This window comes from Nyctereutes procyonoides, unplaced genomic scaffold (assembly GCF_905146905.1).
Source record: "Nyctereutes procyonoides isolate TBG_1078 unplaced genomic scaffold, NYPRO_anot_genome, whole genome shotgun sequence".
NCBI classification, from domain to species: Eukaryota; Metazoa; Chordata; class Mammalia; order Carnivora; family Canidae; genus Nyctereutes; species Nyctereutes procyonoides.
The window spans coordinates 10960693-11104871 of NW_026575030.1; the positions used below are offsets into that span (position 1 = coordinate 10960693).

General features: G+C 36.5%; 1 long non-coding RNA gene across 3 annotated transcripts; it reads left to right on the top strand.

Moving 5' to 3' along the window:
• The first annotated feature begins 4643 nt into the window (after positions 1-4643).
• LOC129503596 (uncharacterized) lies at positions 4644-111975 on the top strand. 3 transcript variants are annotated; one of them, XR_008663206.1, is made up of 5 exons: positions 4653-4750; positions 65146-65286; positions 96344-96460; positions 106817-106872; positions 111953-111975. It is a non-coding gene; the product is annotated as an uncharacterized LOC129503596 (long non-coding RNA). The 3 variants fall into 3 exon arrangements; XR_008663207.1 differs by lacking the exons at positions 65146-65286; positions 106817-106872; positions 111953-111975 and adding exons at positions 87175-87249; positions 98135-98456 and having other exon boundaries at positions 4644-4750; XR_008663205.1 differs by lacking the exons at positions 106817-106872; positions 111953-111975 and adding an exon at positions 98135-98456.
• The last annotated feature ends 32204 nt before the right edge of the window (positions 111976-144179 follow it).

Here is a 144179-nt window from a genome sequence, read left to right on the forward strand (position 1 = left end):
ATGATTTACTCTAGGTGAAAATAAGATCAACATATCTCCCCTGAGAACACATTCTTAGAAAACCCTATAAACAGCTGTCTGATTTCCAAAGGTGATAGATTAAGAAAATATTACAAAAGGTGGAAGCCACATCAACATCTTAATGTAAATAAGGGTACGTTTATAGATCGTTAACTGCTCAAGGGCATTACAAGAGGGAAATTAAAGCTAAGTGTTAAAAACCACTGTCTATTGACAATCACTCAGTAAGGAGGGTGACATATTCTGAAATTATAATGAAAGTCAATGATAAATTTAATAATCAAAATATAATTTTCTAGTTATGTTTTACCAGAAAATAGGTTTTGTATAGTACATTGCCCTTTTATTAAAAACTAAATATAGTAGGTTATTATTATTCATTGTAATATGTCATGCATTTTTTTCAGTTTTTATTTATAACTGTAATTAATCCTATCATTATTAGCAGTAGGGTTATGATTTAAAATATGATGTTGGCCACATGCAATGTGATATCCTGGATTTGATTCTAGAGTACAGAAAGGGCCGATGTGGAAAAACTGGTGAAGTCTGAGTAAAATCTGCAGTTTCCTTGATAATAATGGACCAATGTTGGTTTCCTAACTTTGATGAATATACTATGCAGATGTAGATGTTAACACTGTTGCAAATTTTGTGAAGGATGTAGGGGAACTCTTTGTACAGTCTTTATAACTTTTCTATAAACCTAATATTATTCCAAAATTTAAAAATTATGAAAGAATTTTCATAAACTAGGGACTTAGGCTAAGCGTGCAATTAGGCTGAACTCAAAAACTTTCTTTTCCTCAATGTTTGTTTTTGAAAATCTTAAATCAAATAGTAGGAATTTTTTTCTTGCCTGGTAACTATATCTGACTGTTTTATAAATGAGAGTTGAGTGGCTTAGATCTTGTTTCATTCATTCATTCATTCATTCATTCATTCAGTTTTTCAGTTCTCTTTGCTTGTTGCTATAATGTACTTTGGCACCAGTGCAGTCTGACTTCAGTAGTCCTCCTTTGTAGGCCTGTTTCCTTTACCTTGTATGGGGTACACTTTCTGTCTCCCTGTTTATCTTTAAAAATGTAGATCATCACACAGATATGGATGGTCTCCTCTGTAAAGTTTCCCAAACAACCCCCATTCCCCATACTTGGCCATTTCTTCCTTTCCTGATGGCACATGGTCTCTTCCTTGTAATTGTACCACTTGTATTTTGTCTGGGGCCTTGTACACAACTGGAGCTTTGCAAACGTCTGCTCATAGCTTTGACCTTCTTAAGGCAAAGCAAGTACATGCTCAGTTGGTAAGCCGCACATATGAGTCCTACAAAATGAGGCCTTGTTATATTTCCAATTTATTGATGTTTTGTTAAGTAGGTTCTGGGGTTTTACTGAATAATGTGTTATACTGATTTCAAAGTAATTTAATGTGACCTTTGTTTATAATGCCATTTTAGATTAAATTTTGTCTGAAGCTCATTTTCTGAGAAGCTTCCATTTCCCCAAAGGTTCCCACCACCCGGTGATTTTAGGCTTTACAGTGATAACCTATGATATGGATAAACAGAGAAAGACTTTCTTCTTTAAAAAATGCTTTTTTTGGGGGGGGGACAAGGAATTAAATTGGGACACCATTTTATTCATTCATATTTTTATTCTAAACATCATTCTTGAATTGTCCAGCTTTTGATAACTTATTTTTTCACTTGACAATATTTATTGACACTTACTTTGTTTTAGATGCTGCAGTGGGGATAAAACAGTGACAACAGACAAACAGGGCCCTTCAGCCTGAGTTCACATTCTAGGGTATGTGTGTATGCAGACAGGGTGGGAGCTGTAAGTGAATAAGAGAAACCAACTGGGAAGTATAGAGTGAGAGACTGGGGACAAGTCTCCATAATCTAGTGTAGTGGGGATGGTTATTTGGAAATAATATTTGGGTTTAGATTTGAAGGAAGAGATTTGAGCTCCTGAAGAACAAGCAGCCCATATACCAGGCAGAAGGGACACAGTTGCTATGAACCTTGGACAATAAGGAGTATGAATAGGGCTCAAGGGTCAGAACAAAAGTCCAATGGCTTCAACCAGTCACCACTGGGCAGATGGTACTGATGGAAGTTGGAATAGTCAGCAGGGCTGTTTTGCTTTGTTTGCTTGAACCATATAAGCCAAAGTTCTTGCTTACTTATTCTAATGGACTTCATGGAGGATACAGAGAAAAGTACAGCACATTCTCTCTTTCCAAGGAGCTCAAAGTCTAGTTGGGTTAGCAGACAGTGAACAGTCAACTCCAATATGTGCACTTTTTGAGGACAGCCCTTAGATGTACACAGGGGGGTGTGTGAGTTTGGAAGAGAAAAGGAGTCCTCCCCGCCAAGGGACAGCCACAAAATATGTAGCTGCAACACTGCCATGCAAGTGACTTTTCAATATTTCCCCCCACTGATTAGTGTCATGAAGCATTGCCAGGTGGCCTATTCAACGTCCTCTTAACTCCTGAGTATATCTGAGACACAAGCAATCCTACAATAAGCCTTTGGCAAGGTACCATAAAACATGTTTCAAGCCATAGTTAAATAGATGACATAAAGAGATAGAATGACTAGGCAAAACATCTTATCCCAACCACGTTCATTTTTGAGGTCCTTTCTCTTTTCGGTTTAGATACGCAGGTTTTCTGGGGCCCACTGGAAATGCCACTACAGGGAACAATCCAGGAACATTCTTTCCATTCTATCTCCAGGGGACCTGTTTTCTGCTGGTTGTACTCTCATTCTTCTGATTACTTAGGAGAAGCTTTGCACCCCATTGCCAATTGTCTGCTATGCACAGTAAGTACAGAAACCTGCATATCACCAAGGTGCTTGCTCTCTGATGCACTCGGGGGCTGAAGGACTTGGTGATTTTCTTTCTTTTTCTTTTTTTTTTTGGACTTGGTGATTTTCTTTGGTGGCTGCCATCTTGTCTTGTGTCTTCCTATTTTGTTATTTCTCCTGCTTTCTTTAAAGATTTATGATCAGTGCCTTTAAACTGGGCACACATATCCCTGTAGGACAGGAATGTTTTCCAGGGAGCATGGGTGGCTATAAGAGCTTTGAGTTTTAGATTTTCAGTTTACACCTGTACTCTTCTCTAAGATTAATTGGCCTGAGACTCCATCTGCCAGTTCTTTCTTCACTTTCCTTTTCTAATTGCTTTTCCCATTCTCCTGGGGCTGGGGGTGGGGGTGGGGAGTGGAAGATGGTGGGAGAGGGGGCTGCAAGCATCTCTCTCAGCTATCTAGAATTTACTACAATACTATGACCCTGGTAAAAACACTTCTTGGGTACCCCAATAAAGGACTTTCCCTTGGAGGAGGAGGGTTTTTTTTTTTTTCACCCAGGAAATACCAGGACAAGGCAACACCCCACAGCTAGCTAGTTAACATCTCAGAATTAGAATCCAACTGCCAGAAGTTCGTGGAGGGGGTGCATATTAACAAGTTTATCTGACTTTTAGAAATGAAGTCAGATGTTTTCTCTAAAAAATTAAGCCCTTTTGGTTGATTGGTTTGACAACAAGGACTAGAATTTTCCAGAAATTGAATAAACTGATTGAATGAATGGTGTGATCAAAATACATTTAAAGCATTCTAAAACATGTAACACACATGGAAACACATCTTTGGTAATTATTAGAGTTACAATAAAAATTTTCATATATTGACCTAAAAATATGTGAAGCTTCTGCAGGTTACACACCAGCCACATGGGCTTTATGAAAAGACAGCAGCCCAGTCAGTGTTCCATCTCCTGTCTTCACTCAGTTACCCACCTCTTTGTATATTTCATGCATCAGTCTTAATGTGTGGAGAGCAGCGGTTCCTCAAAAGTTGTACATGAGATAGAAATAAGATTGTTTGAAAAAAAAATTGAGGTTTTAGAACACCCCAGTGTACTTGTTCACCTGATATTTGATACATTTACAAGGTATATGAGTAGGTGGATTAAAGTTGATTGCATGGCTCTTTTTCATATCCTGGCATGATCTCCTTTTACAGACATTATACTTAAGGTATTCAGTGTGCATTTTCAAGGAATCAAAGCCTTAGGGAATTAAGTGGTTGCATAAACTAGTGGATTATTAATGAGCCTACAGCTCAGTAGAAAGATAATTAAGAGTTTATTCAGAGAGAGATCCAATTCAGAGCTGGAGCCCAGAAGATAGAGGCATATACTCAGCCCTTAAGTCCTGAACAAAAGCCTTCCCTAAAATTCAGTTCCCTTTGCATGAAAGCAGATCCAAGTCAGTTGTCAGAAATATCCTCGCCTAAAGGGAAAGTTATTTTTAATGTATGTCTTGTAATATTTATACCCAAGTGTCAAAGGGAGAGTTGTGTTATAACCTAGGGATTAGTTCAGTCATACACTTGAGATGAAACATAGTCCCCAGGAATGTACTCTTCTGCTGAGCTCTATCAAAGCCTCAGTACCAGGGCCACACCTTCCTCTCCAGCTGGAAACATGACAAACAAAGTCCAGAGATCAGAAGACTTGCTGAGTTGGGACAGACATGGTATAATTACGTATTTCCCCCTTTGAACTCTGGAACTAGGTATGCACAAAGGAAAGTTATCTTAATAAGTGAGAAAAAGCAGGTTATGGAGCAAGACCAAGACAAACGAGTATGGAGTATCGCCTGAGCAGACAACACTTTTGCCCTGCTGGAAGCCACTGTGATGCTGGGTAAGATGGAATTGCTGAGAATTTCTGAAATGTGCTCATAGAGGCAAAAATGTAAGAAAGACCTAAGAGAAAAGAAACAGAAATTCAGGGAAAGAGTGAGGGAAAAGAGATAGTTGATTTGGGATGCTCAAATTTTGATACTGTTTGATAGGGGATGGATGCAACTAAGACTGTGTAGACATTTGAATCTGAAAGATCACCATGAAAGGCAATAGCCATGGGATAATACTGTGGTTCCGTTCGGATGTCAGTAAGCTATGGTCCATGGGTCACTCTGCCCCCCAGCTGGTTTTTGTATGTCCCAGGACCTATGAATAGTTTTAATATTTTGGATAGTAGAAAAAAATCAAAATAAGAACAATGTTTTATGATGTATAAAAATTATGTGAATTTTAAATTTCATCCAAAATAAAATTTAAATTATTCCTAGGACTTGGACCTGTAGAAAATGCATGTGAATTTAAACAATAACCCACTTCTTTCCAGAGGTTTTGTAATCTGATTCAAATAGATCTTCTCCTTTGAGAAATGTACTGTGTTTTGTGAATTTGGGTTTAGAATGGAAACTCAGCAATTATTTCAAGAACTGTTGTATACTGGAAAACACATAGTTGTGTATCCATAAATCACAGGTGGTCTAGAGCCAGATAGATGAATTCCTCTGCTCACATAGAATAAAGATATTCTTTTTTTATGCTTAGAGAAAATAACAAATGAAAGAATATTTTCTTTTAAGTTTCTCATAATATAGTAGCACCCAGTCTAGTTCATATACAAATTAACATCTAATACAAAATGCTGATAAAAAAACTTTGAAAATACAAATCATATATCCAGGTAGCTCTTTTTAGGTCAATTTTCTGATTTTCTTGTAGAAATGCTTTCTAAATTTTATGATGAAATTCAATAAATTAATATTTTATAATATGCTATAGAAAGTGGTGTGGCTCAATGGTGCTCTGTCACCTAAATAAATTTGAGAGGTTCTTCCTAAAAATGCTCTAAGTAAAGTAGTCATTTTACTGCCTTGTTACATCTTTGTACCAACTGTATCCTTGACATAACAATACTGTAACAGAACTCACACTTCATTTTGGGAAAGGGAAAGAGAGAGGGAGGGACGGAGGGAGGGAGAGAGGGAGAAAGGAAGGAAGAAAGGTAGAAAGGAAGGAAGGAGGGAGGGAGGAAAGGAAGGAAGGAGGGAAGGATGGCCGGAAAGGAGGAAGGAAATATATATCATAATGTTTTCAGCAAGTTACTCATTTCAGGTCTCAGGTTCACAGCAGATTGATTTTTCATCTTATATTATGATTCATCACCATCATTGGTCTAAGCTCATACTCTTTTCTATTTAATTTAATTTTGTTTTTGTTGTTGTTGTTGAAGATATTTATTTAAGAGCAAGTTGGGAGTGGGAGGTAGAGGGAGAGAGAGAAAAAGAGTCTCAAGCAGACTCTATGCTGAACACAGAATCCAATGTGGGGCTTGATGCCATGACCCTGAGACCATATCCTGAGCCAAAAGCAAGAGCTGCACGTTTAACCTACTGAGCCACCCAGGAGCCCCAAACTTTTATTCTGTTTTTAAAATTTGGTTTTCTGTACTCTTTATTCACAATTCTATACTCCACCTGTTTTGTTCTTCTGCATTGACATCTACTGTTGGTACTCACTGTATGTCCTTCCTTCCATTCCATCTTCCATATAATGATTTGCATAGATGCATTTATGAACTATATACAGTAATTGTTTTTTGGGGGTGTGTTCTTCTTAAGGAGTATTATAATTCTGATTTTTTTCACTTACAGTGTTTCTGAGACCTCTCCATCTTAATATATATTTAGACTTAGTTATTGCCTTAGCTTGTATTATACCTCACCACTTGGATATAATTCACAAATGTTATCCCCTCATTCCTATTTAAGTTGTTTTTCACTCATTGTCATTACACATCAGGCTGTGATAAATCTTCACATAAATATCTCTTTGTGTATCGAATGGAAGGTTTTACAATAGTATATTTCAAGATTGGAAATGCTGTAAGATAATGTTTATAATTTAAGAAAATTCTTCCAAATTTCTTTGAAAATGGCCAATTTTCATTCCCATTAACAGAAGGTGAAGGTTTCCCATATCATCAGCATTTGAAATTGTTTTACTTGTAATTTTTTTTTTTACTAAGCTGATCACTTGTAAACTGATTATATATTATTTCTTCTAAATGAAATTTTCTCTTATTTAGAGAGGTGGAACTTTTTTTTTCATAATGTTAGGAGCCATTTGGGTTTCACCATTATCATCTTTGCTCAAAATTTAAAAAATATGGTTGGCTTCTTTTTTCTCCCTAAATAGTTTATAAGATATACATATATACACACATGCTGCCACCTGACACATATTCTTTATCTTTTATCAGTAGGAAGCAGGGTTAACTATTGTGTTTTATCCCTCCTTTAACTGTGTTTACATTTCTTAATCAGAAATATTTCCTTTTTAACAGTATTTCTGAAGCATAATTGACATCAGTAAACTGCACATAATTAAATTATGCAATTTGATGAATGTCAATGCAGCGAAGGGTGGATATATATATACCCATGAAACTATCACCACGATCAAGATAATTAATATATCCCTTACCCCTAAAAGTTTCCCCATTTTGGTAACTCTCCCTGCAGGATCTCCCTGTCCACCATTCTCACTTCTCACTTCCAGGCAACCTGATCTGATTTCTGTTCCTATAGATTTTATTTTCTCGCATTATTTTAAAAGAGTCTATAAACTTCATGAATGGAATCATAGAGTATGTATTGATCATACAGCAGGTATGTATAATATGTATGATTTTTATAGAAATGCTTTTTTTCTCTTTTCTTTTTTTTTTTCTTTTTTCACTTGAATTACCTTACAGTTTATTCATGACATGGCCTGTATCAATAATTCATTCCTTTTCATTGAGGAATACCATTCCATTGTATTGATATACCAGTCTGTTTATCTATGCATCTGATTATGTATCTGTGCTATTTCCAGGTTTGATTCTTACCAAAAAGCTGCTATAAACATTTGTATAAAATTTATATGGATGTAAGCTTTTATTTCTCTTGGGTTAATACCTTGGAATGAAATGGTTTGTTAATATACTAGATAAATGTTAAACTTCAAAGAAAATGCTTAGCTGTTTTCCTAGTGGTTGTATCATTTCACGTTCTTCTCAGCAATGCACAATTAGTACTTTCACAGTATTTGTTTTTCTATTATTTTATTTTTAACATGCTTCTGTCTTTATATTTAAATGGGTCTTTTGTAAACAACATAGAATTAGGTACTTTTTAATTATTCCAGCCTAGCAATCTTGTCCTTTAATTTGCCATGTTTAATCCATTAATATTTGGTCTGATTACTTATATTTGGAGTTAAGTCTTTCATCTTACTAATTGTCATTTACTTGTTCTATCTATAATTTGTGCCTTAATTTCTTTTTTTGTAAGATTTTATTTATTTATTCATGAGAGACACACAGAGAGAGGCAGAGACATAGGCAGAGGGGGAAGCAGGCTCCCTGCAAGAAGCCTGATGTGGGACTTGATCCCAGTACCCTGGGATCACAGTCTGAGCCAAAGGCAGACACTCAACCACTGAGCCACTCAGGCATCCCTTGTGCCTTAATTTCTTTGTTCCTTTTGTTTCTCTTTTTTCTTTTAACAACTCAATGGTTTTTTATTACCTCATATCACCTCAATTAACTTTGTAATTCTATAAAATCTTATAAATTCTTATATATATTACATACATCTTAATTTTATGTACATATATATATAAGTATTCACTGTACAGATTGCAACATAACTTTGACTAAACTTGCTCCTCAATTAGTATCTTTCCTACTTCCTAAACCATTAAAACTTTTCTGATAGATATTTCTATTTTCCCTTCCCTGACATATTTTGCCTTTATGACATATTTTACTTCTTTTTCAAGGTTGTTTTGACAATTGAGAGTTCCTTGTAATTTCATATGAATTTTAGAATCAGCTTGGCAACAACTAGGATTCTGATAGGGATTGCATCAAATCTGTAGATAAATTTGTGTAGTATTAACAATATAAGCTTTTTGATACATGAGCATGGGATATTTTGTTAATTGTTTAGATCTTTTTAAAGTTCCTTACAGCAATATTTGTAGTTTTCAGTTATAATCTTTTATAAATTTTTTTTAAAATTTTTTAAAATTTTATTCCTAAGTATTTTGTGTTAAATGCTATTGAAAATGGAATAACTTTCTTCTTATAGTTTCTGTATTGTTCATTGCAAGTTATAGAAATACTGCTGATTTGTATACATTGATCTTGTATCTTGCAACTTCAATGAACTCATTTATTAGTTGTAAATTTTTTAGTGGGTTATTTAGGATTTTCTGCATACATTGCATTGTGATTTGTGAATAAAGATAGCTTTACATCTTCTTTTTCAGTCTGGATGCCTTTTAATTTTTTTTCTGACCTACCTACACAAGTGGCACAAACAGACTTCTTTGCCTTGTTCCTGATCTCATGGGGAAAGCATCAAGACTATCGCCATAAAGTGGGACATAAAGTGGATTTTTCACAGATAACTTTTATCAGATTGACAAAGTTCCCTTCTATTCTTATTTTGTGTAGTGTTTTTATCATAAAAGTGGGTTGTGTTTGCCAATACTTTCTACATTTATTGAGATGATTATATGCTTTTTGATTTTTATTTTATTGACATGATTTCTGGATGTTAAACCATGCTTGCATCATCTCTGGAATAAATTGTACTTGGTGGTAGTATATAATTCTTTTTTATATATTGCCAGAATTGGTATGCTGGTGTCTTGTTGAAGATTTCTGTGATCCATATCTCATAAGAGATACTGGTTTGTAGTTGTTGTTTTTTTTTTTTTTTCATTATATCATTGTGTGGTTTTGGCATTGGGACAATACTGGCCTCATAAAATGATTTGAGAAGTGTTTACCTTCTCTACTATTTTTTTTTTTTGCAAGCATTGGCGAATAATTTGGTGCTAATTATTCTTTAAGAATTAAGTAGAAACTACTAATGAAGCTACCTATGCCTAGGATTTTGTTTTGGAGCCTCCTATTGATTACTAATTTAATTTTTTTTACTTGTCTATTCACATTGGCTATTTCTTCTTGATTTGGTTTCAGGAGTTTTTCTCTTTCTAGGAACTTGCCAATTTTATCTAAGTTATCTAATTCATAGGGATAAAATTGAACACAGCATACCCTTATAATCCCTTTTATTTTTACAGGGTTGTTAATCATATTCCCTCTTTAATTTCTGACTATGGTGACTTGAGTCTTTGTACTTTTTTTCTTGGTCAACTTAGCTAAATTTTTGTCAATTTTGTTAATTTTTTTCCTAGAAAATACTTTATTATTATTACTATTATTACCTTTGTTTTTCTAGTGTCTGTTTTATTAATTTGTTAACCTCTTATTTTCTTTTTCTTTTTTGTTTGATTTAGGCTTAATTTTCTATTTTTTTAAGATTTAAGGTTAGATTATTGCTTATGGTCTTATTTTTTAATATAAATATTTAGAACAATCAATATATATGTCAATCTACTTTGGCTGCATCACATACATTTTAGAATATTGTGATTTTCTTATCATTTATCTCAAAATATTTTCTATTTTTCCATTTAATTTATTCCTTAACTAATTGGTTGTTCGAAGTGTATCATTTAATTTATACAGACATTTTAGTTTCTCAAATTTCCTTCTATTATTAATTCCTTATTTTATTCCACTGTAGTAAAAAAAAAAACATTTTATTTTAACTTTATCTCTTTAAATTTATTGAAGTTTGTTTTTTGGGCTCTCATATGGTCTTTCCTGGACAATGTACCATGTGCACTTAAGCAGATTGTACATTAATACTGTTATTGTTGATTTGAAGGTTCTATAGATATCTGTTAAGTCAAGTTGGTTCAAAGCGTTATTCAATTCCTCTATTTTATTTCTGATCTTCTGCTTAGTTGTTCTTTTCATGACTTAAGATCTGATTGGAAGTCTGTACTACTATTGTTGAATTCCCTGTCTTACTTATTTTTGTCAGTTTTTTTTGCTTTATGTATATCAGGGCTCTGTTGTTGGATGCATATGTATTTATAGTTACATCTTCTAGGTAAATTGATCTTTATCACCATGAAATGTCCTTTTTATTCTGGTAACAGAGTTTTGTTTTAAGACCTATTCTGTCTGGAATTATTATAGCTACTCCAATTTTCTTTCTTTTTTTAAAAAAATATATTATGTATTTATTCATGAGACAGTGAGGGGGGGGGGCAGAGACACAGGCAGAGGGAGAAACAGGCTCCATGCAGGGAGCCCAACGTGAGACTCGATCCCTGGTCTCCAGGATCAGGACCTGGGCCAAAAGCGGCGCTAAACCACTGAGCCACCCAGGCTGCCCTACTCCAATTTTCTTGTACAGCAGTTCCTGCTAATCCATGGTGGATATGGTCTAAGACCACCAGTGGATACCTGAAACCATGGATAGTACTGAATCTTGTATATACTATGTTTTCTCCTATACAAACATAACTATGATAGAGTTTAATTTATAAATTAGGCACAGTAATATATTAACAGTAGCAATAATATAATAGAACTATTATAACAGTGTACCAAAATAAAAGGTATGTGAATATTATCTCTCTCTTTCTCTCAAAATATCTTGTACTGTTCTCACTCTTCTTCTTGTGATGATATAAGATGATGAAATGCATATGTGATGAGATAAAATAAGATGAATAACATAGGCATTGTGATGCACTATTAAGTTACTACTGATTTTCTTATGACATGTCATAGGAAGATCATATGATGCCTGACCACAGTTTACCACAGGTAACTGAAATCATAGAAATCAAAACCATGGATAAGGAGGTGAGGGGGATACTGTATTTTCTGTTTCCATGATATATTTTTCCATCCTTTTACTTTCAGTCTGTTCATATATTTGAATCTAAAGTGTGTATCTTGTAGATAGTATATTGCTGGATCTTTTTAAAATCCATTCTGCCAATATGCTTTTGATTGGAATAGCTGACCCATTTGGTTTTAATATTATTGTTGACGTAGATGAATTTATGTCTCTGAACTTTATATTTTGATTTGGCTCTTATTGCAGTAAAAACAATAGCTTTCATCTACGTACTGTAGAATACACAGAAGAAGCAGCTGTCCTCCTCGGTGATTTTTGATACAATACTTTTAATAAAGTTTTCATATATATATAAAATTTCATATATGTGTGTGTGTGTGTATATATGTTCAGATTAGTTATTTTTTGTCTTTTTGTTAATTCTTGTGTCAAAAATGTATTATTTGAATCATGACCTAAAAATGTCTGATTATTTGGTAGAGTCAGTCTAGAGAAATTGCTTTTTTATTTTTGTATGTTCAATTATTATATGTATTTTTCAAGACTAAGTTTTTCAAATCTATAACATATCTTATTGATATTTTTATTGAAAGGACATTACATTTATGGATGGAGATTGAGTTAGTGTCTTTATAACATTAAGTTTTCTCATATATAAAGATGGTACAATCTAATTATTCAGATTTTCATTTATAGTAATAGATTAAAAATTACTTACATAAGTCTTACCCTCTTCTTTCTTGCTGTTAAGTTTGTTCCTAAGTAACATATTGTTAATTTTATTGTTGGTATTGTGTATAGTATTTTATTACTCTTTTTCTATTCTTGTTTTTTTACTCTGGGAGTTGAGAAATAATTCTGAGGTTTTGTTACCTAGCAATTTGACTGAACTTTTTTTAATTAGCTTTAATATTTTGTCAGTTTTGCTATTTGTAAGTGATCATATCGTCTGCACATACTGTAACTCTATTTCATTTTTTCCAATCTTGGTAATTATTTTCTCTTTTTGTAGGCATTCTTTTCATATCACTTACTTTAAATGAAATGTCTCTTCAATTTCTGTATTACATGTGATGTCTCTAAAAACACAAATTGTCAAATTGAAGAAATTCTCTTCAATTTCTACTTATATATAGATAGTTTAAGTTTGTGAATATATATTAACTTTATCAAATATTTTTTACTCTCTACATTGTGATTTGGTGTTTTTTTTTCTTAGATCTATTAATTTGGTGAGATAAAAAGATAGCCATGTAATTATTTCTTTGTTTTTACATTCCTGAGATCAAGTAACACAGATATAAAATTATGTTTTGCTTAATATACTCTGGGGTTGAATAATAAATTACTTAAGATTTTTGCATCTCTACTCAAAAGAAAACTGTGCTCATTTAAAAAAAATCTCCCTGAATTTAATTATCTGACCCACGTGTCAGCATAATTTTAGCTTCACTTAAAAATCTAGGAATCCCCCCCCCCCCTTTTCTAGTTTTGGGAACAACTCATTTGTATGACTTTGTTCTTTGAAGTGTGGGGAAATCCACCTTAAGCCATTTAGGCCTGGGGATTTAGGGAGGTGGGAGACTGCTGGCAATTTCATCTTCTTAATAGTTATTTTTCTATTTAATTCTTCTATCCCTTGTGCCAATTTTGGCAGCTAGTGTGTTTCTTATGTTATATATTTTTCCATGTTAAATGTTAAATAGATGTTTTGTTTGTGGCCTATTCTTTTCCAAAATAGTTTTTAAAATTTTTCTATATTTGTGGATAGTTCTCTCCCTCCCTCCTCTTTCTTGTTCTGGTGACTCCTTCCTCTTTCTGTTGTTAATGTTTACTTATTATGTTTTATTCATATTCATTTCATAAATTTATCTTATATATTTATAATTATTTTTATTGTTTTGTTCTCTACTTGGTAAATTTGTATTATCTTTTTTTATTTCTTTTTTTTTAAGATTTTATTTATTTATTCATAAGAGACACAGGCAGAAAGAGAAGCAGGCTCCACGCAGGAAGCCGGACGTGGGACTCGATCCCAGGCTCCAGGATCACACCCTGGGCTGAAGGCGGTGCTAAACCGCTAAGCCATTTGGGCTGCCCTGATTCTTTTTCTTGTGTCTTTCAGCTTAAGTTTATTATTTAATTTCTCGAGGCAAAAACATGAGCTCATTTATTTTTGTTACTTTTTTCTAATAAGTATCATTTTTCCCACTAACTAAACATTTGGATATTTTGAAATTTAACTTTTATTTAGCACCAAGTACTTCAGAATTTCCTTATAATTTCACCTTTAATTCACTGCTTAAATAGAAGTATGCTTTTAAATTTTCTAAATTTAAGGGATGCCCAGGTGGCTCAGTGGTTGAGCATCTGCCTTTGGCTCAGGGTGTGATCCTGGGGTCCTGGGATCAAGTCCCATATTGGGCTCCCTGCAGAAAGTCTGCTTCTACCTCTGCCTATGTCTCTGCCTCTCTGTGTGTGTCTCTTATGAATAAATAAATAAAATATTAAAAAAAAACAGAAAGCATGATAACTACAAAATATGAAGGAAGATAACAAAATAAGTTCACATTCGCCTGTCATTTTGGTATATATATATAACTGAATTTACTCACTTATTAAAGCATACATCCATAAGTTTTAATGAAATAGAATTAATAATGTGTATTTTTAAATAGGAAGAAAAAAGATCACAGGAAGGTTGAAAACAAAAAAAGTAAAAAACAAAGGGATAGCTAACAGATGTTAAAATAATGCAAGCTGATCATTTTAATATGACAAAATAGCACATTCAAATAAAAATGAAAATGTGATAAAAAAGGATCAGTGTATAATGATTAAAGGAAAAATTTATACCAGTGGATACAATAACCATAATCATATATCACATAATTATCTTCCCTTCAACTATATATTATATAAGTAATAGAAAAGTATATAATCTACAAATGTAATTGGAATTCAAACAAACACACATACACAGACATGCCTCAAAAGGCATCAGTCTCAAAATTATTCTAGGTTATAAAGGAATTGAGTAGCATGCTTAACAAGTGGAGTTTAACTGATAGGTTTGTAATTTTTGTGCCATCTTTAAGATTCTATATTTCTCTCCAGTATGTGGAATACTGAAAAAAACCCTGCAAGAAGTCTCAATACATTTTCAAAGACAAACTATTTTCTCTCATCACAATCCAACCAATTAAAAAATCAGTATCAAATAAATAGCTAAAAACATTCTCAAATTTAGAAATTTTTTAAAAAGATTTTATTACATAGGCAGAGGGAGAAGTAGACTCTTCTCAAGGAGCCTGATATGGGACTCGATTCCAGGATCCTGGGATCATGCCCTGAGCTGAAGACAGAAATTCAACCACTGAGTCACCCAGGTGTCCCTGTTTATTTCTTTTTCTAATTATTGCTACATAGATCATTTTTTTCTACTGATGCTCTGTAATTATACATTTTTTAAAATTTTTTCATAGTAACACCTAATTTTTAAGGTCTATATGTGTACAGATTTTCACAATTACTGAAGATTATCATTACTGAGGTCATCTCTTTGTGGGAAAAGCTATAGTTTTATTATGCTTTGTAACTAAGCTACTTTTAACCTCCCTGAGCCATCATGTTGACTTTGTCTGAAGTTTTGATCTCAGGTTGTTACAGGAGTTCCTTGTGAATATTTTTCACTATCAAAAATATTAATCTCTCAGTTATATTTCATATGTTCTAAGACCCATTTAAAAAAGCAACATTTATATCTTGCCATTAGTTTAATATTTTTCTTTTTTTGGTACATGAGATAATGGTTTATCACCTAATATCATCTCTGGTTCAATTAAATATGGTGATTTCTTCACCTACCTTTGATTCCCATTCTTGTTTTGTTATGGAATCATTTAACACATTATGTAACACTTCTCCTGAAAGTTTTATCAGACAAAATCTCTGCCTCATACACATTCTGGGTCTTTGTATGACTTTGTAGGAGAGAGGCTATAAACTCTTTCAATCACAATCTAGTATCATTTAAAAATACATAGTTATTTTAAAATATATCATTATAACTTTGTTCCTATTTACTCTTCTCTTTAAACAGATTGGCACTTAAGCTTATCATTCATATTTTTCACTCTTAATGATGCCTTTGGAAAGATCTTAAATCTTATTTTTTAGTTCACTAATTTGCTCTATGAGTCCATCTATTTTGTGATTCCCGTAAATCCCATTTTTATCAATTTAGTAGTTTATTTGTAAGTATTAAAAAAAATTCATCTTATAGATGGAAAGCAATTTAATGGCATATGCAACTAAAATATAAAGTCTTCAGTTATATTATGAACATGGCCAGCTCTAATCTGTTTTGTAGGCTTTGTGCTTGGACTTACATCCATCATGGTAGAAAAAAAAATGGTTTTAGGTCTTGTACCACATTGTCCAGAGCAATTCAGAAGCATCTGTTTTTCCCAAATTCCCACAGGAATCCTGATAGTCACTTTGATTTGACCACCTTAGGTTATATACCAACACACAAATCAATTACTGTGATTAGGGAGCCAACAAATGTTGCTTATTTATTGAAGGCCATATATACTTTAAGAACCACACAGGTTGGGGATCCCTGGGTGGCGCAGCAGTTTGGCGCCTGCCTTTGGCCCAGGGCACGATCCTGGAGACCTGGGATTGAGTCCCACATCAGGCTCCCGGTGCATGGAGCCTGCTTCTCCCTCTGCCTGTGTCTCTGCCTCTCTCTCTCTCTCTCTCTCTCTCTCTCTCTGTGACTATCATAAATAAACACACACACACACACACACACACACAGGTCTCAGTGAAAACTATGGGCCATTGGGAAATTAGGATAATGACATTAAAGAGACAAACAATTGTTGCTCTTAAGTTACTTTGAAAACATTATTTTCATGTCCAATATCTCTACTCGTTTCTTATTTATACATCAGCTTTTCTTCCTTCATGTTTGCAAATGCTTTTTAAAAGTTTCCAAAAATACTAATAATTCTTTTTTTAAATACCTCCCCAAACTGCCACATTGTGCTTCCTTCTATTAGAGATGGGTCTTTTTTGCTTCACCCCACCACAATGTTTGACCTACATCAATACCTTATGACTGTTTTGCTCCAAGTTTATGTTTGTTCCCTCTAAACCATCTGCTGTCTAGAGTTGTTCCTGTGGTAAAATGGGATACTGGAGATTAAGACAATTGTCTGAATTAAGTATTGTGGTATGGACTCAAACACCTCATTTTCCATGACTTATTTGTACCCAAAGCATGTTTCTCCCATGTACCAAGGGACTTCTCTTGTCTGAAGACACCCAACCTTAGTTTTGATTGCCTGGCCCAAAGGAAAATTATGTGGATATATACTTGTTGGTTTATGCACACCTGTTCTTTTCTTTGTCTGATATGGCATTTTCTTCCTGCCTCCAAGTGGCACCACTGAACTCTTCTTACCAGGGACATGGACATGGTCAATCTTCAGGTGAGGGACACACATATATATGTACCTGTTTATAAGACTCAATATTGTGGATGTTTATCTGGCCAGCAATACCAACCAACATTCTCACATAGCATCAGCTCTTGCTCAGAGTGCTCTGTCAGGAGGCAAAAGGTGTAGCTCCAGCCTTCTACAGGTACCCTGCTTCAGCTGGTCTCAGGCTCCGCTTAGGCATGTTGATCCCTAGCTCTGTCCCTCTTCCAGCCACCATTCTCCCTTACAGAGAGACTCCACCATCATCAGTCTTGTAAGTATTCCTCTAAGTGTTGTTCTAGTTAGTGTCCATTCTAACACCATGTCAGAACAGCACAGGCAGCTACAGCATAATATTGCATCTGGATCCAAATTGGAAGCCTCTTCTATTCATTTCTGATAAATGTGAATCTCTTCTACCATTTACACCTTCTCTTCTGATTAGATGGATAATCAGGGATTGATTTCTTACCACTCTATGGGAGGTGAGACTTTTAAATAGACTTATTTACTTAGAAAAAGGGAAAAATATAATGGTCTGAAATTTCAGGCACAAAAAGCAATACACATATAATGGTATACATGTAGCTCTCATATATCATGCTACGTGAGAATATGTACAGCGCTTACTTGTAAGACTATCCTTCTATAACATAGTAACATCTAATGGTAAAAAAAATTGTTCTTGTTCTTTATAGTGGACACTTGAAAAATAAATAAAATCAGGAAGATCTATGAATTTTGAAAAACATCTGACAAGGGCACAGATCATCAAAGAGTTTTTGTCATAATAGTGAACTGAAATTTGTAGAAAGAAAAAGTTAATATGCTAGTTATATAATACCAGAGACTGTTATGCCAATCATAAAAATGTTGTGAATTCCTATTCTCATTGTTGGTTTACTTTGAAAAATTTATTCTCCTTGTTGCTGATAGTTAAAGTCAGTTCTTTAAGTAAACTATTAAAATAAATGTAGTATAGAAATGAATTCAACGACTTTTTGTTTCAGCAAATCAAGTTCTGTTTGGTTTTCAAGTTTTACATTAAGTTGAAGATGCAAGTAGCATTAATTAAGCTAATAGTACAAAGATTTGTAGTATGTTTTTTATTACAATAATTTTGTCAAAATTTCTGTGAGTTTTCTTCTTTTTTTCTTATACATAAGTGTGTACACATACTTAGGATATTATATCAGGCAGTGTAAAATAAGCCATATAAATTACTTTGTTCTACTTTATTTTTCATTTGCAGTTTATCACATATCTTTTACATAAAATCTTATTCTATCAAATTAGTTTATTCACTAGCTTTCTTTTATGCATGCTTTGTGCTTTCCCATTCCATTAATTTGCTAATGAGAGTTTTGAGCTGAAAAAAAAACCTCTTTGATCCTATTTATCTACATCTTAGTTGTATCTGAAACCTCACATTTCTTCATTTCTCAGAAATTTTCCATATCACTCTAAGTCTAATAGACTGTGAGACTATCCTTATTTCACTCCCATAATTTTTATGTCCATTCAAAATCTCCATCGCTGATATCACAGAGTCCTATAACTTATGGTAAGAAACCTGTGTCTGAGAGATCAGGTGGTTGTACTAAGTAGGGATAGACAGGGAAAGGAAGGAACACATTTTGATTGAATTAAGAAGCCAAAACCAAATCAGTGCTCAACCAAATGGAGACTGAGGGACAAGGTCTTGAGACAAAAATTGGAAATGAGAGAAACAAGGAAGAAAAGAAAATACTGGGTTGAGTGTAGGCAAATACAGGTAATATACATGAATTTAGAAGCTGTGATCTAGAATCACATACATTTTATTTTATAACATTGCTACTTATACATGTAATTGTATGTTCCGTGGTTAACATTCTTGGAGACCAGAAATATATGTCCCTCTCACAAAAAAGAGACCAGATTTTGAAACTTTATATATATATATATATATATATATATATATATATATATGTATATAACAGGATATATGCATATATCTTATATCAGAAATTGGAATATAAAATATAATGATAGAACAGAGCTCTTCTTAATCTGTCATAGCAATAAATTTAAATGAGCTAAGCTTCCATAAATGTTCTCAAACTGCATCATATAATAGAACCCAATTCTATGCTGTGTAAAGAAACTCTAAAAATAACTCAGAAACATTAAAAATATAAACATGGCAAAAATTTGCTAGTAAAAATAAAAACAAAAAAGATGTTGAAATCCTTTTCAAAGTAAATTGTAATAATAAAATTTTAAGAAAGCTAGAATTAAAACAAGACAACAAAAAACATTTCAGCATATTATAGGACTCAGTTCACAAAAATTATATCATAGTGTTAATTATTTATGCACCAATAGCATAACCCTTATCAATATTTTAAGCAAATACTATAAGTGATGCAAAGATAAATCTGGGGGAAAAAACACTTATGAGTGAAATCTTTTGATACATTTCTTGCCAACCATAATGAAGCAGCAGGATAAAAAATAAGTAAGGATATAGAAAATCTAATTAAAGCAGATCTTACTGATGTAGATAAAAATCTGTCTCTAAAAGGAGATAGTGTATTTTCCTTTTAAGTGTGTCTCCATCAAATGGATCAACACACACATAGTGGGAGTCCTACAAAGAGAAGAGATACAGAAAGGGGCTGAGAGACTATTTTATGAAATAATGGTAGAAAAATTCCTAAGTTTGATAAAGACACAAATATAAAATTCTAAGAAGCTCAATGAGCATCAATTAATGTGAAATTAAGAGATCCACACTGAAACACATTATAATCAAACTATCAAAAACCAAAGACAGAGAGTATCTTGAAAGCAGCGGAGAAGTGACTTGTTAAGGGATACTTAATAAGATTACCAAATTTCTCATCAGAAACTCTGGAGGTCAAATATAGTCAAAGTTCTGAAAGAAAAACAAACCTGTCAACCAATAATACTATATCCAACAAAATTGTCCTTTAATAGTGAGGGAGAAGTTTAGACATTTCCAGATAAAATCTAAGAGTTTGTTATTACTAGAATCACCCTGTAAGAAATGCTAAAAAAACAGTCCTACAGGTTGAAATAAAAGGATACCAGACAGTAACGTGAAGTCATATGAAAAAATAAAGATCTAGTAAAGGTAAATGCATGGGAAATAATAAAAGCTAATAATATTGTCATTTTGGTTTGAAATTCCACAGTTTGTTTTTCTACATGATATAAGAAACTAATGCATACACAATCCAATCATTAGTCTGTGTTTTTGGACACACAATGTATAAAGATGTAATTTTGTGACATTAATACCTAAAAGCATGTGGTGATCAACCTGCATAGGAGCAAAGATTTTGCATGTTATTAGAATTAACCTGGTATAAATTTAAATTAAAGTGGTATAATTTTAGGATGCTAAATGTATTCCCCATAGTAATCACAAATATAATAGTTATAGGATATATACAACAGGAATTAAGAAGAGAGTAAATATTCCCCTATAATAAATCAACTATACACAAAAGGTGACAGTAGCACAGAAATAAGTGACAAAAAAATCTTTAAGCAATACAATAAAATTAGCAAAATGACAGAAAATTCCAAGAATAATTAAATGTAAATGAATTAAACTCTGTAATAAAAAACAGAGGTTGTCATATGTATTAAAAAATTATTCAAAAAAAATTATTCAACTCTATGCCAGCTAGAATAGAATTACTTTAGATCTAAGCATACAAATAGGTTGAAAGTGAAGTGATGGAAAAAGATATTTCATGCAAATAATAACCAAAAAGATAGCTGAGGTGGCTGCAGTGATATCAGACAAGATTGAACTTAAATTTTTTTAAAAAATTAAGAGTCAAAGTAGGACAATATATATTAATAAAATATTCAATACAGCAAGAAGATACAAGTTACAAACATTTATTCACCTAGGGATAGATGATCAAAATATATGAAGTGAAAACTGACAGAACTGGACAAAAAAAAATGCTATGTCAAATATTCTTTCTCTTAATAAAGAGCAGAACAACCAAACAGAAGATGAGTAAGGAAATAAGGACTTGACCAATACAATAAACCAAATAAATGTAAAAGCCACATATAGAACACTCTATCCAACAATGGAATACTCATTATTCTCAAGTGCACATGGTAAATCCTCCATAGATTCTAAGTTAGGCCACAGTTCATGTCTCAGAAGAATTAAAAAGATAAATTTTAGGCAAAATATCTTCACTGACAACAGGATGAAGTTAGAAATCAATAACAGAAGGAAGACCACAGCATTCACATATTTGTGGAAATGAAAAAACACACTCAAAATGAATGGTGGATAAACAAAAATCTCAAGGAAAATTAAAAAATACTTAGAGATGAATTAAAACAAAAACACAGCAAACCAAACCTTGTGGGATACAGCAAAAATGATGCTCAGGGACATATTAATAGCTATAAAAACTTACACTAAAAAAAAAAAACAAGAAAAATCTCAAATCAACAACATAGCTTTACAACTTAAGGAACTAAGGAAAGAAAAACAAATTAACCCTTCACTAACAAAAGGAAAGAAATAATAAACATTAGAGCAGAAATAAATAAAATGGAGCAAAAAAACAATAAGGAGATTCAGGAAAACCAAAGTTGGTTCTCCAAAAATATCAAAAAAATTGACAAATCTATAGCTAGATTCAAAGAAAAGAGAAAGAAGCCTCATTTATTAAAATTAGAAATGAGAGGGGGCACATTACTATTGATTCTATAGAAATAAAAAGAATTGTAAGAGAATACTATGAACCAGTTGTACACCAACAAATTGGATAATCTAGGTGAAATGGACAAATTGATAGAAATGTGAAAATGTGGCCTGCATGCCAAAGTAATAGAAAATCTGAATAGACATATAAATACTAAAGAGATTTAATCAGTAATAAATCATCTTTGACAAAGAAATGTCCTGGACTTGATGGCGTCACTGCTGAATTCTACCAGACATCTAAAGGATAACGAACGCCTTCTGAAACTTTCAAAAAACTGAAGAATAGAATGTTTCTTAACTCATTCTATGAAGCATTGACCCTGATTCCAAAGCCAGAGAAAGACTCTATCAGAAGACTAAAGACCAATAAAGCTAATGAATTGATGTAAAAATTCTCTCAGAATACTTGCTGAACTGAATCCAAGAGTCTATTGAAAGGATTACTATGATAAAATACAAAAAAAAAAAAAAAAAAAACACAACAACTTCAAAAAATTGTAAGTTCTTCCTCTAAGATCTAGACTATCTGCTTTTGACACATATTTAACATAGTACTAGAAGTTCTCATTAGAACAATTAGTCAAAAAGAAAATTTAAGTATCCAAATTGGAAAGGAAAAAGTAAAATAATCTTTGTTTACAGATGTATGACCTATGTGTTTAAAACCTCAAAGAGTCTGTAAAAAAGGGTGCCTGGGTGGCTGAGTTGGTTAAATCTGACTGCTGCTCAGGTCATGATGCCAGGGTCCTGAGGTGGTCTCCGGCTCCCTGCTCAGTGGGGAGTCTGCTTCTCCCTCTCCCTCTGCCTGCTCTTCCTCCTGCTTATGGTCTCTCTCTCTCTGTGTCACATGAATAAATAAAATCTTTTAAAAATTCTATAAAAAATACTGATAGAACTAATAAACTGTTCCAGTAAAGTAGCAGGATACAAAATCTACATTCAAAAATTAGTTGCATTTACATACACTAACAATGAACAATCTGAAAAGGAAATTAGGAAAACAGTTTGATTTACAATTGCACTACAAAGTATAAAATACCTAGTAATTAACCAAGTAAGTGGACAACTATACAATGAAAATTACAAACATAGCTGAAAGAAATTAAAGATATAAATAAATGGAAAGACATCCTAAGTTCATGAATTGGAAGACTAAATATCATTAGATATTCATACAAGCCAAAGCAACCTCCAGATTTCAAGCAATCTGTTTTCAAAACACCCCAAAAGGTTTCTGTTTTTATTCTTTTTTTTTTTTAAGAAATAGAATAATCCACTCTAAAACTCATATGGAATCTCAAGGGACCCAGAATAGTCCAAACTAACACTGAGAAAGCATAATAAAGGAGGATTTACACTTTCTGATTTCAAAACTTGTCACAAAGTCTTAATAATCAAAACATGGTATACTGGCATAAAGATAGGCTTACAAACCAATGAAATAAAATAGAGAATCCAGAAATAAATAAATTTTTGCATATATGGTCAAATGATGGTTTTCCTTTAACAACAGAGTAGACCATTTAATGGAACAAGGCAGTCTTTTCAACAAATGGTGATAGGAAAACTGGACATCCACATGTAAAACAATAAAGCTGGATATTTACCTAACACCATATGCAAAAATTAGCTCAAAGTGGATCAAATGTCTAAATATAAGAACTAAAACTATGTAATTCTTACAAGAAAAGACAGAAAAAAGGACTCATGATATTGCATTGACAATGACATCTTGACACCAAAGACAAAAGCAAGAAAAGAAGAAAATAGATGAGCTGGACTTCATAAAAATTAAAAAACAAAACAAAACAAAAAACCCCATACTTTTGTGTATCATAAAAAAAACCCAGAGAACAAGAGGGAATGTTAGCAAATCATGTATTTGATAAGAGATTACTATCCAAAACATTCAGAGAAGTCCTAAAACTCAAAACCAAACAACTGAATTTAAAAATGCCCTAAAGCAGGGCAGCCCAGGTGGCTCAGTGGTTTAGCACCTCCTTCAGCCCAGGGCCTGATCCTGGAGACCCAGGATCAAGTCCCACGTCAGGCTCCCTGGATGGAGCCTGCTTCTGCCTCTCTCTCTGTGTCTCTCATGAATAAATGAATAAAATCTTAAAAAAAAAATAAAAGCAGAAGACATGAGCAGACATTTCCTTTCTTTTTCTTTTTTCAAAATTTCATTTAAATTCTAGTTAACATACAGTGCAATATGGGTTTCAGGAATGGAATTCAGTGGTTCATCTTTTATATACAATACCCAGTGCTCATCACAAGTGCCCTCCTTAATACCCATCACCCATCTGGCCTATCCCCCACCCACATTCCTCCAGCAACCCTCAGTTTGTTTTCTATCATTAAGTATGTTTTATGGTTTGTTTCCTTCTCCCTGTTTTCCCACCTCCCATATGTTCACCTCTTTTGTTTCTTAAATTCCACATATGAGTGGAATCATATGGTATTTGTCTTTCTCTGACTTATTTCACTTAGTGTAATATACTAGCTCTCTCCACGTCATTCCAAATGCCAAGATTTCATTCTTTTTGATGGTTGAGTAATATTTCATTGTATATATGTATATATATGCCACATCTTCAGTCCATTCTTCAGTCGATGGGCATTTAGGCTCTTTTCATTGTTTGGTCCCTTGTTGATAATGCTGCTTTAAATGTTAAGGTGTATGTATCTCTTCAAATCTATATTTTTATATATAATGGAATATTACTCACCCATTAAAAATAATGTAATTTTGCCATTTGCAACAATATGGCTGGAGCTACAGAGTATAAAGCTAGTCGAAATAAGTCAAATACCCCATGATTTGGGGTGGTGGATGCAAGCGTGGGTTAAATAGAGGATTAAGGAGCATACTTGTCGTGATGAGCACTGGGTGATACATGGAATTGTTAAATCACTAAATTTTACACCTGAAACTTATATCACACTGTATGCTAACTAGCTGGAATTAAAATAAAAACTTGAAAAAAAAAAGAAGTAAATTCTGGCACCTGTTAAAATTGAATGAACCTTGAGGATATTATGGTAAGTGAAATAGCCAATCACAAAGAGACAAATCCTGTGTGATTCCACTTATATGAAGTACTTTGAGTAGTTAAATTCATACAGGCAGAGAGTAGAATGGTGGTTTCCAGGGGCTGGGAAGAGGGGAGAATGGAAGGTGACTGTTTAAGGGGTATAGAGTGTCAGTTTTGCAAGATGAGCAGAGTTCTGGAGATGGATGGCAGTGATGGTTGTACAATAATATCAATGTTCTTAATAGCACTGAATTGTACACTTAAAAATGTTTGAGATGGTATATTTTGCATTTTTTACCACAATACAAAATTCTTTTTAAATTAATGCAAATATTTGGATTTAGGCTGAGCAAATGCAATGATTCAGTTTTGCAAGATGAAATAGTTCCAGGGACGGATGGTGGTGATGGTTTCACAATAATGTGAATGCCCTTAATGCTACTAAGTCGTGACTTACCAGTTGTTAGGATGGTACATTTTATGTTATGTGTATTTTACCACAATAAAAAAAAATTGTCATGTAAAACCTTATGACATAAAGTTTTCATATGACTGGGTTTTTTTTTTTTAAACATATGTCTGACATAAGTCCTATAACTGTTAATATACATATTTGCTTTACCCTAAATTCAAGGCTAGTGACTTCAATAAGGAAGCAACAGACACTTTTCTTCCCTTTCACTGTATGGAATATGCAGAGTGAGAAGATTTGGGTTGTTGCTACATATTTTGGCCTTACCAAAAACAGCATTAATCACTCTGTCTTGTATAAAACTCACAGGAAACATGCTTCCCATTGCCAGAAGTACAGCATGAGAAAGCTTGTTAGTGCTGAAGCTCGAAATTATGCACAGGGCTTTAAAAACCGTTAATCACTTTATTGAGAATATGAAATTCCCCAAAACAAATTACTAGCACCAAATAAATCTTTTTAAAAATCATGGTAGAGACATACAGAAGTAAAGTCATTTCCAAGTTGAGTAAAACTCCAGAATTTTTTCAAGTTTATTTAAAAATGTATGTTTATTAAAGAAACTTGGGGAAAGCATCCAAAGGAGTAGAAAAGTATTCGTAGTTTCACCATCATAGTTACATGTGACTGTATTTGTATCACTTCTTTCCAGAATATTTCTATGCATTTTGAATAGTCTTAAATATACTATAAAATGTGGAATTCTTTCTGGTTTTTCACTTTATCTAGTAAGTGTTTCTCACAAGCATTTGTTTTTGAGACTGTGCCATGTGGTTGGTTAGATTTGTTAATTAAGAAATTATTAAGCACCCAGTTCCAGACCATTCTATAGGCTAAGAGAGTTACAAGAAAAATGGAATTCATGAAATTTGGAGTTGATTTACAATGCAGATGAGCAGATGAAGGTACAAATCTAAGGGAGTTAATCAATCCCTCCCACTGTACTTCCTAATTCAGGCACTCATTCCTTTATCCTCAATTCTAAAATCCCTGATGCTGTTAACTGATTTGGTGGTTGGTGAAACCTGAGCTGACCTGAACTCTTTTGGGAACAAATATGAACTGAGCAGATGTGATCCTATTTATAGTCTCTAGTACATTTAGCATGAATGTTCACAGATTTCCTGAAGAATCATCAATGTGTTTGCTTACTGAGTGCTGCCTTAGACAAAGGGCATCATATACTTCAAGTCATATAAGCACTGCATTATCTATTCTTAAAATCAAGAAGTTCCAGGTTCCAAAACAAAACTGTTCTAAAGGTTTCAAATAGATTATGGGCCCACAGTTATTTCTTCCCTGGCTGTACATCAATGGGTTGCAATACTTGTGCATCATCCTTGGTAGACTCTGATCTTCTGGAAAAGTAGACTTATTTCACCTTTGTACCCCCCATACCTTGTGCATAATAGATGTGTAATTAATGATCATTGTGGCCTGCAATGCCTGGCAAGGGAATCAGGCACTGAAGTATGCACACTAGGAGTAAGGGGAAGAATCCTAGTATCCCATTTTTGAGGGTTTTGATTCACAGGGGCACTTGAGGGCATTCCCATCATTTTATACACATTTTATACACATTTTAATTCTTTGGAGGTTGAACTACAGCTAAATTTTTAGGTTTTTAATGTTACATAGCAACAATGCTGAGGATATGAAATTCTCATACACTTTTATCATTTACTGTGTTTCTAGATGATCATATCACCTGGTTTGACAAATATCGTATGTTGGAGTTTTGTTTTCTTACTATGTCTTGAATTCATGACTAAGTCAGGGACTCATGTTCAGATAATCTTTTATTTTCTTGCTCAGGATCACTGCAGCAAGAGTATCTTTTCAAAATGTAAACCTGTTTTTTGCAAATATAAATACATCTCCTTTGATTAAATCCAAAGTTACCTCTAATTTCAGTTTTTTTCCATCTTTCCAAATTCCAGCAGCTTTGTTTATCTCCTGCAATTGGCAAATCGTTTTCTTCAAACTCTGAGCTCCTTGGAGAGAGGCATCTTGCTTTATTCACCTGTGTTCCAGTGTTCAGAATCATATTTTATATATGCAGACACTGAATGATTTTGGACAAAGTTTTAAAAATTACCATTATTCTTTATGCACATTTAGCTTATACTAACAAATCTTTAAACAAAACAAAACAAAACACCTAAATGATAGGAATGAGGCAGTACATGTAAAATATTTATAGCCAGAGGACCCCAGGCCCCACTCAGTTCCACTTTGCTCATTGACCACATGGGGAGGAAATGAGTTCAAATGACTGGCAGAAACAAGTTCAAAGCTGATATCTGGTACCCATTCTGCTACATGTCAGCTGTAGTCTTGTCTCTAATTAAGCTGCAAATTATAATAGATCTAGATGGATCCCTTGCATAGAGTAGGCACTCCTAAAACATCTATTGATTGAATATTGCCATGAGAAAGCAGAGCCCTCATAAAAGGAAATGCCCAGGTTAACAGAAAAGACATGCAAAATAAGGCTAACTCTTGCCATTACTATATCCTTTTAGACCATGCTTTGAAAACTGGCTTGGCCCTCATTTCAACTTCTCAAAGAGGTCTTAATTTCTACTCTTTACTTTTAAGGGCCTGCAGGGGAGTAGGGAAGTATCATTTGGACAGAACTAGACTGGAAGTTAAAATAAGACATCGGAATTCTCAGAAGAAAAGGAGTGAGGAGTCATTCTTATGTTTGTTATGTATGTGATACATAATTTCCTCTGGCAGGTTTTAAGATTCTTCTCTTTATCACTGGTTTTCAGCAAATTGCTTATGATAAGCCATACTATAATTTTTTTTCTTGTTTCTTTTTTTGCTTGGGCTTATACTCTTCATTAAATTGAGGAAATGTTTAGCCATTTTTTCTCCCAATATTTTTTCTGCCCCCCCTCCTCTCCTTTGGGGACTCCAAATGTATTAGGTTGCTCGAAGTTGTCCAATAGTTCATTGATGCTGTCTTTTTTCCCTCCAGTCTTTTTCTTTTGTCTTTGTTTCCTCTTGAGTCATTTCTCCTGTCACATCTTCACATTTATCAGTCTTTTCTTTTGTGGTGTCTAATTTGCTGTTGACTCATCCAGTGTATTTTTAATCTTTGACATCACAGTTTTCACTTCTAAAAGTTCAAATTTGATCTTTTTAAATATCTTCCTTCTTTTTCTTCACATATTTAACATTTTCTCTAGCTTCTTGAGTATATGTGTTATAGTTTTAATAATGTATATTGACCCTGTGTACTAAGTCCATTATCTTAATCATTTCTAGGTTGGTTTTAAGTGATTGATTTTATTCCACAATTGTATATCATACATAATTTTTTCCTGATTCTGTACATGCCTAGTGATTTTTTATTGATGTCAGACATTGTAAATTTTAGCTAGTTGGATGATGGATATTCTGAAGTTCCATAGATACTCTTGTTTTGGAATGCAGTTACATTACTCAGACATGGTTTTGTCTTTGCACATCTTACTCTTGAGTTTTGTTTGGCAGGACAAGAGCAGTGTTTAGTCTAGGAATCATTTTTCTCACTCCTGAGACAAAATCTTTCTGAGTATTTTGCCCACTGCCCCTGAAATCATGATTCTACTTTGGCCAGTGGAAACAAGAATTATTCCCAGTTCTGGATGACCTCCAGGTATCGCTTCCTTTAATTCTTAGGGATGTTTATTTCTTTGGCCTCAGTGATTTCTCCCCACATATACCCTGATCAATATACAGCTGAAGACTTTAGGGTGACCCTTTGTACATTTCTCGAACACTCTGAATGCTGCTCTGTCCTTACTGGTACTCCACCTTGTACCAAGTTGCCTTGGCTTCTCCAGCTTCCCAGCTTCATCTCATTTCCAGGATACACTCGGGCTTCACCTGAATTCCCTGTCTCTGTATTGTGACCTTGAAATTCTTTCCAGGCAGTAAAGTGGTACATATGTTGGCCCATCTCATTTGTTTTCTAGCTTTCAGAGATCACAGTCCTTTGCTGCTTAATATCTACTGTATTAAAAACCATTGTTGTATATATCATGTCTGGTATTTTAGTTGTCTTCTGGCAGGAGGGTAAATATGGTTCCTGTTACTCCATCTTTTCCAGAATTTGATATCTAAAGGGAATATTTAGAAGAAATCAATGTATCAATTTGGGTGGATCATAGCAAATGCAAAGAAAAACAGGAATTCAGATACACTATTAGAAAGATATTTGGAACAAGTTTTTAGTTAGTTCTAAATTTATCAATAGAAAGGCATGTTTTTATTTGGCAAACCCAGAGAAATCTCCTCTCATGTAACTGAACATAACCAGAGCTCTGTACCAGAAGGACAAACTTCCACAAAGCAGTGACCCAGAGAAACTGAATTAAAGAGCCATCCAAGGTAGGGAATCCAGCCCCAAGACACTTTTACAGCCCAGAGGGGAGGTTATAAAAATACCAGTGGAGGTGAGAATGTAGAATCATAGAAGAGGGATCAAGAGAGAGCCAAGCCATCAACAGAAAGGCTTGAATAGAGAAGAGATGCAAAGTGAAGATGGCGCTGAGGTCTGACTCCAGCTGTGCAGGAGGATGGCATTCATTCAAAGAAATTTAAACAGGCAGGGTGAAGAATAGGTTTTGAGAAAAGATGAGCTATTAGCAGACCACTTAAATTTAATTATTTAAGGTTTTGAGACCAAAACCAATCAAATGACTTATCCAAAGACACAACTTTCCACTAGTGGAACAAGAATACAACCTCCTTTCCATTAGCCTGCAGTATTTTTCACTTGACACCTTCTTTCTCCTTAGTATTTGTTCTGATTAGCATTTTTAAACTTCCTCTTTGTGTCTAACTTGATGTTTTTTTAAGTAAAGCAAACCTACATTTCCATTTTTTTTTCTTGTGTTTCACTCAGCATAGGTGTAGGTCCATTACCTAATGATAATTATATAATTGGCACTTTGTATTATTTTCTTTGGATAAACATTTCTATTTATTTGTGTATTTTCCTGTGTATAAGATCTGGTTGCAACTAGTTTAAATTAACTATGCCTTTGCCATCAGTGAGGGCCATTACTGCACTTTGAAATATCATTTCAGAAACTAAATGCTTACAAATTGATTTGCTCTAGTTTCAATGAATTATTACTGATCAGTCTGAGTACAAAATACCAATTACTGGTACCTTATGTGATCCGGCACTGCTAGGTAGTAACCCAGTGCAGCCCGGACGTGGGCATAGGAACTCTTTGCCTTCTCTATTTCTTGGCTGCCACTTCTCTCCTACATCCTGTCTCTCAGAACCATGTCTATTAGAGCCTGTGCTCAAGTTTATTTTAGGTTTTAGCACAAATGGATGAGAGTTCCATTCCACTTGAAATAGAATGTACATTATTTTTAAGTTACTTTCATATACTCTCATTTAGAGCACACAACAATAAAAAGATATTGTTCTCGTATTGATAACAATGAAAAACCTGAATCTAGGAATATTCCAGCAACTCAACAGAGGTCATACCATTACTTAGTGAAAAAAGAACAATCCATTTAGATTTTTTTTTTCAAGGCCTTACACCACTTCCTTTATTCATTAAATAGCTGATTCCAGAGTCATTTCATTTTGAGTTTATTTGATAATTTTCATCTCCATTTAAATTTTTCCAAATTTTCCACGATTGTCAATATTAAATTTTGGATGTAGTAATGAGCTTGAAGACTCTTATGTCTATTTTGCTTTCACACCTCCTTTCAAGCATTTGTGTGGGGGCATATGTGACTGTGTAGTGTGTGAATGTATGTGTGTGCTAGCACATGTGACTGTGTAAGTGTGTGAATGTGGGCATGTGGGCATATGTGATTGTGTGTATGAATAATGTGCTGGGCATATGTGATTGCATGATGTGTGAATGTGTTCAGTATATATGAGTGTGTGAGTGTGAGTGGAGGTGGCAAAGGTGAGAACATGAATGAATGTGTGTGTCACATATGAAGTTTGAATGTGTCTGTGAACACTTGGGTGTGTGAATGCATGAGTGTGTTTTGGCAAAAAATGGGCATAGGTGTCATTCTCTTTGTGATTTCTCTCCAATCCTCAGGTTGTGGGAACAATAAAATTGCTCTAGCAGTGCAAAGGGCAATTCACTGACCTGGAGTCCTGTCCATTGGTTTGCACTCATTTTCTTACTAACTGATTGAGCTGAATGATCAAATGACATTATCATCTGCCATTGTCCAGTATCTCCAGACTCCTACAGTATGTCCTTTGGACTTAATAGTCTGGTGTTGCCAAACGTTGTGAGAAACTTCTTATACCAGTCGCACATTTCTTTTTTGCTCTGTGTTTGTCTTGAGATTTCCCCCTCTCCCTCTATTTACTTCGGAATTCTTATTTACTTCATAATTTTTATTCCTCCTTGTTTTCCTTTTGGGGATTAACTCTTGCTTCACAGGCAGTCATTGTGGGCTAGAAGCCAAGATGCTCTATCTTCCTCTAGGCAAGGGGAACGTCTGAGTAGAGGGGGTATAAAAAGAAAAACTGCTGGAGTTCATTCACCCTAATAGAGATTTCCTGGTGAGAGAGCCAGGTTCCCTGGAGTGTTCCATGCTTTCTGTTCTCCTCTTTCCATCAGTTCTCCAAACCAGTGAGAGTTAGCGCTCACCAGTATACCACATGGTCCCCTGCCTCTCCCCTCCTCCTTGCAGTCATTTTGTGCCATGTGGCTTTTTTCTGGCCAATAGACTCTGAGCAGAAGTGACATTGTTAGCTTCTGGGCCAAGGAGTTAAAAACCAATGTGTATCCTCTTTCCTTCTCTTAACTTAAAGACAGTCTCTGGCAAAACTAGGGGATGGAATTAGCTTAAATTACTGGATCACTGGATACTCCACCTGTATTAGAGAGATATAAGCATTAATCAAACCTTTGCAGGATTCAGGCATGGTGATTTAGGGAGGTGGTTGTTCCCATATCTACTGCTAGTTATTCCAACCAGTACAATTGCTTTCTATTTTTTTTAGTCCAATCACTTTCTGTTTTAGCTACCCAGAGTCCATTTCTTTTGCTTGTACCTAAGGAACCTACATTGGTATATTATTCACTGAACACAAAAATTAAGGCATACTTAGAATTATTTATGTATCACTTTGCTTCCCTTACTAGATAGTGAGCAATTTTAATACAGAGACTGTTTTGTTTTTGTTTTGTATTGCAGGGTAACTGCATAGTACTTGGTACAGAAAGAATCTCCCTTCAGGCTTGTTAAAATAAGAAATTATTTTCTCCTTAGTATATTTCACTAGATTTTCATTTGGCCTAATAAAAATGTTTTGGTCCTTTGGAATGAAACCAAGTTGGGATTACTTTCCAGCTCAGCCATTGGTTGATTTTTATCAGATTAATTAATTTTTCTGATCTTCTAGTGCCTTCTTTATAAAATGGGAACAAAAATATGATCAACCCTGGGTAAGATTGAATAAGAGAATGTATACAAATGCTTGGCACAGCCCCTGATACATTGTAAGAAATGAGTTAATAGCAACTATGTTTACTATTACTATACTAATGACCAGAATTCTTTTGATTGGTTCACTTGTGTTTTCCCTACCCATTAATACAGCCCTAGGTGGCAAGAGAATCCAATGGACTTTCTCCTAGATCTTCCTGTCTGGATCTAATCATTATCTTTTCTTCTTAAGACAGTGCTATTTCTCTCAGCCTCTTCCTTTGTTGTCTACATTGTTGCTATACTCTTCCAAGAGGGTTTCTCTATTGATGTAAAAGTAGTTATCAATTCCTCCCGACCCTTTTTTCATAACAAGTAAGAATTCTTATTATTCAAATGAAGTCTTTCTTATGAAGAGTTTAGAGATATATATTTAGTAAATGAGAAAAAACAATCTTTTCTATATTTGAGGGTGAAGTGTAGTCTATTTTTCCACAGATCGGTTCCCGGCAGCCAACCTATTGGCAGCACTCACTGTTGAGTGGTTTACATTCAGCAATGTGACCAGAAATAATGATTCAAATTCAACAGAGGTCAGAAATGATTCGAAGTTATGATTCCTTGGCAGCTATTTGATGTTTAATATTAAGCTGCTTTAGCAAACCTCTCCCTTATTCTTGTGGCCAGATGCCATAGAGCATGAAAAAAAAAAACCCAAAAACATAATAAATTTAAAAAATCCCCCTTTTTCACACCTGCTACCTGCTACCCATCTGAAGTGGAAGTCCCAAAGGAAGGGACTTAAATGAGCTGAGAGACCTGACTGAGCTCTCCTGGGTCAGAGGTGAGTTCCTTTGCACACCTATGGGAGCTTGCTTTGCTAATGTACCTGTTCCATAAATTACTCTGTAGGAAATCACTTCATTATTCATGACTTAAACATTCCTGTTGCAAAATGGTGATCTATGTGTGTACCGTTGCATTACCAATTCAATTATTCTTTTGTCATGCAAACTCCCCGAGCTGTGACAAGGGGTGGGGCAAGCTCTTCACAGCTGGCAATCTGTAATGCTGTCCAGCAGCAGCTTTCTTCAGGCTGCAGTACACTGGAGAATTTATGAAATGGCTCTCAGGCAAGATGTCTGCCAATGATGGAAAATTGATGATCGCTATCTAAACATTTAGCAGCCCTTCATCAGTTATAATGTGGCCATCTTCAACTTGCCTTCCTAAACTGATAGTATTTCATGCTTTCTGGAATGAATTTGGAGGTACAAGAAAGAACAAAGCCTGCCCCACCGAATCTATCACAATAACATTCATTTTCTTGTTGTTTCCTATTTTCTTAGGGTTCTAAAACCAATTTTGCAGGAAGAAATGCCCCAGTGTTTTTGAGGTCTTTCTTATGTTGCTAATATAAAGGATGGACTTTGAGGTTGATATAATAGCCAAACAAAAATATGTGACAAAATTGAATTTTAGTCACTCACATAGTTGTGTTAGCCTCATGGTGCCAAGCATCCATTTTCTACAATGATATAGGCAATGGTGAGCCTTTCTGGATGGATTAAAATGGTCAGAAGTTCTTGGTGTGACTGGACACAGCCAATGGGGCATTTTTAAATTTCAGGCACTATAATGCTTTTATATATCTGCATGTTAGAGAATTATTAAGATTTACTAATTCATTCACTTTAGCAGAGAAACAGAGCCTTCATTTGGAGCTTCATGGCCAGGAATTAAGGGTGGAAGACATGATGCATGTTCTTTTACTTTCTTGTCTATCTTTCTTTTTTCTGTCTTTTTTTTTTTTTTCCCCTCTCATTCAGTTCTCCCTATTGCTGAACTGGCACCTTGGCAGAAGAGGGTTTGAGGAGCAGTGAGTCACTCAGATCTACAGTGGACCTATTTCAGCCAGAGTTTGGGGCAGGGTGGAGAGGAGTATGTTAATATTGAGTCATTATCATGTTTGTGGCGGTTGCATGTAACCCTCAAAATTACCACATGTGCTATTCTTTCTATCTGGCTATTAAGGAAATAGATTTTCAGAGCAATGAATGACTTGCTCAACATCAACAAGGTCAGTCTGTCTCCGAAAAGCCTTTTCCTTACTATAGATATTCATAAAACTCTTAATACCATAGATGTTGTGGCTTTCAAATAAGTTTAAGGCAAGTTCTTTTTCATTTAGTACTTCTGCTCAGTTCTAGTGCAGAAGTGGATCGAGCTTTTGTAAGGCCTGAAGCTTGCTCAAATTTGGGACCACCTTTAACATCAATAATACAAAAATCTAAATTCAAAATTAGGTTCAAGGCCTTGAAAGGAGCTTATCAGGCAAGGGGCCCTGAAGATTAAGTTTATTAGCTGCATAGTTAAGTCCATCTCCAAGTAAGGGTCAAGAAAAGAAATGAACTATTTCCAAGTGTTTCATGCATCCAAGGTTCCTTAAAGTGAAATAGTGTGATTGCAGGTAGTTCCAACTTTGTGTTCTTACTGGAGCAGTGACTCCCATCAACATGGCTTTTTATGTGGGTGAACCCTGGCTCTTACAGGTTATTAAAGAAGTAGAAGGATGATAATTGTCCTTGGAAGGAGCCAGTAATTCTTGCTGAAGGGACCAGTATTGCCAATGGATGATGGGAATCCTTTTGGAAGAGTTAATCATCTGCTTACAAACATCCAGCATTTTAGGATCGTGTTTCAAAGAAGCTCCAGGACCCAGAGTTGCATGTCTTTTAAAATGAAGCAACTACTGCCTAGGACAGCAACAATAACAATTCATACCAAACTATTCAAAAATTTCTGTTCTGAGTTAATATAAATACTTTAAAATAGTGGCTTTCAAACTTTTTGATAAACACAGAATGAATATGTTTGGATCATTGTTCAATTATTATTTTTTTTAAGATTTTATTTATTTATTCATGAGAGACACAGAGAGAGAGATAGAGTCAGAGACACAGGCAGAGGGAGAAGCAGGTTCCAGGCAGGGAGCCTGACGTGGGACTCTGGGCTGAAGGCGGCACTAAACCACTGAGCCACCTGGGCTGCCCTCATTGTTCAATTATATATATACATACATGTGTGTGTTTATAATACATAAAATAATTCATGCTTGCTGCATGAACTGAAACCTAGTAAGTTCTAATCTATTTAATTTTATTCTAGTTTGTTAAAAATTCTAATTCTTAAAAATTTCTGATTTAGGGATCCCTGGGTGGCGCAGCGGTTTGGCGCCTGCCTTTGGCCCAGGACGCGATCCTGGAGACCCGGGATCGAATCCCACGTCGGGCTCCTGGTGCATGGAGCCTGCATCTCCCTCTGCTATGTCTCTGCCTCTTTCTCTCTCTCTCTGTGTGTGACAATCATAAATAAATAAAAAATTTTAAAAAAAATTTCTGATTTAGAATACGTAAAATATTAGGACAACTTTAATGGTCTTAATAAAAAAGATTCATTTTTTCCCCTTCAGCCATTGGCTTATCACAGAAGCATTTCACATAATCTTCATGCACAAGAACATGTTCTTCTAGTTATCAAGACCAGGAAAGTATAGAATGGGCAATGTGAAGGCATTTGATAGTTATTCTGTCTGGTAACCTTTCTCTCTCCCATCCCTCAATTTCAAACTCTCCTCCCTCCTGTGTCTCAGAGGCTTACTGTTTTCCCAAGGAGGACATATGCTAAACCTTATCTCTGTAGAATGAAAGTCTTTGTCTTTTTTATTACTTTTTTATTTGAGAATAGATGACACATGGTATTACATTAGTTTCAGGTGTACAACATAGTGATTCAACATCTCATATGTTATGCTGTGCTCACCACAAGTGTAGCTACCATCTGTCACCACACAACATATTATAATACCATGGACTATATTCACTATGCTGTGCCTTTTATCCCTGTGACTTATTCATTCTATTACGGAAGCCTGTATCTCCTACTCCCCTTCCTGTTTTCTCTCCCCATCAACTGTCTCCTGTTGGCAACCATATTTGTTCTGTGTATTGTAGATCCGATTCTCCTTTTTCTTTGTTTATTCATTTATTTTGGTTTACATTCCACATGTAAAGCAATCATATTGTATTTGTCTTCATTTGACTCATTTCATTTAGCCTAATGCCTTCTAGTCTTTTTCTTTAACTAAGAGTTCATGGGGATGCCTGGGTGGCTCAGCGGGTTAAATGCCTGCCTTTGGCTCAGGTCATGATCCTGGGGTCCTGAGATCGAGTCCAACATCCGGTTCCCTGCGTGGAGCCTGCTTTTCTCTCTGCCTATGTCTCTGCCTTTCTCTCTGTGTCTCTCATGAATAAATAAATAAAATCTTAAAAATAACAAAACAAAACAACTAACAGTTCATGAACCAGGAGGAGAAAGCTAGGGGCTTCCTACAGGAAGAAACTGGGACAGAGGTCAGCCTACAGCACACAAAATACCTCTAGCTGTGCTGCTACTGAATTTGTTTGTGCATGAGAGACCAGGTTAGTTATGCTAATTTTATTTGGGAGACAAAGCGCAAGGATTGGGGCTGCATACTAGTGTACTTTTATTGAGATCAACAAGTAGTAGCTACCAAATGTATACAACGACAATGGGTGAGGCATTATGCCAGACACCGACGTGAATTATCTGTAAGTATCTATGAAATCTGAAAGGCAGAAATTATTTTCATTTGGTGAAAGCATATTTGACTCTTTTATTATTTTTTTAGTTTTTAGATTTATTTATTCATGAAAGACACAGAGAGAGGGACAGAGGGAGAGAGAGAGGCAGAGACACAGGCAGAGGAAGAAGCAGGCTCCACGCAGGGAGCCTAACGTGGGACTCGATCTGGGGACTCCAGGATCAGATCCTGGGCCAAAGGCAGGCGCTAAACCGCTTGAGCCACCCAGGGATCTCCCCACTCTTTTAGATGATAAATGCATTATATTCAATGGTCTTTCTCCAAGTAAGACATTAGAGTTGAACCCTTACCCTGCCTTTGAACCAGAGTGAAAATTATTAACTCTATATAGGAAATAGTTACTTTGTCCTTCTCCAACTACAATTAAGGAATAAGAATCTGACTCATGCATGAACTAATATGATGTTTTTGGTCAAATTGAGTGAATAACTAAACTAAAAAGCTTATTAAGCTATACTTCAAAACAGTATATCCTTTTTATTTATTCTTTTAGATATGCTTCTTGAGTTTGAGGCATTGACAAAAAGTCCACAGCATATGGCCTCTTCTAAACCTTCCCCACTTTTGCTTTTATTTTTTAATCCTATTTTGGCTAGCTTGTAAGTCACTTGACATTAGTTTTTGGTAGCTTTCTATTTGTTATTGGATTTCTAGAATGCTATTATAGTCCTTTAAGAATAAGCAATATTTAAGATCTTTTAAAGTTTCCAAATTAGAAATATAAAAATATATGTTTTTTAAATAAATAAGCATCTTAGCACTTTGTAGTTGCATATGCAAGGATGAAATCTTATCTCTCCATTTTTTACATCTCCATGCAACACACCATGACCATAGAAAGAAAATCAGCACAGATAGGCTGTTACCTGGTGAATAGGCTGGTGACAGAGCTCATGCAGCTGTGTCCAGTCACTACTTATTTTGCCAAGTGACAGTCACTTCTTTTTTTAATTGTATTCAAATTCAATTAGCCAATATATAGCACATCATTAATTTCAGATGCAGTGTTTAATAATTTATCAGTTGTGTATAACACCCAGTGCTCATCACATCATGTGTCCTTCTTAATGCCCCTCAACCAATTACCCCATCCTCCCACCCACCACCCCTCCAGCAACCCTCAGTTTGTTTCCTGTAGTTAAGAATCTCTCATGGTTTTTCTCCCTCTCTGATGACTTCCCATTCAGTTTTCCCTCCCTTCTCCTGTGATTTTTTGCTCTGTTTCTTATATTCCACATATGAATGAAACCATTGGATAATTGTCTTTCTCTGATTGACTTATTTCACTTCAATTCTATCCATGTTGATGTAAATGGTAAGTATTCATCCTTCCTAAGTCACAGTCTATATAGACTTCTATATACATGAAGTATTTTTCAAGATTATGACTCATAAATACTTTAGCCAAAATATGAATAAAAATGAGATTTCTCAAGGTGTTATTTAAAACTTGCTATAATGTTAAAATAAAATTTCAATTCTTTTTAATTTGGAAGAGAAACATATCTCTTCATATTCAAGAGCCATTTAAATGAGCAGGTTAATTGGATTTTGAAAAATACCATTTTCTTCAATAAAAAATAATTCATTTAACTTAATTTTAAGCACCTGGAACATTTGTAATAATAACCTGAATGTTTGGCCTAGGAGATTAAAGAGGAATAAAAAGAAGATAAAGAAACAGAGCCGATGTAGGAAAAAAAGTAAATAATGAAAGAAACTTGAAGATTAAAAAGTCTTAAGAATGTTTGAAGTAGTGAAATGATAAAGCCATTGAAAAAAGACAAATGATGGATAAGTTATTACATTTTAAACTTTCAAGTCAGAAAGGTCAAAGTGTGACAATAAATATGCATAAGTTATAGAACAAAGTATAGGAAAAAGCTCTTTTCAGATATCAACTAAACAATAATTAAATGAATGCTTATAAACAGCAAGTACTCTACCAGTCATTGAAGATGTTAAAATGGAATCCCTAGTCTAGGATTTCAAAAAGTTGACAATTGAATAGGGAAGCAGATACGCAAATAAGCTATTAAAATGCAATGTGTTAAATCCTTCAAAAGATGTATGTAAAATTCAATAGGAACATCATCCTAGTTATTAGTTTCATCAACTTTACAACTGAGCCCTGATGATGAACTGCCATGTGACAGTTCCTGTTGGTTTTCTCATGTTCGTGCAGAGTCCAGTCCTTCTGAGCAAAAGGCACATTTGAATAGCAAATATCTTTGGAAAGAGATACGGAAGCTGTATCCCTCCAGAGAGATATAGAGACTCTTTTGCCTGGTAAATCCCAAGGTAGGATACATAAAGCCCTCTTCTTCCCCTATCCAGAGATATTACTTATGTTCCAGAAAAAGAACTCTAGGGATGCTTTTCCTTTCCTCCCTGGAGGAGAATTACTTCTATTTCAGGATAATTAGGAATCTCTCTCTGGAGGGTAGAATGGGCACATGTAAAGAGAACATGCTCAGTCTGCTAACAGTATGGTTCATTTCCTGAGGTGTGTACATGTGCACCTAAAATCTTGCCCTTGTTATGTCACCATGAAGGGATCAGGGGACGGAGAACCTATGCAAGATGCTGCTCTGGCTACTATTTTTCATGTAAGTAATAAACCATGTGTTCTGTGTTACACTACCTAGGAGTCTTAGGGACTTACACACATGCACACTTGCACATGTGGGTATGTATCAGTCTATGTAAACATATATATGTATATACGTTTATGTTTATATTTATATCATAGCCAACCATATACTTCAGCTTTACTCGCTGTTAGAAGTTCATTGTCAGGGATTAATTAAATGGTGTCCGCCAAAATATCATATGCTATAGTCCCAACCCCCAGTACCTCAGAATGTGACTTTATTTGGAAGGAGAGTTGTTGCAGATATAACCAATTAAGATGAGGTCATCGGGATGAACACTAATCCAATATGATTGATGTCTTTACAAAAAGGGAAAATTGGGACACAGAGGCACACACAGGGAGAATGTGACGTGATGGAAGATGGAAATTGTAGTGATGCTTCTACACCAAGGGATGCCAAAGATTGCCAGCAAACTCCCAGAAGCTAGCATGGAACAGATTCTCTCACAGTCCTCAGAGGGAACTGACCCCATTGAAACCTTGATTTCAGACCTCCAGTGAGACAATATAATTTTGTTGTTTAAACCACTTTGTTTGTGGTACTATGTTGTGGCAGTCCTAGTGAACTAATTCATGTATCAATACCTGTTTCCCATAATTGTTTTGAGCATTTGTAACCCATGGTTCCAAAGGGGACAATGTGATTCACTGAATAGTGGAAGTCCCTCCTCCCACTAGAAATGATAAACATATCTCATTCAGCCTCTGTCCTCAGCTCTCAGTGTCTGGAAGTCTTACTGTATCTGTTGCTGGCTCTCTCCCTACCCAGCTGAACATGTGGTTGAAAGAAGTCTCAGGGACACCTGTTCTTCATGTAAGGCAGGGTCTAGAGTACCTGGACTACTATGTGCTTAATATATATCTACTTTTCTGTCTATCTTTTTTCCTACTAGGGAACTCTGAATTATTTCACATTGTTGGCAAGAGGGTACGTTGTAGTAGAATTTGGGGGCAGTATGGAAAAAGCCCTGGGCTGGGAGTGAGTCAGTTGTGAGTTTGACTTCCAGTCTGGTGACTCCATTACCACATGGGTCAAATCTCTTAGGGGATCTACGTGTAGCCATCCCTGTGCAAAGGCGATTTAGCAGTAACGATTCTTTCCATTTCTAACCTTTGTCACAAGACTCAAAAGAGACAATGCATGTGAAAAAAGTTTATGCTATACAAATATGAGGATTTTTAAAAATCAAATTCTCATTTTCAATCTTTTTAAATAAAAAAATATTTGGTTCTTAATCTTTTTATTTCTTACAGCATTTGCAATTGTGAATCTCTCCCTCTTTCTTGGAATTTTCTCTTCACTGGGTTTCTGTAGCACAATATACTCTGGTTTCCTTCTGCGTTTTGACTACTCCTCCAAGCCATGTTCACAGACTATGTGGACATTGATATTAAATGTTGAAGTTCTAAAGGCTTGGCTTTAGGCTTTTATATCTGTGAATTTTCTCTGGGTTGGCCCATCCATACCCATGAATTATCAGATAACTTACGTTACGAAGGGATAGTGCCACTCCAGATCTCTTCTCTGAACTGTAGATATATATATATATATATATATATATATATATATATATATATATATATAACTGCCCACTTGAAATCTCTTCTTATATTATTCAAGGCACCTAAAACTCAAAACATTCAAAAGTAAATTTGCAATATTCCTAATCAAACAGTATATTCTTCTAGGATTCATGGGTCTACTAAGGTGACCATATCCCCTCTGTCACCACCCAGAAATCTAAGTATTCTGTTCTTTGCTCCTCACCTCCAGTCCATCATATTCCCATAGATTTTCAATTCCATATCACTTCAGATGCTTTAACTACACCTACCAGATAAATATGTGCATTTAAAATTATTTAAAATGAAAGATTTTCTTAAAATGAAACTAATAAGAAATCTCAGTATGAGAGAACTCCAGGGTTGGTTAAGTCAGAAATGATTTGCCAAGAACCAATATTTTTCTTCACTTTTCTCTCTGCTATCATTAGTGCATCTGCCCTGTCCTTAGACTATTTCTATTATAGTTGCAAGATTGCTGAAGCACCTCTCAGTTTCACATATAAATTCAACAATGCCCAGTGGAAAAAAAAGCCCATCTCTTCTTCAGTATCTCTTTTTAAGAATGCAGAAACATTTCTCCAGAAGCCTCACAGTGGCTTCTCCCTTACATATCATTTGCCTGAATTATATGACATGCCCAGCCTAAATCAATTACTGCCAAGGGAACTGGAACCAGCTTATGCTGAAGCACAGAGGAGGAAAGGTACATGCACCAAATCCAGCCTTTTATGGCAAAGACAAAGGTGCAAACTAGATACAAGGAAAGAGCAAATGTGTTTGCATCATTTCCTGAATGTCTTTCAAAACTGTTTTCATCTCAGTGACAATCACTTGACATAGACAAAGAGTTGGGATTCTCCTGCTATGTGCCCTCCCCAAAAGGGGGCAGTGCTCTTGGGCCTGGAAAGATAACCCCATTCACAAGAATTAATAGGCTTCACTCTGCAAAAAAATTCACATAGCATTAAGAAGAGATGTACAAGTTAGGAAAAGTAAGCATGTTTAGCAAAAGCATAGAGAGCATAACCTCCAGACAGTTTCCAACTTCTCAATTTTGCTCTTTGCTGGGCATGACTGTTTCATGACAGAAGATGCGGAGAGGGTGTGGACATCATCATCACAGCCATCAGCTGTGGCATCTTTAACATTTCATACCTTGCAAAGTACGTAGCTCTGTCAGGGATAAGTGATTAGTGCCCATAACCCAGTACAACTACATCTCATCAAGTATAGGTTACTCGTTGAGCCATCTTAAATACAGATGCTTGCTTTAGTACTTAGCAAACTCAGTAGGGTACCATACATTTCTATATAGTCCTTGTGCAAGGAAGATATATATAATCATGCATCCGATTTTCAGTTATCCATGCAACTAGAGCAGGATTTTTCAAATTCAGCACTACTGACATTTAGGTCAGGTAACTTTTTAGGAGGTGAAAGGGGACCATCCTGGGAATTGTAGGATTTTTAGCAGGATCTCTGGTCTCTACTCGCTAGATGCCAGGAGCAAACATGCTGTTTTAACAACTTCAACTGTTTTCTAAATTGCAAAATGTTCTTTTCCTGTTCAAATTGCACCCAGTTGAGAACCACTGTGTTAGAGAACAGGCTACAGATCACCTGCCAGCTTATTCCTTCCAGTATGATGCATTCCCTACCCACTGGAGTAAGGCATGGCACAAGAGACTTAATTTTTTCCTAATGAAATGTGGGTAGGAGTTACATGGTCACTTCCCCGAGGAAGTGTACAATTCTCCAGTCTCTCTGTTTTGCCAGGAATTTATGGAAGCACTTGTAGTTGCCATGAGGTCAAAGTGGCCTGAAATACTGTGCCTGGGGACATCCGCCCTGGACAGTCACCTGGCCGATGGTAGACACTGAGTAAACTACAGATAAACTTTTGTTTGACTTTTTTTTTATGTCCTTGAAATTTGGGGGTGGTTTGTTATTTCCACATAAACCAATCTTAACTGGTACAACCCCCTACTCCAAAGTACCATCATTTTAAGTTCAGACAGCTGCTATAGTATCCAAATTGGTCTTCTGTACACAAACTTGCTCTCCTCCAATCCAGTAGTCAGACTGCCAGATGGATACTTTTAAAGACACAAATCCAATCATAACATCCTTCAGATTATAACCCTTTACTCACTTCAAAGACTTGTCATTATATTTAAGAGAAAACCCAAATTCCTAGTATAACGTACAAAGCTCTTTATAATCTGGTCTTCTGTTTTGTCTCCGGCCTGATTTTGTTTCCATTACTCTCTCCATCTCTTTATTCCAAGCATATTGGTTTTCAGTTCCAGGAAATTCTCAAACCTCACCACCCTCACCTATTTCCTGAGCTTTATATATGCTGTTTTCTTCTTCCTTCTATACATAGTTAACCCTAATCTTTTCTTCAGAGCTGGAATCCATTGTCGCTTCTTCAGAGACAGACTCCTTGATTCTTTCCAACTAAACCAAATCTTCCAATTAAATGGTCTCTCTCATAATACTATGCACCTCTCTATAGCAAATTTTCTATTGCAATTGTACCTTAATATGTAACATGTAATATGATTAAACATGATTAATGTTTATTGTTGTCCACTACGTCATAAATCCTGTAAGGCCAGGAGCTATTTTTGCTCATCATGTTTTCCCTTGCACCTGCTTCAAGACTCAGGAGTGACACATAGCAGATTCCTATCTATATTTGATAGTTAAATGCTTTTAAATAACTAATAGTCCCACCAGTTAGAAAGAAATGTTCAAACCTTGATGTTTCATTTAACCTTCCATATAGTTTCTAATTACCCAAATGAGATTGTTTTTAAAGCTATAAATCTGTCACATTGCTTGAATGTCTAAACGGATTTGTGGGCCCATAGATATTTATTGGAGCATTCACCTGAAATAATCAATTGGAACCATGAATTCCATTTATTTACAAGAACAAATAAAAGATGACCTTATTCTTATTCTACACTCTATTATATTGGAGTAAATAATATAACAATTCTGAGCTGGTTGAATTATTAATAACCATTACGTATAGCTGGAGAGCATGGGTTAGAAATATATGGCCATGTCCTTTGTCTTTGCTCATTTATTTTGATTAAGAAAAACACTTCCTATCAGTATAATTCCTTTAAAGTGTAAAGTCACTTTCATTTCAGCTGATCCTCATAATATCCTTGGTTGAGTTGGGACAGAAAATACATCGCCATTGTGTAAGAAGTAACTAGGTCATGGAGAATTTAAACAGTTAAAAAGACTACATGAATAGTAAAATGAAGACAGACCCTAAATCACCTGGCTCCCCCTATCCAATAGGATTCCTCATGTACCTGCACATATTTGTGGTAGAAGAAATTTGGGGTTGACAAAAAACGGGTAGGAGTGGTAAGCTGGAAACGAAGTCATGAAAATGCTAAACTTATTATGTGATTTTCCATTTACTAAAACAAAGCTATAAAAACAGTATGGTTAGTAAAATGATGTCATATTTCAATGAAAATGATGTTTACCCATGACTAATTTCCATTTATTAAGCATTCATTAGGTGTTTGCTTAGTTAGTATTATTATTACCATAGTTGTTTACCAAAAGTTAATTCCAAGCACATTTCAAGATTGTCTCTGCTGCTTTTCCAATTATCTTCTCACATGATAATTTCATATAAAATATTTTAGATAGAAAGGCAAAATAATAAAAAGAAAAGGCTTTAGTAGTTAGCTCCATGAAAGCAAATTGTTCAGGTTTTATTTGTTGCTATGTATGAGACAGAAATTGAGAGGTTGCCCCCTCTTGAGGAGAATCAGTCAGTTGACACAATAACCTTCTACATCCAATTTTAGGATAGTTTGTGATTTGTGCAGATGTGAGATCCAATGCGGGGAAAAGTCAAGTAGAAATAAATAGACATAGTTGAATTCTAGTAACTCTTAATGCTGAGGCTGGACTGTATTAATTTTCCCATGGAGAGCATGGTCTAGTAGAATAATTTTGAGCCACAGTGACTCAAATTTGCCATCCTATGTTGCCATTTATGGCTATTTTTGCAAATTGCTTGTGGTGTCTGAGCCTCAGGCTGCATATCTGAAAATGGGACAACAATGAGGCCAAGTATAACTAAAAGGATATGGTATGTGTAAGTAGCTGAGCACTGTGCCTGGCACATGTTAAGTATTGCATCTATCACTCTTACTACTACTACCCCATGCTGCTGCAATAGCATGGGCAATTACCCTGAGTGAGTCAGGTATCAGTGAAGACATCCTCTATCCTCTGAAACATCAGGCTCCCCGGTCCTCCAGTAATGCTTGTCGTAAAGGAATGCACAGGCAGGCACTTAACTCTGTGTAGGAGACCCCTGGCAGCCACAGCAGGCATTACACGGGCCCCAGGTCTGAGGACAGGTACTATGGGTGAGTTGAAGGGCAGAGAGGACTCTGCAGACATGTTATCTAGACTTCTCTTTTGTGGTTGTTTTAGGCTTGTGCTGTACAGAAAGTTTATTTTTCCCCTTTGTCCCACCATTTATGTTTTATAACCTACCCATTTCTGCCCAAACTATTCCATGTCTCTCAACATGGTCTCAGCAGACTTCCAACAATGAGAGCAACATGAAAGCCAGCCAAGTACACTTGCAAGTTCTGAATATATGTAGCATGAGTGTAGAAGGTATTTCTATCAAATGATATCTAGCATTTTCCATTTTCAAGATAGATTTTATACCTAAAGAGCTTGAATCTCTGAGGAAACGTTATCTGGGAATAGGAGAAATACTATTCCAGTGTAGACCAGATAGACAAATGGAATTACAGAAATTGACTGAGGTCATACCCAAAGACCTCATAACCCAAGAAAATAATCAAGGAAGGGGAAGGAGAGGGGAAGTACTTTAATTTCACTCTTCCCTTGCACCTGGCCTTTTGTCAGACCTTAATATACTTTCTCCCTTAGTTAGAACCACATAATATCATCTAAGTCTTAATGTCTTTTATTTTACAGTAACTGAGGATTCAATAGAGGATATTAGTTTAGCTCAGATTTAGTTTTAAGACTTTTATGTTAATTTGTCATTCCATTTAATCATTTAAGAAAAAGATAAAGTTTTACCCTAATCCCAACATTATTTAGTCAGATCCATGTGTGTGTGTTTAACATCAATTTTTAAATAGTTGAATAAAACATACATATTAGGGTTTGGTTGTAGTTTATTAAAGAGTTTTTATTTGAGATTTTGTTTCATATTTCTGTTTGATTTCAATATACCTTAAAATGAGAATCTTTATGTGTTAAGACAGATCCTATCTATACTTCCTTCTCCCCACAGAAACTCCTTCCGCAGTGTTCCTGACAGGTAGCGCCCAGGAGCTGCTGGATCACTTGTAGTGCCTGAGAGCATATCGCTAGTAGAGATAGCTCTGAGCAGTTTTCATTGGTGTACTGGTTGGTCTTAGTCCTGTCTTCTTGACCTGAAAAGATGCAGTGACTTTCTCTCTCAATACCTGCTAGAGCTAAGAGTGAGAGTTCCTTTATTTCAGTGACTATATTGCCTGAAAAATTGGCAGCGTTCAAATGTGCCTCATAACATCACCTGTGTAATCAGAGAAAGATACTCAAGAGAATACCTCTGGCGTGTGGGGGGTTTGGGGGAAAGAGGCATTTATGGATGAACAAAGCAACAAAGAAGCAAAGCAATGCAGCAAAGTAGCCCACGAACTGAATCTTAAGTTTCCAACATTCTGTTATTGCTTTTATTGATTTCAGAACGACCCTCTTATTCCCTTTTGTTTTGTTCCATTTTTCCAAAGTCCTCTTTTCATTATTGTTCTGAATTTGAATTTCCAATGGGAAACAGTCTTTTGCTCTCAATGAGCTGGGTGCCTGGGGAAGGAGGGAGGTAAGCCTTGAATACAATCAGCAAGGCTTCCAACTAGGGAGAATGAAGCACAGAAATTCCTCAACTTCCTGTTAGTGTTAAGAAACAGAATCTGAAAGAAAGGTCAAACCTCCAAACTGGCTGCAGAAACTGATCCTTAGAGAAATTCCTCCCAATGTGGCAAGAATTAAAACTCAAACTGAGAACACTTGCAAAAGCAGCGGTAATCCTCAGAAGGAAGCCAGACCAGAGCCACAAATCAAAGAGCAATATTAGAAAATGGTACCATAATGAGAAGGAAACATAGCAAGACAGCAGAAGGGAGCTGAGGGACTGTGTGTTTTCCTTTTTGTTGGACACACAAGCTGGGAGTGTGTGCTTTGAGAACTTCCCAAGAGATCAAGTGAGAAATCACAGAGAAATCACAGCCTTCAGAGCCACTGATTGGGAAAAAGAGGAGAGTGCTAAGGTGAAGAGTAAAGGCACAGTCCAGCTGGGTCTCAGCGTTAATGCCTCCACAGCATGGCCTAAGAGCATCCTCCTTCCCCCGTGATAGCAGGACAACCAGTGCAGTTGCCCACACGCTGCCCTGGGTGCCTCAAAGGGCACTTCTGGGAGTAGAGAAGTAGCTTCTGCATGCCAGGAGCCCAGCACTGCAACTATGAATACTTTTTTAAATTGCATACAAATCAAGAAGGTTTTTTTTTTGTTTTTAAAAGAAGTATAATTAACATACGATGTTATATTAGTTTCAGGTGTACAACCTATTGATTCAACAATTTTGTACATTACTCCGGGCTCACCAAGATGTATGTAGTCACCATCTTGCCAAACATTACAATGTAATTGACTATATTCCTTCTGCTGTACTTTTCCATACAAGTTATGCCTCTGTAGCCAGGGTACAGGGGTTCAAGAGCTCCTGACTCAGAGGGTCTCAAACAGCGGATTCAGCCAGTTGCTCCTGACAAGATCCAAAGGCAGAGAGACTAGTGGTAGTGAAACCAGAAAGGAATTGATTTCAGTGAGGTCAACAATGAGACTAGTGTGTCTCAAAGACTGTCTCCAAAGTTCCTCAAATGCTTCCAGGTTTATGTTAAGGAAACTATGAGGCAAAGGTCTATAGGTATCTGCAGGTGGGTAGGTACAGGTTAGGTAGATCTTTGTCCTGGGTCAGTCCTGTGGAGACTTGCTAGCCCAGGGCAGTCTTTATCGCTTGAGGGGGTAGAGTCGGTTCCCACCAAGGGTTAATTTGGCAGCAAATTTTTTGCCCAAAATCAGAAATAAGTTGAAAAGAAGGACTTAATTAACTAGAAAGTACAGACTGAGGTCAAAATGGAGGGAGTCGAAATTCTCTTTCACTTCTTTGCATTCCAACTACACCTGTCATTGTTCCCCACTTATTGAGTGATGTTGGAGTGACATGGGCATTTTTAGGATCTAACTAAGGGAAAATTGAGTCAGAAATACATTTAGTTTGATATATTTATAATTGTTCAATCAGCATTTTAGTATATAGCATAGAAACATGTTCTAGGAGCAGTCCAAAAGTTCACCATGCTGAATCAAACAGCATCATGGCCAAAAGACACAGAATCCATGGTGTCATTTAGTGCCTGAGAAGTATGTATGTATCTAAGTGGAAACAAGTCTTCATAAGTGAGGAGCTGGAAGCTAGTCTAGGAAATTTCTTGCAAATTGCATATCATATAGCAAATAAGCTTGATATATTTTCCCTAAACTTGAAAGCAATCCTATAAATTTACTTGGCATTACCAATAGCAATGGGTACAGCAGACAGAAACTCCTCTAAACTATCGAAACGTAAGAAAAGGTAACCTGGATCTAGTCTCTAGAAGAAATATTGAATTACCTTTCTATTCTCTTTATAGATAATTATGTTACAAAATAAATGTCATACAAAGAGGCAAAGAATTTGCAGCTGAAAACATAGAGAAAAGGTATTACAGAAATATGTCAGTTCTAGATTTTATCATTTTTATTCATTTTTTTACAATTTGTATTTATATTTTTATCATTGATATTCAAATTTTGTATTTGCAACTTTATCTTGTTTTTTTAGAGAGCACACCCCAAATTATTTAGCTTCTGGCCCTATAGAACCTACCTCCACCTTTGTTTTTGCCATTGTACCTGCTTGACATCTTTTACCTGACCGCACATCCCTGTTATCTCCTGGGTAGCCAGGGATAAATCTGATTATTCCAAATATTCCCAGCACATAATGATATAAGACCTAGCAATTGTTCAATACTTTTTTGTTGATTGAAAATCTAATTGATGATTGTTGGAAAAGAAATGAAGAATGGTGGTATTATTCTTCATAATACAACAACAGGATTACACCAGGACCCGGCCCCATGTCCAAACTGACAGGGGTACAGGGGACATTGTAGAGTGCTGAGTAAAGGTGAGAGGATGAGGAACAATATGCAGAAAAAGTAACTAGCTTATAGGAAAGACTACTAGGGACATATTTGGGAACAAATGGTACAAAGGCATAAGGCCTAAAATCTTTAGCTTTACTTCCTGTGGAGGGGGGAGATAAATTTCTTGCTAGAATTAAACATGATGACATGTTAAGCATTAACTTAATATTAATCTTAGAGCAGGTGATTAGTAAACACTAGTCTCCTCCTTCCTACTAATTTTCCTTCAAGAACATAGGTTGGGGCCCAGAAACTAGACAGGAATAGAAACCAACAACACTTACATAGGGATGGTTTGGGGTTTAAACCTTATTTCAGGTAAAGAGAACAAAAGTAAGAATATGTACCTTCTCCTTACATGAGGGGGTGGAGGTAACAATTAGAACTGATTACATTGGACTGAAGTAGGTGGAGAGGGAGAAAGGGACCTGAATGAAAGGAGAGAGGGGAAGTGAGAGGGCCCAGGATCTCACTCACTTTCAAAGGGTGGTGATTTCTGCTGTCTTTTCCTCCCATCCAAAGCTGGTCCTTTATACCTGTCCAGGAACAAGATGGGGTGCTTGGCTCAGTCACTCTCGAAGCCCATTTTCAAAGGGAGCACTTCAAAGAATAGTCTTTAATTGCACTGCACCTTAATGGATTTTGCATTTAGTTGGGCACATCCTCTCGCCCATAATTCCCTCCCCTCCACTGTGGCAGCTCACCCACTTACCAACATTATGGCAATTTTCCCTTCACTAGAAATCTCCCCTAAGTGTCTACTTAGGAAGCTCTTTGTTTGATGTCGTTGACATGTTAATAGGAGTGGCTCTGAGTTCTCTGCAGTAGTGAACACTGAAAGCAGAAGAAAATCTGAGAGAAGCTGGGAGGAGCATTCCATATCCCAAGCCCTGTTGTTGAATGCTAAGGGGAAAACAAAAGGATTCAGAGAAATAATTAAAGAGTGCTGAACACAAAGTTTGAAACAAGTTAGAATTTGAAGAAGCCAGTTGTTCTAAATAAGTAGTTAGAACTGTGGAGGAGCAGCTAGCTCATTCTTGAGAAGTTTGCTCATTTCTACTTTTGCACTAAGGATGAAACATTGACTAATTTGACTAATGATGAATCAATGAATCACCTTTTATTTGTGAACAAGGGACTTTGGGGAAAAGTAGGCACAACCCTTTAATACTGAGGAGTTAACAGTCAAGTAAGAACAATTTTGGACACAAATTAATAGATGATGGTTATAATCAGGGTCATGGCTTGAACAAATGAATGGCTGCTAGTGTTCCTATGAGAGCCAGGACAATTTGGGCTGGAATGGTCTGGAAAAGATGTCATAGTGAGCTCTGATTCTAGGCCCCATGAGGATTAGATGTGAGTGACAGAAAGAAATAGGAATTAAATCAAAATGGATGGAGGACATTTATGTTTTGCCATAATATTGGCTCATCTTCCCTTTATGTCTCTCTAGCTTAGGATTGAAAACAGATGATTGTTTTCTTCATCCTGCTCCAAGGAAGAAGATGTTGTCTAGGCGGAACTTTTTCCCATAAGATATGTTTGGGTTGAGAAGCTGTGAACCCTCATAGCTGCCACCTATTTGCCAGCAGGAAAATCTAGTACAATGTTTGTGTTGAGGTCACATTTCATGCTTTTCAACATGGAACCAGATTAAAGGTATTTTGAAATATCTTTCTTTAAGAAAGAGATCACATGGAGAGTCTCCTCAGAAGACCAAACATCTTCCATGCTCTGAGCCCTGCTGCAGATAAAATAATTCCTTACAGTTTGTTTGTTTGTTTTTTTGTTTGTTTGTTTGTTTTTAAGGAGTCTATTTTTCAAAGGGAAAGGCCACATACAAAGAAAATAGAGAGCAATAAATTTATTGAAATGCATGCTTTCTAGGCTGCCCTCACCTGGGGATAAATAGGGTCAAAAATGGTAACAAGATAAAATTTGGTCTCTACCTTCATTCACGCTACAGCATCTCAAGTTCCTTTGATTGCAGACATCCCCATGGGATTTCAATGTGTGTTTGTAACTCCTGTTCTCCCAACTATGCATTCCTCAGATTTTCCCTTTTTTGTTGTGGCTGCCATCATGATGTCTTCCACTATATCTTTCCTCCAGCCTATGTATTGACACCCAAATGCCCACTGTCCTCTGCCATCAGTTCATGACTAATCTTTCTGGTCTTATTCTATATGTCCACATGCTGCAAAATCCCCTGTTTATGGGGGAAAGTTTTCATCTCCACATGGGGTATCATCTTGTTTTACATGCAACACAATCATGATGTTTCAGAGCTTATAAAGTTTTACAAAAAAAGATCTTCTCAGTTTCCACATAGCTTTATGGTGTTCCTCTCACTGTAGTCTTCTGGTGAGGATCTGTAGAAGCTGGGACAAAGACCAGTTTGGTTAGTAGACAACGTATCTTACATTAAGTTTCCTACTGACCCTGATCTATAGTCAAGTAGCATTTCCAAACTCTCACTTCCCACTGCTGACTTCTTTTCCAGGAGTCTTGTTTTCTCCTGCAAATAAGCCTCTAATGGCTTATCCCACTGCCTTTTAGGCATGCTTGAAATTCCTAAACTTGTGGCAAGTACACAGCTTAGAATAGGTCTTTGGACTCAATATAAGATGACATTGGTCTTTGTAACTTGCCCTCAAATAAGTACACTTTGCTGGCAGGCAGAAGGAAAGATACCATTGATTTATTTAATCCATATGTTAAAAATAGAAAAAAAAATCAGTCAACACTTCTGAAATATGGAGTAAATAATGAGAAACACCAGACTCTTGTTGGTCCATTTGCCAGGAGCTCTCGAGCTCTTGTAGGAATCCTGCTGTGAAATTTGGGAGCAAAGAAAGGGAAAAATTATTATAGCTGTAAATGTATTTGGTAATTTAATTATTAAGACACCCCTATAATGTAGTATTATTATTCCCATTAATTTATTTATCAAGACATCCCCTCTTATGAAAGGAGAACAAGGGCTGGCAAATCCAGAACTAAAGAGAGAATTCCAGGAGTAAATATGGGAATTTTTTGGTGTCTTTGTAATTACATTTAATGTGATTTTGGTGCCTGCTCAATGTCTCTACTTGTTGGGCTGACATAACTCCATTAAGACAACTGTGAGCAGTCATCACTGACAGAAATGTTACCCAGAAGCCTGTGTGTCATCAGAAAACTAGGAGAGAAAGGCAAATCCTGTTGACTTCACTGATCAGAAGAACATGAACTTGAGTGTCAAACAGACCCATTTCAGGTCATGGGTTTGTCCTTATTGACTATTTAACTTTGACCAAGTGGCTTAACCTTTTTGTATGTTAGTTTCATCAACAGTACAGCAGGGTAGAAAAAAAAAAAAGAGTACGACAGGGTAGGGGTGCCTGAGTGACTCAGTCAGTTAGGGATCTGACTCTTGATCTCAGCTTAGATATTGATCTCAGGGTTGTGGGTCTGCACTGGTGCCCTCTGCATTAGGCATAAAAGGCTACTTAATAATAAAAAAAAGAATACAATGGGGTATTAACATTTATTTCATAATGTAGGCCTCAAAGTATTTAATATAGTTGTGAAGGGGAGCCATTGATGAGATTTGGCTTTGTATTGTGAAATCTTAGTAAACAGAGTCTGGAAAAATCACCATTTGTAACTGTAAGCAATTTCATTTTCATCAAAGTAGAGGTTTCAATTCTTCCTTCCTTCCTTCCTTCCTTCCTTCCTTCCTTCCTTCCTTCCTTCCTTCTTTCTACTTGCTATAAGAAAGCCACAGAAAGGACTCACTAGATAGAAAAAGAAATAAAATAGTATTTTACACAAGGAAAACTCAAAAGTCATCATTAACCAAATGCAGATGTTTTAAGCTAAGAAAATGTTCTGTTTGACAGTAATTGTGGAACACGGGTTAATCAGTAGTCTGTATGTTCAGAATTTTGGTTTTATGGAACATTTTGAGAAAAGCATTTCTTTTCTCTTTTGCTTATGTTAATATAATGTCTATATACATGTTAGCTTTTGTTGTTGGCTTATGAATAGTTTATTGTGGGTCATGAGGAAAATAGAATAGTAGATACTATTTGGTAATAGAAGGTCATAGTAGATACTATTATTTATTGTTTCATATTTTAGATCTTATTCCATTTAATTATTTTCATAAAGTTCACTTATAGCTTAAAGCCCTAATTGGAAATTTTCTTTAATTCATTGCATTGTGCTTTCATCTAGATTGGGTTTGTCTTTTATTTTTGTATTCTACATTCCTTTTCTTCTCTTTTTTAACTATTTTTTTTTCTGTTTTAAGTTTGCACAGTTTTTTTTTTTTTTTCATTAATGCTCCAAATGGGCAATTTTACTTTCTAGGAGTTCTGTTAATGCAAAGCCATTTATATATCTTTCATTCTGAGCTATAATTCATACTTCATCCTATATACTCTTTAATATAAATTCATGGGTGGTTGGAATGTGGGGTAAGGAGAATGTAGCTGCAGCTAAATCCACACTTATTGGAGAATTTGTGCTCTCTTCATGTAAATGTTGCTAATTGTCTGCATGGTGATTTACTCTGCTTAGGGATGTGCATGTCTGTGTGCATGTCTGGATATGCATATGTGTACAAGTGGGTGCGTGTCCTTGCATGTGTGTGTGAGTGTGTGTAGTAAAGTTCTGACCTGAGCTTTGCTTGGTTCCCTCAGTGCAAGACAGGGCTCTAGAAAATAAACAAAAACTAACTGTAATTTTCTTTACTTTTGATGAGATGATGGGTCAATTAGAAGAGTTTTGCTATGTTTAAAAACTTCTCAAAAAAAAAAAAACTTCTTAAATTTTCTCTGAGATGTTTTCTTATGTCTTCAGTTTAGGTCTCCCCAAGTTGGAGATATTGGTCAAATTACTCAGGCTTTTCAGCTGTCTCTTCTTTCTGCAATAATCTTCCAGAAGTGCAAGTGATACTAAGATCTGTATCAAGTCTCATTCTCACTTGGATCTCCTTCTTTGTTCATAAAATTTGTTTATGTTATTTTTTTTTTAAGATTCTATTTATTTGTGAGAGAAAGAGGAAGAGAAAACACAAGTTGGGGAAGAGCCGAGGGACAGGGACAAGCAGACTCCACACTGAGTGCAGAACCTGAGTAGGGGCTCAATCTTAGGACTCTGAGATCATGACTTGATCTGAAATCAAGAGTCAGATGCTTACCCCACTGAGCCACCCAGGCACCCCAAAATTTCAGAGTTTAAAAAATAATATGGTAGAGCTTTTCTTAGTTAATATTTACTACTGACATTTCTCTAAAGTTTATTTTGTAATTGGAAGAGTTTCTGTCATAGTTTTGTCCTTCAATGTTTACCCATGAATTGCAGTTTTATATATAAAAGCAAATAAGCAAGTTAATAGATAGATGGATAGGTAGATAGATGGATGAAATGGTTTAAATATTCCATGAGAAGCTAAGTAAATTATAGTACAACTGTATTATGAAAGAGCATACAACTACCAAAAACATATTTATGGAGATTATTTAAAAATAGCATAGGAAATGCTTAAATTAAAATGTGAAATGTCAAAAAATATGTACAGAGAATAACTTTAACTATGTAAAAAATGCAAAGTTTATGGCTCAAGAAGCCTTACTAGACATATGTGTTTATCTCTCCTTCATCCAAAAATCCCACTGAAATGACAGAAAGGATATAATAATAGCAGTAAACCACAAGCAATGTGGCAGTGATATATAGCTAGAAAGAAAGACTCCAACATCTCAAACATCCTAAACTAGTGTAAAAATTTTAGAAATGTTAAAAACATTTGAAATTATATGACCACTAAAACCGACTTGCTAAATGGCCCATCCTAGTTCCACCAAACTCATTGCGCAAATACAGTTTTTATCCTATAGCTTCCTTTTTTAAGACTTTACAGTAGCTCTGTATATATCTTTCCATCACATATTAGCTCCTCTGTCTTTTTTTTTTAATTTTTATTTATTTATGATAGTCACAGAGAGAGAGAGAGAGGCAGAGACACAGGCAGAGGGAGAAGCAGGCTCCATGCACCGGGGAGCCCGACGTGGGATTCGATCACGGGTCTCCAGGATCGCGCCCTGGGCCAAAGGCAGGCGCCAAACCGCTGCGCCACCCAGGGATCCCCCTAGCTCCTCTGTCTGACATTTAAAGTCTTCTTGGATATGGTCCAACTTTCATAAAAATTCTGTTATCACCCTTTTCTCAGTACAAATCCTCGATTTTCGTTAGGCTAGTAACCTATTTGATTTCCTGCTCCTTCGGAACTATTGACTTTCCTCCTTTTATCTCCCGAATCTGCTCCTGTTTTTAACTCAGCCTGAAATGCAGACCTCCACCTTCCTGCCAGCCATCATTACACAAATCTTTCCTCTATTTAAGGTTCAAAGAATAAAGTTTTCTCTGATCTCTAGGATCCCCAAGTAGTTGATTCCCTTTTGTGAATTCATACCAATTGGGCATAATTGTTGACTATAGATCTTTTTTATTTTTATTTTTTTCATAAATCATGTGGAATTTAAATGTGAAGTCTCTTAAGGTCTTATATTTTCTTGTATATTTCATAATGCACAACTGCAGGTCATAGATATACCAGAGTTCAACGGGTTCTAAATTCTCAGTGGGAGGCCTGGGAACATCATGCTGTGAACTATCTCTAAGCTTTGGCTCATGCTATCTCTTTTATCATAACTTTCTTAAGCAAATACCATCTTTCCTTATAGAGGAATCTGCTCAACTTTTAGTTAATCACGGCATTACTTCTGTACTATGAATTTTCCTCAAAGCTCAGAATACATCATAATTATTTCTCTCTCTACTAGTATATGTGTGGTAGACAAAATTCTCAGATGGCTACAAAGATTGCTACCTCTAGTATATGATTTCCTTTGAATGTGGGTGAGATCTAGGAATACAATGGGTATTACTTTCATGATTAGTTTACTAATAAACTGACTTTGAGTTATTTAAGATGGAGTTTGCTTGAGTTGGCCTGATTTCATTTCAGGAATCCTTAAAAGGGACTGGGCCCTTCCAGAAGTCAAGATACAAAAGTTGAGTGTATGCAAGAGCCTTGAGAGAGGGCCACAGGGCAAGGGAGAATAGTCTAGGAACTGAGAGCAGTCCCTGATGGACAGTTATCAAGACAGTGGGACCTCATTCCAGGCCACAAGGAAATGGATTCTGGTGATAACCTGAAACTTTGTACATAGATCACCTCCCAGGTAAACACTCCGGATGAGAACGTGGTAGGCCAACACCTTAATATCAGTCTTGAGAGACCCTGTATGGAGGAACAAGCGAAAACATGCCAGACTACTGACCCACAGAAATTATGAGAGTATCAATTTGTCTTGTTTCAAACTATTACATGTGTAGTGATTTGCTACACAGCAACAGAAAAACAAATATAATATGAGTGCTGCAGTTTGGACTTCTTGGTAAACAGATTCTGGAATGGAGATTAGCATGCAGGAAATTGATTGGGGAAGATCTTAGCATTAACTGCATGGGAAAATGAAAGGAAGTAGGATTGACTAGAGAGAGAGAAGTTGTGCTATATACTACAGTCACAGTGGTGGCCTCAGTTGATTTCATCATGAGCTATGAAACTGGGATGGTCCTTCAGAGTGGACCTGATACAAGCTGCCCCTAGGAAGGGGACATGGCCTTGGACAAGATAACTTTCCTCAACTAAGTGCAATTCTAGACTGGACTGATAGGTAAAATTTCTGAGGACAGCAGGAGAAACTTCCTTGGTGGTCTAGCACAGCTGGCCCCACAATGAGCTACCTGGGTGCAAAACCATTCATTCCTCATTTCCATATTCCCTTCCACTAGGGCAGTGCCTATTATAGAAAGACTACACAGTACATGATTTGATCATCTCACCTGGTTGCAACATCAATAGTTTGTTAATAACAGATATGATATGCATTGGAAGTTTTTGTTTTTATCCTTTTAATTAAGAAACAATTATTGACCATTTTTTGGCCACTTATGTACCTAACTCGCTTTTAGGCAGTTAGAATGAGAGAGTATACAAAACAGGCAAAGACTCCTGCTTTCATAGAAGAACAAAACAAAAATATGTGTGTGTACATATGTGTATGTGTACATATGCATATATGTGTGTATATACAAGCATGAGCTGTTAGAAAGTGATATGGCAATGAGGAAAAGAAACTGATGAGGCAGTAAAGAGTATCAGGATTGTCAGGGTAGGTTGCAATTTTATACAGGGAAGTAAAAGTGAGTCTTATTGAGCAGGTGGTATTTGAGCAAAGACCTGGAAAAGGTGAGGGATAGCGTCTCCAGGAAAAGGAAGAATCAATGCAGAAGTCATAAAGGAAGATTGTACAAGTGTGTTTAAAAGCATCAAAGAGTCAAGTGTAGTAGAAACAGTAGTGAGAGGAGGACGGTAGGGGGACAAGGCTGGAGATGCAGTGGGAGGCTAGCTCATTTAAAGCCTTGTGGGCACTCAGGGCTTTGGGCTTTACTCCACATGAATGGGTGGGTTTAAGAGAGAACACTCATCAAATACTCATGGTATGCTACACACTGTGAACCCTTTATCTGTGTCTGTGTTTTTTAGTCCTCAGAAGTTCCTTATTATAAGACAATATTATTAAGATCCCTATTTCATTAGTGAGCATACTTGGTCTTAAAGAAACTGATTAACTCACCCAAGGTCACAGAGAAGGTAGGATAAGAGAACTGTACGTAGGCTGTATGTATTTAATCATAGCATTATCCTGAGCCCCAATTGCATGGCTTCTATTTGATTCTGTAGCTTCAAACTATATAAAAAGATCTAGGCATACAATTCAAGCTTCCATTTTTGTCAAAAGGTTAATCGATAAGTCTTAACATTTTCTGAGCTGCTAGGAAGTTTATGTATGTTCGACTAAGAAAATCTATTACAAGTCGTGTTATCACTATCCAGCAAACAACAATGTTTTGCCATATTATCACAATCTGACAAACAACAAACAGAAGTTACTGTGCTTCCATGTTGTAGGTTGGGTTCTCTGGAAAGGCCTTTGAGGGCAACCCCTGCAAAAGGGATTGGAAAGAAATGGAAGTGGGCAGAGAAGAAGTTAGTAGAGACACAGGTCCTATGACAGCCTTGGTTGATTTCAGCCAGATGACCAGGCCTCTGTTCTCCTACATCAATCCTTCACTGGTTGTGAGCCTCTAAGGGGGCAGGGGAGGGGGGCAAGAGGACAACACCACATGGCTTCCATCACAATCCATTGTGCTCAAAAAGCCATTCTTGATTAACAGAGTTGTTTTAATTGGTACAAGAGAAATACAAGCAAATCTCTAAGTGTGGTCTTGATGATATTGGAGAAGTAGCTTCATCTTTATGAAAAAAAAAAAAAAAAGCAGTGGTGATACATAAATCCACTGACATTTCCTCTGTATTTGGTGTGCAGAAACACATTTGGTATGGATCCATAAATTTAAAGCTAATGCAATTTTTATTATCCTACTGCTGCTATAATCTTTTAATAATCTAAGAAGGATCACAAATGATTCTTTTGTGGGAGGAATAACATAAAATTGTGAAGTTCCACAAGTTGGCATGCTTTTGTTTTAGTGGGGTTTTTGTTTGTTTGTTTTTGAAAGAGAGTGTCCAAGCATAAAGGTGGGGCATAGGGTGTAAGGGCAGAGGGAAAGGGAGAGAGAGAATACTAAGCAGGCTTCACATCTGGTACAGAGACTGACATGGGGCTCGATCTCACAACTCTGAGATCATGACCTGAACTGAAATCAAGAGTCGGATGCTTAACTAACTGAGCCACCCAGGTGCCTCAGTTTTTGTTTTTGTTTTTGTTTTTTTTTCTTTTTTTAAATGAATAGAGACTAGGAGGGGTGGCATAAGAAAATGACATTTTCCCCAGATTTTTCTTCCTCATTCATGGTGCTGGGCTCCACTTAGTCACTGGCTGCTAGGAGGGTAAATGTTCTAGGGTCAAAGGGCACTATCTCACTGAAGCAGAGCCACTGCAACTGATGAGTAATGGCTGTTGCTTTTGTCAGGTTTGACTCTTGTAAGCTTTGATGAGCAAAAAATGGAGCCCAGCAGAGCCATTCTCATCCCTAGAATTTTCTTTCTTTCTCTCCCAAAGAGGCAAGAGTGATATCTTTTGCATTGTATGACTTATTTTTTAATGCTCCCAGATAAGCTGATCTCAAAGCACAAAGAATAAAACTCCTTTGCTTTCCAAAGTTTGTAAGCAAAGAATTTAGAACGTGCTTCACCACCATTTTATCCGTCTCTTCAGCTGGGAAAGTCCCTAACAGAATTCTTGCTCAGTTAATAAGAAAAGAAAGCAACAATTTTGCCTATGCATTAGCATATTAGTATGGATGATCACGTACAAATGAAAATAAAGGTGCTTTTTTGCATAATCTTATTTCTAAGAAAGCAGCGACTTGGATTTTTATAAAACACTTGGTGATTTTTATCCATGTTTTGGAAAATTCAGCACACATAATTCCAGGATACTTAAATCTGATAAACCCACATGCCCTACTGTTATATAACCTTCCTTGTGTAAGAACTGTTCATTCAAAAATCCTACAGGGTACTTCTTATCAGTTACTGAATGTGCAGGAATGGGCCTCACTCTTAGCTATACCAAGGACTTGAAAACCACAGTCTTCTGATAATTGCCACTGACACAAGAACCCTCTAAAATATTTTATTTTTTATTTATGTTCTAGATTTTATTTATTTATTTAATTGAGAGAGAGCAGGGAGGTGGGGGTGGGGGAGGAGTTGAGGAAGGAGGACAAGCAGATTCTGTGCTGAGCACAGAGCCTGACACTGGGCTCAAGCTCAGGACTCTGAGATTGTGACCTGAGCCAAAATCAAAAGTTAGACACTTAACTGACTGAGACACCTGGGTGCCTCCCTCCCCCCACCCCAAATATTTTAAAACAAGGACATTCAGGTCCACTTTCTTCACTAACTCCATAGAAGGCAACATGTATCATCCAGTCACTGGGACTGTTTGGGGATAAGATCTTCTGGAAAGTTATCCCCCAACCATAGAATCCTAGGTTACCCACTAAGCTAAAACATGCTGATCAGCAAATTCTTCACTGATGTGTCTGGCAATGTCAGCTTTCAGAAAGCAGAGAAACTACTAGGGGTTACAAAAATCTCTAGATGAGGGATCCCTGGGTGGTGCAGCGGTTTGGCGCCTGCCTTTGGCCCGGGGCGCGATCCTGGAGACCCGGGATCGAATCCCACGTCGGGCTCCCAGTGCATGGAGCCTGCTTCTCCCTCTGCCTGTGTCTCTGCCTCTCTCTCTCTCTCTCTCTCTCTCTCTCTCTGTGACTATCATAAATAAATAAATAAAAATTTTAAAAAAAAGTGAAATGGCCTTAATTTAAAAAAAAAAAAACTCTAGATGATTCACAAATAACTAGGAAAAATTTTCTGGATATAAAGAGGTAATAGGTACCTTAGGAGGAGTTTATTACATTTGTTTGCCCATTAACTGAAGCACTTATTTATTTACTTATTTATTCAATAATCAAACGTTTGTTGAATGCTTATTGGGCCCCAGGAATCAAGAATACATAAGTTAAAAATTCAGACCCTGCGTTGACTCTACAGACATACAGACAAGTGAATTTATAATGCAATACTATGGGGGCTTCCCTAGAAGTACACTCAGAGGAAAATGAAAGGATATGGGCTGGAAAACAAGTCCAGACTAGCAGATATGGAGGAAGACTTTTTCGTGCAGGAATTCTGTATGACCTCAGGCTTGAAGTACGAGTATGAATAAGCCAGGAGGCCCAGAGACAGTTGCTAGTTCATAAAGTAAGTTTTTGTTGCTGAGGGTTGTGGTCAAAATAATTTGTGAATCCATGTTTTAGAAAGATCTTTCAGGCAGCTGAAAACAAAGAAACCAGTTAGGACTTCTGACTCTTGATTTTGGCTCAAGTCATGATCTCAGGGTCAGGAGATCGAGCCCTGCCTTGAGCTCCTGACATGGAGCCTGCTTAAGATGCTCTGTCTCCCTCTGCCCCTTCCCCCATGTACAATTTCTCTCTAAAAAAGAGAAAGAGAGAGAGAGATGCCTATGACCTGCAAAACAGAACAACTACCTCCAATAATCCAGTGCTATTAGGGCCCTATTTGTATGTGGAAAACAAACAAAGAATGAACACCCATCATTCAAAGGACAGCTAACATGCTGCTTTTTCCATGTAGTTCCCCATATATCCCCTTCTAGAAAAAATACTAGCAGCAATCCTCTCTTCATATTTATTGCAGTCATTAATATAGTACATCCCATAAATCACTTTCCATCTTATCAGCCTATTGTCTGGTCTTCACAGTAATTGACACTACTTGAAAATAGCTTAATTGTTGGAATTCTCTCTTCTTCTCTACCTTCCCTCTTCCAGAATATTCAACACTTGGGGGCAGGATCAGGACTTCCTTGTTCACTATCTTTGGAGACAGAAAAGGGCCTGACATCCAGGAGAAACTGAATGAAGTTTTTGAGTGAGATAGTCAATGAACCAGTCTCATGCCAACCTGAGACATCTTGACGCAGAATCAGTGTGTGGCCTGTGCCTCAGATCAGGGATTTATTTTATAGTTACACCTTTGTGATCATCATCCTGGCTCCTGTTTTCCCCCACTGCACCAAACTGCATCTTTAAACTACAGAGCCAATATGAGGGAGATTCAGTGTTACATAGATTTCATCTAGAAACTGGACTAGCAATGAATCAGGATCGTATTTTTACTTTCTGCTCAATGGTTATATACATAATGCATATCTCACCTGTATTATATTTCAAGACATCAATGTCTTTTATTCTGTGACTTTAGAAATATCTTCAAATATGAACTGAATCTGCCATTGTCTTCATGAGTCGGGGGAAGAAGTGATGTAGTTTTAGAATATAGGTGAGGTTTCATGGGGTGAGGTGTGGAGCCAAAGACAAAGAAAGATTTCTTGAGATGTCTTTGGTACAGAATGGTGGTTTGATTAAAGCACAGGGACAGGACCCATGGGCAGGAGAGCTGCTGCCCTGGGCTTGTGAGGGGTGACTGATTATATACCTGAAAGCTGGGGAAGGTAAGGAAAAGGGAGGTTTCAAAAGAACTTTTGTGTGCTAAAGAGGACCTACAAGATATTGGAGGCCTTGCCATTGTCAAGTTAAGGTTGTTTTTCCCGCTAGTAAAGCATTAATATTAAGATAGTTGGGAGTTTCCTTATGAAAATTAGGTTATTGATAAGAATGCTTTTTTTTGTAAATCACTAATACATTTTGTAAACTGAGGGAGACTCATGTCTGTAGAACTATGATCTCTACAAGTTAACTACTTGTTTTTCCTTTCTCTTAGCTTTAGGGCAGCCAAGAGTGACTGAGGAATGTCACACACATCCCACCCAGGAGAGGGGGGTGCAGGGTTGCAGGGTGCGAGTTTGTGCTTTGTCCTCAGCTAGGCTTGTTCCCCACTAGAAGGACACAGGATTTTAGAACTTTCTAAATGGGCAGTGCTGGCAATAAGTCTGTGAGTTTGGTCCCAGTGGTCTTCAGGAATGTCTGCAATCTCCTACCCACTTTTTTTTTCTTGTTTATTTTTAGTGAGAAAGTCAACAGGAAAATGTGTTAAGCAGAGAACATTTAATTATAGACTGTGGCTTTCTTCTGAATTAAAATAATCAGTAATACATTACCATTTTACCAAACATCTCACGATGCTTTTGTGTTTAAGGCTGACAACACTTTCTAATTTAAAAGTCAAACAAACCTGGTATTTACCCACTGATTAAACAAATTTACTGCTTAACCCTTTGTAATCTCCCTGTTGAGTCTATTTGGAAACCTAGTGTTAAGAGGGCAGGCAGCAGGCTATCTTTGTCTTTCATCCCATTCAACAAGGCATTTAGGAAAACAAAGGAATTCCTGAGGAATCAAATGCATACTAAAACCTCAGACTTTTTAGCATTAAGATACAGGCATCTAGAGTGTGTGTTCGTGCTGATGGCTAATGGAAGAATTTAAATGATTGCTATAATCTGACCATGGATAATTATCTAGAGCTCACTTGACTGATCACTTTATACGTGGTGTCAGGATGTGGCTAAGGAAGGGGGAACAATTGCTGAAATTGGGAGATAGACTACAATTAGAAGATTCTGAAACAAAACAAAAACAGGACAAATGTAATTTGAGTTAGAAAAAATTAAAGGCATATTAGAGGCTAAATACTATTTTCATGGTTTACCATCTTCATAATACTATGTAAGGTCCTGCCCCTCTTAGAGCCTCAGTGTTCTTATATATGGAGACAGGATGTTAAACCCCAAATCAGGAGTGTTAGAAAGAAAATCACAGGCCCAAAATGGAGTCACTTATGTTAAGGCCCCACTGCAGGAAAGTAAGACTTAATACCTAAGCTAACTGCATTTGCAAAGCTCCCCAGAATGTAACCTCTTACTAGTCAAGATGAATTTCCTGGTCAGCAGTAGGAAATTTACTAAAAGGTCCCTTCCTTTCCCCTTAGGAGGAGAACCTTGCTTAAAACAGTGCATTCTTTGCTAATAATTTCCTTTTCCTACTTCCTCTCTGTCTTTAAAGAACTTTCCTTTCCTACAACTGGACAGGGCTCCTTTCCATTTACCAGTTGGGATGCTGCCCATCCATGAATTGTTCAATAAAGCCAATTTGATCTTTTAAATTACTCAATTAAATTTTTGTCATTTAATAAGAGATCTTGAGAATTCCCTGAGCTGTGTTGTGTAAATCAACTATGAAAAATGTCTACATTCCATCTTTTTTGTATAAATGAACACAGGTAGGGATGTCTGGGTGGCTCAGTGGTTGATCATTTGCCTTTGGCTCAGGGCATGATCCTGGGATTCCGGATCCAGTCCTGAATCAGGCTCCCTACAGGAAGCCTGCTTCTCCCTCTGCCTGTGTCTCTGCATCTGTGTGTCTCTCATGAATAAATAAATAAAATCTTATAAAAAAATTTTTTTAAATGAACACAGGTAAAAGGCAAGCCTGCTAGGACTAATTGGAAGAAGGTGATCCAGATCCAGAAGGGGCAGGAAAAGTCTTGAACCACAAATGCTTGGAGGAACTGGGAAGATTCATCCTAGAGAAGAGAAAGTAGCAGACTGGAAAGACAGGTGAATTGAAAGGTGGAGATTTGATTTATCTATTCAGCGCTGCCATTAAGTATGTATGCGACTATTGTGGGGGATGGGGGAAGTGGTAGTTGGTGAACATCCTTTTCTGGACGTAGTTTTTCTTAATTTACAGAACGAGATGATCTTTGAAGCTCCTTCACTCTAATAAGGATCTTTATCTAGGAATAAACTTGTGGACTTTTACAAAAAATATGGGCATATTGTAGGAGGAACAGACTTATTCTGTGCTTCTTTTTTAAAAGACTTTATTTATTTATTCATGAAAGACACAGAGAGAGAGGCAGAGACACAGGCAGAGGGAGAGGCAGGCTCCAATGCAGGGAGCCTGACATGGGACTCCATCCTGGGTTTCTAGGATCACGCCCTGGGCTGAAGGCAGGTACTAAACTGCTGAGGCCACCCCCACCACCCCCACCACCCCCCACCACCCTACTCCTCCTCAACCCCCCCCTCCCCCAGGATGCCCATATTTTGTGCTTCAGTGGAAGGGAGAACCAGTCATGAAAGTTCATTGAAAAGGGAATTTGCTCAACATAAGAAAGGGAGCTTCTAACCATAAAAATTATTTAAGAATATAAAAAGCAAAGTTTATAAGGTTTGAAGTTACTAAGAGACTGGATTCTACTTGTTCCTGCCATTAAAAAATAATAATAATAATAATTATGTGTCGTGATAGAGGTGTTAACTAACACTAGGATGGTTGATCATATGTCAATAAATAAATGGATCATCAAATCAACACACTGTATGTTTTAAATGTACAGTGTTATATGCCAATTATATTCCAATTTTTTTAAAAATTGAAAAAAAAACTTGTAAGCTAATAAGTGTGAAATGAATGTCATTTTTAAGCCTCTGTATTTTCCTCTGATTAGTTATCCCTTCTCTTTAGATTACATTTCCCTCCATTTATCCATCCAGTCAATTATATTAACTTATCATTTCTTTAGGGGAGAATTTCTAAGGCCTCTCCAACTGGTGAAGTCACCCTCTCTCTATTTTTCCTCAAGCTATTGTGCTTATCCCTATTGTTGAGGCCAATCTTGGAGCGATGGTGAAATGATAGCATAACTCATCATGATAAGAAATTGGAACTTCCGCAAATAGGAATCATGGGAAATCATGTGATGATAAGAAACCTCACAGTCATTCAGAATTTGGCCCTTGAGAAGATTTTTTTTTTTTAAGATGCAAAAATTATGTTATTTTATGTTACTGGAAAAAGCATGGTACAAAGTTATACATATAAATGTATTTAAACCATTTTCAGTGTGCCTGTAAATACTTAAAGAAAGGGATATAACTTAAAATATTAACTCATTCTTTCAAAGTGGGTAAATATGGGTAAATGTTTATTGTTTCCTCTCTATTTTTCTGTTTCCATATTTTCTAGAATGAGAACTTTTACTTTTATAATCAGAAAAGTTGTTAAATTTTTTTTTAAATTTATTTATTTATGATAGTCACAGAGAGAGAGAGAGAGAGGCAGAGACACAGGCAGAGGGAGAAGCAGGCTCCATGCACCGGGAGCCCGATATGGGATTCGATCCCGGGTCTCCAGGATCGCGCGCGCCCTGAGCCAAAGGCAGGCGCCAAACCGCTGCGCCACCCAGGGATCCCAGAAAAGTTGTTACAATGGAAAAGTAAATACAGAAAAATATATTTTGTAATCCATGAAAATAGTCAATACTCATGTCATTCTAGACATCTGGAATGTTACCAGATCTCTGGGGTCTGTGCTGCAGGTAGGAATGAACAGGTGTCATATGTGATTTCGTATTAAGTCGTTATTTTGGGGAAGCTTCTTTTGCTCTCAGTCCTCATCCAGAATCTAGTGTCACAGACCACCCAATGGAAGGCTGAGACCCATGTACAATAAAATTGGATAGTCTGACTTTGAGAAATGCAGCCTACCTCCATAAAGTAGTTGTGATAGAATGTTTACCCTATGTAAACATTCCCTATAGTCTTGCAGATTCTTTCATGTGATGTGCCTGACCATGAAACTGCTAAACTTTTGCACAGACTTGCTGATTTGGACTTTCAGCTCCTTCTCTACCATTTTCTTCAATCTTCATTCTGACCTGGCCTCAACTCATAACCCCATCCTTCTAGGGCTTCTGGCATGAAAGGTCCTACTGATTATGAAACAACAAGGCTCTGATGTGGACTCTGGGAGAGAATCAGCCATTCCACATCGGGGTGTTAAAATCCAAAAAAAAGGGTTTAAATTCTTGAGCAGATGACTCGGGTGAGGTGCCTGGAATAGGCTAGAAAAAGTCAACTGTGTGAAATGAAGGTCCACGCCATCCATCCATCTAGTTTAGTCTCCTTCAATCAGCAGACATTGGGAAATATTCCAGGCTCAGTGCTAGGCATCAGGGTTCACCAAAGGTAAAGGAGTCTGAAGGAGCTTATCAGGGATATCAGCAGGCTGAGATGTGAATTGGAATAGTGAGTAATATGTACTATAATATAGCTATACATTAACATTAGAATACTTTGTATATATAAATTTGCCTTTAAATTTAGGCAGTTATGAAGAGTTGATTTATAAGAATGAGTGAAAACTTATCTTAGAAATCTGGGGAAGGGGGAGAAGATATTTTTAGGTACATGCATGAAAGTGCCTGTGCAGAGCGTAACACATGAATAGGTACATGTGGTGGGAAATTAATTCATTCAGTTGGTTAATACTTAGTAAGAACCTTGTGCATTAGGAGCTCTACTGAGAGCCGTTGTAGGCAATGGGAATTATCCTCCTTACTTAAGTGTGTATATGAAGGAGGGAGAAAATCCATCTATTGACTTAAAACTTTAATATGTACTCTGCCCTCAAGGAAGTGAAATATAATTTGATTTCCTTTCAAAGGCTAAAATATGGAGAGGAGTGAGGAGAGAGTAACTTTGCAATGGAGAAACTTGACAAAAACTGTCTCGGCCAGGTAATCAAGGTCAACATCGACAGTGATAGGTCGTGCTGACAGTATATATCCTTGATATGAGGGCATGAAAATGGTACTTTAACCTCTGTTGTCTTTTCCTCCCCAAATCTGTAACCCTAGCCTAATCATGAAAAAACATCAGACAAATTCCAACAGATATTTTACAAAATATGTTACGTACTCCTGAAAACCTTGAAAGTTGCCAAAAGCAAGTAATATATGAGAAATTATCACAGCTAGGAGGAGCCTGAGGAAACCTGACAAATAACTGTAATGTGATATCCTAAATGGGATCCTGAAAGTGAAATAAAAGCTAATAAAATATGAATAAAGCATGGACTTTAGGAAATAATAGTATACTAATACTGTTCCATTAATTGTGACAAATGTACTATACTAATGTAAGATGTTAATAATTGGGGAAAATAGATGTAGAGAGGTATAAAGACTTTCTATATTAGCTTGGAAATTTTTCTGTAACCTAAAACTATCCTTAAAATATTAATATAAGGGTAACAAATGATAAGTGTTATGAAATAAAGTAAATATAGTAAAGGATGTGGTACAAGGAATTGGGGAGGAGGTTTTTGGAAACCATGTTAAGTGAGGCCACAATGAGCAAATGATATTTGTTAGAGGCTGGAGTGAAAACGATATGTGTGTCACTGCAGTGGGAAGAACATACCAGGATAGCAGGTCCAAGGACCTGAGACCATGCTTCAAGTATTTAAAAAACAGAGCACAGGCACATTCGAATAGAGTACAGTGAACTAGTGAGATTGTCATGTGATAAGGTTGGAGAGGAAACTGAGATAGATTAGGTAAAACATTAGGGACCACTGAAGGGGAATTTGAATTTTACTTGGAGTAAGATTAAACAGTGTTACATGATTTGCCTTATATATTCTTTTTTTTTTTTTTTTTTTTTTTTTTATGATAGTCACACAGAGAGAGAGAGAGAGGCAGAGACATAGGCAGAGGGAGAAGCAGGCTCCATGCACCGGGAGCCCGACGTGGGATTCGATCCCGGGTCTCCAGGATCGTGCCCTGGGCCAAAGGCAGGCGCCAAACCGCTGCGCCACCCAGGGATGCCCTGCCTTATATATTCTTAAAGTTTGGCTGTTGCATGGATGATAGGAGAAAGCAGTGTAGAAACAGGGAAGTATTTAGTAACTTTCTACAGTACAGCTGATAGTGATGGTTACCACTCATGTGGTAGCAACAACATTGGTAAGAAGTGGTCAGGATTTGGTTGTATACTGAAGAATCATGTTATGCTTATGCATTAGACAGGATGAAGGAAAAAGCAAAAAATAAGGATGCTTCTAAAATTCTTTGAGGAATTGAATGGGTGGTGGTGCCATTTATTAAGTTGAGGAGGACTTGGGGAACAACAGCCTTGAGAGGCAAACCAAGAATCTAAATTTTGAACACATGAAACTTGAGTTGCATAGTAGGCCTTCAATGAGATATTCAAAGAGATCATTGAATAGATAATTTTATTTTGAATAGATAATTTTGGAGTGCAAGCGTAAAATAAGGGCGAAATAAACACTTAGGAGTCATCAGTTTATATGGATCATTTTTCCAGCATAGATAGTAGATTCACATAGGTGTGATTGTAAATCAGAAGTGTCTAAACACTGAGCCCTGTGGAACTCCAACATTTCATGTGGAACTCCAACTCTGGTCATATCCTAAATGGGATATGGGATACAAAGAAAATGTAGCAGATGAATTTTCCAAGGAAGTAGAAGTAAAAGCAGGAGGGGTTGTACTTCAGAAGCCAACTACAGAAATTGTTTTCAAATGGAGGGAGAGAGCAACTGTGTCAAATCTGTGAGGAGTCCATTAAGAAAGATTAGACCTGAGGGTTGACCACTGAATTAGCAACTTTGACCAAGAGAGTTTAGAGGAATGATGGGAATAAAGGCCTAGTTGAGTGAGCTCAAGAGATTGAGGGGTAAGAAAGTGGAAACAGTTAGTGTAAACAACACTTGCTGTGAACTTTGCCACAAAGGGGAGGGAAATGATAGGGTTACTGGTGAAAGCAACATGAAATCAAAGGAATTTTTATTTTTTATTTTTGGCTGGTATTTATGAAGCAGAATTTCAAGTTGATGAGAATGAAACATTAGAGAGAGAACAGTTGATGGAGTAAAAGAAAATGGGAAATTGTAGGAACTAAGTGGTATCTGGGCCACAAGTGGAAAAGTCTATTTATTGTCAGATGTATGAGGACAGATGAATTTAATAGATTTGGTCCCATGAGATTGACGATGTTCTCTGATTGCTTCTATTTTCTCTGAAAAGTGAGAAACAAGGCCATCGGCTAAAAATGAGGAGGAGGAAGGAAGGCATTTGGAATTTGGAGGAGTGAAGAAAACTTGAGAAATGGTTGTTTTGGAGAGTGGGAGAGCAAATTGGCAGGCCAAACATAATAGGTTTCTTGGATAGAGTTTAAATCATAAATTTAAAGTAAGTCTAGGCAGCCTGGGCTATGATTTTTCTCCCGCCTAAGTTGTTTGCATGAGTTCAGGAGAGAGGAGCAAGAGTTGGATTTAAGTGATGGCTGAGGTTTTGCAGGTGATTATGATGGAGGGAATAATAAACCAGGAGAATGGCATATGCTGGAAGTGATGATAATAATAACAGACCAGAGACTGTGAGCTGGATAGGAAAGAAGTGACACCTGAAGGAAGACGGAGGGTAAACGGTGGAAGTATTGATGGATTCAAGATCCCCTTTGAAGAGGTAGAGTGGGAGAGCTAGAAGAAGTGCGGTGGAAGAGTTAGTATTGCTAGCCCGAAGAGTGTGTGTTTGGGGCTTCTGTGTTGCTTCAGTTGTTGGGAAGGTCAAAGTCTGAAAAATGGTGAAGAGGATGGGAATGGCTGAGGAAGGCAGGTGGGGTATAAGACAAGATGCTTGGAGGAGAAGGGAACAAGAAACTGAGGAACCAGAACATTAGATGGATTTTGAGTAGCCCAAATGGTAGCAGAAATAGTAGTGGGGAAACCAACAAGTAATGCAGGTGCTGAAATCTTACAAAAAAATGAGAAGATCAGAAAGACAGAAAATTGCAACAAAGAAAAATTGTGCATGGTAAAATCTAAGAGTATATGCATCAAAAGACTGAGAGATATAGGGAGGAGGAAAGAGTAATTTTCTGGAACTGGCAGCAGAGATCAAGGAGGACATTTATCCCAGGCCCAGAAAAATAAGAAAACTAGCACCTTTTGAGCGAGCTGCAAGAGAAGTATGACCTCAGGGAAGAACCAGCTTTATATAGAAATAAAGAATACAAGGTAAAGGGATTATTCAGTGAAGGGGTTGAATATAACATGGGGATTTTATTCTTCCTAAAGTTTAAACTTCAGAGGAAGTATTTTGAGGAGTTTGGTAGGCATTAGAGCTTGAATCTGATTAGGGAACGTACAGAGTAGTGAATGGAGGAACAAGGCTTGGGCTTCCTATGGAAATAGAAACAAAAAGCCATTGTGTTAATGGTCTCTTAGGGAGATGGGATCATCAGTTCAAACATGTATCTCCTTCTTGGAAAAAGTCATTTGGGCAATTTGCAGTGATTCAGCAGGCAGTGTTGGATGAAGGGACAAGTGGTGTTTTGTGTGCTACCCATAAACACAGCTGTACACATTGTTGACACTAGGAAATGAGGCTGGGACAGCAAGATGAAGTCATGGGAAGAAGTTTGGATTTAGTCTTTTGGCATTTTGAGGACTATAGTGGGTTAAACAGTGATCACCACCTCCTCCCAAATGATATATCCATATCCTAACCTTAGAACCTGTATATGTGGGGCACCTGGATGGCTCAGTGGTTGAGCATCAGCCTTCGGCTCAGGTAGGGACCCTGGAATCCTATGATTCGAGTCCTACATTAGGCTCCCCACAGGGAGCCTACTTCTCCCTCTGCCTACATGTCTGACTCTTTCTCTGTCTCTCATGAATAAATAAATATAATTTTTAATAAAAAAAAAAGAAGAAGAAGAACCTATAAATGTATCCTTACTCAGGGAAAAAAATTTCTTTGCAGATGTAATCAAGATGTACTTCTTTGCAGATCCAGATGATCTCTTGAGTTGAGATCATCCTGTATTAGGGTGGGCCCTAAATCCAATGAGAACTTCTTATAACAGAAGGACAAATACAGAGAAAAGAAGGGCGTATTGGAATTATGTAGCTACAAGTCAAGGAACTCCAGGGATTGCTAGAAGTCACTGGAAGCTCAATCACAGATTCCCTATCAGAATCCCCAGAAAGAACCAACCAAACACTTTGAATTTCATGCCCTAGCCTCTAAAATTGTGAGAGAATGAACTTCTATTGTTTTAAGTTGCCAAATTTGTGGCCATTTGTTATGTAAGTACTAAGAAATTAATACAGGAATCCAAGGAAGAAATGTCATGGTAATATACATGAATACTACTCAGACTTTCAAAGCAGTCAATCCTCAGAAACCTATGACCAGCATTGTGTAGGATCTCCTCAACTTAGAGGCATTTATTGAGCTGATAGAAACAAATCATAATTGCAATACTGAGTGCTATTGTAATACTGTTAAAAATTATTTATGCTAAAAAATGAATGAGGAAAGAAATTGGAATGGTTGAGTTGAATGAGAAAAATATTGTGCATGAAAGAGAACTTGCCAAATATTTCAGTAGATCTAACTTGAACTGATAAGACTCCTTCAGCCAGTAAGAAGTGACTGAACAACATGTCTTGGGGGATCAAGTGACAAGGCATTTTGGTCTGACCTAACTTTGTATCTTGCTCTGGGACTGCTCCCAAAATATAGCTCAGAGGACAAAATAATGAATATCTGGGAAAATCTTCCTGAATTCCTTTTTTTTCTTCTGTCTTTATATATAAACCTTGATAGTTTCCAGTGTTTGCACCTACGACATGAAGAAGCTTCTTTAATTTTGATTCTATAAGATGGATGACATTGACCTCTGGCTCTACATGTTTTTGCCCCACTTGGAGTAGCTCAGTTTTCCCAGCACCCACCTGGTCTTGCCTACCTACCAGATGCTTCCTTTGGCTTCTCCATGCTTGTGATGCTTTACATTATTCATTTGCACATTTATTTGACAAATATTTGACCTCTGACTTTCCAGCAAGCATTGCTTTAGATATGAGTGATAAGGAAAACCCTTCATAAAGCATATATGTAATATTGGATCAAAAGATAACATGTAAATGCATAAATACAATTTAGAAAATAAAGCAAAGTGAAGGGCATGCTATTATTGACAGGATGGCCAGGGACAAATTCTGAAGGGGTGATGTCTGAGCAGAGATGTACCTTGTCATGAAAGTGGGAAAGAATATTCTAGACAGAGAGAAGAATAAGTGAAAAACCCTTAGATGAGATGAATTTGGCATATCTGAATCATGACAAGAAAAGAAGTGTGGATGTTACTTATTGAGCAATGGACAGAAATGAGACCAGAAAGACTGGGTTTTGTTCCAAGTGCTATAATTTTAAATGGGGGTGGAATGGTGAGAAGAGTCTCATAAACTGGTTTATATTTCTAAAGTACCATATTGACTCCAGGGTGGACAAGAGACAGTAGAAAGCCAAGAGTGGACTCTGGGGAACATTTTTTGGAGGCTTTCTCAATCGTTGAGATGACGGACAATTAGTGGTTGGTACTAGAGTGATAACAGGAAGTGCTGGGAAGAGAATTGATTCATGATATATTTGAGGACACAGTCAACAGAATGAGATGATGGATCAAAAAATGGGATGTAAAAGAAAGGGGAAAAAGATGTCTCCTAGGCTACTGATTGAGAAATTGGTTCAAGTTTATAGGAAAACCCAACTTTGTGCCCTGGCCTCTATTCTCTGGTCATGCTTCTCTCTTGGACAAGGTGTCCCCTCTCGTGGTTTTAAAACTCATTTGTACGTGGAAGACACCTACATCCATATTCAGCCTTGATCACATTCTTAGGCTTTGACTTAATTTATTGAGAGGAAGAAGACTGGACAAGAATCATATTGAGAGATGAGATAGAAAACAGAGTTCTGTTTTTAGATATTTAAGTTTGCAGTGAAGTTCAGATGCTTAGTTGAGACATAGTGTAGGCAGATTTTGTATCTGATGCTCAGATGAGAAATTGAAACTGTAGTTAAAGCCATAAATAAGAATGAGTTTAATTAAGGAGTAAGTGGAAGATGGAAAGCATGTAAAAATAATAAGAGGTCTGAAAAATCTGCAAAACAAACTAAATGTTGCAGTAACCCAAAGTATTCTCTTATAAAGAGGAATGGACACAACACTCATCGGATGATTTGGAAGGCCAATAAAAACTTCAGTATTAAATGGAAACTGTCTTTTGTTTCTTTTCCAATCAGATTGGGATGATTACTTATCTTTAGTGATTTGTGGTGTGTATACGTCTATGTGTATTTATATTTATGTAACTATGTGAACTCTTTGGACATGGATGACAGGGTGTGATTAAGAAATATATTAAAAATGAATAATCTTTTTTTTCCATCATAAAGTCTTATTCCTGACATTCTATGCTAAGAAACATTGAAGCCACAATTCTTTTAAAGAGAGCTTGAGGTTATTGTGTCCTGGCATCAGGTCAGCATCTAACAACACTTTGAATTTGGTATGAGAGACAATCATCTTAATGGGATTTAAAAAAATATTTTATTTATTTACTCATGAGAGACACAGAGAGAGAGAGAGAGAGAGAGAGAGAGAGAGAGAGGCAGAGACACAGGCAGAGGGAGAAGCAAGCTCCATGCAGGGAGCCCGATGCCGGACTTGATCCCAGGTCTCCAGGATCACCCCCTGGACTGAAGGCGGTGCTAAACTGCTGAGCTACCCGGGCTGCCCGGGATTTTTTTTTTTTTTAAGTTGAGATGTGGAGTCAAAGCTGAAGAAAGTGATCAAGGCTGATTAGGACTCAGGTGTCTTCCACGTATAAGTGGGTTTTAATATCATGAGACTGGACACATTTCCTGAGACAGAAGCATGCGACGAGGACAGAGAGCAAAGACCCAAGTTGGATTCTCCTATAAAGTAAATATACTCTTATTTAGCCAGTAAAAGGGTAAGGCACAGAGAAATGTTCCAGTAGGGCTTAACATTTGTCATTAGTAGATCTCAATAATTATTTTTGCAGCTAATGAAAGAATGGAACGAATGAAGATGCAGTTGAGAGGAACAGAAATAACCTGAGCAGAATCTTAGAAGGAAATTCAGAAATATAGGGGAAGAACCATGGAAGCCAACATAGTGGAGAATTTTAAGAATTTAGAAATTATTTTCAGTATAAAATGAGGGAAAGTAATTCAGTTAACAGTGCATCAGTATCCATGGTTCATTGTTGCCCTTCACTAGAATATTTTTAAAATCATGCAGTAGAATGCTAGGGAGCACAGATAAGCAATGAATCTAGGAAGCAAAATGAAAGTGAGTCTCTGAAGGCTTCCTAAAAGGTTCAACTCTTAACCAGTAAGAGTTTCTCAGGAAAAGTAAGAGAGGGCTCACGAATACTAGTTAATGTTTTTTAAGTACTTTGTGTCCTCCTTCTAAACTAATCCTTGACTGCTCTATGGAGTATAATCCTCATAATTACTGTCTTGGGGCACTTGGTTGGCTCAGTGTTGAGTGTCTGCCTTTGGCTCAGGGCAGGACCCCGGGGTCCTGGGATTGAGTCCTGAGTCAGGCTCTCTGCGGGGAGCCTGCTTCTTCCTCTGCCTATGGCTCTGCCTCTTTCTGTGTGTCTCTCATGAATAAATAAAATCCTTTAAATAAATAAATAAATAAATAAATAAATAAATAAATAAATAAATAAATACTATTTTACATTGGTCAAATAGTAATAATGTCTACTCAATTCTAGGAGCACTTAAGTTGTACTAGACTCTATGTAAAGTACTACAGTGGACACAAAGGTGCCAGAGACATAGTCCAGTCCTCAAGGTGCTTATGATGTGTTTGTAGACAAAAAAAAAAAAAAAAAAAAAAAAAATCGAGGTCCATTTAGAGAGCATGGATTGTGTGTCTGGTCTTATGATCTGCTTTAAGAGCCCAGAAATAGAACCCACAGCTGTGCCTGGGGAACTCATAGTCTAGTGGTGCTGAGACATACAAATAAAAGGATGAGTACAGTTTCTTGTGATAAATAATATGACAGGTGCTGTGGGAGCAAAGAGGAGAGACATGTTACCTAGATCAGGTGAGGGGTCTTCAAAGCATGGAAGAACAAGTAAACTTTGGGGTCAGTCTTACAGGATATATTACAAAGGTTAATGCATATATCTGGGGGATCAAGCTACATTTGAGGATTTAGAATAAATACCTAAAAAGTAAGATGCAAGGATGAAGTGATGAGAAAAAAAGGCTACAGAGAGAGTGAATTTGGGGCTAGAAAGTGATGGCTTTAGATTATTCAGAAAACCATGGCTTTTTAACCTTTTAATAATTCCATATTTCTCAGTGAACCTTCAAATGACATCGTGTTTATTAATAGCTTCTAAAAACTTACTAGTATGTTGGAGTTCCGTTTCGGCTCGTCTGGATCCCAAATGGTCATCATTAGTCATTTAGAAGCCTTAGCTTATTTTATTTATGACTTGCTTCAATAAACACAATTTTCCTACATGAAATTTAATGTGAACTTTTGTCAGTGATTACTATTCAACATGTGGCTCCTAGTCTTCTCTGCACCCCATAGTACTTAATGGGCACTCATTCAACCAGAATTTATTGAGCACTTGCTACATGGCCAGAATTGTGCCCGCGGGACTTAAAGCAGTATTTCTCAATCTCTTGTATTCATATTTCTTTTTACTGAACATCAATATGGCACTTTCTTTCAATATCAATTGAAATTTTAAAATTTTCTAAAATAAAGAACAATGATATTTATAGACCAAATTAATTTTGATCAAGGGAGGTAAAAGGACCTTTCTTGGTTCATAAAATGGCAACAGAAAAACAGGGATAAAACTCCTGTTGTTAAAAGCTTTCCCCTCTAAAATTATATAATCATTTAACAAATATTTACTGAATATCAAGTGTGTACTGAGCACTGACCATATTTGGGACATATCGATGAATTTAGCAGATTAAAAATCCTGAAATGGAGTTTATATTCTAGCAGATCTGACAGATAATATACACAAACACATTAGATAACTAAATGTAGAATATATTCTAAGGTGGTAAATACTATGGAAAAAGTGAAAATTAAGGAAGATAGAAGGGTTGGATGGAGGTAGACTTGCAATTTTAAAGAGGGAGGTCAGCATTGCCTTCATTAAGAAGGTAATGTTTGAGCAAAGACTTGAAAGAAGTCAAGAGGAGATATCTGTGGGAATATCCAGGGAAAATCATTCAAAGCACAGCAAACCCTAAAGTAGGATTACATCTGGTGAGTTGAGGAATAGCAACATGTCCAGTAAGCCTGGAGTATGTAGGTCAGCCAGACTAAGAGGAGAAGTTGCCAGAGGTGAAAGGAGATGGTGTGTGTGTATGTGTGTGTGTGTGTGTGTTTATGTGTGTGTGAAGAGAGAGAGAGAGGAAGAGAAAGAAAAGAGAGCAGGGTGAGGGAGAATGACGGAGAGAGAGAGAGAAAGAGAGAGAGAGAGAGAGAGAGAGAGAGAGAGGGCCTTTAGTGAATTAGCTAAACAAAAGTTACTTTGCTGTTCAAATGGTCAAGTCTGGGCTGCTACTTAGAGTCATCACCAGTACAAAATAATGGCTTCAAACATGCATGTGGAAGAATGAGGGACAATAGAATCACATCTTTCAAAAAGCTCTCCTCAAGTTCTTCTGCCAAAGACTGAGCAGTGGTTGATTAAGCTCAGTGGTGGATATAGAAGAGATATAGATACACCCTGACTATATCCTGAAATCAGAAAATGTAGTTCAAGTCCTGGCTCTACCACTTCCAGATTGAGTGTTTTCTGGCAAATTCCCTAACCCGTTTCATTTCCTCCCATGAGAAAAAAGTAACACTAGTCTTTGCATTATAGTGATGCTGTGAGAATTAAGTGAGATAATATGTGTAAGAGACTTAGAGGTTTTGAGAATCCAGATGGTTGATAGCAGGTACTCATGTCTGACACATACTAAGTTCACATATTAAGTTCACAATAGATATCACCTATTATTATAGCTGTGAAGAGGGTTTCATTCATATATTTAGCAGAACTTTTTAGCTCCAATGTCAAGAAAATATCTTTTGCAGATAAAGTAGATGAGATTTGATACTTTCCTTCAAATCATTTTGAAGAGCTTTGTCCTTGAGAATCTCATCAATCGGAGAAGATGAAGAGATGTTTTAGTACCACTTCTCAGTGTCCATAGATATATTTTGGCTATAAATGGTTGAAGTATATCATAATGAGCAAAGGTATTGGTATTTGTCCCCAGGGTTTTTATGTTCAATGTATTTGAAGCTTCAAAAAATATGTCTTTATATGTTGAACATAGCTGTTAAATATAACTTTGGGTGGTTTGGAGCAAATGCTTTTTTTAACACCTTGCCCTAAATAGTTCATTTCACGTTGACCACTAATGACCCTATAATGCAGGAACTTTGTGATTGGTCTTCAAATCTGCACAGAGAAAGGCAATAGTCTTATTTTTAATATACTTGTCTTCAATGTCATTGATTGAAGGCTGTCACAGTGAGATTGAAAGCTTCTTGTGCATAGATGGGCAATGTTTTGGTTGTCACAGTGAGGTAGACAAAGATGGGAAAGACTTTTAAAAATTGAAGTGCACTTTTTTGTTTAAAGTGTTTTGTTTTTATTATCTCTTCCCTCCTTTTCTTTTTTCTTAGTTTTCTTGTCAAAATCCTGACCATCTTGCTAAAGCATGGCTGATGCACAGTTCAAGCATGCATTCATTATTAATTTCCAACTCAACTCATTCATTTCAGGACATTTGAATTTTTTCAGGATCCTTTTTATTTAAAGAAAAAAAATCCATCTTTTAAAAAAGTAATATCTTAGGCTACAGAAAGCATCGATTCTTCTCCGCATAGTTGAGCACAATTCCTGCTATTAGTGGAGGCAAAAGAGAGTGACAAGCATATATTTAAAAAACATTGTTGATTTCTTTGGCTTTATTACTGATTTGGCACTTAACTGAAATTTCTTTTTAAAATTATAATCCAGGCAATCTTTTCCAAAGAATTTGGTCTATAAATTTTGTAAGTTCTCCAATATTGTGATTTCAAATTTTTAAGAAGTTCTCTACTATTTTAAAAAAATTGCTTTTAGTCTATGGATTCCTGATATTATTTAGTCCTGATATGATTTACTCCTGATATTTTTAGTCCAGTATATAAATCTCCATGTATAGGACAAATGTTCATTAAAAAACAAACAAACAAAAAACAACTAATCAACCAAGAAACAAACAAAAAACCCATCTGTTTAAAAAGTATAATATATAGACATTCTTACTCAAATAATTTTGAAGTCAAGAGAGATTGACTCAGGTTTAAGATATACAACACACGAAGAATTTCTACACTATTCTTTACAATGTAGGTAAATAAACACTCCCTAGGAATGCACTAAAGCTTGGCACTGGCCTTGCTGTTTGACTAGAATCAGGTATTTGATTTCTACTTCAATCCTCAAAAGGCTGAATGTCTACTTCAATGTGATTTTGATGATTCTGTGATCGGATAGATTACAATCAATCTAAATACAATAAAGCCATTTATACTATAAACAACACATACAACTTAGATTTGCTAATACCTAAATATTCTTTTCCATATATAGGAAGACTCCTACCTGTGATTTAAAGTGAACATGTTTTGGGACCCCTGGGTGTGGCTCAGGGGTTGAGCACCTACCTCTGCCTTTGGCTCAGGGCGTGATCCAGAGACACAGGATGGAGTCCCGCATTGGGCTCCCCGCATGGAGCCTGCTTCTCCCTCTGCCTGTCTCTGCCTCTCTCTTTGTGTCTATCATGGGTAAATAAATAAAATCTAAAAAAAAATAAAGTGGAAAATTTTCTACATACTTTATACATAGATAACTTTCATGCAGTTGAAGTATAATGTGTATTACTACTGCAAATAAGAAATGCTGCATAAATAATTACATTTGATTGTGAAGGCAGTTAATTTTATGTTGAAAACCAATTAAGATCTCATCAGTGAGGCCATTTGGTCCTGGCCTTTTCTTTTTAGGGAGTTTTTTGAATACTCATTCAATATTCTCATTTGTTATTGGTCTGTTCAGATTATATGTTTCTTCATGATTTATTCTTGGTAGGTTGTATGTTTCCTGAAATTTTTCCATTTCTCTAGATTATCCAATTTGTTGGTATATAATTGTTCATAATTTTATCACGTATGATCCTTGTAATTTCTCTGGCATCATTTGTAATGTCTCTTCTTTCATTTACAATTTTATCTGAGTCTTCTTTTTCCTTTCTTTCTCTAGATAAAGGTTTGTCAATTTTATTTATTTTTTCAAAAAATGACTCCATTTTATTGATTTTTTTCTATTGTTTTTTCTATTTTAGACTTTGTGTGGCTCAAATCTTTATTATTTTTTTCCTTCTGCTAACTTTGGGCTTAGTGTGTTTTCTAGTTTCTTGAGTTATAAAATCAAGTTGTTTGAGATCTTCTTTTTTAACATATAGACATTTATTGCCTTAAACATCCCTCTTAACCTTTTTTTGCTGCAGTCCATTTGTTTTGGCATATTGTGTTTTCATTTTCATTTGTCTTAGGCATTTTCTAATTTCCCTCTGAGTCTTTCCTTAATTCAATGGTTGTTCAGGCATTAGTTGCATATTTCCACATATTTGTGAATTTCTCAGTTTTTCTTTTATTATTGATTTCCAGTTTCATTCAATTGTGGTTGGAAAAGATACTTACTATTTTAATCTTCTTAAATTTATTAACACTTATTTTGTGAACCAGTCATCTGTCTTCTACAATGTACCATGTTTTTTTTAATTCTTTTTTTTAAAGGTTTTATTTATTTATTCATGAGACACACACACACAGAGAGAGAGAGAGAGAGAGAGAGAGGCAGAGACACAGGCAGAGGGAGAAACAGGCTCCATGCTGGAAGCCCAATGTGGGACTCGATCCTGGGTCTCCAGGATCACACCCCGGGCTGAAGGCAGATGCTTAACTGCTGAGCCACCCAGGTGTCCCAATATACCATGTTCTTGTGAAGAATGCTTTTTATGTCTGCAGGTCTGTTTGGTCTATAGCATTATTTAAGAAAAATTAATATGAATGTTTCTTAAAATCTTCCAAAACATTTAAGAAGAAAGAATAGTTACAAACTCATTTTATGGGGCCAGCCTTACCCTGATGCCAAAGGCAGACAAGACTATACAAAAGCAGAAAACTATAGGCCAATATCCTTGATGAAAATAAGTGCAAAAATCCTCAATAAAATACTAGCAAACTGAACTCGACAACACATTGAAAGGAACATACACCATTATCATGTGGGATTTGTCCCTGGGATGGAAGGATAGTTCAATATATGCATATCAATCAATGTGATATATTACATTAATAGAATGAAGAATAAAAGTCACATGATCACCTCAATTGATGCAGAAAAGGCTTTTGACAAAATTCAACATTCTTTTTTGATAAAAACGTTCAACAAACTATGTATAGAAGGGATTTATCTCACTATAATTAAGACCAAATTCAAATGTGAAAACCTGAAAACATTTCCTCTAGGATCAGGAGCAAGGCAAGGATGACCCATCTCACCACTTCTGTTAAACATAGTACTGGAAGTCTTGGACAGAGCAATTAAGTGAGAAATGAAAATAAGAGGCACCAAAATTGGAAAGGAAGAAGTAAAATTATCTGTGTTGGCAGGTGATAATCTTATATGTAGAAAACTCTAAAGACATCATAAAAACTGTTAGAATCAATAAATAAATTTAGTAAAGTTGCAGAATATAAAATAGACATACAAAAAAACACCCCAGTTGTGTTTCTATGTACTAATGACTATCCAAAAAAAGAAGTTAAGAGAACATCTCATTTCTAATAGCATCAAAAAATAAAATACTAAAGGATAAAGTCAATCAAGGTGATGAAAGACTTCTACATTAAAAAACACAAGTCATTGGGATCCCTGGGTGGCGCAGCGGTTTGGCGCCTGCATTTGGCCCAGGGCGCGATCCTGGAGACCCGGGATCGAATCCCAAGTCAGGCTCCCGGTGCATGGAGCCTGCTTCTCCCTCTGCCTGTGTCTCTGCCTCTCTCTCTCTCTCTGTGACTATCATAAATAAATAAAAATTTAAAAAAAATTAAAAAAAAAAAAGAAGTGACAAAGGCAGACATTCTTGTCTTGTTCCTGATCTTAGAGAACAATATTTCAGTTTTTCACTATTAAGTATGATGTCAGCTTAGGTTTCATAACATATGGCCTTTATTAATTTGAGGAAGTTTCCTTCTTTTTTCAGGTTTGCAGTGTGATTTATCATGAATAGATATTGGGTTTTGTCAAATACTTTTCCTACATAAACTTAGATCAACCAATGCTTTTTCCTTCATTTCATTAATTTCTTTCATTTAATGTATAATCAATGTACATTGCATTGATTGGTTTTCGTATAACAAATCATCCTTGCATTCCAAGAATAAATATTATTGGTTATAGTATATAATCCTTATATGCTCCTGAATTCAGTGTTCTAGTGTTTTGTTGATGATTTTTGCATCTACACCCATAAGAGATACTTTTCTATAATTCCTTTTCTTATAATGTTTTTATCTGGCTTTGGCATGAGGGTAATGTAGTTTCATGGAATGATTTAATAAGTGTTCTTTTCTGTTTAAAAAAAAATTGGAAAGTATTGGTTTTAACTCTTTACTTGTTATAATTCACCAGAGGAGCCATCTGGTTCAGGGTTTTTCTTTGTGGGGAAGTTTTTGATTACTGATCCAATCTCATTGCTTGTTATAGGTCTATTCAGATTTTTCTACTTCTTTGTGAGTCAGTTTTGATATTTTATGTATTTCTAGGAATTTGTCCTCTTGATTTATGGTATCTAATATGTTGGCAAAGAATTATTCATAGGATTCTTTCATAATCTTTTTAATTTCCGTAAGGTTGGTAGTAGTGTCTCCACTTTCACATCTATATTTGTAAACTCTCTCTCTCTCTCTCTTTAAGTTATTCTGGGTAATGGTTATTTCATTCTGTTGATATTTTCAAAGAATCAAACATTTTGTTTCTTTGGCTCTGTTATTTTTGTATTTTTTATTTTGAACATGACTTTCTAAACTTAGCAGTATATATACAGATACTTTTGCATCTCCTAGTTTACCAAATAAACCGTTTCTTAGATTTTCCTTCTAGACTTTAGGGAGCCAGCAGATGGGTTAGAACTGACAAATGCAATAATTTGCAAATAAGATCTGTTCAGCTCCATCTGGAATTAGGAACCAAAATTCTACAGTGAGAATACAGGGTACCATCTTTAAGACTTGATAGCTGAGAAAGGTGGCTAAGGATAAGTGAAAGTACCACAAAATGTTGCTACCATTCTAATTTGCCTTTTTCTTGACTCAGCATTTAATTGGTTATTATAAATCTTTGATTGTTTTCCAGAGTTTTGACAGAGTAAATTCCAGCAATTGCTGTTGAAGTTTTGATGTTTTTGTGGAGGGACTGGAGTTTGGAACTACCTACTCTATCAGTTTGCTGACTTCTTCATTCAGATGTATTCTTGATATCAGAAGTTAATTTTACAATAGTGATAATCAGTTTTAGCCTCAAGGTTCAGCTAGTTTAAAACTACTAGGCTTTTGGGATGTCTGGGTGGCTCAGTGGTTGAGCATCTACCTTTGACAGGGATCATGATCCTGGGGTCCTGTGATTGAGTCCCACATTAGGCTCCCTATGGGGAGCCTGCTTCTTCCTCTGCCTATGTCTCTGGCTCTCTCTGTGTGTTCCTTATGAATAAATAAACAAAATCTCTAAAAATAACAACTAGGCTTTTGACTATGGGCAAACATATGTATTTTCGGCACTTTATTATAAACATTGTAAACTGTTTATTCCTACCAACAACTTTATTTACTCTTACTTCTTCCAAAACATAAATATGAGGTATATTAATGAGATTGTCTTATTTGCCTTTTGGAAAAATGAGTGGTATTGTTCTTGGTTTGACTATCTCCACTGTTTACTCAAGCCTAAGCTCTGAGAAGCAAATTTCTTTTATTTTTAAGTACTTATAAAATGCTTCTTTATTTTTAATCTCTTTATTTCTTCTTTTTTCTTTTCTTTTTTCTTTTCATTGAGGTATAATTAACATACAGTATCATTTTAGTTTTAGATATATAATAACAGAACAAAAAATCCTACAGAATGGGAGAAGATATTTGCAACTTATACAACTCAACCAAAAAAAAAAACAAATACTCTAATTGGAAAATGGACAGAGTTTCTGAATAGAAATTTCTTCAAAGAAGACATACAAATGGCCAACAGATAGATGAAAAGATGCTCAATATCACTAATCATTAGGGAAATGTAAATTAAAATCACAATGAAATATCACCTCACACCTGTCAGAATGGCTAAAATCAGAACCACAAAAAATAACAAGTTTTGATGAGAATGTGGAAAAAAGGAAAGCACCATTTTTGGGAATGCAAATTGGTGTAACCACTCTGGAAAAGAGTATGGAGGTTCCTCAAAAAAATTAAAAAAAAAAATAGAATTGCCATATGATTCAATAATTCCACTACTGTGTATTTACCCAAAGAAAATGAAAACACTAAATTGAGAAGATAAATGCACCCCTATGTTTATTGCAGCATTATTTACAATAGCCAAGATATGGAAGCGACCCAAGTATCCACCCATAAGTAAATTGATAAAGAATATGTGGTATGTGCACACACACACACACACACACACACACACACAAGGATCTTACTCACCCCTGAAAAATAAAATATTGCCATTTGCAACAACATGGATGGGCCTAGAGTATATAATGCTAAGTGATTAGCAAACTTTTAAAAAAGTTTTAGAACTAGTATCTGCCACTTAACACCTGACTCAATTTAATGACGTCTAAAGGCATATTAAAATCTCTCACTTTGGGGTGCCCAAGTGGCTCAGTTTGTTAAGTGTCTGCCTTTAGCTCAAGTCACAATCCCAGGATCCTGAGACTGAGCCCTTGGGGTCCCTGCTCAGTGGGTATTCTGCTTCTCCCTTTTCCCTCCCTTTGCTCCTCCCCAACCCCATGCTTGCTCTCTCTCTCTCTCTCTCTCTCTCTCAGATAAACAAATAAAATATTTAAAAATAAAATAAAATGTTCTTGCTTTGATAAATTCTTCATTTCTAGCATAGGTATTTCAAGGTTTACAGAATGGAAGAGGTAACAAAAATTATTTTTTAGTTCAAATCCAATGTAGCTACTAATACCAATAAACAAGAAATTGTAAATTAGTTACACTTAACAGAAATCTTATTTACACTGATAGTATACAGCAGCATTCTAAAATAGAACTGCAATGCACAAAAGCCATGACCCAGTTTTAATAGACATATATTGTTTCCCCTTGTTAATAGTATTAATAGTTAATAGTCTTACCTAGAAGAATTCCTCACTCATCTCTTCTATTTCCTCAGTATCACATATGTATTTATGGTATTTGTTCTTCAGACAGTAAGTGTATTTTTATCATAAGTATGTTTTTCAGTTAGCCCCCAGTTAAATGCACATTTGCACACTGCAATGTAGAATAGGCTTGTTCAAATGGAAAACACCCTTCTCCATCAAAGAAATTTTGATGGATTTCTAGGAGATTGTAGTTTTATCTGTCCTCTTTCCCACCTGCCGTTCTAAATAAGCTGTAGCTCTGTGGAATGTGAAAGTAACTTTGTAATATCCCTTTCTACTTCAGAAGACAATTTATTTACTAATAGGATTCTGACTGTAAAATATTGTAAAATATTAGTGTCAAAAGTCCCTTAGGAATTGAATGATCTTTTACAACACCTTTAAATTTAAAGGCCAAGAAACCGAGGGTTAGTGAGGCATATTGAGTTTTCCAGGGACATATAATGAGGCAGGGCATGGGATGCTTATATAGTAATAATGAGGATGTGAAGGATTAAATGCTGAAATGATACTATATATAACAAGTGGAATGAAAGATGGAAGGAAGGAAGAAAAGAAAGAAAGGGAAAAGGAAGGAAAGGAGAAAGAAAAAGAAAGAAAGAAAGAAAGAAAGAAAGAAAGAAAGAAAGAAAGAAAGAAAGAAAGAAAGGAAGGAAGAAAGAGAAAGAGAGAAGAAAGAAAGAAAGAAAGAAAGAAAGAAAGAAAGAAGAAAGAAAGAAAGAAAGAAAGAAAGAAAGAAAGAAAGGAAGAAAGAAAGAAAGAAAGGAAGAAGAAAGAAAGAAAGAAAGGAAGAGAGAGAGAAAAAGGATTTGAGTTATTTAAAGGCTGTTTAACATTGCACAGCACTCAAACTTCCACAACACAGAAAAATAAAGGAAAACATTCCATATAGGGGCACCACAGTCTAAAAATAGGTATAGGTAGCTTGTTCTCAAGATCTATTTAGCCATCTCAAAATTAGTATTAGAAAAGGTGAGGAATTAACACCTATTAAGATACAGACCCCCTGCCTTGTACAACATTTGTTTTCCCATGATTAAAAACAATTAGTGCCATGAAGTCTCTCTGATTTCTACAGGACTTCTATCATAACACACTGCCTTCCAACAGGGGAGTAACGGGGAGACTGCATCTGTCTACACGTGGAGAAAGAACTCCAAAGCAGTGTTGAATAGAAGAAAAACAGAAATATAAAAATAATCCAATTTCACCACTCTGATTTATAAAATGTTAATGTTTTTCTGTAATTATTCCATGTTATTTTTGTTATAGGAATGAAAGTTTCAGGTATGCTTGAAAGCCCTCTTCTTTCCGTTCCTGTCCTTCCTCCCAAAAGTAACTACTGAGGTTAGTGTGTGGCCTTCTGTAGCTGTATTATATTTATGTCTGTTTAGTACTATTTTATGTGTTTTTTAAATATTCATAACTGACATCATACAATATGTTCTTTTGCAACTTTTCACACAGTGTTATGTTTATGATATATCAATGTTGACACATGTACATCTAACTCATTTATCTATGCTTGCCATTTTAATTTATTATTTTGAACTGATATACTGAAATAATAGCAACAAGTTAATTATCTTTCAACTACTGGTGGATGTTTTGATTTCTATGATTATTTTCTGATACCAACAATTCTGAAAATAATGTGTTACATCTCTCCCTGTGCAAATATTTTGAGAATTTCTCTAATGTACTTAATTAATGGTATAAGGTATGTACTTCTTAAAATTATGAGATATTGCCCCAAAGCTGTCTAGAATGGTTATTGTGTCCTTTGTGTGCCAGATTGGATAGATATTTGTATGTACTTATTAAATTGGCAGCTAGCTGGGTTCCAGATCATAATTCAGAGCTTGGCAGGTGTCAAGTCACATTTTCCAGCTGTGTTCTCTGCCATCCCTGGTTTCTCCTTACTTGATTGGTACAACCATTCAAGTCACAGCACGCTATGAAGTGTATTCATTATTTTTGTGTGCAGCTCTTTGTTTGCTTTTCTTGGTGTCAAAATAAGGGGTAGGAATTTGCTATATGGCTTTGCTCTATGATTATTTGCTACATATGGGTCCCAAGCATACCAGTGATACTCCACAAGAATGTAGCTAGTACCAGAGGAGGTCTTTCCTCTCAAATCTCCTTGAAGGCTTGATAAAGATTCTTGGGTCACAATCCTATTGACTGCTTGAACTCACTAATGGACAAGACACAGGGGTCTTTTGAGTAGAATAATTTGTATCATTTCATATGCCAAAGAAATTGGGATGCCTGGGTGGTTCAGTGGTTGGGCGCCTGCCTTCAGCTCAGGTCATGGTCCTGGAGTCCTGGAATTGAGTCCCACATCAGGCTTCCTACATGGAGCCTGCTTCTCTTTCTACCTATGTCTCTGCCTCTCTCTGTGTATAAATAAATGCCTCTCTCATGAATAAATAAATGAAATTATAAAAAAAAAAGAAACTAAAACATATAAATCATAAAAATATAATTGGAGCCACGTAGGCAGAATCCATTCAAGCATCAGGCAACAGTACCTTATTTCCCCAACTTTACCCCAGGCAAATAAGGATGGAAAATGGACCCTGCTGATGATTATGTGAAGCAAACTATATCACAACTGATTGATTCTGATCATATTGCCTCTTGATATATCCCATCTTTACTTTTCTAACCAATTAAGCCCATGCCTGTCAAGAAGGAATTTGAACGATGTTTGAGCTACTGGAAGCAAACCTGCTTTTCTAGATGTAGAGCTAGCTGATCCATCAGCAGTCATCAGATAATATGGAAAATGAAGACCTATACCTGTAATCCCTCATGTCAACCTCAGGACAGTCAGAACCTCTCAATTGGTGCAACTACTCAAGTCACAGTACCCTGTGTGTCTGCCACATGCAACCACTTGGGGTCAGTAAGGAAAAGGTGTCACCCCCTACACACACCTGCACCCCCATGTGAATACAGTACTTTTCAGAGTGAATGACTTAGTGGGAAGAACGTTGGCTGGGTTTTGGGCCTTTAATACTCTGATCAAAGCAACTCATTGCCATGAACTCTCTATGTGGCCATCTGCTACAGATCTATCTGCTAAGAGTTCCATTTGATAATTGCTATTCCAGAGAGGGGTTTGGGAAGGAGCAGTAGGAAATGTAAACTCAGATTTCCAACTTTTCAGAATCTTCTTCGATATATTTATACTTTTCCCATAGATACTTCTAATTTACAAGGTACTGAAATGGAGTTAAAGTAATTTTATATACAATTTGGTCTGGTGGTATTATATCAATTCTATTTTCTAACATCATTATATTTTAATAACTGCAAATCCTTGGCTGTGTTTTTTATTGTATACATAAGATGTTAATCATAAGACCTACTAATGCCCTGTTTTTAAGACCTTTATTTTCAATGGTTTTTATTTCAGTATATGATGCTCTGGTAAACATTTTTATGCATCAATCTTGGTCTGCTTTTCACCATACTTCCTCCTTCACTCATCTCACACATGTATATTATATGTCAGAAGCTGTTCTTAGTACTTTTTTTTTTTAAGATTTTATTTATTTATTCATGAAAGACACACACACACAGAGAGAAAGAGAGAGAGGCAGAGACAAAGGTAGAGGAGAAGCAGGTTCCATGCAGGGAGCCCGACTTTGGACTTGACCTGGGTCTCCAGGATCACACCCTGGGCTGAAGGCAGTGCTAAACCTCTGAGCCACTCAGGCTACTCCTTAGTACTTCTAAAACATTTGTTGGTTATCAGTAATTGAAAGGAAATCTGGGATTGCAGAAATGTAAAACTTTCAATTCTCTTTATAAGTACTGGCAAGTCAGCCCATGGTTTTAAAGTTGTAGATGGTCTTGGAGCACCATGGAGAAGGTTTGCATTCTGAGAAATTGGCCTCTGATTTGTTGGAGTTTGGCATCCCAACACGCATCTTTCTTTTGAGTTCAAAATATTGGAAATACCTTCAAACAACTGATGGCCAAAAGAGGGTAGCTATATCAGCTTTATTGAGATAAAAATGAGAGAGCACGACTCCAGTCTGAGGTCCAAACTGCCTATTTTTTATCCCTCCCCATTTAAAGAAAAGGCCCAATAAGGTACAGTGTACAGATTGGGCCAGAAAGCAGATCCTTAGCTAGCTGAAGTACAGGCCAGAAGTTCAGAAGCACCATGGCAATTCCACTTATTTGTGAAATAAACACCAAAGGAGGAGATGCAACTTGTCTTATGCATAGAAATCTTGTGCACTCTTACCAGGGTCCAGGATAGGTAAGACTGTTCTTCCTAGTCAGATTACCCACCGCCCTTTCCAGCTTCCTCCTCTCAAGAAAAGAATAAGTAGGCCTTCTGAACAACTGTGAGGGTGGAGATGTAAGGGAAGTTCTTTTGAGAACACTTAAGCAGAGTCATGATTTCCTAGAAAGAGTAAGACAATAGCGCTTTGATTTCTTACACTTAACAACTCTGTAAAGTTCCATGAATTCCTTAAATGATTTGAACCTCAAACAGAGAGAATAACACCCATTTAATAGTTTTATTGTGTAAATTAAAGAAGACAATGTGGCTGAATAATTTTTCCTCTCTATGAAGTTGCCAATTCATTGACAGAAAAGTCAAAAGAGTTGTTTAATACATTACCTCATTGAATACTATAATTATAGAGGTCAACATAGTGAAATAAGAAATGCTGCATAGACATTCTCATTATTAAGCCAATATTTATTGAATTTTATGGTTCTTCTAGTTCCAATTCACACAAATCAACTACACGTAATTGTCCACGTATATTCTACAGTCTTACACTAATATGAGCTTGCTTATTTGATTTATATGTAGGATTAACAGATTTATTTCATACTTGACAGACTTTGGAGATGTGTTTTAGTTATTGAGTTCAATAGTAGTGTTTGTTTCAGCATGCAGCAAGTGCACCTGACTTGTACATCTGGGCATGCTCAAAAGACTATAACTCTGAAGATTTATGTAATGGCCTGCCTATATTTACTATAGTTGATTTACTGAAAAATTAAATTCTGTCTTGTGTGGTGTTATGGCAGCTTGCTATAGCAATGGTTTCCCATGGCTGCCAAACTGGAAACTGTGAGTAGTTTAGGATAGGATTTTGGTACTAATCCTAATGGTCTTATGACCAGGAACTCCAAAATTTTCAAACCCTTCTTGGGTCATCAACTTTCCTCCCAATAAATTCTGTTTGATAGTAGCAAACAGAAGGAAGAACATCATAGTGAGAATCTGAAATAGTAATATCTGTGCAGACTTCTGGCAAAAGAATGGCCTATAGCACATGGCTAGTCCTAGCAGCTTAACTGAAACCACCAACTCCCCACTCACTTCCTTGTCTCAACTAAGAGTTCTATATCGAGCAATGCCAGCCTTCAAACATTAACAAGAAAATAAAACATTCTCAGATAAACAAAAATTCAAATAAATTGTGGCTAGAAAATGCATTCTAAAAGAAAATTTGACAGGGTCCTTTAAACTGAAGTGTAAGAATGCTGACTAGTAACTGGCATCCATATGAAGAAATAAAATAGCACTGGTTTAGTTGCATACGTAGTGAATGAAAAAGACCATATTGGTGTATTTTTATGTTTGTAACTCAGTTTTCACTCCCACTCAATTTTAAAAACAATGTATAAAATAATAGTTCTATTGGCAAAGATGTATGCTGTAAGACAACAACAAAATGAAGTAGAGAAGAACAAACCTATGAAAGGGTAAACTTTTTATATAATACTGAAAGTGAGTCTGTGTTAATCTGAACTAAGTTGCTATAAATCAACATGTTAATTGTAATCCTCAGGGAAACCAAGGAGAAAATAACTAATAGATAAATAAATAAATACCTAACAAAGCCTTATGTTATAGAAGTCAGGGTCCAGAAATAAAGTTTTACATTCTACACTTCATTGTTGGCAATTTTGGCCTTGAGAATTTTGCAACACAGGATTGAAAACAAATAGATTTGAGTGAGCATGAGAGTGGTAAGGAGAAACTATGTAAGAGTGTGTGTGTCTGTGAATTTTAAATTAAATGTGGCTAAAGAAACCAACACTCTAGCCATAATCTCAATATTTATTAGACTTAACAGGAATTTAACAAAAAGCAAGCCCTCGAGGACATTTTTATCAGATGCCCAAAATGTGGCCTTGAAGCTTATCTAAAACCTATTTAAAGAAATCTGATGAATAAGGAGTATAAAGAGCTTTCAATAGGGAAGATAAGAGATGAAGATCACCATCTGTGACTGAAGAGAGCTAAGTCAGCTCCTATGGGAGCACCAAGGAAAGTGACACTCATGAAAAGGCAATTTCAATGTGAGGATAGTGGGGTTGTTATCACCCCATGTGGAAACTGGCCACCCAGTGGCAATAATATGAAAGGGGTAAAATAAATGAGAGTCAACACATGTATAAAAACTAATGTCGCAGTAGTTTGCCAACAGTTTGCATATTTAAAACAAACTAATTTGTTTGTTTGCAATAACACTGTTGGAATGTTAGTAATTACTTGTCCCTATTTTCCCTCTTCTGTTTGTTCAGGGTGTTTTAACTTCAAAGTGGTATAGCTTTGGACAACATGGTAGGGGTTGGAGGTGAAAGAGAATAATAAGGCCAGACCAGGAAGACCAGAGTTCAGATTTCTGATTTCATCAAAGTGCCAGACTCCAAACGTGGATGATGGTCAATGTTTTGTAAGCAGAGATGGGTGGTAAGGTTGGTTGTGATTCACCATCATTTGACTTATGAAGAGGCTCAATTCTACAGGGTACTCAGTGCAAGAAAAGTATGCACAGGATGCCTGGGAGGCTCAGTGGTTGAGTGTCTGCCTTTGGCTCAGGTCATGATCTTGGGGTCCTGGGATCAAGTACCCAGGAGAGAGCCTGTTTCTCTGCCTCTGTCTGTGTGATTCAAATAAATAAATAAATAAATAAATAAATAAATAAATAAATAAATAAATAAATAATCTTATAGGAAAAAAATAAGAAGAAGAGTATGTACTATGGAAAGATATTCCATAGAAGCCAGAAATGGGGATCCCTGGTTAAAAAAAAAAAGTATATTCAAAGAACATACAGAAGCAAGTTCTAGTCATTTGAAAGGATACTCTGTAAGAATTAGATACAGAGGTGCAGTTCCAGCACTATGGAGTAGGATTAGCCAATCTATTCTCAGTAATGATCTGAAACTAGAAGTGGATATGAAGAAATCTGTAACTCAAACCAAGATATGGAGATTTACCCATGGTAGAGTATAATAGAACAATGTATGATTTGTGGGCATCTGTGTGTCCAGAGCTCTTCCTAACCACAGTAGATAATCTTCATAGATAACCACCTAGATGGGTGAATGAGTTCTAGATGAGACCAGTGAGTGGGACAAGATTTGAGCCTTATAGCTGATCTTATGCAATGGCTTAGTTCAGTGTTTCCCAAACTGATTTCTGAAGTTACTAATTGTGGTCAAATAAACTTAAAAGCAATATATGCAATATTTTCATCTGATCTTTTATAAAACATATTATCTTATAGGAAATAAAAAAAGACCAGAAACTTTGAATATCCCAGCATTTTCTAATTTTTTTTTTTTAAGAAAGGAATCCTGGGATGTATTTTGAAAAGTCCTGCTTTTAATCCCCTAGATTTTTCTCAGTCCAGAGACCCAGCAATCTACCACGGAGGGTTCACTAGGGCCACACTCCTTGCTATAAGGATTCCCTGCACTCTCTGCCTCTCTAGTCTCTGCGCTTGGCCCCTGCAGCCTGTATACAAAGACTGGAAGTATTTTCTTTTTTCCAAGAAAGGGGACACCCAGACTTTCTTCTCTCCTGCTGAGCTTTGCAAATGTGTCCTCACAGCCGTCTTTTACCACCAGACTAACTCCTACTTTCTCTTCTTGGTTTTTCTTTAGATATCACTCCCTCTCAGAAATGTTTACTTGCCTTCCTGAGCCACCTATCACCAAATCTGCATGCAATGTGCCTCCTAGATGCTCCCTAGTTCTCTTTTGTATGTATTGAGCACCTAGTTTGTGTGAGATACTAGGTGCTCGAGGTATGTCAGTGAACAAAACAAAATTGCCAACCCCAGCATCCATCATCAGATGCTTGCCTTACTTGTGTCTCTTTAGGTTATAAAGTATCTACTTTGCTCTTCTGTCTCTCATGCTTCATGTAGCTCTGTAAGAACAGGATCCATCCAATTATTTCAAAGTTTTATTCCTAAGGCCCAGAATAGTTTTGTCATGTGGTCATTCAGTAAATGCTTGTTAATGGATATTAAAAACAATCACAAATTTCTTATTTTTTATTTTGTTTGCTATCAGAACTTATCTGGGAAGCTCTTTCTACCAGGTCAAAACAATTTATAGTGCAAATCTCGTCATCAGGTCTCAGCGATAATGGAGAGCAGCTCCTGGGGCTTTGCCAGGTTCCCCCTGGTTTCCCCTCTGTTTACTGGCACTGAAGTCCTCCACCATCTCCTGATAATATTCTCCAGAATTAGGAGATTGCAGCTTTGTTAGTGTCTCTAACAACCTTCTGCACAATGCATAACGTTAGTAAATTAAATTAAAAGAATTTCTTTTTGCGATTTCTGTTGAACCTACTCAAATAGCCTCTGTCACTTTAAATCGTCAGTCACCTTGGGCTGGGACAGATGTAGCAAGATGAAGTCCAGACTTGGACTAATTTATATTTTATTTATTTATTTATTTACTTACTTACTTATTTATTTGACAGAGAGAGAGAGAGAATAAGAGGAGAGCAGGAGAGGGAGAAGCAGGCTCCCCACTGAGCAGGGAGCCCTATGTGGGGCTTGATCCCCAGACCTCAGGATCATGACCTGAGCCAAAGGCAGACACTTAGCCAACTGAACCACTAAGGACTTTAACCAATTTGGATGAAATCCTCCCTTTGCTCTGGTGGGGTTGGGTGACTTTGGGAAATTTACTTAACAGTCTTGAGCCTTACTATTCTCATTTACAAAACAGAGATGACCGTGCTCATTGCTGACCTCATAGAACTGTGTGAGCATTCAGAGAACAAGGAATACGATAAACCTCACATAGTAGTGGGTCTAACAGAGCACAGAAACTGTCATTGTTAGTTCCTTCCATCTCTCCAGAGGGTGACTTTCCTTTTACTGAACGGGTGGGGGAAAGAGATATGAGGATGTCACATTTTGGTGAGAATGTTAAATGAAGACATTTGAACTTACAGATTTTAGGTCTCCCTTAGCTCAGCCTTAATTATTCACAGGACTGAGCCAGACCAACTTGAGGCACATGCATCATTTAAAAAAATTACCTACTTCATCTACTCAGGCTCTTCCACTTGCTCCAGGCCATAATTAAAACTTGTCTGAATAAGCACTAGTATTTTTAATCGAGGTATAAGAGGAAGAAGATGAAATGCAGGGAAGATGGAGCTTCCAGCTTTCTTCTGAGTGAAAGATGGCTCACTTTAGAGAACAGAGTGAGCCTTCAAAAAATGCTTACAATGGGGAAATTTTAACATTTCCTTTTAACTACACAAGTAACATCAATGTGCTAATTATTCTAAAATGGGCCCAGAATTTGCTGTACGGTTACACTTTATGAAATACTTGAGCTCCATTACACCAAGAAATAAAACGCTGCAAATTCATTTCTGTTAATTCATGCATAATTGAAGCAGGGGCTGGTGTGAATCCGCCAGAATATGCACATTTTCCTTCCTTTGTTCTCAGTGCATTTGTAGTTAAAGGTTTACAACAACAAAAAGGGGTGAATACATTGGACTCATAACTTTTATGAACTGTTTAAATGCATAATGAAGATGATTCATAAAAGTCTCTAATTGTATAAGCACATCACTAAATATGGATTGTAAAATATCTTGTTTACTTTTTATATAAACCCACCACAGATACAAGAATATTGCAAACATAGCATGTATTTTGTGTAGGATGGTGATTGGATTTAATTTTCACTTGAGCAAACTGGTCCTATGTCACTGGGGCCGATTTCCCTTCAACTGTATTTTCACCAAAATCAGAAATGTCATTCTGGCAATGTCTTGATAAATACGAATGAAGGCCTTGGCTACTGGAATTTCTTAGTTAAAGTTTTAAGCTGAATTACTTTAAAAATAATTCCTTCTTGAAAGTCCTATTAAAATGTTGGCAATTAAAAAAAAAAAAGTTGAAATCAAGCCCCCATTGCTTCTTGCCCCTGCCTCATGGAAAAGTGTGACATGGCCATCATGATTAGATGTTTCTTTGTCTTATTAAGGATTTTATGTGTTATGAAGGAAGTCATGACTACCAGTACATAATGATCAGGTATTACAGGCCAAAATACTTGCAGCTTCTTTTTCCCCTGTTGCTTGCCTCTCCTAACCCCCACTAATCCTGTGTCCCTGTGTCCCCAGGAACCTGGGAATGAAATCCTCCCTTTGCTCTGGTCCGGTTGTGTAGGGCACACAACCTCAAGGCACCTAAAAGGCACTCACAACTGTCTGTGACTGATTTTGTGAATTTATTTGTGGGTGAGTATATTGTGTATGGATTTTAAAATAAACATCTCCATTTGCAAACTCTTGTGGCAGTATTACCCAACATCCCCATTTTACAGGTAAGCAACTGAGGCTAACGGGGTCTAAGTCATATGTAGCCATTATAAGGAATAAAGAAATTGAGTTCCAGGCCAGGTTTTCAAAATCCAACCTGAGTTTTGTCCAGTGTTCAAACTGTGGTGTGGCTTCACCTGCCAGAACAGCCTCACTGGCCTGGATGGCAGGAAACTCAAGAATGTAGAGGGAAATTTCATGGTGTGGGTCGATCTCTGAAATATGTGCATCTGTATCCACATTTGGACAATCTTTTGTCTGTTTCTAAATTGTTCTGAGCCAACACTTTGGGTTGGCTGAAGCTGTTCCTCGTTGTGTTTTCTCTATAATGATGATGCCTAATATTTGTGATTTTATAGCCTGGGGCTGGAAATTCTAGGGCTTATAGGACAACACCCATGTGAGAATCAGCCTCACCTAATACAACCGAGACAGGTAGAGGTCCTGGCCACCCAGTGAGAAACGATCCAGGTGACTGAAATAAAAATCGGTGGTTCTAAGAAAAATGCCTGGAGACTGAAAAGGCAAATTCCCCAGCTTTCTTCACCAAATCATAATGCTTTGAAAGGCAACATGTTCTGGAAGAAACAATGCAGGTTTTGGGGTCAGACAAGCCTAGATTCTAATCCTGGTACTTTTGAACTGTGTGACTTGGGAGTTCTTCTCAGTCTCAACTTCCTTCTCAATTGTTAAAAAGACAACTGCTAGTCCCAAATGGTGTCCTGTAGATTAAGGCCCCAAGTCAGTAAACTAAGACTTAATACCTACTCTAACTGAAGTTTTAACCTAACCTTTAACTAGTCAGCAAGGGATTTCCTGGACATCACTAGGAAATTGACTGGTAGACTCCTTTTCGTTCTCTTAGGAAGGTGGTGGCCTTGCCTGAAACAATGGATCTTTGCTAAGAATTTCCATTTTTCAACTCCCTCTATCCCCTTAAAAGTCTTTCCTTTTTGGGACACTTAGGTGGCTCAGTGGTTGAGCATCTGCCTTTGGCTCAGGTTGTGATCCCATGGTCCTGGGATTGATTCCCACATCAGGTTCCCCACAGGGAGCCTGCTTCTCCCTCTATGTCTCTGCCTCTCTCTCTCTCTGTGTGTCTCTCATAAATAAATAAATAAAATCTTTTCAAAAAAATAAAATTATATGTACGAAATACCTAGACGTAGGGTATTTTTGTCTTATTCTCTGGCTTTTTGTATGCATTCTCTTTCTGCAGTCTTGTTTGAACTTACAGAATTATTATCATTTGTGATTACTGTCATCAAAACTATACGTTAAACTAAATTTGGAGGAATCTCGCATGATCTAAAAATTTGTAGCTGGCAACGTCAGTGGTATCTGCTAAGACTGGGAGAGATTAAGAGATAACTCTGTCTCCACAGTGTGGCCCCAGGAGCCAGCTAGCAAACTCATTGGGGAGGTTCTGAATGGTATTGATTTCCTTCCACCCTTGGAATTATAGCTGAGCCTAAATGACAGCTGCAGAAATAGGAAAGCAGGAAACAGAAACCATCACACTGTTACCAGGGATCTCTCTCTGGAAGTCGGAGGTGCTGACCTATTGCTTTAACATTCTTTTCCTTTTTTTAGGGTTTTATTTATTTATTCATGAGAGACACACGGAGAGAGGCAGAGACACAGGCAGAGGGAGAGGCAGGTTCCCTGTGTGGAGCTGATGCAGAACTCAATCCCAGGACCCTGGGATCACATGAAGGCAGCTGCACGACCGCTGAGCCACTCGGGCATCCCTGCTTTAATATTCTTGGACTGAAAAGAGTAGAGAAAACTTTCTAACGCCCTATTCACATTATTATTCAAATATTTTCTTGGAAATTAAAGCACCCCTAATATTTGGCCAATTTATGGATCGGTTTATGACTCAGAAAGCAAAATAGACATGTGTATATAATAGAAAAATTTCAGAAACTTCTCCCATGTTTTCATGGCATTAAGAATATAAAGAAATCCATTAAAAAAGAAACAAATCCATGAAAGTGCCTGTACTGTCTATCTCTCCTTCAAACCTGCATTGCAAGAATAACTATAATCAACAACTGTAAAGAATTGAGTGGATTCCCTTCCAGAAATATATATGGAGAAATATATATGCTCACACAAATACAGAGAGATATCATTCTACACATATTGTGCTGTCACCTGAGTTTCACAAAATAATACATGTGTATCCATGAAGGCTTTTTCATTCTTTTTATTAGTTGCATAATAGTCTTCACTTGGATACATCATGAATTATTGAAACTTTTTTTATTGATGTTTATCCAGACTATTTAGTGTTTGTTGTTTTGTCTGATGTTCAACCATCCTGCAATGGATATTTTTGAAGACACATTTTTATGCATTTTCATGAGGATTTCTGTGGGAAAAATTCCTCAGATTAGTTACAGGTTAAAGGGTGTGTACAAGTTGCCTTTCAAAAATACATTCTCACCAGGAGAACATGAAAGAACCTATGACCTCCCATTTTTACCAGTTCTGGGTGTTTGTTTAATCATCAGTTTGACAAACAAAATGGCATGTCATTTTATTAAGATTTACATATTCTTAATTACTAATGAGCCTGATATTTCTTAATATCTTTCTGGCCAGGACACGAATCTAGCTCAGAGTGAGCTTGCTTCCTTTCCATGCACACACTCCTGAAATCAGCCGGATATGTAGAAAGCCAGTATTGCTGATCACAGAGACCCACGGTCTTGTGCAAGGCCGTGTATGTGTATGTGTATGTGTGAGTGACACACACTGCAGACCAACAAGGCCATAGGGACACATTTTTGGTGTTTGTCCTGGATATTGGTCTCTGTAAAAACACACATTAGCCCAGATAGAATTGAATGGGTCCTAGGTCTTTTTTCTTTTTTTTAATTTGAGAAACTTTTATTTCTCAAAATTTCTTAAAATAATTTAGAGTTTCCCTAAAACCCTAAACAATGTGGGGAAAGGATGATTATAAAATAAGAGCTTGGAGTCTCTGCATTAGACATTTTTAATTATTAGATCATATCTAGTCTTCAATTCCAGGGAGTAGCTAGCCTATGACACAGGCAGCATTAAGCCCAGTTATTAAGCATTTGTGACATACCATAAATAGGTTGGTCCTTGGAGTTTTATCCTTTACCTTCCAGGAGCTCACAGTCAGGAGAAGGGGGAATGGTGAAAGGTAAAGATAAAAGCACAATACAGTGAACTAAATATTTTAGAATGAATAAATATCAAGCACAATGGGGACCCAGAATTTGGGGATGTTTGCGGTCTACTGCTTCTTTTATTGTCTACATACAAACTATACAATCATCTTTGGAAAGAAATTTGCTGTGTGTGTGTGTGTGTGTGCATGCGCACGCCTGTGCACTAAACCTTTATCAAATTCACTGATCTACAAAATGTGACCATCTCCTACCCAACAATTTTAATGATTGCACCATGCTGAACGCCAGAGAATGAAGGGACAGATTACTGACCATACTGTAATTCAATTATAGAACAACAGAAAAGAAGGAAATTAATAAAGGCTGAAGTTCCACATTTGCAAATGAGTTGATGCAACTGGCAGAAAAATTAAGGTTCTTTCAGATGCCAGTACTCACAGGGGTGAAGGTGCAGGAAATAGCACAGAGGGGTTGTTAGCACAAGAAGGCAGACACCAAGACAGAATGAATCATCAAAGTGTGTTACACCTGAACCCCTGTTCTCCATTCCAGTGATTCTTGGCTTGGATGAAAATAGTTGACATATTGCTCCTCTATTATATTTGTGTTTTCATGCTGCCTTTGCTGTTTCAGACACAGGGAATACAGCTACAAATATAAAAAGGGAAAATGCCCTTTTGCTGCATTTTGCAAAAGTCCTGAAAATTTGCAAAACCTTGTCCTTGATCAGTTTGGCACACTCAAGGGTCCCACATAATTTGAGTAAACAAAGAGGGATCCCTGGGTGGCACAGCAGTTTAGCTCCTGCCTTTGGCCCAGGGTGCGATCCTGGAGACCCGGGATCGAATCCCACATTGGGCTCCCGGTGCATGGAGCCTGCTTCTCCCTCTGCCTGTGTCTCTGCCTCTCTCTCTCTCTGTGTGTGACTATCATAAATAAAAAAAATATATAAAAATAAAAATTAAAAAAAACTTAAAAAAAAAAAAAGCACACTTTGTGCTGGTCCTTCTAATTCCTCCTTTACTCTGTCCAGTCACGGTCTGGCCCTTGGGTTCCTGAAAATCTTCCCTGGGCTCTGCTCGTCCTTTTCTTCACTGATCTATTCCTCTGCTCTATAAACTTCTTAAAGGACCTTTGTACCCTCTGAAGGACTGCACACTGCACCTCAGGGAAAAGATGTAGACTTAAATGACCATTGCGGATGGTTTGTGCAGAAAAGCAATGTTTGGAGAAGTAGATTGGGGTCTCAGTATGGGGGCCTGGGATGTTTGGCTATGAAGTTTGGAACTTATTGAATAAGCTCTGGGGCTCCACATGAAAAACGTGATGCTTTGGTGAGATTAATAAGATATAAACCCAAAGGATGGATGGTGGAAAGGGATAGGAAGAGATACTAAAAGCAGAAAGATCATTACAGAAATATAACTGTGAGGTATAAATTTATATTTGAGCTAGCATTGTAGCAATTGAAGCTTAGGGGCTTATATTTTTGTTGGACATTTGTGTTGGATGCTTTGTGAAGATCCAGAGATGTGTCAGACGACTTTCATCCTTTTGCAGCTTCTATAATGAATTGCTCCTTTGTTTTTAAGATTCACTTCAAGCATGACCTGCTGAAGAAAACCTTCTCTGGTATCGTCCCAATTTGAGTTTGGTACCCGGGTTCAATCTTGGACTGTCCTGATTTCCAAGGTTAAGTGTTCTTCACATGGTTGTAATTACCTCTTTACATTCACACTATCCACTTTATACATGAGGTCCTCGAACGCATGCATCATTGTATTCCCCCCAAAACAGCACAGTGTCTGCCATGGAGCAGGCATTAGCACCAGCCTAAGCAATGATGGTCTCAACTAGGGAGAGAAAAAGCATGGTTTGGGTACATAGTGTTGTCATGGATGGTAGTTTTTCTGGGTAGAAATTGAGTTCTTTTAATTACATGTTGCTTGTGATAAGCTATTGGGTGTCCAGAAGGGATATAAAGAAGGCAGTCATAGGATAGTCAAGAAGGGAAGGTTCTGCTCAGATTTGGAAAAAGAAGATTAAGTATTAGGTCTGAATACAGAAGAAAAGTAGTAAGTGAGGACAGAAGGAATGGCATTCAAAATCAAAGAGATGGAAAGTATGTAGCAAGTTGAATATAAGATAAATTGTGCTCTACAGTTCAGTTTGGAGACTGAAAACATTGGGAGGGCTCGGGAAGCCAATTTTTATGTAGGGTTGACCCTAGGGCATAGGACAAACTTGCTGCTTTAAGATACTGGAGGAACCAAGGCAAGGGACATCAAATATATCAGTATAGAGAGAAGCTTCTTAGGATTTGTCAGATTTGGATTTTGTAGGATTTGCCCTGCAGTGAATGGTCCTGGATGGACTTATAGATGCCATTCATTTATTCCTTCATTAATGCAACCTTGCTGAATGTTCAGTAAGCGACTCATAGTGTGAGGAACAGAGTTGGTACTGAAAGTTGGCTACATAAATGCTAGGTGGTTTCACGGTTGCTGACCTAAGATAGATACTCTGTAGCTCTAATACTAAGTAGAATATGAGCATGTCGAGGGACAGAGAGATCTGGATAGACCCCGTTGGATAGGTCTCAATTGATTTTAATCTGGGAAGACGAATAAGCAGATGTAAAAGGGGAACGGTGGGAGGAATCTAGACAATGGGGAAAGCAGGCATAGGCATTTATATCAGAAATCAGAAGATATACCCGAGAAAATGTTAGGAACCTCATTTGTTACAAGAGAAGGGCATGGATAGAGACACCATTGAATGAAGATGCTCCCACTTCATAGTAAGCGAAAGGTAGATATAATTCAAAATTCTATAAATATGTGTATGTATGTAGCCTCTGTTTCCATTGATGTTACCGCACATAAGGTTTATCTGAAAATATCCTTAGCAAATTCATAATTCACTCCTGTACCATGGCTCATCATCTCCTGTTCATACTGGACATCTATTTTCTTCACAAAGATCATGGTAAAAAGCCACCGGACAATAAACCTGGTAAGAGCTGTGGACCAGGTAGAGAACGAGGAGCCAGTCAAGCTTTATGGCTGCTTAACAATCTGGTTTTGGGCAATTTGCTTCCATTTCGAGTATCAGCTTCTTCAGATGTTAAAGTCAATATTAAACTCATTGATATCTCCAATTCTGTCTGGCTCTAGGAAGCTTTAAGTTTGTTTCTGTCATCTGTTCACGTTTAGTTAAAGTACAATGAGAGACAGCATGACCTGGGCAAGGCAATACCTTATGACAATTTAAATTACTATTGTTAAAGAACAAAAATTTGACTGAGTAAATTTAAAGATCAAATTGGCTTTATTCAATGATTCATGAATGAGGCAGCATCCATCTAGCAATAGAAAGAAGCCCTGCCAACCTACAGAAAAGGAAAGTTGTTTTTTTTTTATACTTTTAAGGCAGAAAGGGGGTGGAAAAGGCAAACTACTAGCGAAGAATGCACTGTTTCAGACATGGTTGTCATTCTAAAGGTGACAGAAGGGGTCTATTGGGCAGGTTATCGCACTAGTGCTGACCAGGTCATTTCAAGCTGATTGGTTAAAGTTTCCTTTCCCTGGGAGTTGAGACTGCAGTTGGGTTAGGTATGAAGTCTGCATTTGCCGTTGTGGAGTTTAGCTGACACAGAGCCCTGCCATCTCCTTTTTAACACTACATAGTAGGTGTTTTTAAACCCAAAGAAAACCATCAGGAAAAGGTGACTCCAACATCCTAAAATTCTAGAGCCTAAAATTCTAGAGCCCAGCATCTTAAAATTCTAGAAAACCATCAGGAAAAGGTGATCCCACCACTAAAATTCTAGAATTTAGAACCATCCTAAAATTCTAAATGAAACAGTAACAAACCCCCTGTCACAGAATTGGAATGAGGTTTCCTCTCCCCGCAAATTAAATCAAGTCAAGTCATCAGATCTTTCATTTCCACTGGAGGTGAGATAATACACAATCATCTAAAATATAATTACAGGTATTAATGAATAAGGCAGGATGTGTGTGCACATGCTGTTGTGTCTTAAATTATGTTTTTCAGAATAAACATTTCTGCAGAATGAGTTTCTCCACTATTGACAAGCCTTTTCTCAAATGTAGTCAAAGTTAGGTGAAAATCAATAAGTAAAAGCACATTTCTCAGTGCCAAAGAAATTGGCAATCAGAAAGAAAGGTAGATCTCAGCCATTATGTTGTTAAAAAAGAGACAACGGGCCCAAAATGAAGTCACTTGTGCTAAATCCCACATCACCAAACCAAGACTTACTACTTACAGTTTCAGCCTCCCCTTAAACCAGTCAATGGAATCTTAAACCAGTCAATCTAGAATTACCTGATCAGCACTAGTGTGGTAATCTGCCTGATAGAAACCTACCATCTCCGAAAGTAAGAATTGTTTGTTGCCACAAACAATCAATGGTTTTCTAATATAACTTCCTTATATAACTTCCTTGTCCCATCCCTTTCTCCCTATAAAAATCATTCATTTTGTACAGTTCTCTGGAGCTTGTTCCCGTTTGCTAGATGGATGCTGTCTGATTCATAAATCATTCAAGAAAGCCAATACGATCTTTGAAATTTACTCAGTTGAGGGGCATCTGAGTGTCTCAGTGGTTGAGCATCTGCCTTTGGCTCAGGTCGTGATCCCGGGGTCTTGGGATTGAATCCCACATCAGGGTCCCTGCAGGTAGCCTGCTTCTCCATTGGCCCATGTCTCTGCCTCTCTCTCTGTGTCTCTCATGAATAAATAAATAAAATCTTTAAAAACATAAAATAAAATAAAATTTACTCAGTTGAATTTTTTAAAGATTTTATTTTATTATTCATGAGAGACAAAAAAGATAAATTCCTTTACTTGTTCATTTTACAAATATTTATTTAATAGGTGGTGCAACAGAGAAATGTATCTATACAGCCCTGCTTTCATGGTTTGTATTCTAATAGATCTCTAAAATTTTAGCACTTTTATAATTTTAACATTGTATATGGAGTTTATGCTTACACAGCACACACAGACACACGCACGTGTGCGCGCACGAGTGTTTTCATCAGATAGAGTTCTTAATAGAAAGAAGTAAAAGAAAACAAGCAATAACAGAAATTGACTACACTTTGTTTGAATAGCAAACATATTACTGAAAGGGTATTGCGTTGTTCATGAAACTGGGAAATGCTAATGAGCCAGACTTACACACAAGGCAGGAATAAAGTACCACGGCCAATAAACACCACAGACCCAGCATGGTGGGGCATTGCTACTGCTACAGCTAAGTCAGGGAGGTGGTATTTCCCAGCCCTGGACACTGCGTGTTGCCACTGAAAACCATGATCCCTGCTTTCAGTCTCCCAAAACTATTGCCTCCACTGTCCCCCCTTAGGGTCAGAGCTAGCGATGCAAGTCCCAGGGAGGCATGTTTGATTGGTAGAGCTTGTCCTAGTGATCTAGAAATTGAGTCCTTGTGAAAAACACACTATACTTAATCAAATATCAATAGCTATATAGTACTTAGCTATTCTGTTCCTCCCATCCCCAGTTTAATGCAAACATCATGAGGACAGGATATGTTTGATTTTGCCTCTGTCATCTTGGTTTCTAGCACAGGTCACCTAGCAGGTACTGAATATGAATATATTAGATCTGGTGGTTAAGTCAGCTTTTCACTCACTCCACACATTTACATTTTCTTTTTATTCTATCTCCAGCATGAGTCAACTTCTGATGAAAAAAAAATCAGATGTTTTATGTAAGTTTCTGAAGTTCAATAAAATAGGACTAGTCTTTGGTCTCTCACAGATAATCCTGGTACTCAGGGGCCACTGAGATCCTTTGAAGGATGACTAAGAGTTGAGTGTACCCAGAAAAACATTACTCACCTAGGGCAAGAAGCCCACAGTGGGAACGAGGCAAAGCTGCTTGGCTGCCAAAATGCGGAGAACAACCAACCCTTCCTGATTCTCCTGTGAGACCAGGCAATGGCTTTGATCCAAACCTTTCTAGTAAATGTTTAGCAACAATAAATTATTCCATTCTGAAAGAGTCACCTTGAGATTCATGGTGGTCCACACAGGAAGAAAAAATGGTGCAGTATTAGTGTCCCATCCATTTAGGAGCTTGATTCTTGGAAGATTCATTATTCAGTGCAAACATTTAATCAGGAGAGTGGAGCATCAAGGTCAAACTCCTTGGGAACCTATGTGAGGAGACCTTTCTACTTCTCAAGCTAATTTTATGTGTGCCATAAGTGTTAGAAAGTTAAAAGGAGGGTGGGATTTGCTAGGTATTAAACTTGCTAACATTTTCTTATAGCTGCTAAAGCATTTTTCCTTCTTTGCCATTAGAAAACTATTCTGAACAATTTAGGAATCTAATTATGCATATAGCCTGGAAGAAATTAAAATACAAACAGAGACTGGGAAACATAAAGTTTGAAACTAGTGCAGTTTACATTTCTAAACAGAAACAACAAAGTACTCTTTCTTGTGCTACACACTCCTTCCCCCTACCTTCTAAATATAATAAACAGCAGCCCTCAGGTCCGTCCGTATCTGGCATACTTACGTATATGCACACACACACACACACACACACACACACACACACACAAATTCAGAGGAACTAAGGAACAGGAGGGGTGCCTATGACATCAGGTAAGGTGGAAAGTTTCTTATTTATTAATCACAATAGAGTTGGTAGTCATGTATTAAAATTACTATTGTTTTTTATTTTACAGATGATACAGCTGAGGTTCTAAGAAGTTACATATATTTATCAAACTAATATAATCAATGGCAGACTCAAGACTTGAATCAGAATCTCTTAAATCAAAAGCCACTACCCTTTTCCTTATGCCATTTGTGCTAGCTTGAATGTTCTCTGTCATTTGACATCCATGGCCTTTAATATTATTCTCTTATCATGGTTAGGTACACTCAAGTAGAATGAATAGGGTTGTATTTTTTTCTTCAGATTTGTTTTCAACATATTGTGAACAGTGTCCCTAATACAGGCTGTTTTTAATATTGCTATTCTTATCTTTTGGCATGTACTGGATCTCTACCGTGTGCATTCTTCCATTCTGTGGTTGAAGAACTTTACCAAACTTGTAGAGTGATAGACCATGCATAGGTTTGGGACCTGGACAAGGTGAGCTATACAATTACAGATCAATTCCTTAAGGAATAGCTAAAATTTATCATTCCTATTTTTTACCTTGCTTCAATTTCAGACTTTCCATCATTTCCGGATCACTTTAATCTACTCCTGGAAAATTTCCCCCGCCGTTTTACTATGTCCAAGCAATGTGCCACATCTTCCCATCAAAGTGCAAACACTCATCCATCACTGCTGGTTTCCAATATGTCTGGATGAATAATGAGCAAGCAAGACTGAACCTCTAAGCCCACTCTTTAGGAAAAAAATCACATGGGTTTTCTCAATATCTAGCCAAGAAGTCAAGTTCATTTATTGACTACTGCTAAATCCAGATGAGAGATATTGGTTGGCTAAGATTAAGTTTTTAGCCCTAGAAATGGAGAGTCATTGAACAACTGAAAATACACTTTGTAAATAGAGTTAAAGGGATTAGCCTACAGAATGAATGATTAAACCTATGGACAGAGGTGAATGGTTCCAGAATGAGAAGCATCAGGGAGCTGAGGGTATTTTACCAAATATACAAGAAAACAAGTGTGGAAGACTCAAAAACAACAAACTCCAGATTGAGGTCCCCTAAGACAACAGATAATGGAATCATTAAGAGTAGAATTTGCTACTGCATCCATGAAGCAAATATTCTAAGATAACTAAAAACAGAATCACTAAATGAGTTAAATGACCATAAACATGATTAAATTAATAAAGAAAATAAATTATTGGTTTAAAAACTTTAAACAAATCAGACAACAGGCTCTCATGATTTGACAAATGAACCATTTCAAACTTTGAAGAACACATGATTTCAAAACACATAAAAAGTCTTTCAGATATCAAGAAAATAGGAAATGTGCTCTAACTCATTCTATGCAGATAATGGAAATTTGGAAAGAGAGACAAGGGCAATGTAAGAGAAGATGACACTCTCACTCATAAACTTAGGAACCATATCATAATTAAATATCCAAACAAATTCTGCTGTGTTTGTAAATGATAATACATGGTGAGAAATCTGTTTTTATCTCAGAAATGCAAGAATGGGCCAGTATTAGAAAATCTCTGGAAGTTATTTTCTGTAATTATAAATTCAATTAGAAAATATTTAAGATGAGGAAAATGATCTGATAAGGTTTAAGATTATGCATGCCACCTTAATAATTTAGAAATATAGAAGTACTTCCTTAACTTCATAAACCACATTTACAGAAAACATACAGCAAATATTATTCTTTTTAAGTGAAACACACTAGAAATATTTATCTCCATTGTCTTAACATGTATAGTAAAAGAAGAAAAATGATTGAAATGTATAAGGAATAGAAAGGAAAAAAATAGAATTATTAGTCATTGATGATGTAATTAACTATATTTTTAAAAACTGAAAAACACTTTAGGCAAATAATTAGAACTAACAAAAGAGGTTAGCAAGGAAGCTAGTGAGAATTTCCATAGACCCCAAAGAAACAGATGATTTACAGGATATCCAAAAACAAAGCAGTAAGAAATAAGGAAGTGTCTCATAAACAAAGGCAAATGACCAGGCTTATTCTAGATGTGCTGAAGCAGCGGTTTTGGGGGAAACACTCATAAGGGATCAAATGGTATCAGGTGTATGGTACCCTTATGCCTGCCACATTTCCAGGCAGTGCATTTCAGACTTGCACTTCAGACTAATAGAGAAATCCAAATTGGTGAGCTGTTAGGATGAGAAAATGTACTACTGGGGTACCTGGGTGGCTCAGTCAGTTAAGACTCTTGTTTTTGACTCAGGCCATAATCTCAGGGTCCTGGGATTGAATCGCTGTCGGGCTCCCACTCAGCAAGGAGTCTACCTATCTCCCTCGCCCTCTGTTCACCCTCTCCGTCTCTCTCTCTTGAATAAATAAATAAATCTTAGGGGAAAAAAAAAAAGAAAAGGAAAACATACCTATTGTATCTGATAATCAGGAGAGTACCAGTTCCTTTGGTGGCTTCGTGAATGACCAGGACACAACTGAAATATGAATTGACTCTAGCTCTATTCAGCCAGTTTAACATTCACAATTAGTAAATCACCTTATGTTATCAAGAATCAGGGGTCCAAGACTATAGTGGGTGATCAGGATGGATTTAGTTTTCAAAATGGATCATTCATTGAAATCCCCTGTAAGGTTTGCCAAATCACAGATTTCCAAGTCCACTTCCCAGTTTTTAATTTACTAGATCTGTTGTGGGGCCTGAGAATTGGTATTCCTAACAAATTTCTAGCTAATATTGAAGCTGCCCATCCTAGGAACATATGCTTTGGAAATGACTGTCTTAAAGCATTGGTCATAGACCAATTTTGATGAACCTTGAAGAATGGCCAAACATTTCTGGGGTAAGAGAGTGAGAGAAAGAGAACATACACAACCAGATAGCAAAAAATGTTATGAAGTCAATATAAAGCGTTAGAAGGATAGTCAGATTTAACAATACTAGTGAATTTAAATACAAATTCATGCATGTATAAAAATTTAATACATTAGGGAGATGTCATTAAAGATCAATAGAAAATGGACTATCTAATAAGTGGAGGGAAAAATATTACCCATACAGGAGAAAAACAAAGAAAATGATGTGTACACTACAACATACACAAAATCAAGATATGTAAAAAGCAAAGGCTTAAATTTTTAAAATAAATATGGGGAATATCTTGGTAAACTCATGGTACGAATATATTTCTTAAATATAAAAATATAAGTTATAAATAAACAGATTGATATATTTGGTTACATTATAACGAAAAGTCCCTGATTATCAAAATACTCCATTCTAAAAGTTCAGAGAAGCCAAAAAAGTGAGAGGAGATATCTGAACTTTATACATATATAAAATGAAATTATAAATAATTCCCACAAATCAATTTTAAAAAATAGTAAACAAAATCAGCTATGTCTTAAAGCCTTGTCCACAACAATATTAAAATTAGATTTGAGGCGTAGATAAAATTTTGAACTTTGAGTTGATGATGATAGGTCATAAGAGTCTTTTACTTTGAGCTGATGCTGTAATGAGACAAGAGTCCTGGGAACTTTGCAGTGAGACAGATGTACTTTGCGTTTGGGAAGGATGAGACTCGACGGGGACCAGAGAGAGGACTGTAGAAGGAAGAATTTGAAAGATGATCCCCAAGTTTTCCCTGCCCTTGTAATTGTACATATTCTCATAATTCTTCTGCCCCCTTGCATGTGGATGGGAGCTGTGTATATGATGGGATAATCCGTTTCTTGAATAGGGTATGGGATACGTCAGTGGTTTTCATTTATCTCAAGATTTTTTTATATTTCTTTCTTTTTAAAGATTTATATATTTATTGTAGAGGGAGAGCAATGGGGCAGAGGGAGAGGGAGAAACAACTCTGTGCTGACCCCAGAGCCTATCATGGGGTTCAATCTCATGACCCTCAGATCATGACCTGAGTGGAAGCCAAGAGTCCATTGCTTAACAGACAGCACTACCCAGGGGCCTCTATTTCTCCTTTGATTTCTTCTTTGACCCAGTGATTGTCCAGGAACATGTTATTTAATCTTCACATATTTGTAAATTTTCCAGTTTTCTTCTTAAAATTGATTTCTAGCTTCATACCATGGTGGTCAGAAAAGATGCCTGATATGATTGCAATCTTAAATTTTATAACACTTTTTTGTGGACTACCATATGATCTATCCTGGAGAATTTTTTTTTTTTCTGGAGAATGTTTTATGTGTGTTTGAGAAGAATGTGTATTTAGCTGCTGTTGGATGGAATGTTCTTTAATCACTGCTAAGTCCACTTGGTCTAAAATATAGTTTAAGTCCAATACTTCCCTATTGATTTTCTGTATGAATCATCTATCCATTGTTGAAAGTAGTGTATCCCCTACTATTGCATTGCTGTCTGTTTCCTTCTTCAAATCCGTTAATATTTGCTTTATATATTTATGTGCTCTGCCACTGGGTGCATAAATATTTACAATTGGTATACTCTTTTGGTGAATTGACCCCTTCATTGTTACATAATAACTTTCATCTCTTGTTAGTTTTCAGCTTATAGTCTATTTTGTTTTATATCAGTCTAGCTATCCCTGCTTTAAAAAAATAAAACCCTCTTGCATAGAAATTTTTTTTCCCATCCCTTTGCTTTGAGCTTATATGTGCTCTTAATGCTGAAGTGAGGCTCTGTTGGCAGCGTATGGTTGAGTCCTGCTTTTTTTATCCATTCAACCACCTCTGTCTTTTTATTGGAGAATTTAGTCCATTTTCACTTAAAGTAATTATTGATAGTTATGGACTTACTATTACCATTTTGTTAATTATTTTCTGGTTGTTTTGTAGTTCCTTTCTTCTTTATCTTTTGTGTATTTACTAAAAGTTTTTGTCTGGTAGTTATGCAATGTTTAAATAAAACATAACAGTCTATTTTGGGTTGATAGCAACAACTTCAAGTGTATGTACAAATTATGCATTTTTACATCCCCCCATTTTACTTTTTTCATGTCATAATCTACCTCTCCCGATGGGGAGGATTGCAGTCACATGCACCTAGACATAGGCAAATTAGAAGCCAGACTCATAGACAGTGACTATGAAAATACACATTCACACCTCTTTCAGGGAGAAACTATAAGATGGGTATTTTTGTATGCCCTGTCAATGCTGACCCCAGGTGTAAAGCCATAGGGTCCCATGTGAAACTTCTTTATTTGCTATGTCCTTTGGATTTTGTGGATGTAATTGCTCTCAGCCATCAGAGGTAGTTGATTTGGGGCCCATTCCTCAGATGGCAGCCTTAAAAGCTGGGGCACTAGATGCATAGACAAGCTCCTTCTAGGTAGATACTAGCCACTTGGGGTTTTTTCTTAAAGGTTTTATTTATTTATACATGAGAGATGCAGAGAGAGGCAGAGACAGGAGAAGCAGACTCCATGCTAGGAGCCTGATGTGGGACTCGATCCGGTACTCTGGGATCAAGCCCTGAGCCGAAGGGAGACGCTCAACCACTGAGCCACCCAGGCTTCCCTAGTCACTTGGTTTTATTTTTGGAGTGACCCAAGGCATTGTGATTTTAGTCTCTGACGATGATTACAGTCAGCACCTGGATACATGCTAATTAGAAGCTGAACCTTCAAGAGCAGCCTGTAAAGTGTGCAGTCAAACCTCTACCAGGCAATAATGAAGATGAGCTGAAGATGAGCATTTCTGCCAGCTGCCTCTGCTCTGAGTCCGGGGAAGATAGCCGCATGGAAATTTTGCACATTCGGTAAGAATGGCTTCTTTGCTAGAGTACTATGGAACTCATGAATTCAATTTCAGTGGGTTTTCAGAGCAAGATGTTTTGGAGGCCCATCCCTTGAGTAGGCATCTCAAAAGTCAGGGCATTAGGTGTGCGGTCCAAAACCTTTGCTGCTCTGGAGGAAGGGGAGCTCCTTCCTGATTTAAAGGTGCTGTGGCATGTGGGCTTTATAGTATGTCTCAGACTTCCTGTTCGTTTTAACGTGGGTATGTTCTCGGTATGTTCTACTACCCAACATGTAGTAGTCACTTAGCTAGTTTCTCTGTTTCTCTCAGAGGGATTTGCTCCATGTGTAGCTACTCATTCAGTGTGTCTGTAGGAAGAGGAAAATTCAAAGGGCTCCTATGTCACCATAATGGCCCATAGTCTCTCATAAATGTTATTAATTCTGAGGTAGTTCAATTTATCTATTTTCACTTTTTGTTGCCCACGTGCTGTGATGTCAAATAAAAAAAAATTCCAAATACCATGCCATAACAATGTCCCCCAGGTTTCTTCTTAGAGTTTTATAGTTTTACATTTAGATCTTTTATCTATTTTGGCTAATTGTTTATATGGTGTAAGGTGAGGGTTCAAGTTTATTCTTTTGTTCATGAATATCCAGTCTTTCTAGCACCATTTAATGGAGAGTCTCTTCGTATTGAATTGTCTTGGTATCCTTGTCAAAAACCTTTCAGCCATAAAGAAGGGTTTATTTCTGGGCTTCCTATTTCATTCCATTGATCTATACATCCATCTTTATGTCAGTAACACATTCTTGATTGCTGTAGCTTTGAGGTAAGTTTTGAAATCAGGAGATGTGAGGCCTCTACCTGTTCTTCTTTTTCAAGATTGGTTGCCTATTCAGAGAGAATCCCTTGAGATTCCATATGAATTTTTGATGGATTTTTTTCTGTTTCTGCAAAAAAATATCATTGGAATTTTGATAGGGATTACATTAAATCTGTAGATGTCTTGGGTTAGTATTAACATCTTCACTATATTAAGTGCGGTCTGTGAACACAATATGTCCTTCCATTTATTTGAGCCTCTTAAATTCTCTCAGTGATATTTTGCAGTTTTAGTTTCACAATAGTTTCAGTTCTGTAGTCAGGCCTATTTCCAAGTATTTTATTCTTTTTAATGATATTGTATATGGAATTGTTTTCTTAGTGCCCTGTTTAGCTTGTTCATTTTAGTGAATGGGAATGCAACTAATCATTCATTTGGTTCTAAAATTCTGTGTGTATGTGTAATGACTCTTAGGGTTTTCTACACAATATGATTATGTCATCTTTCAGCAGGATAATTTTACTGCTTTCCTTCCAATTTTGAGTGCCTTTTTTTTTTCTTTTTCTTGCCAACTGTCTCTGGTGAGGATATCCTGTACTATGTTGAGCAGAAGCAGCAAAAGTGGCATCCTTGTCTTGTTTCATCTTAGGGAAATATTTCAGTCATTCAGTATAATTTTCTGGGTTTTTTTTTCAAATATGGCCTTTATTATGTTGAGGTTATTTGGCTATTATATCTCCACCTATTCCTAGTTTCTTGAGTGTTGCTACTATGCAAGGCTGTTGAATTTTGCCAAATATTCTTTTCTGAATCAGTTAAAATGATCATTTTTTTCATATGTTCATGTGATATATTACATTGATTGATTTTTATGTATTGAATCATCCTTACATTTCGGAATAAATTCCACTGGGTGATGGTATATTTTCCTTTTAAAAATTCTAATGGATCTGGATTGGTAATATTTTGTTATGATTCAAAACAATAATGTATCATATTCATAAGGGGTATTAGGGTTTGACTTCTTTCTTCTTATGTCTGTGTCTGACTTGGTTTTAGGTAATACTGTCCTTATAAAATCAGTTAGAAAGTGATCCCTCTTCTTCAGTGTTTTTAGAAGAGTGAGAGAGGGATGGGTATTAATTCTTCACTAAATATTTGGTAGAATCTACCACTGAAGCCATGTGGGTCTCAGGCTTTACTTTCTTGAGAGAATTTTGATTAGTGATTCAATCTTTTTACCAGAATATGTCTATTCAAATTTTCTATTTTTTCATGATTCAGTCCATGCAGACCATACTTTTCTAGGAATTTGTCCATTTCACCTCAGTTCTCCAATTTGTTGATGGATGATTGTCCATAGTATACTTTTATAGTACTTTCTGTTTCTGTGACATTGATACCATATCTCTAATTTTTTTAAAGACTTATTTATTTATTTGAGACAGAGAGAAAGAGAGAGAGAGAGTGAGCCCAAGCTAGGAGGTGAGTGGCAGAGGGAGATGGAGAAGCAGACTCCCTGCTGAACAGTGAGCCCAATGTGGGACTCTATCCCAGGACCCTGGGATCATGACCTGAGCCAAAGGCAGACACTTAACCAACTGAGCCACCCAGGCACTCCCTGTCTTTGTTTTCATTTGTGATTTTAGATATTTGATTCTTTTCTCCTTTTTTTGTAATCTAGCTAGATAAAAGTTTGTCAATTTTTGTTGATATTTTTGAAGAAAGGATTATTGGTTTAGTTGACTTTTTAAATATTTTTCTATTCTCTTGGTTATTCATCTGTGCTCTAGTCTTTATTATTTCCTTTCTTCTACTAGCTTTAGGTTTAATTTATTCTCCCCCTCCTTCCCTCTGTAAGATTTTTTAATATATTTATTTAACTAAAAATAATGCATAAAGAAAACATGAATAAGCAATGATAAGAACATAAATGTTCACTTTTCAAGCAGTAAACAAAACCTCTGGATCAGTATTAAGGCTTTTGACATATTCTGGCTCATTCCATTCAGGTAGCTATAACAAAAATACTACAGGTGTGGGGATCCCTGGGTGACTCAGTGGTTTCGTGCCTGCCTTTGGCCCAGGGCAAGATCCTGGAGTCCCGGGATTGAGTCCCGCGTCGGGCTCCCAGCATGGAGCCTGCTTCTCCCTCTGCCTGTGTCTCTGCCTCTCTCTCTCTCTCTCTCTCTATGTCTATCATAAATAAATCAATAAATATTTTTTTTTAAAATACTACAGGTGACTTCTCAACAGAGAACATTTATTTCCTACAGCTCTGGAAGATGAATGTCAAATTGCCAGCATGGTCAGCTGTAGACTTGTTGTCCAAGTTGTAGACTTCTCATTGTATCCTCACCTGCCAGAAGGAACTAGGAAGTCTTGCCAGGACTCTTTCCTCAGGGCACTAATCCTGTTCATGAGGACACCACCCTTATAACCTAATCACTGCCCAAAGGCCCTGCCCCCCTTCCACCAGCACACTGGGCATTAGGGTTCTAACATGTGAACTTTGATAAGACACAAATCAGACCATACCTGGCACTGTGGGCTTAGTTCCTTCTTTAAACACACACTCTTAGGTATGGTCTTATTTTTCTAGTATGGTTCTTTTTTTTCTAGTTCTTAAAGTGCTAAGTTACATTGCTGTTTTGAAATCTTCTTTCTCTTTTAATGGGCGTATTTACCATATAGACTTCCTGTTACTACTGCTTTCACTGCATCTCATGAATTTTGGTAGATTGTGTTTTCATTTTGATTTTTTAAGAGATATTTTTTAATTTCTGTTCTACTTTCCTCTTTGACTCATTGGTTGCTTAAGATTGTGGTATTTAAATACCACATGCTTGTGGATTTTTGAGTTTTCCACTAGCTCTTGACTTCTAGTTTCAATCCATTATGATTAGAAAGATACTTTCTATGATTTCAATATTTTCAACTTCATTAAGACTTGTTTTGTGGCCTCTTATGTGGTCTATCCCAGGAAATGTTTCATGTGCACTTGTGAAAATTCTGTTGGGTTGAGAGTTCTGTGTGTGTCTGTTACAGTTGGTCTATAGTATGTTGTTGAAATTCTCTGTGCCACCTTTCTTTGTTATATAATATTTTCTTTCCAATTTTCTGTGTTTGCTCTCATTTTTTACTTTCAGTGCCATATAGGTATTAATATAGGGTTGGAATTCAAAGACTTTTGAATTTCTCTGCTTACATTCACATTGCTTTATACATGTTACCTCTCTGAAGTCCTCATTTGTAAAAAAAAAAAAAAAAGTTAGCATTACGGTGACATTGGAGATTAGGGTGTCAGCATATGAATTTTGTGGGGACACCATTCAGTCCATATTAGATATTTATGCCAATTGCCTATTGGTAATAAATCCTTGTGTATATTTTACTTGTTTGTGCATGCCATTTGTTCTATTTTTGTTTTTGTTTCAGTTTGGCTTGGTTTTACTTTTCCTGAACATGTCACTGTTTTTCCCTCATTCATGAAAGGTTGTTTCACTAGGCATACTGTTCTAAGTTGACAGTTATTTTATCCTGTCATTTGATGATCTTTCTTCCACTATTTCCTGATATTCTTTGTTGTTATAGTCATGTCTGATGTTTCTGTCATTATTGTTTTGGATTTCTGGCTTTTAAAAAAATGTGAATTTCTCTTTCATCATAATATTTAGACTATGTTAGATTTCCTGAAGCTTAAGAGTCACTTCCTTCAGAATTTCTGAGAAATTCCTAGTCATTATATCATTTTGATCCTTTTTTAAAATTCTTATTTTTTATTTTGATGTTCTCCTTCTGGATATCTGAGTAAATGCACATTAACTATCTTTCTTTCTCATCTATTTATCTCAATTTTACTTTCACTTTTATTCCATCAATTTTGTGTTTTAGGTATTTATTCAGATCTTTTTATAGTTTGCTACTTCTCTGCTCAGTTATATATAATCTGCTGTTTAATATATTCACTGTCCTTTTAATATTGGTGATATTTTCAATTTCTATAAACTTATTTGGTTACTTTAAAAAACTCATTTGGTCCTTTATATAGGTATTTCTCTTTGTACTCTTGATTTCGTCTTTTGTTCAAAAGACCTACTTGTTTGTTTTTTAAAAAAAGATTTTATTTATTTTAGAGAGAGTTAGAGAATGCAAGTGTGGGGAGGGGCAGAGAAAAAGGTAGAGAGAGAACATTTTAAGTTGACTCCATGCTGAGCATGGAACCTGACATTGGGCTCCATCCCAGGACACTAAGATTATTACCAGAGCCAAAATCAAGAAATGGACGTTTTACCAGCTGAGCCAGACACTCCCAGAAGAGCTACTTTTAAAGAAATTCTTTCTCCCTCCCTTGCTCCCTCACCAACCTAACCCTCTGGACTAAATTTGTTTACTCCTAATTTTCATTTGATACTCATTATTTTAGTAAGAAGTTTGTAGGTATATACTTACTTCATATTTTATATCTGACATTGTTTTGATTTTGGCCTTACATTGAATGATGGTTTGTCTTAACAGGGAATTCTATGTTGGCAGTTGTTTTCTCTAAGCCCTTTGGTTCAATTGTTTCACTTTATCCTGATAATTATTGTTGGTGATAAGGCAGCTATTTGACTTAATGATGCACATTTTAAGTATCATTCACTGGTAAGTAATCTATCTTTTCTCCATAGAATGTTAAATGTGTTTTGTTTTTGTTTTATTTTGTAGGGTTTTTAAAAAATATCATTGAAGTTCTTCAATTTTAGTAATATGTATTTATTTTAGGTTTACTTAGATTTATCACTTTTATACTCAGAATGTTCTTTCAATCTAAACCCCATGATTCTTATAAATTCCAGAAAATTCTCAAAAACTTATTTTGAATACTGATTTTCTGTCATTACCTTCATTATCTACTTCTGGAATTTGTATTAGGGAGATGTAAAGTCTCTTGGTCTATACTTCTGTTTTGTATCTTTCTTTTCATATTTTTTATCTTTTTAGCTTTCTTTTTTTAAGATTTGATTTATTTGAGAGAGAGTGAGTGAAAGGGAGAGAACACAATGGTGGGGTCGGTGCAGAGAGCACAATGAGGGGTTCAATCCTGGGACCCTGGGATAGTGACCTGAGCTGAAGGCAGACATTTAACCAACTGAGCCATCCAGGCATCCCTCTTGTTAGCTTTCTGATGGGATTTTGCATGGTACTCGAATTTGCTCCCTATAATATACTTTAGATTTTATATCATCTTTTGAAGATTTTAGTTTGAGTCATACTTTTTCTTTTCCAGATTTCTCTTTGGCTGGGTTTCTTCCTTTGTTCTGGTCATTTCTAATGTCACTGTCTCAGGGACACCTTTTCTTAAAGCCTTATTTGATGACTCTTCTCTCATCATTTTTTTTTTCTTTATTTCTCTTCATAGCTTTTCCTACTACAGAAAAATTTATTCTTAGTTTCCTTCCCTCCTTCCTTCTTTCTTTTCCTCCTTCCTTTCCTCCCTTTAGTCTTGACTTCCTCCCTCATATAAGTTAGTAGTAGTAGACTTCTCTGTTTTATTCATGGTTACATTTCTAGCACAAAGAACAAGAGTCTGATAGTAGATATTCAGTTTTCCAAGAATACTTGAAGAATGGATAGTTCTCCCTTATTTTCCCTTCCATTGGGTCAAATTTGTTGTTTTTGTTTTTAAATTTATTGTTTTTTAAAAAAATAATATTGATTTTTATAACTTTCAGTGATTTACTCTTTAGACTTTTATTTTTCTTCTTAATTAATTAATTAATTAAATTAATTTCCTGACAATCAGTTTACTGTCTTTCTTTGCCCAACTTTATCCAGTTTGGATACTTGAAATCACAGTTTGTATGCTCCTTATAAGAAGCTATTCTTTCCTTTTCTCCCTTGCTCCCTTTGTGTCTTCCTTTCTCTCTGTTTAGTGGTTTGTTTAGTGGTTCAGACATATTCAAGAATCAGGGTTTTTTAAAAAATTTATTTTTATTTTAAAGATTTTAAAGAGACACAGAGAGAAAGGCAGAGACATAAGCAGAGGGAGAAGCAGACTCCCTGCAGGGAGCCTGAGGGACTGGATACCAGGACCCCAGGATCACGACCTGAGCCAAAGGCAGACACTCAACCACTGAGCCATTCAGGTGCCCCCGGAATCAGGGTTTAGAGTGGCACTTCGGACTTCCATCCTCAGTGCTACCATAGTTAATCACCTGATCCTGAGGGTGTTTTGTAAGGTCCTGATTATCAGGCTTTGTCAGCTATTTTTCACCATCCTAGTTGTGCAGGTTGCATGAAGCAGCCCAGACAGTGGTAACTGATGTAGTTTTGGAATGTAGGTGAGGTTTGGTGGGGAGAGGTCCAGAGCCCACCCAAGAAAGATTTTTTTGAGACATTTTTAGTGCATTTGGTGGTTTTATTAAAGCATGCGACAGAAAAGAATTTTCATATGCTAAAGAGGACCTGTGAGATACTGAGGGCCTTGTCATTGTCAAGTTAATGTCAAATAACATTAAGACAGTTTCCTTGATGAATGTCACACATATCCCACTTAGGAGTGGGGGTGATGGTTTGCAAGGTGTCAGCGTGTGCTTTGTTCTCAGCTAGCCTTCTGCTTCCTCCTCAGTAACTACTTTTTTCCCTCCACTTTTTCATAGATGGCAGGGCTGGTCTAGTTCCTCCTTAAGCACTGAGTCTAGATCTCTTCTTCACTCATGGACTCCCAGTTACTTCTACCTATTTTGAGATGAAGAACTCAGAATGTCGGTGTATGGCTTCAACTCATTGACTGACGTGCATTTTAAGAGTAGTTCAGCCTTAAATAAAAAGACCACTTATCAGTGTTATATGCTCAGAGAAGTAGGGGAAGCAGGGGATTTAAAGCAAGAATTGATGCAAAGTTTAAAATGTTGAGTATAATACAAATATAGGAATGCAAAAAAAAAGTATACAGACTAGCAAGTTGTTATAATATGAACACCAAATTAAAGATGAGTCAGAAGATAAAATACTGCCAGCACCCAAAGCCACTCAAGTGCTCCTTCTGTTTCTATATAGAGCTATAATTTGCCTTCACCGCTATCAACTGCATCAGGGGAAATTGTGACTTGTGGGTCAAATATACTCTATTACTTATTTTTGTAAATAAAGTTTTATTGGAACACAACCATGCTTTTTCATTTGTGCATTGTTTATGGCTAAACATGTCAGAGTTGACTACTTTTGACAGAGATCAGGTAGTTCAGAAAGCTGAAAATATTTGATACCAAATCCTTTGTAGGAAAAGTTCATCAATCCTTTCATTACATGATTACACTACAATATTTATCCACTCTGATATATTGACAGAGACGGATTGTTATTAACTTCTGATGCTTCAAGTAAAGCTGTCGTAAACATTCATCAATACTTCTCCTGGGTCACACATGCATGTCTCTGTAGGGGCTTTTTTAGGAGAATGATTAGGTTTTAGTACATATACCTTCAGTGTTATGAGACAATGCAGTTTTCCAATGTGATTTATCGGTTGGAATTTCCACTATCAGTGTGTTGGAGTCCTTTTTGTTCTACATATTTTTTTTATGATTTTATTTATTCATGAGACAGACAGAGAGAGAGAGAGACAGAGAGATTGAGGCAGAGACACAGGCAGAGGGAGGAGCAGGCTCCATGTAGGGTGCCTGATGTGGGACTTGATCCCGGGACTCCAGGATCACACCCTGGGCTGAAGGCAGGCACTAAACCGCTGAGCCACCCAGGCATCCCCAGTCCTATATCTTTATAACACTTGATACTATGAGGCCTTTCACCGTTAGGCATTTTGATAGGTGTATAGTTTTAATTTGCATTTTTCTGATAGCTAATGAGTTTGATCATCTTCTCATGTGTTTATTGGCCATTTGCATTCTCTTCTGAAGTCCATATTTGAATTTCTTACCCACTTCTCATGTGAAGCTCATCTGGATTGTTCTTTTGTTTCTAGGTTTTGATGTGTAAGTTTTTTGTTAGTTATATATATGACAAATACTGTGCTACACTTTTTCTATTGGCCTTTCTTCTTTTGATAGTCTCTTTTGGTGACAAGAAATTTATAATTTTAATATTGTGTAGTTGATTGAGATTTAAGATCATTGCATTCCACTTATTTCCTATTTAAAAAATATTTCTCTAAGTTAAGAAAACAGTCTTCTATAATGCTTTAGTTCTAGAAGCTATGTTGCTTCACATCAAAACTTTCCCAGATTATTCCATGATGCTACATTTGTAAAAAATCAAATGAACATAAATTCCTGAGCTCATCTTAGTGTTCTATATTCTGCTCCAACATTGTTTTAAATCCTCATATCCAGGGGGAGAAAAATCCTCTTCACTTGCTCTTCTTTATGAGTACCTTGGATGTTATTGAGTCTTTACCTTTCCATTTAATTTTAGAACTAGCTTTTCAGTTTACACACACACACACACACACACACACACACACACACATCCTTCTGTGATTTTAATTAGATTATAATCTTGGGGAAAATGACCAAATTTGGGGAATATTTTCATTAACCTTTGTGCTTTAGCTTCCAGGAAGCACTTAAAATATTGTTTGATTTCCTGTTGATCCACATATTTGTTTGAACTTTCTCTCCATCCTTGACCTTTTATTCCAATTTTGCATGTTTCCTTAAATTGTTTTAAATTATGTTTAAAGTAAGGCACATATGTAATTAAAAATGGAACAAAAGGGTGTGGGACAATTCAATACCATCCACGTTTATCTGATTAGGAAAATAGTACTAAGTCCATGTCATTTTAGAAAATATAGATGTAATTTTTGGATTTGAGGCATAGAGATTCTAATCTATAGAAGCCTGCAATTTGATTCAGCTGTCAATATTTTTATAAGCTTAACAGATATTTTTAATAGATAAATATAGGTTAAGCATTGCTGGTTTAGGATGCTGTATGGAGAACAAGGCCTCTTTAAATGCTAATAGAGGCATCCTCTCCAGCCTGGAACAATACACTGAGACTTGTGTCTGGAGTTACACTTAATTGATTTCCAAATAAATGAATCATGAGCATATCGCCTACATCTTTGTGTACCATCATAAAATTCTGCCACCCAATGGAGATGGATTGATGTGAACATGGCACTTTAAGCTTGCTTTGTTTTTCTTTTGTGTGTGCATGAATGTAGTTCTCACAAATAAATTCGGTCCTTGGTGAACAATTTTCCAGGTATGTGTCTATTCTCACTGAACAAACACGGAAGAAATAGGCCAGGCTAAATTAATGAAGAGAAAATGCAACATATTTGATGTCTCCATAAATTTCCAAATATGGATTAAAAACCTTCTTTTCTTCCCTTCATATCTTCAGAGGTATCCATAGGAGAAAAACTCAAAAATGAAGTTTCAAAGCACTTTTAAAGTAAAGTAGTATTTGCTGGGTTTGTGTGTCATGTTGGGCATGTTATCCATTACAATTTAATCCCTTTGAGCAGTCTCTGTATTAAGCATCAGTTTCTAGTTTTTTAAAAAAGATATTGGAATCAGCAAACAAAAGCTTAAATTCATGAAGTGAGAGCAGAGTCTGGGTTGGCCTCTTAGATTTGGTCTTAGTGTGTGCCTCACATCACATTCTTTCCACTCCTCGTGCTCCAAAGGGACATTGATGGTGAAGGTGGGGAAGATCAGAACCAATCTATGGTCTTCAACAATTATTTAACTTCATTGTGAAACAGATAATAATTATTTCTTTTCCCTTTTCTGGAGTGTTATGGCTTAATTAACACTTGTGAAGATGTTATCTATGAAATTACTGTAATATCTAACAGGCATTTATGTCCAACCATCTCTTTGGGCTTTTTGCCTTTTATCTTCCAACCTGCTATAGCAATGGATCTCCTTGTATTCATGAACACATCTTGGCTTCTTTTCCCTCTGCTTATTGAGAACACCTATGTAGGAAACTGTCTTCATGCTGAACAAGGTTTGGCTCTTTGGTAGAAAGGTTGTGAATTAAATGAGCCAGAGGCAACTGGTGGCACAGGGAGGAGAAGCAGACCAGCTTTGGTAAATGTATGAGAAAAGCTGTCTTGCTTTTTTTTTTTTTTTTTAAGCTGTCCTGCTTATGATTGCAACATTAGGGCTATATCTGACATATTCAACACCTGCAGAGGAGCATTCTTACATTCTCCATTATCTACACAACAGCAGTTTCAGTAATAATTATTTAGCTACCAGTAAAGATAATTTTTTGATTCATTATTTCATTTTAAAATGACTAATAACTTTTTAAAAGGGGGAACATTTAAAGAGAACATTCAATATAAATATTGCATGTAGACTTAAACTTGCCACTTACCAAACAAAACTATTACACAACAGTTTGCATTCTGCTTGACAGTTTTACCTTTTAAACAGAAACAGAAACCTAAAATGGTCACAAAGAATGGCAGAATGAAAGTCATTGAGGTTCTATCCCTTCCTTTCCATAGTTCCTGGGTTATCTGATTTACTGGACTCTACTGTTTAAATATAAGAATATGCAGTACTACAGGCATGCAGACATGAACTGCACCCTGAGTTAACTGTGTGCAGAGTGTGCTCAAATTACTCCAAAATTTCCCCAACTTACTCTCAAGATAAAAAAACTGCCTGCAACTGAGTACATGTGAGTCAGCTGTTGACTGCATAAGATGAAGTTCTTAAATTAACTTCATTTTAGAATACAATATTTATTAAAAGATAAATAATATAAAAATATGCTCATTTGATACTTACATATGTAATATCAAAACTTAACAGAAATTGTAAATCATTTTTAGAACAGGCTAAGAAAATATTTTTTTCAAGAGGAATATTTTATCTCTGACATTGTTTATAATCAATGAAGCGTGGTGATAATAAAAAGCAGACTGATTTTAGGTCAGCATTATTATTATTTTTACTTATATTCAGACAATGCACACATTTATTACCTAATTTGGGGCAGATCACAACCCACCCCTTGGCCTACGTCTGCCAACAGTGTTTTTCTTTTCTATGATAGTTTTGTTAACTCACTCCGGAGATCTTGGAGAAAAGACATTTCCTTACATAAAATCTTCAAAGAAAACAAGCAAAGATACTAAGTGTGTGTGGCACATGACAATTTTAAGCAAAAGTGGACCCATGATTCCTTAGTAAATCGGGAAGATACAGAGTATGCCAGCAAAAGAATCTGAATAAATACAGGGCTAAAAGCAACTTGTGGGGGCCCAATGCTCTGCAAGAAGCTGGCGTGTCCACTCTGAAATAAAGTTATGCACAGATGACCGGAAACAGCAGATGACTCAAATTTCTCCCTCTCTGCAGGTGCTCTAGGGATAATCCAACTGGATATTGGCTGAGCACTCAGAGTTGAGGTTCAGAGAGTCCTGCATAAGGAAGCACAGTACATGGCTATCATAAGCGTAAAAAGTGGGGAAAGTCAGGCAGACACAGAAGGCAGAGCATTCTGAAGCATGCCAGCCAAGTGGCAGCATGGATTAGTAAAATGATCATAAAATAAGGTATCAAGCAGAGCTGGGCTTGACGCCAAGCTTTACCGTCTATTAGCTATGTCTCCTTGGCCAGTTTACTTAATCTTTCTGACCATCAGAGTCTTTGTCTATAAAATAATGATATCTAATGTTCCTAAATTGTCACAAATATAAGAGAGTAATATATGCAAACCACCTGCCATGTTGAGTATATTCGGATAATGTTACCTATCTAGCTGAAAGCATGAATATAAATGATCATGGTAGGCCAGAGTCAGAACTGAAAAAGGTAGTACAAAATTATGATTGCAGAGCTAGAAGAAGGTGGAAGCTAATAGATAGGGGGCCCTGAATGATCTTTCCTTTGTGCTGAAAAACAGGAACTGGAGTCAGGAGGTTAGATTCCAGGCCCATTTTTGCCAAAGGTTGGCAGCATGACCATGGGTCAGACGCCTCTCTTTTCTGGGTCTCAATTTTCTCTAGAGCAAGGTCATTGAGTCATTGTCATGGGCCATCTTGAACAATCTGTTTTATCACCATTTTTTTTAATCACAGATAATTTAAGTACTAATTTTCCTTTGTTTAAGCTGTGATACTAAAAACAGACTTTTTTTAGTTTTTTGCTGGTGTGCTTGCATCACATCCCCAGCCTTAATTATATCTGACCCCAGGATCCCTGGGTGGCCCAGCGGTTTGGCACCTGCCTTTGGCCCAGGGCGTGATCCTGGAGACCCGGGATCGAATCCCACGTTGGGCTCCCGGTGCATGGAGCCTGCTTCTCCCTCTGCCTGTGTCTCTGCCTCTCTCTCTCTCTGTGACTATCATAAATAAATAAAAAAAAATAAAAATAAATAAAAATAAAAAAAATTATATCTGACCCCTTGCTAACCCAAACTCATTCCACCCATGAGTCTCAGTACACTCTCGTTCTTTCCTCCATGTGGAGGAAAAGTCTTCCTCAAAGACTGTATTGTACTATCTTTTGGGCTCTGTAGTTAGTAATTAGAGAAAAAAATGGTGCCAATGATTTATTATCTAGATTTTAGGGCTTTTGAGGCTGAGGAATTGGATTTCCTCTGGAAGGTGGCTTCTGGGGATAGAGAAAGTTCAAGGATACTGCCAGGATGCCCCTTGTCCTTATTATTTGGTAACAAAAAAAATCTCAGAGTCCCAAAGTTAAAGGACTTAAGGTTAAGTTGTTGATTCCCCTGGTGTTCTTCAAAAGGGCACAATCTTATTCTTGAATCTATTCATGTAAATCATTCATTCAACAAATATTCATTTATTGCCTATTACATCTTTGGTGCTATCATGGGTGTTAGCAATAGAATAATAAACCAACAGTGAAGAAAGAAAATAAAAAGAGATAACTATATTCAGCATGTTACAGATTAGATGTTTCTGAATAAACAAACTAAGATAAATAGTCAACTATCCCTGTTATAAGAAGGTTATGTAGCATCTTCAAATTGTGTGGTTTACACTTTACACTTAACATACTGTTATTTTGTGCATAGTTATTTTGTGAATAGGTCTGTAGTTGGCTGTAATGAGTGACCTAAGGTTGATTTCCAGGTTCATATTTGCCCCTACCATGTTCTTCCCCCTTGTACTAGCAGCCTTCCAGGGTACATTTTCCTCATGGAGAATGATAGAAACATAAGAAGATGAATGGAAACTCAACGAGGACTCACAAAACTCTAGCTTGGGCCCACAATCTATTGGCTAAATCAAGCCACATGAGCAAGTCTACAATCATTGGGAATGTGGGGGGTTTACTCGGTCCATGTTGGGTGAAATGGCAATGTCACATGACCAAGGTATTGATGTATTAAGATGTATTATCCTATTAAGGGAAGGGGTAAACAGAGACCACAGTGCAATCTATCACTCAGGGTAAGGATGCTCAGGGGAATGTCAGAGAGGGAGCATTTTGCCATAGATGTCAGATAAATCCTCACCTAATATGACATCTGAGCAGACACCTTAAGAAATTGAACTGGGTAAATACTTAGGAGGAGAATGTTTTGGACAGAAAGCCCAGCTCATGAGCAATACTTAAGGCAGATGTTTGTTTTTAAGAGTCCACGGTTGCTAGAGCAGTGTCTGAGCTGGAGAGCTGGAGGAGATAAAGTCCAAGATATGCTGGAACAAGAAGAACACGATGGGGAACCAGAGCAGGTGACAAGGAAACAATATCAAGGTCTCTTAGTCTTTGTTCTGAGTGAGATACAAAACCATTGCAGGACTCCAAGAAGAGAGATGTGATTTGATTTAAGAGGTAAAAATATAACCCTGATGCCTATATTCAGAAAGAATGTTGGGAGACAGAATTGGAAGCAAGGAGGTTAATTAAAAGTTTACTGTAGTTGTCCCTACATGGAGTGATGATAGCTCAGTCCATGGTGGTGAAAAGTGATGAGATACTGGATATGTTTCGAAGGTAGAGCTGATAGGGTTTGCAGATGAATCATATGAGATATGAGATATAAGAGAAAGAATGGAGTCAGACGTGATTCCAAAGTTTTTGGCTTGGGACTAGAAGAGTTCATTATCAATGTCAGCTGTGATGTTTCGGGACTCTGATTTTCACTGGGAATGATGGTGGCCTCTGTCTTCCCCTGATCCTCGATGCTGAGAAACTTCTGTCAAAACAGTGCTGCTAACAGAATAAAATTATCTTTTAGGTTTTTATATGTTCTGCTTAAACCAAACCACTGTATCATATCCGCTGGAATTATATCCACATTGACTTTTGTTGTACTAAGAATTTAAAAGTCATGGGAAAAGGATCCTAGAAATAAATAATTCATGGCAACTGTATTATAAAGTTAATTTTAACCAATAGTGTACCATTAAAATATGAATGTGCAAATAGTTCAATTTTATTTTTTAATTGACTCTTTAGAAGTAATAGCTGACAATTGTCCTTGAACAGGTCAAATGCTATACTGAAATGCCTGACAGCTTTTAAGTCTTTAGTAGAAATCAGTGGGAACAACTTATTAAAAAGTATTATTTACTTTTATCTTTCTAGTCTGTTTTTAATAGAGACCAGGATGTATAAAATAACTTCCAAAAGACTCTCTGGTTAAAATTATATATTGTTTCCCCAATGATTAAGTAAGCACAGTAGGCATTTATACCTCAATATTCAACCCTATTCACCAATTCCTTCTTCCTTTTTTTTTCCACTATCTATACACTACCTAACATTCAAGAGCCAGCATAAATCTCACTTTCCACAGTGTCCCTTCCTCCAGCCCACACTGATCTCATATACTTGATGTGATATTTATGTGTAAATTATTCTTTTTCAAATAATATTGAAATATACTATGACGGAAATCATTGGTAAGCAATACTTCTATGTAAACAATATTTTAAAATTTTGCATATCATTTCTCCTTTTGTGTCCCTTCTTTCCAATGATTCTTAGAATTAGTCTTAGAGTAGAAACATGACAAGCTCTAGTTAGCCTCTTACTGGAATATTCTGAATCACTAGACCATCAGAATGCCTGATCCTGGAGTGTGGAGGGAAGGTGGGACTGGAAAGCATAGTGAGACAGTTGGGGTGGGCAACCATTCCCCTCATTTGGTGGGGCCCTGGTGCTATGGGAACAGCTTGAGCTGATTTTACTGGTGTCTGTGGCATCGTTGACTATAAGAAACTAGCAAGAAGGGGCTGAGATATGCATAAGGAAAAGTTGAGCTCAAACTGGCTCTTCCTTGCTAATGGACTGTGCATGGAGAGGACATAGTAAATACAAATTCATGCATCTCAAGAGATAGTCAATGTTACTGTAGAAAGAAGAGTAGTGTGCCGGTTGCCTGGTCCATTGAAGCAAGGATCTATCTCTTCTCTCTTCATGCCTCTGCTCCACACCAGGGTGATAGGTTATGAGGAGAAGGCGAAGAAGCACAAAAAAGAAGCCCATCTCCCTCCATGCCAAGTTGCTAGAGCCACAAGGCTAATGATATCTGGGATTTTTTTTTAAGATTTTATTTATTTATTCATGAGAGACACAGAAAGAGGCAGAGACATAGGTAGAGGGAGAAGCAGGCTCCCTGCAGGGAGCCCAATGTGGGACTCCATCCCCGGACCCAGGATCATATCCTGAGCCAAAGGCAGATGCTTAACTATTGATCCGCCCAGGCATCCCCATATCTGGGACTTTTGAATGGGAAATGAGATCAAAGTTTGTAAGTGAACAACAGTGAGACTTAAGAAGCAATAACTCTTCAAATAACTGGAAAAGTCTTAGCTTTTTGAACTCAGGATGTTAAACCCACTATCTGGTGATTACAGAAAGGTTTGACCTAAAGCAGTTAATGGTACTTGCTAGGACAAATAAAAACATGGCATGCTTATAGCCAAATAATTTGAATTTCCTCACTCAGTTGGCTATTTTCTGAGCCTTGTTTCTCTCTTCAGAGAAGGGGATAACAGGGGTGCCTGGGCGGCTCAGTCCATTAAGTGTCTGCCTTAGGCTCAGGTCATGATCTCAGGGTCCTGGGATCTAGCCCTGCTTTGGGCTCCCTGCTCACTGGGGAGTCTGCTTCTTCCTCTTCCTTTTACCCCTCCCCCCTGCTTGTGCATGCTCACTCTTTCTCTCTTTCTCAAATAAATAAAATCTTAAAAAGAAAGACAGAAAAGAAGATAATAATATCAACCTTGCAAGCTACTGAAAAGTACTAAGAGCTACTAATAGTGATGAGAAAATGCTAACTCTCCATACTTAGCAGTTTCAAGGACACATGAGCAATAAAGTGGGATTTTATTTCTCAACATTTGTAATATGCATGTTTTAGTAAATAAATGTCATATCACACTTTCTTTTTTCCTGTAGTATTTCTATAAGCTATCCCTATTCTACAAGTATGGCACACTTATGTGGTCTGATGCTAAAGGAAAACTGTACCGTTGACCTTCGAATAATATGGATTTGAACTACATGGGTCCACGTATACATGGATTTTTTTTCAATAAATACAGCCCAGTGCTGTAAATATATTTTCTCTTCCTTATTATTTTCTTAATAACATTTCCTTTTCTCCAGCTTATCTGATTGTAAGAATACGGTATACAATACATTTAACATACAAAGTGTGTGTTAATTAATTATGTTATCAGCAAGACTTCCAGTAAACAGTAAGCTGTTAGTTAAGTTTTGGGGAAGTCAAAATTGATGCAGGGATTTTTAAATGGGCAGGAAATCAGTGGCCCTAACCTCCACATTGTTCAAGGATCAACCGAATTTCTATCTTTGCATTTATGTTCTTTGTTCTGGACTGTCTCAACACCTCATATCCGTTGCTTATGTTATCAATGTGCACAAATTCTCAAATCATTATTCATTCCCAAATTTCAGGCCGTAGTCTTCCTTCACCCTTGGCCCTGACTTCCAGAATAAAACCATGGCTTTTATTCAATCACCATACAGGTTGTCTGAATCCCAGCCTACCTTGGGCTAAGCATCATATCATTCATTGTGTTTAGCAGCACATATCTACCATGCCTGATCAGGCTTGTCGGAAAGTAGCTGGTCATGGATGATTTTCCAATACATTTATATGTGCCAAATCCCCTCATTAACACCTAGAAAAGATGGTCTCAACACTCACAATGAAAAATTGTTTGCTACTTTTTAATTTGCTTGTGATTATGTCATGAAGCTTTCCATATACATTCTAAACATAAGGAATCAACACCAATTTTGTAACATTAATGGAATGAAGAAAAAGAACATTAAGTCTTGTCATAAGTAAATTAAAAGAAAACCACAAGAAAAGAATATTGTCTTCAGCCTTCAAGTTTCTTTCTCCTCCATTCTTGTTTGGCAATGCTATTTATAATTTCTCAGATTCAGAAATGGCCACCCTCTGATTACTTTAACATAAGTGGCTTTTCTATCTATCTTTCCCTCCTTTTAAGTAGTTTTTAGGCATGAACAGGATGCATAGGGTAATTCATTTAATTATTCATTTATGGCTGAAACTTCAAATCAAAATGATTAGACGTACTGACTCCAAGTGTATACTTTGATTATTGCTTTTCTCAATTTGTTCTACTGAAAAGAACTATTTTATTTCTGATTTTTTTGCTCTACTCTTTTAGTTAAAATCTTATAAATTAACAAATATAGATTTAATGAAGATAAAATGTTGTCACAAAGCACAACATTGGCACAAGGGAAAGTTCTCATATAAATTGATAGAAAAAACCTAATCAACATTTACAAACAATATTATTTTGGTTGATTCTCTGGAATTATTTTTACCCAGCTGTTTAGCAAGTAGATTCTTTTGCCTCATACCTGATATTAGACTAATTCTTGTCTCAAAATAGAATAAAGAAAGATAAGACATGCTTAGGATGTTTTAAGAGGCAACATGGCCGGGCACCTGGGTGGCTCGGTGGTTGACTTCTGCATTCAGGATCCCAGGATTCTGGGATCGAGTTCCGCATTGGACTCCCTGCATGGAGCCTGCTTTTCCCTCTGCCTATGTCTCTGCCTCTTTATCTTTGTCTGTCATGAATAAATAAATAAAATTCTAAAAAGAGAGAGAGACAATATGGAATGTGAAAAATTATAATCTTTGGAGTTGACCAAAAATGCATTTGAGTTCATATTTCATTACTTTATAAATGGGTATTTTTTACTGGGACCTCTTTGAATACAGTTTCTTTTTGGTCAAATGGAGCTAATAATGACTACTCTTTGGTAGACATTGTCTACTAAGTGACTAGCCTAGAGCTTTTATATGCTATGGAATCATTTGGGGTATACTTTCAAAAATATTCTTGAACACACACAATGGATATATCATATTTTGTCATCACAGTTTTGAAGGAGCTGATTCGATGGAGGCATTTCAATGTAGAATAAATAAAGAAGCCATTACACATTAACCTTGATGGTTAATGCAACTAAAACTTATAGAAGTAATGGACTTGCTCAAGGTCATATACTAGCAGAGAACAGGTAACAGAACACTAGGTCTCATGGAGTAATATTTTCTTTATCCTGATTTCAGACATTTTTAATACAGATTATGTATGTCCAAAAATTTAGAAATTTATACATACTACAAAATTTAGAAAATAAGTCTTGGTCATAGATGGATGTTTAATTAATTGACTAGCTCTTTGCATTAGATAAAATTAACAATAATCTTTCAAAAATAAAATATTGAAAAACAGGGTCAGAAAACTAAACCATGTGAATAGAGCAGTGTTTATGATTATATTCACAATCTATATGTTATCTTTAATATCTTATATGTAACTTATTTGACATTTTATTTCATCATTAATTAATATATATCAAACAAATAGTAATAAAGTTGATGTGTAGTTATTTCAGCTTGCAGGTCCTTTTTTCCCTTTATATAAAAGGGTAGTTTGGGCTATTTGATCTGTAAGGTTTCTTTTAAGTTTCTCAGTCTTGATCAAAATATTTAGGGCATCTGTCTTTGGGTCAGCTGGCAGTCATTGTTGACTGTCCCAGCATGCCCATTTTCTTAGAAATTTCTTCCACCCCACATATTCTTGAAGGCCTGCTACATTTGTGCCACATAAAGTCAATCTTCTGGTCATGACTGATTACTCCAGGATAGAAACCTGACAGAGAGTGGAACTAACCCATGGCATGCACTGAGCCTTTCAGATAATCTTTCTTGAGAAATTGAATTGGATCTATTCACTGGATTGCAATATCATATAGAAATAAATGGATACGGTTGACAGAAACATAAATGAAAGCTGCCGATATTGGTAAGTTATGGGAGGGTAGTTTAGAGACTTAGGAAGAGTCATTCTGAAGAATTGAGATTGGAGTAGTTGTGACAAGAGACGCACAAGTCAGCAGGAATCCTGTACCTTCAGAGAAAGAAGAGAGGTCAGGGAAGAAAGAGAGACAGAAAGGTTCTAGTTCCCACTAGACACAGCAGAAATTCCTGCTCTGTGTGTGTGTTTTTGTTTTTTGTTTTTGTTTTTTTTTTTTTTTCAGTAAATCTTTCCAATAAATCCTTATCTGGGGGTTAATATGAATCAGTTTTCACTTTTGCAAACAAAATTCCAATCCTAAAACAATCCTTGGATTGCCAATTAAACATATGACTATCTTTTAAATTCAGTGATGGAGAAAAAGGTGCTACATAATTTTACAAGTTTCTTCATTTTTGTCACAGAAGCTTGAACTGAGTAGTTTTCCAATAAATATTTGATTTGAATACTCAACATTGTAAAGAAATGTGTTCTGAAATGATATGGGCAAAGCTTTCATGTAGCAGCCATCTTTCCAAGTCAATTTCTTTGCAACACACAACAGAGGAGACTTTCGTCAGTTGGTTATTACATCAGTTGGTTAGAGTCATAGAATCATTACCATGATTGGAAAAGAAAAGATGCAGTGAAAAGAATATGAGGTTTTATCTTTGTTTTTGTTTTTTGCTTTAACCAGCTTCAAGGAAATTGGATTTTCTGTTGAGTAAAGAATAGAGTAATTCGAACATAATAGGCTGGGAAAAGGTTGTTTATTAAGAAAAGTAAAAAAAAGAAAAACAACTTTTTTTTTTAGTTGAAAAATGTCTAGTAGATACTAGAACATCTGGTTCAAAAGTGAAATCTTCAGTGACACATCTGGCTGTTTGCTCCATAAGATGTCAAACATGAGGATAATTGAAAATATGAAGCTAAATTACTTAAATGTTAAGCTTTCATCCAGATGTCTAATGTTATACTAGACCAGAAAAATCTTCGTGTGTCAGACATTAAAGCAATCAGGAATATCTAAGTGCCACTATAAATAAAATAACATTTCTAATATGGTTCAGTGGAGAGAAAGTATTAACCAATGATTAGAGACTACACAAGAAATTTGCTTGTTAGTTATAAGCTTTTTTCATCTGATCAGCAGTAACTAGTAAAACATGGGACTATTAGAATGAATATCCTGGAGGAAATTTGGCCAGACTGACTGACAAATAAACAAGTATATTTCATTGCTATTTTTATACACAGACATATCAATGAGGCAGAGTTTTAGCTATTTATTAAAGAAAAAGAACAAAGGAGTTATTTTTGCAAAGACATTAGAGAAATGGAACACAATTTTAAATTTCAATCCTTTGGCAATGTTTATTGGTGAAGAATAAAATGCAAGTAGGTATAACCCGCAGCTATGATTTAGCTACAAGAAATACCCAGTGATATAGCCAGGGTTGACTCACAAATTATACCCTATGGGAGAATGGGAAGAGCGAGACCCAGAGAGAGTCAAGGCTAGCAGAAGGCATTTGGCTGACACTGCAGATTGATACAGATGAGGTGTTAAATCCAGGCAAGAAAGCAAATGCAGAGAAGGGAGGACTGCACATCTTGGGTGATGTAGGTAGGAATCAAAGTATATAGTCCAGGGAGCTAGAGGATATGTAATGTGCCACCAACTCATTATAATGGATAGAACCAAATACTCCTCCAGGGCAAAGACCCTGTATTTCCTGTTTGTTTGGGGTTTTTTTTGTACTGATTTTATTTATTCAGGCTGAATTAAAATATCTCCCATCAAAAGAGTTCCATCAAAATGTTGGTAACAAATTATGATACATCCACGTGAGTGTCTACTCATAATGAAAAATAAACATGTTAAGCCCTATTTACCTCAGAGGAAAGAGGGGCTCAGACAAGTCAGTCACACATCCAGGAAGAGCACTCAATTATGTAGCAGCCCAATATAGACACAAATTCAAATCTGGCTAACCCTGAAAAACACTTTTTTTCCTCCACATGTCATACTGCCTCTTAAAATATCAGTTGTCTTTTTTCTGCACAGAGCGGAGAATTGCTATACTGAACCATTCTATGGACTGAATGTAGATATATAGATTAAAGATATACATCACAAATTGACTTGAGAAACAAATTTGATTACTGGAAAGATTGAACATGTGCAGGACACTGTATGTATGAAAAATGGAAAGTAGAGAATAATGATAAGATGGTAGATTCTATGGTCAGAGACAGAGTTTCAAGCTTCGGGTTTTCCACTCACATTTTAAACAGATGAACATTTATTTACAAAATGAAGGTAACTAATACTACTTTTTCTCTCAGTGGTTCTCCATTTAAAATGAAAGGTTTTTTTTTTTAATGTGTACCTTTATAAGCCTGACTTAGTGTGTGCCTCATAAAACTCAATAAATATGGAATGAATGCCCATGTGAGGAGATAATTTTGTATCTCTATTTCTATAGATATTTGTATCTCTTGGCCAATATTTTTCTCAGAGGCAAGGTCAGGATCATGTGTGATGTATTAGAGTCCATATAGATCATTTCATTCAGAAAATTGTTTTAGGCTTAGGTTAAACATCTTGCCAAACAAGACATGGTTTTTCCCATTTAGATTCTCCTTCTTAGTTTATGAGGCCTTGAGAGGTGTCTACCCAGAGGTTTTTGTTGCCTGGAATCAGTGCCTTTGGCTAGGCCAAAACACAGAAAGATTTGAAATTGTATCTGCCTGGTTCAGATTCAGGCCAGCATAACTCAGATGACTTCTGAAGCCCCTCAGCCCCCTCAGCCCTTCAGAGCAATATTAGAATATTTTAACATTCAATATTCAATGATATCTTGCCATGTTTTATTTTCCTGTTTGAATGGTTAACAATAGAAACTGAAGTGTGGTTGGGAGGGTGGAGTGAGGAGACAATTGTTTTTATGGTGAACTTTGGATGATCAGAATCTGGCTTGTGCCAATTTAAATTTATTAATTGATTTTTTTTCTCATGATGCTTGAGTTTTGTGCTAGTAAACCCATATGTAAAATACAGCCTTTTCTATGATATTGCAAAATATCCTCACTCACAAGCATTTGTATTTTGCTACTTATACTAGAGATATAATAAAAGGAGAGGGTGAAAGAGGTGGTGTTCATACAGAAGACAATCAAAGCCCTCCTAAGTGGTTAATAGAGTCTATTGGCCATGCCCTGCCATTTTATCTGCAGCTTCAGAACATGTGCCTGGGCTGTTCTCTCCCCTTTCGCATTCTCCATCCTCCTCCTCTTTTTCTTTTCATTTTCTCACGGAGTACTATCTATCCATTCTTTGTGTCCTCTTGGCTATTATCCTGAGGGTTTTAACTTCTACTTCAAGGGGATTATCAATTATATTCTTATAAAGATCTTCCAAAGTAGATTTTTGGTGAAGTTACTATTTTATTATTTTCTCTCTCTGCTTTGGTGTAAATCTTCCCATGTTGATATTCACCCAGATACTTTTCAAATATTTAACACATCAACCCATGACTTCCAGATTTTCCTTTTTAAAGTGGCTTAATATATATTGCCACAGTCTGAATACTTAATAACACCTAGACCAACTGGTTTCCATAAAGGACAAAGATACAGTGATTTGTGTAATTCCATTATAATTCTATTCTTCCAGTTTTTTTTTTTTTTAAGATTTTATTTATTCATGAGAGACACAGAGAGACAGAGAGAGAGGCAGAGACACAGGCAGAGGGAGGAGCAGGATCCATGCAGGGAGTCCGATGCGGGACAGGATCCCGGGTCTCCAGGATCACACCCCAGGCTGCAGGAGGTGCTAAACCGCTGGGCCACCCAGGGATCCCCTATTCTTCCAGTTCTAGTGCTTTCTAATAAATACTCTCATCAATGAAGCTATCTATGGATAAGAATTCTGCCTCTTTTTCATTCTCATTTGAAGTAAAAAGTGAGAAAGTCCCAGCTAGTTTCAGTAATTGGCTGTCATACACTATTTAGAATGCTGCTTTGAAAGAGATCCACTTCTTCCTCTTACTGTTCTCTGTTTGCACCACAAAATATTTGAAATGGACAGATCACAGCAGACTGTTCAATTGTATTGCTTCTCTCTCATTTCTAAAACCTATTCTAATCTTCCTTGGAGCAAGAACCAAAGATTAGGAGAACTGAAACACACAAGAGAATTTGGACAGAGTTAGATTGAGTCTGTTAGTTGACCAGGAGACCAAAGGCAGACTTAAAAGAATGAAATACTAGCAAACACTTATAAAATTTGATTGTCTTCATATTAGCTGAAAGAGGAATCTGTCATCTGAGAGAAGGAAGTGCTTGGTCTAGGGAGGAAAAAGGAGAGAAAGACAGTCTCATGAATTTGTTTCCTGGATGTTTGGTTGTTATTAATTACACACCTACAGTCAAAAATGGAATTCCACTTCTAAGAGATTGCCTTCCCTTGACCTCTGAACACAACTGCCCTTGGAAGGCAAGGATGTGTCTGTAAGGAGACTGGCTTAACTTTGCAGTTGCAAGAAAGAATTAGTTTACATCATAATTATTCTCTTTTAACTAGCATTTCAAACACTTGCCCTTGTTTATAGGTTATTTTACTTTGTATGGCAGAAATAAGGCCCTGTTTTGGCTATTCTTGCTGAGCAGAAATGGTTGGTGAGAAGTTTCTCTGTCTCATTCTCTCTTCCCCCACCCTTGCCCCCTTCTCCCTTAATACAATTTGCCTTTCTCCAAAACTTTACTTGGATCTTCTTTTACAATGGCTCAACATAAAATATACATAGTTTTGTTCCTCTCTCCTATCATAGATGTAGCTAAAATCTTTTTCCTCATAAGTGACTGCCAGCTGCCAAGCTAGCAGGGATTCGACCCTGGAATGAGCCGGCCGTCATCTGCTTTCTTTGCTATTCTTTTCTGGACTGGTCTTTCATCTGTCTGGTAGGGGATTAGTTTTAGCACACCTGGTAAGCCGTGTGGGAGGCATGTCAGGCTCCAGCAACAAGGCAGCATGCAGAATTCCTCATAGAACCAGAAACTGAGCTGACAGGCTAGAGAGAAGCATGTGGTGATTGTCGATGTTGTCAAAAGTTGTCAAAATTGACAGGCTAGAACCACATTCTACTTCTTACCTTAGGGATACATGTGTCATGAACTGGAATGCCAGGAAGGAAATTGGGTGGAGAATATTTCTGAGCAATTGCCTGGTTAAGGGGCAGTTGTTTCCAACTGGTTTTTGATCCCCCCCCCCCTTTTTTTTCCTACTTGGAAAACTCCTAGTTGATCTTCAAGATTCTGCCCTATAACCCAGCCTTGCCTGATGTAAGAATTAACTTGATTGCCCCATTCCAGTCACTCCAAGGAAAACTCAGATGAAGTGGGTCTGGGAATGTGCACTTCACATGTCACAAATGCTGTAGTCCATCCTTTTAATCATGACTTGTTGATGCACATTCTCCCATCTTGACTCTTCATGCCTGTGGCCTCAGTGCCACCATAGCTTTTGATATCAAGGTTCTTAATAAACATCTGTTACATGAATGAAAGAACATATAGAGCTAGTACTTATTAGGGTCCAGATTTCATGCTGTGCTTTGAGAAGTCAATAATAAAGAAGTCACAAACTTGCTTCAAAAGATTCTTTGTATAATAAGCTATTTGGTTGTCTGATATGGGTATGGCATTTGTGGTGGCTGTGGGGACTAATGGGTGTTTAGAAGTCAAGGATCTTCTTCCTGAGATCAGAAAACCTTAAGAATGGAGCCCAGCAGTATCTAGAGAAAAATAACATTGAGGCAATTAGAAAATCTATTAGACCAATTTGGGAGAAGAGGGATCTTACATTCTAATTTAACTTCTTAAGGGAAAAGGGGTGAGTTCTGAATGGTGGAGCTAACATTGACCTGCTGTGTTGCAAACCTCCCAAGAGCAGTAGCCCTGGGAATTATGCTAAGCTACAAGGCCAGTGCTCACCACATTTACCAACTTCTCCTATCTTGGCGAGTCCTAGTTTGGCATGGCATCACCATACTCAAGAACTCAGCTCACAAATTCAAATGGCAACCTGCAAAGCTGATATGGAATTTCTGTCCATTGATTTCTGTCCATTGCTTATTGTGTTTCTGTTCATTGATGTTCATGTATGAAGATATTACTGGTATCTAGATATTCTGAGTATCTCTAATACCCCCTTAGAGACACAGCTTATACCTTTATAAAATAATGAGAAGGTATGCCTACAGAGACAGAAGAATTTAATAATGAAAAACAATAGTTTTAAGAACAAAAATTTCTGAATTAAAGTCCTACATGAATTTAGACAAAATATGAAACCTCACTGATCTTCAGCAATTCCCCATCTAAACAATAAGAAAAGAACAAGTATGCAATTATTGATAAAATTAAATAAGATAATGTGTAAATTTTTGGCACATTGTATAAAAGCTCAGTAAATATTTGTCCTCCTAAATTTCCATTTTCTTTCCTTAGATAACTATGTACTAGGCTAAGTCATCAGAACACCTTTCTAGACACACAGGATGCTAATAACTAGGAAAAGCTGGGATATTGGTAAAAACATTTCTCAGTTTCCTTTTCTCCCTTTTCCTCGGCTCCATCTAATATTACTGGACTACTTCACTCACTCAAAGCATTTTTGAGGAAAGATGATGAGGAAAACCATACAAGCTAAGCTATGATTGATAAAAATGAAGATATTGAAGATGTAAATATTTATTCTCAGACATAAGTGCGCAGATGAATCATCTGTGAAGCTTGCTCAAATTTTGTACTAGATTCTACTCCCCCTAGATTCTACTCCCCCTCAAATTCAGCATTAGTTGGTCCCAGTGTTAGAGTTTGAGAAAATCCATCTCTAAAGTATATTCTCAAGATCAATAGGTGGAAGAATGATAGGTACTTTAAACATGTTACTTGAGTAGTAGAAGAAGCACATGATTTGGGAACCTATTGTGGAAAAGATTTCTTGTAGGTGAAGGATTTTTTTTTTTTTAAGATTTTATTTATTTATTTATGAGAGACAGAGAGAGAGGCAGAGACAGGCAGAGGGAGAAACAGACTCCATGCAGGGAGCCCAATGTCGGACTCCCTCTGAGGACTCTAGGATCACACCCTGAGCTGAAAGCAGACACTCATCTGCTGAGCCACCCAGGCGTCCCAGTGAAGGGTCTTCTGGAGTCCTTCACACCACCATACAGACTACTGTCGCATGATGTGGAATCCCAGAATGGCATTTGCTAATGTGTGTATAATTGCATTTTAGAATTGCCTTATACCTAGTAACACTATTCTGAAGAAGTACTCTTAATACTTTCAAAACCAATTAGATTTTTGAAGGAAGGTGGGGGAATAGGATTGAGTGATACAGTATGTCATATAATGTTGTATATACATTTTAAGAATATCAGTGCCAGTCATCTTAGAAATACAATTATTATCCAAATAATGCTACTGAATAAAAGGAAAATGGGGTTTTCTTGTATCTGAGAGTTTTTGTGTTCTTCACATTCATCGCCCACAGCTTCTTCCTTATGATAATGCACCTGTTCATAACTTGTAGATCACTTTTGATGCATTTTTAATCTTCAGTGGGCTACAGCAAACTCAAAGGTGATTAGAAATTCCAAAAAGAACATTTTTTTAAAAACTTCACCAAAATGCATTTTTTCCTTTTTATGCTTTGGGTTTTGTTTTTTGTTTTTTGTTCTTTGTTTTTTGTTTTTTTGAAAATAAAAATTCAGATTCCTCCTAGCCACGTCCTTCCAGTGTGCTCCCACTGTGGTATCATTAGCCAACAGGCAGCTGGGGAAATGTTGGCCCACATCCAAGATGATGATTGCTTTTCATGTGCACTGTCTTTGCTGTTGGCTCTCTGACTAATGGCTTCTGTTTTTAATGGATGAAATTTAGTATGATTAACTCTCAGGTGATTAATAGATGGTATTTCTGAGAGCTAAATAATGAAGAAGCAATTAAACAAATCTGATATGTTGTCTTTACCACAAATCAAATAACACTTTTTCTTCCTGTTCCTTGGACTGTGGTTTGGAGGTCAGAAGGCTATAATAACTCAGGGAGTGGAGCCCTAGACATTCTGGGAAGAATAAGGACAGAAAACACAGTGGAACACTCTCTTTGGCATCAGACTTACCTGGGTTTGAGCTCTTAAAGTGTTATATGTGAAAAAATAGGCAATATATTTAATTCATGAGCCTAATTTCTTCATCTCTAAAACAGAAAAAATATACATATTTGTAGGTTTAAATGAAGATTAATGAAGATTAAATGATATAATGTATTTAAAGCAACTTGCAAAAGGCCAAGTACACAATGTTCAGTCAATATATGTTAGTTTTAAAGCCCTTTGTTTCTTCCCATTTTAACGCTCAACATTTTCCCAGGAGTTAAGAGTGTTAGTAGAAGGCTTGTGGATTGTAGAAGCCTTCTTTCCTTCTATAACCTTTGGTAATCAAGAAAAGAAAGAGAGTGGTCTCTCCTATCCCCTCAAATATCAAAGTAGTCACGATTTCCAGCCATGGTCACCTTTGTAAGTTATTATTTCAAAAAAGCACAAGCCATTGAGCTCCATATTTTCAGTTTCCAACATAGTTTCCACATTCCCTATGATGTGACTTCTCATGTGTAGAATATTATAGTACCACTAGAAAGAATAAAAGAGTTATTCAACATAACAAGTTAAAAAAAGACATTATAGGTAATTGATTAATTTCATGCTTTAAGTTTTGAACATGATGAGATTTTAAAGATAGCAGAAATAGGAAGGCAATATGTGTTAGAATGAGTCAAGACTTGGTCTGCTTATTGATCACTTGCCCTGTAGGACTCAGTAACAAACAATTCCAAAATATCCATGGTTGGCAGCAACATGGGTAAATTCTTGCTCATATCACATTACAGCTTAAAATAGCTTCCAATATTCGTTTTTTACCAGATGGAGAAAAGAAATAAATTTATTTATCAAAACTACTATTAATTCTCTAATTCTCAAAAAAAAAAAAAAAAAAAAGCTAATCTCACCTGCATCTCTCTTTTTTCTTGTTGTGGTATGAATTACATATCGTAAAATGAATAGTTTAGTGTTCTGATTAATGTGTTTTTACAATAGGATACACCTGTGTCATCATCACTTGTAACAATATTTAAAATATTTTCCACCAGCCCCAGAAGTATTCTTTTGTCCTTTTCCAGGCAATCTCTTCTGCTATTGGTTAGTTTCACCTAGTCTAAAGTGTATTTAAGTAGGATTATAAAATATGAACTTTTAAAAAAGATTTTATTTATTTATTCATGAGAGACACAGAGAGAGAGAGGCAGAGACACAGGCAGAGGGAGAAGAAAGCTCCCCACAGGGAACCCAATGTGAGACTTGATCCCAGGATCCCAGGATCATGACCTAAGCCAAAGGCAGATGCTCAAGGCCTGAGCCACCCAGGTGCCCATGAAATTTTTTTTAGAGATTTATTTATTTATTTATTTTATATAGAGAGACAGACAGAGAGACAGAGAGCATAGTCGGTAGGGCATCTCAGAGCCCAAGGCGGGGCTCAATCTCACAACCCCAAGATTACAACCTGAGCTGAAATCAAAAGATGGATGCTTAATTGACTAAGCTATCCAGGTGCCCCTAAAATATGAACTCTTAGGTGTCTGTTTTCAATCAAGAGAATGTCTGCATCTTGCACATTCATGTTTTCATATATGTTGTTAGTTGACAACCTCTTATTGCTAAGAGTTTTCCATCAAATGAATATATAGCAGCAAATTGTGTTTACTCATTCTCTTGTTATGAACATTTGGCTCATTTGTAGGTGGGGCCATTAAGAATAAAGCTCTATTAGTCTTGTAGAAGTGTTTGTGGACATGTTTTTACCTCTCTTGGAAAAATACCTAGGAGTAGAAGCACTGAGTCTTAGGGTAGGTGTGTTTAACTCTGTGAGCAGCTGCCAAACTGTTTTCCAAAGTGGTTGTACCATTTCACAATTTCAACCAGCAATGTAATAGAGTTCTGTTTGCTCCACATTCTTGTCAACATTTGGCTTGGTAAGTAGCCTTATTTATCGAGGAAGGGGAACATTGCAGTGACTAGGAAATCATATCTCATTGGGGATATAATTTGCATTTCTCTGATGATAATGACATTTGTCACTTTTCTACATTCTTATTGTCTTATTGTATATATTTTCTTCTGTGAAGTGTTCAAATATTTTTGGCCATTTTGATTGGGAGGGATGTGCATTATTTTATTGTGCATAAGTAGTTCTTTGTATATTCTAGACATTAGTGTTTTGTCAGATATGGTACGTGTACTGCAAATTGTTTTCTGGGTCTGTGGAATGCCTATTAATTATCTTTATGGTTGTTTTTATTGAGCAGGACCTATTAAAATATTTTGCTATTTAAAAAATTAGTTTCATTGTTGCCTGATAATTCTGGATGTAAGTCCCAAAATTAATGTCTGCCAGTATTTCAGTTGCTTTTTTATTATCTGAACAGTGTCTTACAAAGAGCAAAATTTTTTAATTTTGATGAATTCCAATTTACCAATTTGTTCTTTTATGAATTGGGCTTTTGGTATCATATCTAAAAAATGTTTGCCTAATTTAAGGCCACAAATATTTTTCTTCATGTTTTCTTCTGGTGTTTTTTTAGTTTTTATTTTTATATTTAGAACTATGACTCACTTTGTGTTAATTTTTGTATATAGTACTGGTACTGTTGGTGTGCAATCTCCCCAGGAATTTTCTGAGTGTCATCTGAAACCTATCCCCATATGTAGAGAGTGGGGAGAGAAGGAGGAAAGAGCAGACCACTTCAGACTGGTATGTGACAGATTTAAAAAGCAGGGAAATGTATATAAAAATCTTGTCTTGGGTGGCCTCTGCACAAGTCCACCAGAATCTTAAAAGTTTCCACTGAGGTTTTAGGTGGGCCTAGTCTCATACCCAGTCCAGATGGCCTCAACACCACATTTCTATCTTAAGGTTGTATCCTTGGAGCAGCTTCTAGGAGCCAGGAAGGAAAGTAGAACATACATTCCAAGAACAGAGGAGGGCCTGGGGAGCTTCCAGTCATCCGGATCCAGCTCTTGGAGCAACTGGTGGTCTCACTTTCTTGATGATACCCTCCAACAGACACAAAGAATAGGTTAGAATTTTATTTGTGTTTTTGTTTTTCTGGTTTTTGTATTCTTTTGTATACGAGTATCTACTACTACCGGCATCATTTGTTGAAAAGACCATTCTGTGCACTGAATAGCCTTTGACTCTTCCCTGAAAATCAATGATGCTAAATGTTTGAGTCTACTTCTACAATCTCCATTCTGTTTCATTGACCTATTTGTCTGCATAGAGACCAATACACAGTCTTGCTTACTATGAGTTTTGAAATCAGGTAGTATTAGTTTCTCAAACTTGAGTTTTTAAAATTTTTTCAAAATTGCTTTGGTTATTCTAGTTTCTTTACTTTTCCGTATAAATTTTAAAGTTAACTTGGCAATATCTGCAATAAAAGCTTCCATATATTTTGTTAGGTCTAACCATATATTTTGTTAGGTCTAACCATAAATATGTGATGTGTTTTAAATGCCAAATGCTACTTTTTAAATTTCCCATTTTCTATTATTTGCTGCCGGTATGTCTGAATAGCATTTTATTTTATATGCTTTGTATTTATAAAACTGAAGCTGTGACAAACTTGCTAATTCTAATAGCTCTTTTACAGAGTACATTACACTTTCTTCAAAGTTGAGCTCATCAGTGACTAAAGACAGTTTTATTTCTTCTTTTCATTCATGACATCTGCCATATTGCACTGGCTAGAACTTTCAGCACAGTGTTAAATAGAAATGGTGAGAACAGATATCTCTGACCTGTTGCTAATCTTAGGCACAGGGCAT